The sequence below is a fragment of the Phaethon aethereus genome (genome assembly GCF_964289735.1).
Source record: "Phaethon aethereus genome assembly, chromosome: Z".
NCBI classification, from domain to species: Eukaryota; Metazoa; Chordata; class Aves; order Phaethontiformes; family Phaethontidae; genus Phaethon; species Phaethon aethereus.
Window position 1 is genome coordinate 57,605,494 of NC_138577.1, and position 144,179 is coordinate 57,749,672.

Genomic DNA, 144,179 nt, shown 5'->3' on the forward strand with positions numbered 1-144,179 from the left:
GTGTGGTTGAATAAGGTGATGGTTGGTTCGTGGAAGAGTTTGTAGTTGTTTTTTGGTGACTCTTCATGGAAAAGGGCCCAATCATGATAGTCTTTACGAGGGAGGGGTAGGCTGTCTATACTGAGGTCAGTACCTAGACAAAAGCAAACAGCAATTAGTCTGCACCTATCTATCATGCAACACTAATTACAGTCACACAAAAGTCTACTTTTAATTTAATATCAGCCCTACAACCATCGCATTTATGACATTATAAGGCAGTATTGCAAAGAGAGCAATTCATGCAAAGACAGAGGAGTGTTCATGACAGGTAAAACTGAATTTGGCAGCAGAAGAATCTAGAGAATGGGGATTGGTAGTTTATATTAGAAATGGTTTTGTTTCAGTTCATATTAGTTTAAAGGCCTCTCGTTATAAAGGTTCACTAGGAATTCTGTATTTTAATGCACTGAAATGAGACTAATAAGATGCTTAATAATGTCCTGGTTCTGTAAATAGGGGAACAGATGGTATCGCCTCAATCTATGATGTGAGGGAAACGGTTACTGCAGGGCTCAATTTGGTTCTAGTAGCAAAACAACAAAAAGGGTGCTAAAATATTGGACAGGGTTAAGGAGAAAAATTACAAGAATGACTTCAACTCTTGGAAACACATTCTACTATAGAGACTTTGGAAACCAATCTATTTAGTTCATCAGAGAGAATTAAGAAGTGATGTATCACAGCTGCGTACCAGATATATAAAGTAGCTCTTGGCAGAGGATGTCTGCTCAAACTAATGCAATAGTAGAAGAACACTACATCTAAACTCTAAGAACAGACCACTCCAGCTGCTTGCGCCTCCCTGCAAGGACAGGGAGCCTCCAGAACAACTTAGTAAAGCTGTGGTGGAAGCTTTAGGACAAACCTAGAAGCCTGTTCTCCAAGGCTAGGCTGTGCAAAACTGAATTCAAAGTAGCAGCTCATGAACCTGACCCTTGCTCTCCCTTCGGTATCACTGTACTACACTCATATGACTAGCATTATTGCAGATTAAATGCAAAGCTGATGAATCTCTGTCAAGATACTTCCTCGCTGTCTTATAACTGTATCTGCTTTTCACTTAAGTACAAGCACTGAATATACAAAACTTTTAACTGGTATTGTCAAGAAAGGGAGGTTCATAAACTGAAACAAACAGTGAATAGCTGGTTTAGAAAACACCAGGAATCCTTTCTCTTTAGACAAGCTATTCCACCATACCAGTCACACTGGTAACTTTTCACTCTCTGTTCTACCCTTGACCTCAAACCACCAATGGGCAAAAAAGAGGAAGCTAGAAAAAGTCTAACACAGAATTTTTATCTAAAAACTAATATATAAAGAATGAAAAGAAAAATGCCCAGTGGTCTTTGTGACTGCATGAGCCTGCCAAGATGACTCGAAGGATGACCTTATCAAACCAGCATAAGACTTCACTATTGCTGTGATGACAGATGTTAGCTGACCTCTTATAGAGCAAGATCCTTCAAGAGCATCAGGTGGGTTTTTTTGAATACCTGACCTTTTGTTTTCTACTGAAGGGTGGTCCCAAGCCTTGAATGCTAAAAGGATGAAGGGTTGTGCCACTCACTGAAAAATCCTATTTGCGCCCTCTGGTTTTGATGTGTTAAAATTATACAAGAAGGTGAGGAAAACTCAAAGTGAATCAAATTCTTACAGGGAAGCGTATAGGACCTATCTGGTTTTGAAAATACTTTGTTCTAAGTGATGCCCAGAAGAGAAGCAGCAGCACATACAGACAATAATGAAATGCTGTGCACTGAAACCATAGCACTTCAGCTCTGTCTCTTGCAAGGGTGCTCCCTCTTTCAGGTAGTATTACAGGGAAGAAGGAAGGAAAACACAGGAAAGAATGAGACAAGGAAACGGATGAGACAGAGACAAAAATGCAACATGTTATACTTACTAAGCAAGGAGAGTATTAGGCAAAGAGAAACTTAATGAAAAACGCTCTATAGATCAGAGCGCATCAAAATGACTGATTCTAATGTAACACCTAGTCAATCTCAGTTCAGCAAGAAGACAAAAAGCTTTTAAGGATTAAAGGGAAGATAACATCAGCATGTTCCCCATCCTGTGAGATGAAGGAAATAAAGGAGCTTATGAGGGGATAAAGAAAGCACAACACTACAATTGCGAGCAATTTCAACTTCCAAACTACTAATTAGAATATCTTAGGTATGTGACAAAGTGCAGAAAAGAAAGACAGATCACTCAGGAGAAGTTCTGCATCTTAGGAGACATCTTTCGTTCAGGATTCATACCCCAAGGACTCAACGCTCCCGCGCAGAAAAGCTGGACATCCTCCTCCCTTAGGAACAACAGTCTTGAGGATCTGACAGAATGGCAGCGGATCCAGCTCATGCTGACTCAGTTGCATTGGTAGCTCATGCTACTCACAAAACTCTCTGAAGCATGTGACACTGACAAGGTGGAGCCAGGAATCCCTCGCAAACACAGAGACAAAATCCAGCAAGTGGATGCCACATCTCACCTCCGAACAGGAGATGGTGGCACTTGACAAACTCATCACCTACACCTAAGGGCTTCCCAGGCCAGGACAGTAAGTCAGGACAAGCTGCAGAAAAAAAGGTGTTCCTAGCAAAGCATTTCTGCTGGAAAACACCTGTATTTTTGCTTAATATTTTTCCTAAGGTTTGGATCAGTCTTCTCTTGACTAGCTCACTGACCAAGTATTAGGGTAATTAGGAAATAATTAGGAAAATTAATGCAGTTTCTTTGGAAGGTGGAACTGTACCCTGATCCAACCTTAGCATGGAAATGCAGATGTTCCAAGTTTTCACTCAGCAGGCTGTTTAGAGAGAAATTCTGGAACACCAGAATCTGTTTTTTTGCAGGCCCACAGCTCAGTGCATCAAGGAGAGCAAAAGCAAGAGAGCGAGAAAGCGAGACAGAGATAATAGCTTTTCTGTATTGATACAGCATTTTTTTTCACCTTCAACACCTTCTATGACCTTTGTCTCTGCAGATTTTAGCATGTGAGATCATTTATTGTGGTTTAAAAGTAAGTAACACTTCTACATATTTTGACATTTGTCTTTACACAGTTCATAGACAGCATCACTAGAAAAAGGAAAAAAAAACCTACAGGGAGAGTCTTTTGCCCAGTATAAATAGTCCTTTAAAAATAAGTAGGTAAACCCTGACCACAAGCCTGCTAAAAATGAACAGTAATAGTCCTTCCTATGCTGAAACAGACAAACAGAATTACTACCAGAGACCAAAACCACCAGACTTCACAACTTTCATGTGATGCAAACGCAGCTTTCCTTGCCTTTAATTGCATCAGCTCCTCATTCCTTTGCTGTTACTCCTTTGCTTTCATGCTTGACCACTATATTATCAACTGACAAAGCTGACCCACTTGGAGCTCTGAACAGATTAGTGATGAGAAGTTTTTGGTTCACTATTAACAACCAACCTAAAGGCCCTTCTTTCCTGTATTTCCAGTTCGCCTGTAACCTGACTGAGTGAATGAGATCAGGAATCTGTTTTATTTTATTTCATTTCCAGACAAAGGAGCCGAACCTACCAGCCACAGAAAAGCACTTGGCTTTATTTTTCAGGCTAAAATTAACTTTTTCTCTGAAAAGCAACTGTGTGGGGAAAAGGACAAAATTAACAAAATAAGGCCTACTTTTACAAGATGCATCTTTAGTGTTTTGTAGACTAACTTTACAGTACAGTAGTACTATAGTGGGAAGTTTCTGAGGCAGCAGAGCCTGGGCAGCTCAGAAGGTTGCACTAGCTGCTGCTCCCTGTGCAGAATCAATAGGTTTCTTTCACTACTTTCCATTTACAGTCTGCTAGCAACATGTCTGCACATGAGGCAGGCGAGTTGCACGGTTACCAGCAGGGGCATTACTTTAAGACAAAAGACTTGCACAAGTGCAACAAACGCCTTGCTAGAACGTCTGCTAGAGGTGACAAGCCAGAAGACTGGAAAAAGGGGGCATGATCTCAGACTGTCTTTTCATGACTTGGCAACTACGGGAAATTATCTTTTCTCCCAAAAACACAGAGCACATGTGATTGGAAAGCAGCATGAGACAAGGCAACAGTCATGCCACAGATGTGCACAGTCACTTCTCAAGAATACTTTTACAGAGAACATCCATGTCTGGATCTCTGCTGATGGTATTCAGCACCAGGCAAAGTTTAGCACAACGAGATGCCTAAGTTTCCTGCTCTCACTGACTGACACCTAGAATACTTAATCTCTAGTGGAAAATAACTGGGCAGGAGGGAAAGTTACTCCTTTAAAAAGAAACAGATCCTTACCATAGAACAGAAACGCTCTCGTCATCTGATTATGCTGGTAGGTCTTGTTGATAGTAAAGAAGCAAACATCCTCTCCGCACTGACCCAATCTCCCGGTCTCTCCAGTCAGGGGAGACCACCAGAGCAGGATGGGATAGTGATTTATATCAGACTCTGTCTTGAAGCTGCTGTGAAGTTCCGGCTTCTTAAACTTAAAAACGTGTCTCTCCACAGGCTTTAATGGGCCACTGTGTAAACTGGAGATTACTGCCACCTTATTTTCTGAATTGCCCAGTTCAGTGATAACCTTCAGGGAAATAAACACACATACCAAAGTGCATCACTGTCATTAGCCAGGACATACGCTTGACAGATCAGACTTTAAGCATCAAGCACCAACTAAGCCTGCATGTGAAGTTTCTGTCAACCAAACTGGATGCATTTCACTGACTCCAGCCACCATCCAGGTGAACAGCCATGTCAGAACAGCAAAAGCTTTAATTTGAATTTGCAAGGAGGAGGCAGGAAATACATTTCTGTGCTGAGATACAGCCACATCATGTATAGTTTAACAACACAACTTATGCATTTCCCTGGAAGAAGCACAAAACAGAGAACAGTCCTTCCATAGCCAGGTTTCTTGTGGAAATTAGCTGTAAAAAAACCCATGGAGTTTTCATGTCTCTGTGTGGCCATTTGTATTCACCTCTATTAATTTTTAAACCACTGACTGAATAAAGCAGGTGCAGACAGGTCTTAGGGATAACGTAACTACAACTTCATGGCCAGGCAGAAGAGAAAAATCCCATCTGTATGCAGAGAAGTGAAAAACGTACCAGTATGAACCACCATTTACAGATATGACACACTATGAAGAACCTTAAAAACTCTCCACCCACAGGAGAAGCTTCTAACATCGCTCACCATCAGCCATGAGACAGAAGTCCCCAGAAAATCTGGGAGATTTCCAGTGGCCCATGAAGCCACCACCCTCTTCCACAGGTAGTACCTGCCACAAAAGTGTCCTGGGGCAGAGAAGTCTGTTCAGCAAAGTGACAAAAACAGTGCCAGCAGGTATTGCCACAGGATACATGGCTCCTGCTCTTAGCTTTAGTGGGGCAAACCCCTTCCTGCTACCATGCAAACAGCTTTTTGTGTGTGCACCTTCACAGGCAGTGCATAATGCCATGCAAGGAAAAGCTGCAAGAATGAAGGGGGAACTACAGCCCACCAGACACCTTTGGCCACAGCACTTTCGCTTGTCAGATGGCTCTGAAGGAGGATATTGGAAAGTGGGAGAGTGTTGTTTATATGAAGTTGTTTGAAAATGTTTATCTTCCCTGATAGCTTTACTGCATGCGTTCATTTTGCTGTTTGCTGTGTCATTTGCTCTCACTGCGCAGCAAAATACACTGATTGTAGCCAGACTAAATAGGCTCTGTGCAACACAGGATAATGGGACTGCACAGAGAGGAGGCTATGCAAAGTGCAGCTGTACAGAAAAACACAGAGAACACTCCTGCATTGATGAGTGAAGAAGATACTGCCTGGGGAAAAGATTCGTATGTCTAATTGTTTGACAAGATACAACTGCAGTAATATAAATGAAGTAAGTCTGTAACTACCTCATGACCAGGTTTCTTCAGAAACAAGCTCCTTCTTTGCTTCCAAATTTTGTCCTGGCAGAATTTAAAGAGTCTCTATATTTGCAGAGAAATTTCTAGTAGCTCTCTCTGAACTCCTGGGGGTTGATACACCCCAACTATATTGACAGCTCATGTGCTACAGCAGTCCCACCACCAGGGCACCAAGTGTCACCATCCAGTGAGCACTCCCAGACAAAAAGCCCAGCTAGGCACAGGGAAGCTCTAACCAGCTCCAAATCTGTCTAGCTGTGGAGGTGCAGCAGAGTCACAAACCCTCCCAATAAAGGTCCTATAGACTTGCTAGCATTGCTCCTATGCTAGGGCAGCCATATCACCTTTGGATGCCATGTTCAGGGGAACAGAACTGGAAGTGACCATTGCATGTCAGTGACTGCCTCCAGGAAATGGCTCCAAACTGGGGAAGGCAGCTGGCCCGAGAGAGCTTCAGAGGTCCTCCTGCAGGCTCCACTGGGAGTTACCTGAGGTACTGGAGAACCACAGCCTCAGTTCAGAGCACAGCCTAAGTGGAAAGACATCTGTGGGGCAGATCCTGCCCCTCTCATGACTGAAGTCTCCTACAGTCCTACTGCCAGCCAAGGCTGATTCAATTTGTCTAAAAGTTGTTGACTTGTAACAAAAATCTAGAGTAATCTGCACCAGCCACAAATTAATATGCCACCATATTTGTTTTTTCTCTTATGCATTTTTTTACTCACCAGCTACTGGACTTCCCAACGCTAAGAATGGCCTTTGGGTCATTCACTGATGGATAGATTTCCATCACCGCTTACTGATGTGCTCAGATTTCCCTGCCACGTTAGTATGAAATGGGTCTAGCCTTGCGTCCCTGCCTAATGAGTTCAAACACATGGACAGAGGAGGCAATGATAGATGGAGACAACACAACATGGTAGGCTATGGCACACCACTCCTGAGAAACTCCTCTGAGCCAAGGAGCTATGCAAGAAAAGTCTTCTGTGTGTAATGTCACTTCTGGAGTCAGCTATTACCACCAGGCCAATGCTGCAGACAGAGTTTATTTAAACACTCCTCTTAAAGCACAGAAATCTGTCGCCTTCAGTGCTGTCCTCTGTCAGAATTCTGTCATACTTTGAGAGCAATCTCATGCACAACCCCCCGCCTTGCCCCTGTACCTGGAGTGTCACCACAAGGAAAAAGGCAGCTGCAAAGCAGAAGCAAGATGCCCATAGTTTCTTCCTCCTCATCCTAATCATGCTGCACTACCAGGCCTGCCAGCGCAGTTAGAGCTAGGCATCCGGAAGGCCAGCTTGTCTGAAGTCTTCAGTCTTTGCAGCAGGGCTTTCCCACTCCATCCTTACTCCTCTTCATGGTGACTTCTGCTGAAAAAGGGTACAGCATCAATAAACACTGCTCCTCAAGCTCAGTGGTTAGCTTGAGGTCTACCCCCAGCTTTCTGTAGGTGCCAGAGCCACATTTTGAGCCTGGTATCCAGAAAGCAGCCACATGCGCAGCCCCAGGCACCTACTCTCCCTCTGGTCATCCTAGACTTGGGCATCTTGTCATTAAGCAGGGTGACACATCCTCTCATCCTTGCACTCAGCAGAGAGAGACACTGAGGGGCCTGCCTCAGTCCTGCATGGGAAGGGCAGCCTTTTTTCTCAGTTTCAGATGGCAAACTGTGCTGCTTTTCAGCTGACTCACAAACAGGTGAGTAATAAAAGATTTTCCTTCCCTGGGCAAGCTCTGAAAATGCTCCTGGAGGAGGCACACAACTATCTAGCCGTGGGACTTACTACACTGCAGTCTTCTGGGACTTCTGTCCTGTGTATATAGCCCAATGCACAGAGGAAGTAACCATACAGCACACGCACAAACTCTCTCCACACCTAAAAACATTTAAATTTAACAAGCTCCCCTTCCCCTGTAATCTACATCTGTGCTGGTCTGCCTCTCCTCAAATAACTCTTCCCTTTCCCCAATGCTTTTTTTAGCTTTCACAGAGTCCTACGGGTTTTCTGTGTACTGGATGTTACTGTGTGAAAATCCCAACGCCTGACAACAAGAGTAAGTGCAAATTCCAGCTTTGTCTTAAAAAAAAAAAAAAGGAGGATGGGAGAAAAATGAGACTTTATCTAATTCAGAGGAGTAAAGTTTGAAAATGTGAATATTCTAAAAGCTCAGAAAGCAGAAACACACACGAAAAAATGTTTAATAAATTGCTATGTTAAAACTTATCTCTTTTAGAGATGTGCCTCCTGTAATTTAGGCTGGTTTTCTGTGAAAAGAAGGTGTATGTGACTGTATTGTCTTCATGAGCATGCACCTGCCAGCTTTCCCCCCATGCTAATCCCACTCACAAAGTTCCAAAAACTCAACAAAGAGGGGTGGGTGCCAAAACGACTGCCTGCTGTAGTACTACCTCTGTGGCACTGGCAGCTAGAGAAAAAAAATAAATTATCCTGTTTCTGCTTCCACTGCAACATGAGTTCATCCCTTCCCATCGACCATCACAAAAGCCTCTTTAGTAAAACCTCACACAAATCCGTGCAGTGCGAGTTCTGCTGTGCATGGGACAGCTGCTTTTGAACGGTTTGTGTGGGCACAAAAGTGCACGGCTGCCAGCTGAGCGCTTCTCTAGTCAGGTAGGATGTTTTATAAAGCCTCTGCACCTTCTGTGCCTCCCGCATTACAGCCAAAATGGGGCACCAGGAAGGGAAGGGGCTGAATTCTGCCCACAACTGTGTTGGTGAAAATCTACTCAAGGCACACCATGGAGCAAAACGATACCTTTAACACCACACATCTTACCCTGCGCATGGCAAAAAGTAAGCCTCATGACCCCACTGAATGCACCCTTACCCCCTGCTCCGGTAAAACAGTATTAATCGCCCCATTTTTAGGTACTCTGCTAGAGGAGGGAACTGCCCACACCATGGGCGTGCTGTACCAGTCGCCCCAGGGTATTGCACTGGCGTCATTCTTGCATCTGCAGCGCCCAACGCTCCGCACCTTTACCCAGCCGGCCTCCTGCCTGCCCCGACGCCACTGGCAGAGACGGCCTTGCGGCGCACTCCCGCCTGGGTCGGGCCGAGCGTAGGCCCCGGGGACCTGGGAGAAGAAGGATAAACACACACACACACCCCTCCCCCGCCGGTCCTGCGCAGCAGCTCCCTGCACACCCCTACGAACTTCTACCGGCTCTCCCTGCCCCGCTGCCTTTCTCCGGGCTCAGCATCCCCGCCGGGGCTGTGTCCCCACGCCGCCGCCTCCCGCCCCGCAGCCCCTGCGGCGGCGGCAGCAGCAGCCCCGGCCCCGCTCCGCGCCCGCGGGCCGAGCCCCCCTCCGGCCGGGCGCCCGCGCTGTGCTCACCCCGAGAAAGTCGCCCCCGCCTCGCCGCCGCCGTCCCCCTCTCGCCGGGGTGTGTGCGGGGGTGTTGTTTTGTTGGGGTTTTTTTACTTTCAGTTTGTGCCCCTACTCGGTGCGCAGCGGGGGCGGGTGCTCCCGCCTCCCTCCGCCCACCGCGCTGCCAGCCGCGGGGCGGGGGGAGGCTGTGCCGGGGTGTTTTCGGGGTCCCCAAGGTCCCGAAGCAGAAGGGCGCTTTAGCCGCCGGGGAGCCCCGGGGCGCCCGGCACGTCGCGCCGCGCCCAGGCCTCCCCGCACGGCCGTGGGCTGCCATCAGGAGACAGTCCTCTCTGCCAGCGCCGTGTTTCCAGGGGCTGGGCTCCTCTTCGTGCAGTTTTCGGCGTTTGCTGTTTGAGGTGAAAAAGATTTACCCTGAAAGGCCGGTTCTGCAGGCTCGGGGCACAGCCCAGCTCCATCCACCCAATAGAGACACATGAACCGTACACATACGTATTTATGCCATGTCTGTCGCCTATGTACACATTTGTATTAAGACAGAGATACCCCATACCTACACACTTCTTCGTGTGTACTTGCATTTATAGACAACCACTGGAAAGCACCGTACCTGCTGCGTCTCACCCAGGTGTGGCAGGCAGGGGAGCTGCAAGGGGCAAGGAAGAATCCCAGAGGAGGCAGAGGGAACACCTGATGTGCCTTGATTGAAATGCACGAGTGATACCAGTTGTGCAAATGTTATGCACACAGCTCCTCTCGTTACTCCTGTGATGGGTCTCACCTTCCTGAGAGGGTCACAGGAGTACCCAGAGGACAACCTCAGTCCAGCCCTCTGCAGCAGTGTAGGTGACCCCCACCACACTGGCTCTGACCCCTTTCCTCCATACCCGCATGCTTTGCCTGCAGCCCATTTGGAGCAGCGCCCACCGCTTGCTGCACATACTGCACCATGGAGCTCTCATTTCCCTGAGCTACCAGGCTCTTCTAGTAACTGACACTGCAGTGCTGGGACATGACAGATTCATTTATCCTCCGCTCTTTTTTTCAAGCTTCATTGCAGCTCTCGTCCTATTTGTTGCTTCTTCCCAAGGGTTCTAGCTGCTGGAGTCATATTTTCAAGTAGAAGCTTCAGGTGGGGTTTTAATATTCTCTGTGGAGTGCTGTTACAGATATTAGACCTGTAACATGAACAACCTCCGCTGACTCTGAGCCAGGAGGCATGCAGCAATAACCTCCAAATATTATTTTGTAAAGCAGACCCATGCTATGGCAGACACCTGCTTTCACAGGCCTGACTAAGGCTTTCGGAGTGTCCCGAGGCTGAACAAACTCAAGCTACCATGCCACAACAAACATGTAGTTCAGTAAATTAAATTGAGTGGTTGGAGATGGATCAGAAGCCTGGTACAGTTCATGGAAGGATTTGCTGTGACCCCCTGGGTTTTGGTCTGGTCTATCATTTTAAAACTCAGTTATACTCATACCTGCAGGCTTCCTCAGTTGGCAGACTCCTAAGCTGCTCTCATGAGGGCACACTTTGTAACACGCTTGCTTTTCTCAGTTACTGTCCCTCAAGCCTTTAGAAGGAGTCCGGGGACCCCAACAACCCACAGGTTCAGAATAAAATCGCAGAAGCTAGTCCTGAGGGCAGTGGGATAGCTATCCCATCTGCTGTCCGCCCCATGCCATCAGCAAGATATTCTTGGGCCAGCTCCATCCAGTGGCTGGCATCAGAGCAGCTCACTTTTGTTTCTTGTCCTGCTTCGCCACCCTGAGGAAATAAGCTCCTATTGCAGGATCTAATCCATGTTGAGCAGCTCGTGAAGGTAATAGCAGCGTAAGCAACGGCACTGGCAGGTCATGATGTGTTAGTTCTGGAGGAAGCACCATCAAATAAAACACATTGTTACTCAAACAGCAGAGCTAATAAACTAGATTTCTTAAAGATTGGTGTCTCAAGTGCCTTCTGCCCATGGAGAGCTGTTAGTATCTAACGAACTCACAATGCAACCTTTCCCTCTGCAGGTCAGGAACTGCGACTTTCCTTTCTGCTCTGTGCCTTACAAAACAGGATTTACAGCCTTGAGGTTTCACTCTGAATGTGTGCACATTTCCTCTGATCTGTTTGTAACATACCTTGATTCTTTTTAGGCCTGTCTTGGTTCTTTCTCTTTTTAGAATGTTCTGCATTTTGTAACTTTTTTCTTTCAGTTAGGTACTGCTGGATATCCTCTCTGTCTCTAGGTACATCCTTGTCCATGTCCTTTCTGTTCTATTCATAGTCCTATTGTCCAAAGCAACCTTTCAGTAGATTGCTCTCATTTTTTCCCTCCATTATGATATCACTACAGTCTATATTACTGTAATACCCAGAGGCACCAACCAAACTATGCACTCCAGTCACTGTACAAACACCCTGGCAGAAATGAAGTTCTCAAGTGCACCATTAAAGTAAACAGGGCAGAAAAAAGGCAGGGAGGCAAGGAAAAGTGCAGAGTGACTGGTGATTTCCCAAGGGAAACAAAGATGCTTAGTGACAGAAGAATCACCTGTGGGCCTGATTATTCCTTGTCTTGGGTCATGTGTTTTGATCTGCAGCCGTGCACTTACAATCCCTCATTGTTGCCCTGGCACAATTCTTCTTTCTGTAAAATTATTGTAAAACATGTGACACACCAACAGTCCTTTCAACTTGAGCACCCCAGAATTAAAGACTTTAACCCTTTCCACCATACATGGCATAATTTCCCACATCCCTGATTATATAGCATAGATGCAGATGTATACACAGCCCTTACTACATGTCCTCTGCCTGTCTTTAACCCTCCCCTCTCTACAGCATCTCTAGCATGTCCCAGATTACGAACCTGTAACACTGGGTCAGCTGCTTTTCCTAATTGACTATTTTTAGCTCAGCTACTTTGCCCTACTGATCAACCTCACTTTAGTGCATCTCCTGCCCACCCCAATTTCACCCACTGGCTACACCTGGCTGTTTCAAAGCCTCCTCTAATTCCACCTTTTACACAGACCAGATTCCTCAGCCTCGCCCTGTCAGAATGTTCGACTCTAAAATGGTGCTGTTTTGTGAGTCTCCACAGGGGAGGAAGCACATGTGCTCACGGCACCTGCAGCACCTTAGCGCCTGAGCATCAGCAATGCCACCATTTGCAGCTCTGTAACTTCCCACCTCAGCTGCTTGAGCAGTATTTCCCAGGGCCTCTGCTTGCCCTTGTGTTCCCACAGTGTCAGTCCGGTGCTGTTGATCTCACGGCCTTGTACCTGCAAACCCCAGTACTGGTGTTAGAGTGGGTTTTCACAGGAAATACGCTACTGCTGGCATGAGAAATGCCTACCTTCTGTTTTCGTTTACAGTGGTGAAAACCAAGCATAAAGCACAGCAGAGAGCAGCCACCCAAATTACTTAATAAGCGTTACCCTGTAACACAGGGCAGGAACATGACACCAGTCAGGGCACGTCGCTGGTAGACCTGCTGGGCCACAGGTCTTCCTCAGGGCACGGTGGAATAGTGGACTGGAGAAGTACACCAGCCCCAGGGCCCGGCCCAACCTCCCGCCGCTTCCTCCGGTACGTTGCTGACGGTTAACTAGCAGACCCGTGTATTAAAGGTCCCCAGAGCGCATCGCGGCCCCTGCGCGCTGCCGGTACCGGTCACGGGGCCAAGGCCAGAGGGCAGCCGTCCCGCCCAGCCGCCGCGAAGGCCCGCGCTCAGCCCCGGCCGCACAGCCGCCGCCCTCCGCGCCAGGGGAGGCGATGGCGAGCCACGCGGCCGCTCTGCTCCTGCCGCCGCGCCGGCCTCCATGGTTCTGCCAGACCCCGGAAGCGGTAGCGAGGCGATGGCGGCGGAGGGGACGGCGGAGCTGCTGCCGGAGTGGGAGGGCGGCGGCGAGCCGGAGGGCGGCTTCGGACAGCTGCTGGACGAGGATGAGGAGGGGGAAGATGCCGGCTACGTGCTGTATAGGTACGGCCGCGGCGGCGCTCCCTCCTCCCCGGGCGCGAGGGCGGTGGCGGCGCGGAGCCTGACGTCATGTCACGTCACGTCACGCACGTGGGGGCGTGTTGCGCGTGCGTCCGGGGAAGCGGCTCTCGAGGCCGGGGGGCGCCGGATGCCGCGGCCGGAGGGCGGCGGCGCGCCGTGGCAGCTGCCCCCGCTGGTGGGGCGGGAGGAGGAGGAGGCGGCGAAGGAGGAGGAGGAAGAGGAGGAGGAGGAGGAGGAGGAGGAGGAGGAGGAGGAGTGGCGGGCTGGCTACCTGCTGTACAGGTACCGCTCCGCCGGCCGGTGGCCGGGCGCGAGGAGAGTCGCGGCGGAGAGGCGGGGCGGGACTCCCGGCGGGGGCCGGCAGGGCCCGGGATGCGGCTGTCGGCGCCGCTGCCGCCAGCCGGAGCAGAAAGCCCGAGAGTGGAAAACGCGGCTGCCCGCTGACGTAGAAAGCCGCGGGTGACGCATGCCGCCTAGACCCTGAGCCACAGCGCTGCGGCGGGGTGATGGGTTACTTTCCTCTCCCAAGCTGCCGTACGGCTGGATTTTGATGCATTTGTCTGCGTCAGCGCCTCCTTTCCTTGCCTCTGTGCTGGTCTCTGTTACGAGCAGCAGTGCAGTGTCAACAACAGTGACCGCTGGGAACGAGGACGTGCTGCTGGAGATAGGTTTGTGCGTGAAGTGGTTTGAGTAGCATTTTGTGTTTTTTAGTAGCATTGTAAAGACAACCACATGTATTTACAGGGACAGGAAGGAATGGGCAGATATTGAACCTGTCCCTCAAAATGATGGGCCAAATCCTGTTGTTCAGATCATCTACAGTGAAAAATGTAAGTTTGAAATATGTTGTGCACTGAAAACTTAAGTTGGTTGAATTTGTACCTGTCCTTAGCGTTGTTAAAGCAAGACTTCACGTTTTGGATAACTTATTTTACTTCACATTTCTACATATTTCTTCATTTACTGTGAAGAAATTAATTTAGTATTTATTGTGTTACGGATATCATGTGTGACGTTTTCACCAAGCATCTCTGAAATTGAATCTTCACCTGAGATGTTAGTAGCCATGGTTTTATTTTAACATCGTGTGGCTTAAGAGGTAATACAACAGACAGTCTGGCTCACATAATGAGGCATTTCTAGCCCACAAGTAGGAGAGAGACATCTGGAGCTACAGCATGTGGGGAAATAGTGTGAGTAAGCAGCAAGGAACTTTTCTGATTGTTTTGGATATTATTCAGAGGGTGTATTTTTAAGACATTTTTGCCATTTCTTGGTATACCAATATCATTTGGGGGTTTCAATCCACAGTGCGGTCAGAGCAATATATAGCTATCATCTTCAAGAGGTATAGTTAAAAGTACACAAAATAGGAAGTAACTTCAAAGGATTATTAACCTTACCCCCAGTCAGGCCATTGTCTCATAGCCTTGAATAAGATGCTGTTATCTATTTAGTTCGAGATGTCTATGATTACTTCCGGGCTGTTCTGCAGCGGGATGAGAGAAGTGAAAGAGCTTTCAAGCTAACAGCGGATGCCATAGAGTTAAATGCTGCAAATTACACAGTGTGGTAAGTGATAATCTTGGGATTATTCCTGTCAACGTTTGATTTGGTGACCTCTTATGTCTTTAATAATTTTGTTAGTCTAATTAGGCCATGACTAGTAGAGTTTACACAGAGGAGTAGTGTAGACTTCCAGTGAGCTTCTGAAGAAAGCCTTTTTCCGTATTTTCCATGTCTCATTTTGAGATGGTGGTTTTCATTCATTTGGCTTTGAGGATATTATAAATCAAGGTCAGGATTAGCCACATTGCTGTTTAAAATTAGATCACATACCTGGTAACATAGCCTTGGCAAAATGCTGAAGATGCCCTCCATTGACTTCAGGAAGAGGCATAAGAGCATGCTAGCTGCTATTTCCTGCTAAATAATTGTATACTTACTAAATAGTGCATTTTAGAAGATCTGTCAGGTTAATGTTCTGTTAGGTAATGAATAAACAGTGCATTTCTGATGTTCAGATTAGGACCTTTTAACTGGTGAATGCTAAGAAGTACTTCTTGTACATCCTTATTCCACTAACATGCATAGAATCAGGAAGTTTAAATTATTTTAAGCACACAGGTCATAGTTTCTGTGATGATAAGACTAGCATGGGTAGACAGAGGTTAATTTGAAACAGAACCGCTGTGATGTTAGATAACATGCTGTAGTAACCAGTTGTATTCCAGTTCCCCACTGTACTGTGTTCGATAATTGAAGGGCCTTTAACAGAACGGGATATGTGGCTTAGTTTTTTGCACTCCATTTTTAACTCAATGTCTATTAAAAGAATTGTGAAAAAACGTTCTTCTATGTCCTTCTCTGTGAATTTTAGGAAAGCCCTGTTGCAGTGTTCTAACACTTGACTTTTATATAGGCACTTCCGGAGAGTCCTCCTGCAGTCTTTGGGAAAGGATCTCCATGAGGAACTCAAGTATATTACAGCTATCATTGAAGATCAGCCAAAGAACTACCAAGTCTGGTAAAATAATGCTTTCTTTTCAGTTCTGTCGTGGTTTAGCCCCAGCCGGCAACTAAGCACCACGCAGCCCCTCACTCACTCGCCCACCGTGGGACGGGGGAGGGAATCAGAAGAGTAAAAGTGAGGAAACTCATGGTTTGAGATAAAGACAGTTTAATAGGTAAAGCAAAAGCTGTGCACACAACCGGAGCAAAACATAGAATTCATTCACCACTCCCCATGGACAGGCGGTTATTCAGCCACCTCCAGGAAGCAGGGCTCCATCACACGTAATGGTTACTTGGGAAGACAGATGCCATAACTCCGAGCGTCCCTCCACCCCTTCCTTCCTCTTCATCCCAGCTTTATATACTGAGCATGACGTCGTATGGTATGGAATATCCCTGTGGCCAGCCCGGGTCAGCTGTCCTGGCTGTGTCCCCTCCCAGCTTCCCATGCACCCCCAGCCTTCTCGCTGGCAGGCCAGCATGAGAATCACAGAATCACAGAATCACTAGGTTGGAAAGGACCTTTAAGATCATCAAGTCCAACCATTAATCCAGCACCACCATGTCCCCTAAACCATGTCCTGAAGCGCCACATCCACACGTTTTTTGAACACTTCCAGAGATGGCGACTCCACCACCTCCCTGGGCAGCCTGTTCCAATGCCTGACCACCCTCTCAGTGAAGAAATTTTTCCTAATACCCAATCTAAACCTCCCCTGGCGCAACTTGAGGCCATTTCCTCTTGTCCTATCACTAGTTACTTGGGAGAAGAGACCAACACCCTCGTCGCCACAACCCCCTTTCAGGTAGTTGTAGAGAGCGATAAGGTCTCCTCTCAGCCTCCTCTTCTCCAGACTAAACAACCCCAGTTCCCTCAGCCGCTCCTCATAAGACTTGTGCTCCAGACCCCTCACCAGCTTTGTTGCCCTTCTCTGGACACGCTCCAGCACCTCAACATCCTTCTTGTAGTGAGGGGCCCAAAACTGAACACAGTATTCAAGGTGCGGCCTCACCAGTGCCGAGTACAGGGGCACAATCACTTCCCTACTCCTGCTGGCCACACTATTCCTGATACAGGCCAGGACGCTGTTGGCCTTCTTGGCCACCTGGGCACACTGCCGGCTCATATTCAGCCGGCTGTCAACCAGCACCCCCAGGTCCCTTTCTGTCGGGCTGCTCTCCAGCCACTCCTCCCCAAGCCTGTAGCATTGCATGGGGTTGTTGTGGCCAAAGTGCAGGACCCTGCACTTGGCCTTATTAAACCTCATACAGTTGGCCTCTGCCCATCGATCCAGCCTGTCCAGATCCCTCTGCAGAGCCCTCCTACCCTCCAGCAGATCAACACTCCCACCCAACTTGGTGTCATCTGCAAACTTACTGAGGGAGCACTCAATTCCCTCATCCAGATCATCAATAAAGATATTAAACAAGACCGGCCCCAGAACCGAGCCCTGGGGAACACCGCTTGTGACCGGCCGCCAGCCGGATTTAACGCCGTTCACCACAACTCTCTGGGCTCGGCCATCCAGCCAGTTCCTCACCCAGCGAAGAGTAAACCCGTCTAAGCCATGAGCCGCCAGTTTCTCCAGGAGAATGCTGTGGGAGACGCTGTCAAAGGCTTTACTAAAGTCCAGGTAGACAACGTCCACAGCCTTTCCCTCACCCACTAGGCGGGTCACCTGGTCATAGAAGGAGATCAGGTTGGTCAAGCAGGACCTGCCTTTCATGAACCCATGCTGGCTGGGCCTGATCCTTTGGTTGTCCTGCAGATGCCCCATGAGCACTCTCAAGACCAACCGCTCCATAATCTTCCCTGGTACAGAGGTCAGGCTGACAGGCCTGTCGTTCCCAGGATCCTCCTTCCGGCCTTTCTTGTAGACGGGCGTCACATTGGCAAGCCTCCAGTCTTCTGGGACCTCTCCTGTTAACCAGGACTGCTGATAGATGATGGAGAGTGGCTTGGCAAGCTCCTCCGCCAGTTCTCTCAGTACTCTCGGGTGGATCTCATCAGGCCCCATAGACTTGTGGGTGTCCAGGTGGCTTAGCATGTCCTTGACTGCTTCCTCCTGGATTATGAGGAGTACATTGTGCTCTCCATCCCCGTCTTCCAGCTCAGGGGGCTGAATATCCTGTGGATACCTGGACTGGCTATTAAAGACTGAGGTGAAGAAGGCATTAAGTACCTCAGCCTTGTCCTCGTCCTTGGAGACAATGTTCCCCGCCATATCCAGTAGGGGATGGAGATTCTCCTTGCCTCTCTTTTTGTTGTTAATATATTTGTAAAAACATTTTTTATTATCCTTTACGACTGTGGCCAGACTTAGCTCTAGCTGGGCTTTTGCCTTTCTAATTTTGTCCCTGTTTGACCTAACGAGATCCTTGTACTCTTCGTGAGTTGCCTGCCCCTTCTTCCAGAGATGATAAACTCTCCTCTTTTCCCTGAGTCCCAGCAAAATCTCCCTGTTCAGCCAGGCCGGTCGCCTTCCCCGCCAGCTCTTCTTACGGCACATGGGGACTGCCTGCTCCTGCGCCTTTAAGATTTCCTTCTTGAAGACTGTCCAGCCTTCCTGGACCCCTTTGTCCTTCAGGACTGTCTCCCAAGGGACTCTCTCAACCAGTGACCTGAACAGGCCAAAGTCTGCCCTCCGGAAGTCCATGATAGCAGTTTTGCTGACCCCTCTCCTTACTTCCCTCACAACCGAGAATTATATCATGTCGTGGTCGCTAAGCCCAAGACAGCCTCCGACCACCACATCTCTCACCAGTCCTTCTCTGTTTGTAAACAGCAGGTCCAGTAAGGCATCTCCCCTGGTGGGCTCACTCACCAGCTGTGTCAGGAAGTTATCCTCCACACACTCCAGGAACCTCCTAGACTGTTTCCTCTCTGCCGTGTTAAACTTCCAGCAGATGTCCGGTAGGTTGAAGTCCCCCACAAGAACAAGGGCCAGCGAATGCGAGACCTCCGCCAGTCGCTTATAGAATGTCTCGTCCGTCTCTTCATCCTGGTTGGGTGGCCTGTAACAGACTCCCAGCAGGATATCTGCCTCATTGGCCTTCCCCCTCATTCTTACCCACAAGCACTCTACTTGGTCTTCACAATCTTCGATTTCTATGCAATCAAAACACTCCCTAACATACAGAGCCACCCCACCGCCTCTCCTTCCCTGCCTATCCCTTCGGAAGAGGGAGAAGCTGGACTGTCCTTGACTGCTTAGCAACAACTCAAAACATCAGCATGTTATCAACATTTTCTCATTCCAAATCCAAAACACAGCCTCACACTAGCTTCTGAGAAGAAAATTAATTCTATCCTGGCTGAAACCAGGACAGTATCCACCCCTTATTCCATACCATTTACGTTATGCTCAGGTACCACACTATCCAACACAACCTCATTGACCACCACCCCCCTTCCCATCCTTTGATATAATACAAAGATTATTGTCACCTTAGTCCATAGACCATCCCTGTAAAATGTACAAGAAGTGTCCACGAAATGTCCATTAAGTCCATGACTTTGGGCTCCATCTGTTATGGTAGTCACTCAGGACAGGAGAGATGGTGTGTTGCGTGGAGTTACTGCGCACCAAAGCCAGCTCAGGTCAGGTCACTGCTGCACTTGCACTGCTTCTTGTAAGGCTTGTCCTCCATTGGTTCAGGTGGTTCCTGCTGTAGTAGTTCCTATAACATGCAGCTCAAATCATGGGTTACAACAACTTAAAGGTATTTCCATTGCAATGTCCACCCCTGGGCCCTTTGGACTGGACCGTAGGGTTCAACATTGCAATGAACTCCTCCCCTTGCCCCTGCTCTGGCTTGGGCTTACCCACAGACTGCAGTCCCTTCCATGAGCCACAGTCTCTCCAGGGGTATATCTGCTGCAGCATAGACTTACCCACAGTTGCAGTCACTTCGAGGTGCACCTGCTCCAAAATGGCCTCCTCCTCCATGGGCCACAATGCCTCCAGAGATACGTCTGCTCAAGCAGACGTATCTCTGGAGGAGATGGCCTCATCCACAGTCACAGTCCCTTCAGACGTAAAACTGCTCCACCGTGGCCTTACCCATAGTTCCAGTCCCTCCAGGAATGTACCTGCATTGTCGAGGGCTTCTCCATGGCCACACGCTTCGAGGTGTTCCAGCATGACCTCATGCACAACCACTGGTGCTTCAGGGTGTACCTGCTGCAGCATGGATTTATCCACAGCCACAGACACTTCGAGATGTACCTTCCCCAGCGTAGACTTATCGTTGTGCCCCAATCTCATCAGAGGTAAACCTGCTGCAGCACAGACATAACTGTGGCCACAGATGCTTTGAGATATACCTGCTCTGGCATGGGCTTATGCTCGGCCATAAACGCTTCGGGGTGTCCTGCTCCCATGTGGACTCATCCACAGGTCACATCCCTGCAACTCGAGTTCACAGTGGATTCCAGCCTGTCCAGTACAGCAGCACAGAAAAAGCAGCGATGCCCAGGCCATCTGCCAGCCCAGGCGCATCGCCATTGCTGTTACCAGAATGTTCCCAGGCCCAGCAGAGTCAGACGATAAGCAGTACGGCAGTACGGCGGCAGCAGCGAAAGCAAAAAGCAGCCACTAACGAGCACTGGACTCTAATACACGTATGGAAAGCAAACCCATGTTAAGCATAGCAGCCTGGCAATTAATAGCTAAACAGCAATAACAGCTATAAACTCAATCTAGCACATTCCAATCAAATCTCTCATCTCAAACCCTTTGTGGCCCTCGTTGGGTGCCAAAAAGGACTGTTGGGGTTTAGCCTCAGCCAGCAGCTAAGCACCATGCAGCCCCTCGCTCACTCCCCCACCGTGGGATGGGGGAATCAGGAGAGTAAAAGCGAGGAAACTCATGTTTTGAGATAAAGACAGTTTAACGGATAAAGCAAAAGCTGCACACACAAGCAAATCAAAACGAGGAATTCATTCACCACTCCCCATGGGCAGATGGTTGTTCAGCCATCTCCAGGGAAGCAGGGCTCCATCACACATAATGGTTTCTTGGGACGACAAATGCCATCACTCCGAATGTCCCTCCACCCCTTCCTTCTTCTTCATCCCAGCTTTATATACTGAGCATGACGTCGTATGGTATGGAATATCTCTTTGGCCAGCCCGAGTCAGCTGTCCTGGCTGTGCGTCCTGTGCAGCTGTCCAGCTTCCTGTGCACCCCCAGCCTTCTTGCTGGCAGGCCAGCATGAGAAGCTGGACTGTCCTTGACTGCTTAGCAACAACTCAAAACATCAGCATGTTATCAACATTTTCTCATCCCAAATCCAAAACACAGCCTTACGCTAGCTTCTGTGAAGAAAATTAATTCTTTCCTGGCTGAAACAAGGACAAGTTCTTAATGTTTTTGCAGATAATTTTTGTTTTGTAAGTTGTCTAGAAGAAATTGTGATCACTGATGCTAAAAGTTGTTAAGAGTTGCTTCCAGAATCTACTGCAGTTGCAGCAGTGGTGGAGTTAGACAGAGTTGCATCGGTATCACTGCCAAAGTCCTCTTTAGCAGTTTGTTCTAAACGTATGATTATGACATGCTAAAAAGGTCTTATTTTCTTTTAAGTAAGAAATAATAAGTTGTTAAACTGTCAAAATCAGTCTGACTGGTCAAAGAAAATGACTTATGAAAAGGCAGACAAAAAGACAAATAGAAATTAGTCATTTTTTCCTTTATTGGCTCTTGGAGTTTGCTGCCTGTTGTTGTTTTTTTCCCAAGCAAATGGGACCAGGCAAAACAGCAGCATTGTTACTGCTAGAGAAATCATGTGGTACTAGAAAATTGTGTTCTGCTGAAGACTTTGGCCATGAGTGTTAGAAGTGGAAACGTATTACTTCAAGTAAACATAGCTTGTCTATAAGGTGGTGATTGGCCAATGTGTATGTGAAATTAGGATTCGTTATAGTATAAATACGCATCGTATATTTATCAAACACAAGTGAAATGTTTGATATGTTTAATTTGAAGTATTTAACTAGTGTGTTTTCGCTTAGTACAGTTGCTGTATGGTATTTTAATACAGACCACATGTTCACAAACATTTTTTAGACTATTCTAAAAATAGTTTCCTCCTCTTGTCATTAGGCATCACAGACGGGTGTTGGTGGAATGGCTGCAGGATCCATCCCATGAGCTTGCATTCGTAGCTGACATTCTTAACCAAGATGCCAAAAATTACCATGCATGGCAACATAGACAGTGGGTTATTCAGGTATTGTATCCACAGAACTCTTGATTGACTAAACAAACTAACTGCTCACGTTGTAGAGTTTTGCTTCTTAAATGCAATCTGAATTGGATTTGGCATTTTGTTTCTTAAGGCTGAAGGGACAAAAACAATTGCATTTTAATGTGTGGTAGAGGTTAGCTATAAACTTGTCTCTTAAGAAGCGAGTTCAAAAAGGTTTATTTTTGGTTCCTTACTGTTAATGTGTGTGAATTTAATAATGACTTAATACCATTGTGTGCCACTGAGTAGTGAAGCATGTTCCTAGTGCACCCTTTCTTAATTTTCGTTGAATGTCGTGGTCCTCTTTAAAAAAGTCTCTGTACGTAATGTTCAGAGAACTTAGGAGCCAGGAGAATATATTTTAAAAAATAAAAACTTCTGAGTGTAATAGTCTCTCTTCCTTCCCTTTCCATAGGAGTTCAAATTATGGGACAATGAACTGCAATACGTGGACCAGCTTTTGAGGGAAGATGTGAGAAACAACTCTGTTTGGAACCAACGACACTTTGTAATTTTCAACACCACTGGCTATGATGACCCAGCAGTCCTAGACAGAGAAGTCCAGTTAGTAATGCTGTTCATGCTCACCTTAAGCATTCAACAATATATGAAAGCAAAGGAATACTTTGACAGTCCCTGTGGGCTTGTCTTTCCTGTTTTTAATGCAGTTTTTGGGCTCATTCTCATGGATAGCAGATCAAGCATTAGTGCATATATAGATGTGTTCAGTACCACTGACTTGTTGAGTAGTACTGAAGCAAGCTATGCTTACCCTGGGCAAGCTATTCTCCTGAATCTGTCTCCCTGCCCTGCCATTTATTGTGCAAATGAAACTTTGGGCCTTTTATAGTCAACTAACTATAGTGGAACAACCTGCAGAAAATCTGTGACACTGGAAGTTGTGCTGTTAGTTAGTATCTTACATCCTACCCCTAGAAAGCTTCGAAGGAGAGGCACTCTCAGTTTTGTACTAAACTGCTGGTTTAGTAGTACAGTAGCCACAATGATTTAAAGATAACGTGGACATGGATTGTAGGAAGAGGAATTGCCTTTTGTGAGGAATTTGATGCAGCTGGAAAAAGAACGGAGCTTTCAGGGGCATGTGGTCACAACCTGTGTGGGTTGGCTAGTTTTGAGGAAAATGAGCTTTGGAAACTGTTTCAAAGTGGTATGTTTGTAACTGAAGACAAACTATGCTTCTAGCCATTTATTTTACTACTGATAGTGGTGAGGGAAGCTTCCTTCTATGGTTTTCACATGTCAGAACGCTCATCAGCGTTGATGGTTATGAGAAGATGTTTGTCTAAAGTGAAGAAGCGATGAAAAGAACATACTGCAATTTTTTGGAGTTCCTCTTCAGAAGAAAGACTGAGTCTCTGAATAGGTCCATTGGTACATTGTTCATAGAGGATCCCAGCCCCTGCCACCTTTAATGGTTGTCTTTGCATACTGCTGTAAGTTGTACTTCTCTTCCAGTTTATAACTTTCCTGCAGTTTAATAAATCTGAACCATTGACACTACTTAGGCTTGGATATTTCCAACTTTTTCTGTCCGGAGGTTAGATCTGACATCCTCCCTTGATCTGTTTATATGTGGTGCTGTGTTCAAGGTAATTGGATACCAACTTAAGAATCAGACTGTCTAAGGTTAAGACTTCCTTAAAGTGTCATTATAGAACTGTAGTTGGGCTGCTTGTTGCTTGGTAAACTCAGTCTTTGTCGTAGTGACTGCAGAAGGTTAAAAAAGGTTTAGGGTTGGGTTGTAGGGTTTTTTTCAGTACTGCTTATAGAACTTTGTATCAGTGTCTGCCGTCTCTGAAAATCAGCTGAATGCCTGGTTATGCTAGGGAAGGGCTGAAGGTAGAGTCTGTTTTGTGAAGACAAAATGTGGCTTTGCGACTGTATGGCAGGTGCCTGTTGTGCTTTGCTTTTAGAGGAGTTGCTTAGCTCCTACTTTTAAAGAACTGCTGCAGAATGCTGCGTGAGCCGAAAGCTCAAGCTCTGCCTTTCTATGGGTTTGCTCAAGTGCAGCCTCATGAAAAATATTCTGCAAATGGGTACAGAACATACCACATGCAATCATATTAACATAGCTTACCCTGGGCTTCAACTACTCCAGCCCTTTTCAGCCCCTTGCCATTTCTGAGCATCAAGACACAAGTTATTCCTTTAGCATACCAGGAGAGTATATCATTATTTCTTAGTGTTATTGCCCATAATTTTGAGAAATGTTTCATTATTGTATAAACTGCAGCAAGTAGAACACTTCAGAATTTAAAACCATTCTCACAATGTCTGCCTCTCTGAGACTTGCGGTGATTATATTGTAAGACGTTTTTCATCTATGACCCAGCTGAGATGATCTGCAAAAACATGCTGAAATACAGACTAGAGAGATGCATTTGGGAGCATCTGAGCACATTCCAGTAATTTCTAACTGCATTGTTACTTGTTGCATTCATGACCTGTTATCTTTTTATCACAGATACACTCTTGAGATTATCACAGCAGTGCCACATAATGAGAGCGCTTGGAACTATTTAAAAGGGTGAGGCATCCTTCTGTGTGGGGCAATGAAAATACCTATAGGAGATGTTTTATGCCTAGCTCTTTAACTGGAAAGAGCTTGTTGCTGTTCATTCTAGTGTCGTGTGCTTAATCAGGCGGGCAAAAACCTCCACAAGGGGTTAATATATTAACCTAATTTCTCTGTAACTTTCCACTAGGTTTCTGGCCCTGTGGTTCTTGTGGGTGGATTGCAAGTGCTTCTCATGCTTTTAAAAACTTGACCTGTAATGTTACTGGATTCAAGAGCATAGAGCAGGAAGTAATGAGCATGCTTTCAGTCTAATTTCTGTTCAGTTGAGCATAACTGTACTAGCTTACTACAGCATTAAGCTGTATTATTGCTGCATGCTGCTTACTTTCTGCCTTACTTGTACTTGCACACTTATTTCAAAACCGATCTCCAAATAAAGGAGTCATAAAAATGTAATTCTTCACACCAGATTTCCCAGCATTATGTTTCTAGCCTATTAACCTCTGTTCCAGGATTCTACAGGATCGTGGTGTTTCCAAGTATCCAAATCTGTTAAAGCAACTGTTGAATTTACAGCCCAGCCACAGTTCACCCTATCTGATTGCCTTTCTTGTGGACATTTATGAAGATATGCTTGAAAACCAGTGTGATAACAAGGAAGAAACGCTAAACAAGGCATTGGAGGTACGTTTTAAGAGCTTGGTTTTGCTTTTTAAGGATGCCATCTATTGCTCTCTTGTTTTATATCATGGCAAAATGAGATTGATTTTCCTAAATAGAACAGGTTACTTGTTAATAACAGGAGCTCTACGTTGAGTTGAGGAGTTGAACATGAAAGCCACATAATCACAAGAGTCTCATGAATTTATTTATAAATAATAACCTGCCAGTTACAAAATCACTGTAAATTTTCTTCACCTGGTAGTCCAGGAAGGTTTCTGATATTGATAAGGAGATGTTTGAACAGTCAAGGAGTCTCCAGTCCTAACTTTGTAGCATGAACTCAGTTTCTTCTCTGCAGGTTGGTGAATCTTGTTCTCAGAGTATCTGTATCTGAACAGAATCTGAAACTCCCTTTACACTTCTTAGCTCTTGCTAAAAAAGCTGGCAGAATTAGCTTAAAGGCCAGCAGGCACTGGGTACATCAGTAAGGAATGTCAGGCACCATTTCCTACAGAGAATAAATGACTTCTAGCAATGTTGTCTATCTCCCTGTGCTTCATATTCAGGGAACTCTTTGCTGTGGTTCACAGTGTAGTTTAAGAACACTTTTAATTCACTGTGGGGCAGACTGGAACTCAGTGTAATTGGAGCTGCAATTCTTGCCTGGAGTCTCTGTGTTCTGACATAGTTCTTTCTCAACATTTTTCCTTTGTTGTGTTCCAGGACCAGAGTGTACGTAAGTGCAGTTGTACCTCCCAGATTCATGTCGCTTTATGCCATTTCACTGAGTTTGACTTCTTCCTCCATTTAGGCATCAAAGCTCCTATTTCTCACCTCTGATTCACTGAGTAAGACAATGTCATCTGCATAATAAAAGGGAATCATCTAGAAGACTTGTAGATAGTGTTCACACAATATAAATTTTACACAGCATGTCTTGTGAGTAGGGTTGACTTCTCCTGTGCCTCACTGCTCACCCAGATGAAAACAAAAATCAGAACATGTAGAAGTATCTATATAGCACCAGCTCTAACATGTTGTGAGAGAAGGTTACTGACTCGCATGGAGAATCCTTTTGGGACAGTCTGCTAAGAGGAAAACCATAAACAAAGTATATCCCGTCAGTTCATCAAGAGTACTGAAGATTCAAGAGCAGGGTGTTCCCCCACTGTTTTAAATTAAGTAGTTTACAGCCTACTGGATTGCTAAAAGACAATCAAGCTTGTCCGGAAGTCACAAGTATAGTGTAGTATACTACAGGCTGAATATGCTGAGGTACGTGACGAGTGGTAGGCACAGAAAGGAGTCACGGGGAAGCAATTGCAACTGCAATAGGACTGGAGAGATTTTTGTGCAGTGTTAGATTGGTTGACTAGCAATTGCACTTGACTAGCAATTGGACTTGGCATCAGGTTGGGGTCATTGGACAGTTGCAAATGCGGTGAATAAAACAAATGGTGTTGAGAAAGCTGTTTCTAATACTGGCTGAATCATCTATTGCATACATTTTATAAATATAATTAAGGATTCTGTAAGCTTTTAGCATAACACTCCAATCTCTCAATTTTCTTTCATAGTTGTGTGAAATTCTGGCTGAAGAGAAAGACCCCATCCGAAAGGAGTACTGGAGATACATTGGAAGGTCCCTTAAGAGCAAGCACAGCTCAGGCACTGAACAGAGCCCACTGACAGACAAACAGCTGTAACTGATCATGGAAGAAATCAGTGTTAATGGTCTCAAGCTGTTCTAAAGCAGTACTAAGTAGGGTCATCAACTAGTTTAAAATCCAGTGTAGTATTCTCCTGCTGAAGAAGTATTGCAATGAAAGAGGAGTGCAGAGTGCTGTGTAGTCTTCAGTTGCTGCTGTTAGCTCTAGGTGCAGTCAAGAAATGTATTAAGGCTTAATTATTGAAGTGTACCAAATAAAGGTTTTATTTCCTAATAATAAGTAGATAAAGCTATACCTACTATTTACAACCCACTATACTCATGCCCTGACTTATCCAGTTGTGGTTCCTAACACAGTCACATCAGATACTGGAGGTAACTTAGCTGTAGTGGGTATAAAGTAACCTACTTCTGGTTAGTGCAGGCAGGTGCTGCAGTTGTTGCCTGATGTGGGTGCAGCTATGCAACACTGACAGCACATGCTATTGTATGCAACTAACACCAAGTGTCATTTTTTAATAAAAACTGGTAACTTAAAGAGTTTGTCTGAAATTTTTTAGTGTGTTTATTTTGGTCATAGATGTGCATAGTCTATTCTTCTCAGATACTAATAGAGATGAAAATAAAATATCCCCTTTTAGGCACATTGAATTTTATTTCATTGAGGTGGCTTTTGCACTGGATTATTCTCACCCCAGAAACTTCCAATATACTTGATGTATTCAATGGAACCTTGAATTCTTACCTGCACAGTCAGAAAAAATGCTTTGAGGACCCTAGAAATTCTGCTTAGTTTTTTTTTGAAATTCTGTTCAGACAGCTGAAAAGCTGAAATTATTTTTCTTCTTCACCGCCTTTAACCAGACCAAACTAAGGTCATAGTTCAGAAGAGACTATAACTAACTTGTTTTGTTATGTATCTTCACTGAACCGGAAGGGAAGGAGTGGTTTTATAGGGGACCTATTCCCATTAAATGTCTTAACCTTGTTGCTCCTATAGGTTTTTCTTACCTTTTTCCATGCATATATTCAGCCAAGAAGTATTTTTCCTTCCCTTTGTGAAAGATAGAAGGCACCTGCACTACAGAACTGCAAAGGATGTGTATACCTGTACAAGAAAACTTCCCTGTTTTCAGTAAATGGCTACTGTAAACTGTGTTCTTAGCATAAAGTGCTTATCTGATGTGAAATATTTTCTTGGAGAGGATCATAAATGGAACAAATAGTACTAGTATTTATTCCATAATAGGAACAGTTGTTCTGATACTAAACATTAAAAGCTGCTGGCTGTAATTAAGCCATAGTGGAGATTGTTTTAAATGCTTGAAATACATTCATTTAATGTATTCTTTAAATTTAAAACAACTCACAGAGAGTGGAATTAATATAAGAAAGCTATGTAATTTTTTAAAATGTTTTTGCTGCTTTCCCAGCAGTAGAGAAAACATTTTTTTAGTGACATGTGAACATTTAAAATGGACATGAACTTCAAACTTCTGGAGATTTGTTACCTGCTTTTTTTTGCCTTTTTTTTTTACCACAGTTGAAGCTCCAGCATAGAACAAAAAAAAGTGTATGTTGCTACCCCGATGAATTGTTCCTAACTGAAACTACACTAAATAAGGAGTACTGATCAGACAGGATGTTCAAGGTTTTCAGGACAAAGTAATACATTTGCCACTACTAGTCAAGAAAGCTCAGAGAGATGAAACAGACAAACGCAATCCTTAAAATAAACCTAATCAGTGAAGAGGGAACAGAATTTTGCCTCTGCATGTGGTGTTACTTAGTTCTCATACCTTTTGTGAACAAAATTCAGAGGGCACTTGGAATAAGGCAGAGTATTCTTTCTAGGCACTGGCATGAATTTCAGAGAAGACAACTTATCCCAAGGTAAGATGATGAACAGTGTCCACTGGGACAGTGTATTTTGGTATGTGACCTCTTTGTCACTTGTGATCTGAGGAAAGATGTTAGATTTAGCCCTGTTGTGCTTCTGTGTCAAGAACGGTGGGATCCTCTGACAAGACTCTTGGAGTATTTTTTATGGTCTGGTAAACTTAACAGCCTTCTCATGCTTGAAAATGATGTCTGGAACTAATCAGTAAAGAGCTGTCCTCTGGCGAGGTTAACAGGGTTTTATACTAGTTAAACAAGCATAGTGATAGTTGCAAAGATAATGCCACTTCTGAGCTAAGTTTACCAATGAAGGAATAACCACATACATACTCTAACAGAAAAATACCTCATCTCATGTAAAACAAATGTGTGGCCAAGGAAATCATGCTAATCCTAAGATAAAACCATGCTGGTGACTAGCATCCAGTTAAAAAAAAAAAAAAAAAAAGGTCATTATGTTTTAACAGAAATGTTCCGGTTTTTCTTTCAAATGTTTGTGGTTTTGTGTTTACTGTCATGCGGATTGCAAGGAAGGTCTAAAATTCTCTCCAAAAGGCACCTTGGTTCTGTGGCAGCCAGCCATACTCAGAAATACTGAGCTGCCAGAGCTTGGGAGAATGACAGGCTGCCCAGCCAGGTTGCAACTGCAGCTACCAAGCCTTTCAATTTTAAAAAGTGTCTGAGACAGAATCTTTCTCATGGAAGTGGGAGCTTGACAAAATGGATGAGCTGTAGGGAGAGGGATCATAGGAAGTGTTAGATGACTTTAACCTGTAGGCATCGTTACTGACTACCTGTGATCAGGGGAAACGCCAAACTGGTTTGTCCTAAGGATTCATCTGTACAAGAAAACTTACTGTTGTTAATGATTGTGTGTAGTGATGTGGCTCTCGTGTACTGTTTTATTACTGAAGAGCTGCGCCTAAATGGAAAAGTGTATTGGTACCACTATCCCTTGTAAATCAGTGTAACTGGAACATTCAGTGATGTACGGAGAATTATTAAAGCACGTGAAATAATTTCCTATGTCTGCTTTCATCAGAAGCTGATGTTCTTGTACTGGCCTAGCTCTGTCTGTCTGTCTAAGCTATTACTGACTTCCACCTTAGTGTCTCTGCGACTCGGCTGACACAAACAGCAACACCCATCCTTCTTAATCTATTCAGTACAAAACCACCTCAGCCAGCACCAAATGCTTCTATCAGTTGCTGTCTGCCTGTGCTGAGGCAGATTAGGAGCGTGCTGTTCAGTGGGACCTTCTGCGGGAGCTGTATCCTCCAGCAGGGAAGCAGCGAGGTTTCTAATCGCTCCCGCCATGCAAAACGCTTCTGTCCAGCTGCTAGCAGGCAATTCAGGCGGTGACGGGGGGCTTATGGAGGGACAGGCCCCTCCAGGAGCACAACAAGCCTTAAAGCTCCTGTGGCTTCCAGAGCAAAGGCGTCAGGGAACAACATTAAGTGATGGTGTGGAGTCATCCCGTATGGGCACACACACACAAAAAAAAAGGCTTTGCAAATGCTGGTGGACTTGCCTATGTGCAAGATCAAAACAGGCAGGGGAGACCCTGCAGCTGTGGTATTCTTGCCCTGTGCATGCGAATGGAGAGAGAATATCTTTATTAACACCTTGAGCCAGGTGTCTAGGATGCTGTCTCAGACACGGCATGATGGATGCAATAATATGAAAAATGCCCCTCAGCCTAGCTCGTACCCTTTTTTGAACATCGGTGCCTTCTGCATGTTACTGACATTGTGGGACAAGGCACGTGCTTTGCGCTTTCTATTCCAAGTCTGGTTTTAGCTGGTGACTACCCCTGTGGCTTTTGGGTTGGCAGCAGGTTTCCCTAGTGTATCTTCCACTTAAGGCAGATTGATTTGGAAAAATTAGGTAAGATGATGTTTGGCTGAGTTTTGGCAAGCCTGTTAATGGGGCAGTATGGCATTTCACTTCTAGTCCACAGGTGTCAAATATCGTTCAATATTTAGTTTTTCCTGTAAATAACCATCTCTATTAAATATCTCAAGCTGAAAACATTTCCTCTCCCTTTAAGGCGGTACTGCCAGGCTCTTGGTACAACATATTCTAAACAGCAAAGGGTAAAAACAATTGCATTTGAATGTAAAAAATATATTCTTTTTGTCCTATAACCTGTCCTTTCCAGAAACCCTGGCTGTCTGGACTGGTCTATATAATTCTGGTCATGGATAACATTGCCATTTTAAAGTACTCTGTGTACATGTATGTTGAGTACACTCTGTACGGGTGCCTATTCAATGCAGGGGAACAGTGGCTGAAATCTGAAGCAGAGAACAGAAATCTCTGAAGAAGACAGTCATTTGTTTTTCTCCACAATATGTTATCTAATGCTTAAGTGTTCAAATAGGCATGAGCTGTACCTAGCAGAAGTCACAGTGTAAAAGTGGCATGGTCATTTTCTCTATTCATCCCTTCTCTGCTCTTAGCATCCTTTTATCTTAACATATCACTTGGCTTAAGAACATACGCCCTTTGGACATAAAACTTCTTGAAAATGACGAGCCTATTCCTAATTAGGAGAACGCTGTTGACACTGTTGAGAGAGGAATATGTTTAAAAGTTCTGGGCCTCCCTGTGCTTGCTCTGAAAAGAACACCTTACCTTGTACTGCTAGGGAAAAAAAAGCATTATAGCATGTAAAGAGGCACACAAGTGTCTGCATGTGAACAGTCAGGACAGGACTGTCAAAATCGAGGGTGCATGCACGTATTTAGGTTTCTATAAGTACTTGGCATGAAGAGCTAATAGAAGCTTCACAAAATTTAGCTAGGAAACTCGCCTCAGAATGTCTAGATGTCTACATCAGCTGTCCTGTGGGGCTAGGATTCTGCGCTCAGTTACGTGTGTCACCCGTCGCTGTTCCTCAAGAACCCATGGGATAAAAGCGTACCTAAGATTTCAGCCTCAGGGAATTAAAATCTTCTCTGTATCAATTAGAAAGGCAAAAGCCCAGCTAGAACTCAATCTGGCCACAGTAGTAAAGGATAACAAAAAATGCTTCTACAAATATATTCACAACAAAAATAGAGGCAAGGAGAATCTCCATTCCTTACTGGATATGGTGGGGAACATTGTCTCCAAGGATGAGGACAAGGCTGAGGTACTTAATGCCTTCTTTGCCGCAGTCTTTAATAGCCAGTCCAGGTATTCACAGAGTATTCAGCCCCCTGAGCTGGAAGACAGGGATGGAGAGCATAATACAGCAGGAAACAGTTAAGCACCTGTTAAGCCACCTGGACGCCCACAAGTCTATGGGACCTGATGGGATCCTCCCAAGACTACTGAAGGAACTGCCGAAGGAACTTCCCAAGCCACTCTCCATCATCTATCAGCAGTCGCGGTTACCAGGGGAGGTCTCAGATGACTGGAGGCTTGCCAATGTGACGCTCATCTACAAGAAGGGCAGGAAGGAGAATCCCGGGAACTACAGGCCTGTCAGCCTGACCTCGGTACTGGGGAAGATCATGGAGCGGTTCATCTTGAGAGTGCTCACGGGGCATGTGCAGGACAACCAAAGGATCAGTCCCAGCCAGCATGGGTTCATGAAAGGCAGGTCCTGCTTGACCAACCTGATCTCCTTCTATGACCAGGTGACCCACCTAGTGGATGAGGGAAAGGCTGTGGATGTTGCCTATCTGGACTTTAGTAAAATGCCTTTGACAACATCTGCCACAGCATTCTCCTGGAGAAACTGGCGGCTCGTGGCTTAGACAGGTTTACTCTTAGCTGGGTGAAAAACTGGCTGGATGGCCGAGCCCAGAGAGTTGTGATGAATGGAGTTAAATCCAGCTGGTGGCCAGTCACAAGCGGTGTTCCCCAGGGCTCAGTTCTGGGGCCGGTCTTGTTCAATATCTTTGTTGATGATCTGGATGAGGGGATCGAGTGCTCCCTCAGTAAGTTTGCAGGTGACACCAAGTTGGGTGGGAGTGTTGATCTGCTGGAGGGTAGGGGGGCCCTGCAGAGGGGTCTGGACAGGCTGGATCAATGGGCAGAGGTCAACTGTATGAGGTTTAATAAGGCCAAGTGCAGGGTCCTGCACTTTGGCCACAACAACCCCATGCAACGCTACAGGCTTGGGGAGGAGTGGCTGGAGAGCTGCCTGGTGGAAAAGGACCTGGGGGTGCTGGTTGACAGCCGGCTGAACATGAGCCGGCAGTGTGCCCAGGTGGCCAAGAAGGCCAACAGCATCCTGGCCTGTATCAGAAATAGTGTGGCCAGCAGGAGCAGGGAAGTGATTGTGCCCCTGTACTCGGCACTGGTGAGGCCGCACCTTGAATACTGTGTTCAGTTTTGGGCCCCTCACTACAAGAAGGATGTTGAGGTGCTGGAGCGTGTCCAGAGAAGGGCAAGAAAGCTGGTGAGGCATCTGGAGCACACGTCTTCTCGGGAGTGTCTGAGGGAACTGGGGTTGCTTAGTCTAGAGAAGAGGAGGCTGAGGGGAGACCTTATCGCTCTCTACAACTACCTGAAAGGGGGTTGTGGTGATATGGGTCTCAGTCTCTTCTCCCAAGTAACTAGTGATAGAATGAAAGGAAGTGTCCTCAAGTTGTGACAGGGTAGGTTTAGATTGGATATTAGGAAAAATTTCTTCACCGAGAGAGTGGTCAAACATTGGAACAGGCTGCCCAGGGAGGTGGTGGAGTCGCCATCTCTGGAAGTGTTCAAAAAAACGTGTGGATGTAGCACTTTGCAACATGGTTTAGGGGACATGGTGGTGTTGGGTTAACGGTTGGACTTGATGATCTTGAAGGTCCTTTCCAAACTTAATGTTTCTGTGATTCTGTAATTCTGAGATTTTCTGCTGCTGTGATTCAGGAAAAGGGGACGTTAATCGCTAGATGGCAGTGTGAAATTCACCCTGCCTTCACCGACCCTGGCTATGCGCAGGGAAGCGGAGGTTTAACTAGGACAACTCTTTCTCTGGGCAACACCACTAATTTCACACCTGCTAATTAAACACGGAAGAGCAGCTGCTTGTTAAGTCAATACATAGCACCACAGAGGGCCCAAGCACAAATATTCTGGGAGGGGCTAAATGGTCATCTTCACTAAAAATTGTTGGTGTTAATTGGAGAGAAATTTTTTATTAACTGAAATGATGTTTCCTCTGACACTGGACACCTTGTACCAGATCTGGACTCTCTTAACACAGTCATGGTGTTCTAAAACAACCATGTGACTAAACCCCTCTGCTCAGAGCATGGATTTGGGGACCACTTTACACCTTCTGGAGACATGCCTCCAGTCAGTGCTACACTCACGCACCTTCACAAGCTGGGAAGTTTTGTTCCCTAAAGCCAGCCTTGCTATTGTAAGTTTCTCTGGTCCCTCTGTAATGAAGTGCTGGCTATTGCTGTCTGTTTCTGTGAAAACGGGTTGAAGGACAAGAGGACCTGCTCCTGGTTCTTGGAAGTCAGTGGAGGACTTGGGCCTAAATGAGGAAAATGAGCTTGCTGTTGCAGGCCCAAATGGTTGCGTCGCTCATCAGGAAGCAGGACCAAGGACTTTGGTGAAGAAGGGCAAACATGGACCTCTCTTCCTCATCCATTGGTCTGTCAAAACTGAGTCTTGTGGGTTGTCGCCACAGTGCAGAGATTTTAAGTGAGTGAAGAGATGCCATGTGTGACTTTAGCTAAGCCAGCTTGAGCACTCAGAGTTACTCAGCTGCTTCCTGTGTGTCTATGCCCTGAGCTGCCAAGACATGCTACCATTACCCCCTCCTGTGGGTATAACCCTAGCTCTGGTACCTCTGCCCTTAACTGAAATGGTCGGGTGACTGCTCATAAGCAGTAATCTTGCCACTGCAGAAGAGGCCTTGCTGTGCTTGGGTTTCTCATTCTTTTGAGTTTCGGTTGCTTTGTATAGGTATATTTGGTTACTTACTTCAGTGGTTTCCTGATGTGTCCTGTCTGTTGTCCAAGTCATCTCTCCAACAGACCCAAGAACAGCTGAGCAAATGTTTGTGTTGCTACCAAGAAGCTTTGGAAGGAGGAAAAGAAAAGGAAAATGGAACTGTGTTGGTAGTGTTGATGCACATCCTCTCTCCTTCCCCTTCTGCCAAAGCCTGTCACCAGGACAAGAAGATAGCAGGTAGAAAACCTTCTTCCCTTTTCAGAGCCAAGGTCCTTACGTACATCTGTCCCTGTTCTAGTTTCCAGCCACACCATGAATGTTAAGTTTTATTCCTGGTTTTACCAGAGGATGGTGAGAACATACTCTCCCTGCACATTATATCATATGGTGCTCATTGGCTCTGCTGGCTGCTTCTTGCAGTGACAGTTTCTCTGCTGCAAAATGAGCCAAAGCAACCACTTGCAGGTTGCCACAGCCCAGGTGCATGGCTGGTGTGGAGGACTCCCAAGCATACAACCCTTTGCAGCACTGTGCCAGCCCTCTGCTACCAGCTGAGTGGTAGTGCCAATCATCTTGCTAAGTTGTTTTAAAGGTCTAGCATGAAAAGACTCTGAGCTCAGCTGAAGGCTACAATTAAAGGAGAGACTGTTCAGTATTTTAAGTGGGCAAATGAAAACCAGAAACATCTGTTTTTAAAGACACATTTTCAAATGTCAATGCTCATCATTCTTTAACTGAAAAATTAAACACTTGTAAATTGAGAATGGAAAACTGCTTGGGTTCTGACATTCAGAGGGAAAACTTATGAGAGAGATTTGTTTTAGGTGAGATCTAGTTTTTTGTTAGAAGGGGATTTCTGGACAAAACACCAAAAGCTGGATGAGTTCTGTTTGTCATTAGCAGTGTCCCAGGCATAGCTGGGTCACTCTTGGAGCTGAAATTGTCTTTTGTGTCATTGTGGAAGGAAGGGGAACATGAGGGATGACTAGGTCTGGGGCAGTCCAAAATCACTACTCGTGCATCGCTAACAACAGCTAAAAATATTACAGCAAATGATTTCAGGAGAGGCACCTGCTGCTGAACCAGACAGAGCCATCTAGCACACCCAGCAGTTCTGTGTATTTGCAGTAAGAGCAGCGCCTTCCCTCCACGTTAGTCTGTATTGACTTTCTCATTTCTTTTTTTAATTGCTAATACATTGGCAGCTCTGTGCTTGTCTGACCTATGCAGGCTAAAATTTACAGGGAGAGAAGAGGAAGGGGAAGATGAGATATAACCCATTTTACTGCCGGTTTGCTACTCAGCAGCCATGGCCAGGACATGACCCTCATCCCCTGGGCTTTATATCCCATGCTGCCAGCTTTCAGCTGTCACTTTATAGCATGGGCTTTTTACAGCAGAAACTACATGTCCTCGTATGTTTGAAAACACCTGGTGTACACAGAGGTGCCCTGCACTCCAGCAAATGCTAGTAGTCTCTTTGTCACTGAAGGAGTTTCACCTGCTTTCTGTTCCTCAGCTCCATGCCTGTGCAGCAGATACAAGCAGGGCAGTGTTTTCCCATGCTTTGCTATGCTGCACTTAGCCTGGATTAGCGCTGGAGCTGATGAGATTTTGCAGTGACTTCTAGAGGGCCCCTTTGCTCACAAGGGTCCTCATGGCAAAGGAGCTAGCAACGAAGATCCCCCGTGACCCCCCAAGTCTTGGGCCGGTTGTGGAGACTGGGGTATGTGACTCCACTGTAGCACCTCATCATAGCATCCCACCCACCACACGATCCCAACAGGTGAGTTCAGACATCTAGGCATAGATAGCAGTTGGCTTAAATTTTACTAAAATAGAGGTGTATAGATCCAAAGATTAACCACTATGCTTTGCAAAGACCAGCTTGTCTCCTGTATCAGATGGCAGCATCCACTGCAAGAATAGGCACAGAACAGCACTCAAAAAGGTCAAATAGTGAATTCATAGGGAACCTGCCTAAGTGTGAGTATTGTTCTGATTAGAGGGAGGGGATAGCAGAGAAGAAAAGGGCAGAAAAAAACAGGGGATAATAAAAACCTAGCTCATAGCCTGAACCAGTATTGTAGCATGGCCCTGAGAGACATGTGCATAAAAATATAGCTGAGCAGCAGAGGAAAGAGTGTTTACAGTGATGCGCAGATATTGTTTTATTTGCTTCCTTCTGCTCAGAGAAACAGGGCTTCGTAAGTAAACAGGATACATCTCTGACATCTCCTCCTTGATGGAACAGTGCTTGGGATGCTGTGTTTCTGATTCATTCACACAGAACAGAGTAAAAGCAGCAACATTTGTAGTTACCGAGTAGAGCAATATTGGCTGGGTCAGCAGTAACCTCCAGAGGAACAGTAATAATAATTTCAAGAAAGGATAAATTATTTTTTTCTTCATCCTCTCTGACAGAGCGCAGAGATGGAATTTGGAAAAATTTTAAAAGGTATTTCTGTTTCCTAGTACGCTGTGACTTTAGGTCCTGTAAGAACAGTATGCCTACTGGAACCATGCCATTACAAGGGTATGTGGTCAGTTTGGAATATTTTTGTAAAAGGACAGAATGATTTGATGAATTTTCAGTGTTTGTTTTGACTCAAATTCTTCATAAAGGTTTGATCACAAAAGTAGGAGAGAAAGAGGTAACTGGGGCAATTTTAGGTTTACATCAACATCTGGTATCTTAACCAACATAAAAAACTGACTGCTGAGAAAAACGAAAGCTCTCAGTAGTAAAGGATAGATCTGGGATAATCTCTGAATGCTGACTGCAAAGTGGAGTGGTCTGGAAAGGTCAGATTAACAAGACAGTTCCTGGTTTTGCTGAAGTCCTATCTACTTGCTGATAGAAGGAAAGGAGCAGCAATATATTAGAATTATGTGTGCTGCCTGCATGCATACGTCTGACTCTGTAAAAGCACTGATCAGCTTAACCTCTTCATGGCACATGTCTGGATTACGATAAGATTGTAGGAATGCACAAAATCTGTTACAGATTGCCTGGGGCAGTAGTTTCATGGTATGTACAGGTGAATATGGGGATGCTGCTGCTCAGGAAAGATAGCAGACATAGCATCTACACCTGGACTCCGTGTCCAAAAAATGGAACATCTTCTGCAACTGTTGGTTGCCAGTAAAGTACGGGCATCGCAATGTAGCATTTGCATTGCACATTTCAGCATTCAAAAAGAGGACTTCTAATGAAAGTTTAAACTGATGATAAGCATTTTATAGCATATTTAGTTGTGCTTAGCTCAGTTTAGCTCTCAGGCCAAATACAGTTCCCACAGGAAGGATATCTCTGCTAAAAATTCAAGCCTCGCTATCTTCCACTGAGATGCTTGTACTCCATTGCAAAAGCTCTAATGAGACCCACTAAGCAAACACATCTGATGTTCCTGACAACTCCGAGTTCGCTTGTGCTGTTCCTCAGTGCTTTGGACACTTCCAGCTGGATTGTGAGACACCATCAGTAGGCCTGGGAACGTGGAAGGATTCACTTCACAAAAAGTAGTTATGTGGAAATACCATTCTTATCTAGCATCCAGCCACACGAGTCCCAGAGCCTTTGTGTTTTCTGGGCTGTTACATGGAAGAACAGGTGTCTCTGGAGCAGATGGCAAAATAAAACAGAAGAAGGTAAGTATGCAAAGTTCTTTCAGATCTTTCCTCAATAATTAGAAAGCAGCAAGGCTGTCTTTCTCTGATTTTAAAAGCTTTCTTTACAGATCATGTTGAACACAGCCAGAAAGTGGCTCTGTATTATGTTCAATGACGACTGAACAAGAGGAGGCAGAAAAGCAGCAATTGTTAGAAAAAAAGTGTAGTGGGAGGCCCTGACATGTACCAGTGTACAAATTTAACATTTGAGCCTGTATGCAATCACAATTCCATATTTATCTTATGATGACCAGACTGATCCAAGCAACTGATTTACATAAATTTTATAGCACTGTGGTGACAGTGAATCTTACCTCCAAGTGTGAAGCTATATCATCAAACTGAAAAGGAGCTAGTGTTGCACATAGTGAGGTGTCCAACCTTGCTATTGACAAGTCCAAGCAAAGTGAAGCAGAGATCACTTCCTCAGATGGATGAAGCCTGGTAGGGATAGCACTGAAGCAAGTAAAAACACTATTTCAGTGGGCTTTCAGCAGCGCACAAAGGGGTGGGAGATTTTAAGGAGATAAATGGACTATGTGGCTCCTAACATAACAGTTTTACACTTAGGAGCTCTGCTTTAGGATGCCACCATTCAGTTTAGTATCTGGACTTGTCCTGCTCCACTCCAGACACTGAGCCCTTCCACAGTGGCAGGGAGAGGAACCGCACCAGGCCACGCAAGCATCTCTTCCCTATTGCAGAGGACTTTATTACTTGCAGGCACAAATTTTATCATATTATGACTTCAGGTTGGGAAAATTCATGAGTTTTTCTGTTTCTCACTGTGGCTTATACAATGGCCTAATTAGCTAGGAGATCTGGGTCTCTAATCCCTTGCCTGGCCCTGACCTTGAATGACCTTGGATATGTAAATTTTCGCTTCTCAGCTTGCATTTACCCACCAGGAAAATACTAATGTTGAAATGTTTTACCTCACGGCTTTATAGGATGGATTATTCAGCTGCACAGGAGAGAAAGAATGAGAAACCCAATTAAGGTAGGCTCTTTCCTTAGGGACAGAAGGGTCCATCTACATCAGAACTTTTATAAACCTCACTAAAATCTTTCTTTCTCCTTCTGCCTGTGGAATAATAGCATCTGCGTTTGAGAAAAAAATATTGTTCAAAACAAGGACAGTATAGGTTATTAATTATCAAATTAATGCTAAGAAGACAAGAATATTTTCTACTGGTGACCATGACCTTGTACAGGAGCTTCAAACTCTTGTTACGCACCTCCTTCCACACTCAGCCAGAGTTGCCACATGCTCATCTCTGGGAGCCTGGGCATCTTACATTTGCAGTATTTGCTACATTTGCACAGGAGGTGATCAGCAAAATTCCCACTGAAGGATAGAACACAGGTGCATTTTACATACTATTGCACATGCAGGCATATTCTAATGTGATTCCAAAAGTACCAAGGCTTTTATCTATACTGTCTCATTGGGTACAGATACTGGCCTTAAGGCAAGGAAATAGTATATAATAACAGGATTACAGTTTTGATTTTGGACTTGAGCCTGCGAAGATGGAGAAAAGGCTGCAGAATTCTGCTTGGCTGCCACAGGCACCCGGGGTGTTTCAGAAGTTGTGTCCTGAGGGGCTCACCAGCATGTGCTGGACCACGTGCACTCAAGGGATATCCATGTGAATAACACTTAATAGAGGCAGGAAAGGTTATTAAAGCATTTTGCAACTGAAGCATGGCGAGATGAGGTGATTAGCCCAAGGTCTTCCTGAATCTTCCAGGTCCCAGTGAAATATCTGTATTTTACCAGATGCATAGGGAAAAGCTCCTGTGGGAGGCCACTGTGCCAGAAACAGGATAAAACTGAGCACAGACCAACACAGCATCGTAGTGCTGAGAGTGAGGCAGAGTTAGGTACGCAGGGAACCACAGCCTCGCACAGAGAGAAGATACTGCTAGCCAGCCGAGTTACCAACTTGTAAAATAGCTTGCTCTTCTAGGGACTGAAAAGCAGCATCAGCCAAGATGCACATGATGGTCTGTATTTTGCACCTGAGTGAGACAATTGCCACTTGCATTCAAAAATCCTAGATCTAAAATAAAGCAGTAGGACACACACGACCCACTGCCCCACTCCGTGTACTGTTGGTGTGAAATGCTGGCAAGACAGGCACAGTTCTTCCTACAGATCTATCTTGGAGATATCACTTTCATAGTTTGGTGATGAGTTTTATGACTTGCAGATTTCTCTTCAGTTTCTTGTTCTTTGCTTCTTGCAACCTCCTTGCATGGTCACTGACTCTTCCCCTGCTTTCAGAAGCAGTAATGCCATTGGCTCCTATCAGTGAAAATGACCCCCAGTTTCTCTTCGGCTTATCCAACACACGGGTATTGCTTGCTTCCAGTGAAAATGCCCACAACCCACTGGACTTTTAGACAGATTGGATCCAGGTTACCCTCTCAGTAGGCACTGTGTTTATGAAACTGCATATGGCCAAGGGAAAGATGGAAGTGAAGCAGGTGGCCAGAGTACAGGGGACAGAAGTCTGCACATGCACATAAGGGGGAGAAGCAGAGTCTGTATAATATGACTGGCATGGGAGGGAGGTGGTGCAAGGAATGAGGTTGGCACTTCCTCCTTTCAACACCTACTGTTTACTCCTGCCTTTCACTGCAGCTTGATACTTGGGCCACTCTGGTGTGTGTGCCCTCACAGACTAATATGGACGTACTTCATCAACAGGAATGTACAAGAATTGCAGGGCTATGGCAGGACATATGGGGGCTCTGGCATAAGATGGTGAAGATGGAGTTGTTGGACTGGCAGAGATAAAAGATGGAGGAATGCCATGAGCAGGACAGGAGATGAAAACTTAGAGGAAAATGAAGGCAGGTGGGAGTAGCATGGACAGAGAAGGTGAGGGACATGGTGCTATTCAGGATGAAATCTGGGGGAAGGCCAGGAAGTCATAGTAAGAAAAGCAGCACAGAATCAAAGATGCTTGATTTATGTACCCCGCCCATTCAAACCAGGGAAGGAACGCGGCCATGCCACGTGTTTTTCACTCAGCTCAAGACCAGCCTGTTTTCACGACAGGCCAGGATGCAAGCATGGCAGGACGAAAAGTTCTCATGGTGTGGAAAGACCTAGACACTTGTCCTGAGCGTGATCGCACCCGGCACATGGGGCCGCCGTCGCCTCCTCTTCCTCCCTGAGCTGGAGCCTGACGGGAGGCCGCTTCTGGCCGGAGTGCTCCGCAGACCTGACAGAGGGGAAGGGGAAGGGGTAAAAATAAGAAGGAAATAACCCCATGCCTGCCCTGGAGTCCGCAGCGAGCCGTTCCCCAAAGCTGGCAAAATGAGTAACGCGATCACTGATTGAAAAATCGGTTCGGGGCATGCGCACTGCTCTCTGCCACTCTCTCCCCCCCCCTCCTTTTACATAAAAAGCTGATTAACGCGCGTCCCCGGGTGAAGCCGGTCCTGGCGGCTGCTCCGCTGGGTTCTGTTACCTTGGTCGCTGGCTTCCCCCGGAGCTCGCCTCGCCGCCGGCAGCCCTCCCGTAGCCAGCCCTCAGACCCCGGCCCGGCAGCCCACGCGGGAAGGCCGCCGCCCCGGCGGGGTGTTTCCTCTTCCTCCTGAAGCGCGGTCGGGGTGGGAGGAGGAGGAAGGGAAAGGAGCCGGGAGCGCTCCAGCGCGGCGGGCAGCCCCGCCGCCGCCGTCGCTGCGGCAGCGGGCGGAGCGGAGCGGGAGGCGGCGCCAGCAGCCGGCGGAGCCCAGAGTCACCGTGTCACAGCGCCCGGGAAGCCGCTGCCGCCGGATCCGCCCCCCGCAGGGCGAGCGAGGGAGGAGGAGGAGGGAGGCAGGCAGGCCGGCTGGCTCTTCGCCGCCTCTTGTATTTGTGCCCCCTTGCCGGCCCTGCCCCCGGCCCCTCTCCTCTCGCACCGGAGCTCCGTGCGTGCGGCGGGGGGCCAGGCCGCAGCGGCGCCCGAGCAGCCCGCGGCAGCCCAGAGACGGGCCTGGGCCGCCGCCTCCGGACTAGGATGTCCCGACATGAAGGTGAGCGGCGCGGGGCGCCAGGCCGCGGCGGCGGGGGCGCGTCCCGGGGCCCGGCCCGGCGTTAGGGCCTGGCGCGGCGCCCTCTCGGGCGGATCATCATGGCGGCGCCGCCGCCGGGAGGGGGGCCCGCGGAGCCGGCGGCGGAAGGAGGCCTCGGCGACGGAGGGCGGCGGCCGGGCCCCGCTCTGCAGTGTCATGGAGGGGAGGCGGCCGCAGCCGTTACGGCCCGTCTCCCCGCGTGGCCTGTGGCGGGCCCGGCCGCCTCCGCCGCCGAACGCGGAGCCGGGGCCTGCCGCCGCGCAGGGCCGGGAGCAGGCCGGCGGCGGGGGACCGTTCCGCTCCTCTCCTCCCGCTCCTCCGCCTGAAGGACGGGCGGAGGGAGGTGGGGCCAGGCCGTGCGGGGCGCCCCCAGCCCCCGGCGGGCCCGGCCGGGGTGGGCGGTGGCGCGGGGCGGCCTGCCGACGTGTCGGCGGCCGCGGCGGGTCAGGCCGGGCACGGCGCCGCTGGCGCCCCGGGGAGGCGGTGCGGCGGGGCCCGCGCCGGGCGGGCGGCCTGGCAGCCCCGGTGAGTGGGGCCCCGCTTGGTGCCGGGGTCGCGCCCGGCGGGCGGGAAGAGGAGGGCCTGGGGGAGGTGTGCGGGCAGCCTGCGTGGTCCTGCCGCGGGGTAGGTGTGTGCTAGTAGCCCCGGGTGCTGCCGGTTTTCTCCTCGTTGTGTCTTGTGGCGGAGGAGAGCGGTGCTGATGTAGCGGCGTGTTTTGAGGCGGTAAGAGGGGCCATCGGAGAAACGTGCGTCCCGCTGTGTTTACCGCTGTGGGCGAGTTCAGTGGACAGTTCAGAATTAGTCAGAAGGAGCAGGGTGGGGAGAGAGCTGGAAGCTAAGAAAGCGATTTCTACGGGAAGAAGATGGGAGTGTGAAAACATGAGAGAAAGTCGCTTGATTTTTCTCTGCTTTCTTATCAGTGGGTAAGGTGCTTCGTCTAGTATTAAAATACTCTGTAAAATCGGTGTTTGTCACTTGAAAGGGTAACTTTCTGCCATGTTAGGAACTTAATTCAGCACTTGTCTCCATTTTCTCTCTCTCATTTCTCAGTTTTATCTAAAAATGTTTTGATGTAAATGTTGTATGAGAATTCAATATTTGTGGCTAATAATGCTGGCTTCTAACTGGTAGCTTGGTGCTGGACAATGGTATATATGACAGATTTTTTGATATGCCATCACAATATTTTGCAGACCTTTTGTTTGTGCAAGTTTGTGTGCTTCTGTGTCAATCCACTAAAAAAATTAAAATTTAGCGGGGGTACCAGATTCTTTCCGTGTCCTGTCCCCCTGCCTTATAAAATACATATTTTCCCAAGAGGGTGGATATGCTGGATTTCTTTATGATTAAAAATGCAATTTCTAACAATAGTGAATGACATGAGCATTGATCACAAAGTTGTTGTTAGTGATGTTGTGGGGTTATGCAGACTGTAAGTCTCTGCTGTGATTCATGTAGCCATGATACTTTCTTTAGAATACACACTTTTCTAGCTTGAACACGTTAAAATTACCCAAATGGTATCGTGTTGTTCTTTAGTGTTTTTCAGTGGTAAGTGTATGGACTGTTACAAAAGGTGGTGGTGATGTTTGCTAGAAAGACATTTCAGTCTTGGAGCAGCATTTTTGTTACAACAGAGACAATTTGAAAGTAGGTTGCCTTGTAAGTATGTTTCTGATGGAGGCAATATCATAATTTTTTCTATTGTATCTTAGCTTCTGTTTGTATCGGGGAAAATGACATTCCCTTGCTTGGGTATTTGTTGGTATTTTTAGGAGGAGTGACTGTTAACAGAACCAGAATGCTCTCTCGGAAGCAGATTCATCAGTGTTTGTTCTTTCTAGACATGCCTAGTTAGAAAAAATTGAAATAATTTTATTCCTTTCCTGATAAGTGAGTGTGAGTTTTGGTAATTTCATATTGTGGATGTAGACTGCTCAGATGTGTATGCATACCAGGTGTGTGAGTGAAACCATGAGAACACTGTGAGATTAAAAATTACATCTGCCACTTTATCCTTGTGATATATTTTTAATAAAATCTGGTACATATCTTAATTTCTCAGTGATTCTCCTCGATACTTCAGCTGGTTTGTTTTGGTCAACTTTATTTATAGCATATAGAATAACATATCGATATGGGAGGCATGCTTTTCCAACTTAATGGAAAAGAGGTTTCGAGACTTAATTTTGTTAGAAATCTGGAAATCCTTAGAAATACTCAAAAAGTAATTCTTGTTCCAGTTCTGTATGGTGTTATTCGTGCCTGACAATTCTTCATCCGATGTGACTCGTTTGAGAAGGGTAGTCTTGGAAGAATATGGTATAGGTGAAAAAGCAAGCTTTAATTATGTTTAATTAGTGGTATCTCTTCTGCGTGTTTCCTTCAAAATGGTCAATCCTCAAAGTTAGGAACAAGATCTGTTGATTGCTCCTGACAGAATCTGGATGCTTTACTTTACGTCAGGGTTTCTTGACTGTTATCTTTGGCATAATAATCCATAAAATACAATCAGCTGCTTAAAAACAAATAAGAGAGTTTTAGTTATCCTTCAGAAAAAGTCTGACCACAGCCTACCTTTTCACCATGCTCTCATTTCACACATGAGCTCTGGGATCACATTTCTCTAAAACTCAGGAAAATGGGCACAACTAGAACTTGAATTATTGTTGCTCTTTCTTGAAATGTTCATTCGGTGTTTAAGAGACTTTGGTAGTGATACTGTCAAGAATAGCTGTTAGTGTTTTTCGACCTCATGCTATTGCTAGTGGCTTCTAATTTTTCAAACCAATTTTTGTTCTGTGATTTGGTGTTAAGAGACTAGCTATTCTCTGCCTTTGGCTTTCCAGAATGCAACATGAGGTCATCCCCTGGTCTTGGGTTTCATGTTGTTCCCTTTATAGGAGCAACACGCTGTGTTTCTCTGGGTTAGCCCCTCTGTTGAGGAGTATGTGGTGGTGTAATAGTTGGCAGTCTACAAGGAGCAGGTAGGTAATTTTTTTATGCTCTAGAAAGTATACCAGAACGTAGTTTGCATATTACATATTTTCTTTCTGTGGACATGCATCTAGCAATGTTTCTCTCACTTGGCAGTAGACGCCACTCAGGACAGTAGGGAAAAAGAGAATCACAGCTTCTAGGAATGTGATTAGAAGGCCTTTTTTTTTTTCAACTTTTGTGAAACTAGGTTGCTGCAGCATTGCTGGTCATACAAGGGCCTGGCTTCAGGTTCCCTGCACTTGCCAGCCTCAGAGGGTTCACAGTGCCACACTGCCTATACCACTTGGTCTCGCACAGTCTGTGCCCCACTCCCATCCCCAGTTCCATACCTTCATATTTTCACTGAGGGATGTGTTCTTCAAGCTTTGGAGAGCTAGTGGTGCAAGTGCAAGTGATGGTTGTTCTTGATGGTGCCCATTTGTCAGCATTTCTTGTCAATCAGCAAAGATCTGCAGTTAATCCTAGTCCCATGTGCAGTACAGTTGCGAATGGATGGTGGTAACAGCTAGGAAGGGAGAACCGTGATTGTCAGGACAACATGGAATTTCTAAATGTTCTCTGCTGGCTTCAAGCTTCTTATATTTGAGGGAGCTGGAGTCTCAGTGCTCATCTCTTTTTTGCGTGTATATATAAATGCCTTGCATAGAGACTTTTAAGTACTTGTAGTAGAAGAGTATATAGGTACATCTTAAATACACTGAACTTCGTCTTTGAAATTCAAGAAATCCTAGAGTTATACTTCAGTGCATACCAACCACTTGGAAACAGCTAATGTAATGGTAATGTTGGCTCCAGTCTTCTAGCTGTACAATGAACAGATTGTGAGTCTGGGCTGATGACATTTTCTATATGATCACAATACAGAACATAAGTAAAACTGTATCTGTAACAAACTTCTTGAAAACATTACAAGTAAGAGTAATTTCTGCCCCTCATAATTATGTAATAGCTACATCATACTTGAGCTGCAGAAGGATACTTAGAAATTCTGTCAAGACAAGTAACACTCAACAGTTGATGCGTAATTTTTAATACTTCATGTAGTGTCAGTTACAGAATTCTGCTAAATGCAGAATTAACCTATTTTTGCATATAAAGCTCTTAATTTAGGTAACAAGACTACCTACTTCACCTATTCAGTATCTTGAGTATTTTGTAGGTGAAAAGTACTGCATTTGATAATGAAACATGTGCCTGTAAGAACAGTTAAAACTTTCTGCCTTCTGATGCATTTTAATACTTCTCTTCGTTTTCTCCAAACATGGAATATTGCTATTCCACAATACAGAATAATCACAAATTCTTTTATGTTTCTGCTACTTAGATCTATGTAGTAGAAAATAAATCCAGATTAAGTTGTACATGTAACATAAAACAGTGAGGCTTTTTGAATTGCACCGATATTTGACAAAGCATTTTCTAGCTGCATGGGTCAAAGATTTTCATACGGTTGTTAGTCTTACTCTGATGTAGTATATTAATGCATATAATGACAGGTGTAGTGCAGTATCTGAAAGGGAGTTACTGTGATAATTTAACTAGAGAGTGCTATGTTTAGGACACAATATGTTAAATATAAACAGCTGCAAATGTGGTTAGAAATACTGGAACACAGTAATTTGCTTTATTATTAAACTTGTTTGCTTTCAGTAAGAAAGAATCATCACTTAATAATAAAAAGAGCTTGACACATGAGTGATATTTTAACTGGCAAGATACTTGCTGGTTTTGAGGAAGCTAGGTTTTCATTTAAAAAAAGTTTCTGGGTTTGATGGTTTAGGAAACCCTGTGTGTGAACTGATATGCTGCTGTCCCTGCAGAGTCTGTGAACAACGTCTTCCAGAAATATGCTTGAAGAGACCATTTTTTCTCTCAGGTTTGTGATAAGAAGTAATGCCGTGGATCAAATATTCTTTAGGAAATGGGAGAAAAAGATTAGTTTTAGATGATCAGTGTTGAAAGGTTGATAGGCAGTATCTTAAGCAGAAAACTGAACAGAACTGTGATACTTGTAACATTATTGGGTGGAGGTGAAGGGAGAAGACAATGGTGAAATAACTTACTTCCAAATGTTTGAACTAGTGGTGACTAAAAGGGATTCAGGGGAAGTTTGGGTAGCCCTGCAAGTTGCTGGAGCACTACTGAACGAATAAAATTTGTACACATTAAGTAAAAAGAAGGCTTTTCAAATACCTTTGAGTGTTTACGTTATAGATAACAGGAAGAGTTGTGGGTGTCGCTTTTCATAGTTGTGTCTTTATTGTTGTTACTTCAGTTAACTGTTAAAAAATGCAAAACCAGAACAATGACTAATACGAAATGTGTTATTACATTCAAGAAGCTGCTGGACATGGGAGCAGATTTGAAGAACAGGACTCAGGAGTTGGGATGTGCCAGAATTTGGTTGCACAGACAGCACTAATTCAGCCTTCTTTGAGTATCTGTGTGTAATTACACAGCTGTGTATTATCTGCTCCATACCACCCTTGCCTCCTTTGGGGTGTGCAGGAGATTTTTGTATGTTAGACCACTGCTCTGTGTCTGGGAGCGTACAGCAAGTGAGCAGGTAGAGGCATTGCAGAAAGAAAGAATGGTTGAGGTGTTGACAGGTGGACTCTTATTGTGGAAAGTTGGATTGACTCTCCTGTCCTTTGCTGCAGAGTTCATGTGAAGTGCTAGGCAAATCACTTTGGCAAGAATTCACAGGTGGCTGTTAGCTGTTTGCTCCTTACCTTATGAAGGCCTGATTTGGGATTTTGTGATCTGAGCATTCATGACTGCAACTGTAGTAAATAAGCAATGAGCTTTGAAAAAACACTTAACTCTATAAATCAAAGATTCTGAAGAATCCATCCTTTGGCATCTCAGATTGGACAACTGGATTCAGTGGACTTGCAGCTTTAATCTTTACATGCCTGGGTTTCCCTCTATTTCAGGAGAAGGAAAATACTGCTTAAAAGAGCTATTAAAGTTAATTCCTTGATATTATGCTGCACTGAAATGCTGTAGAGAAACGCTTGCAAGCAAAAGGCAGTAAGAAAATCCGTAGTCAGGGCAGTTTGTCAGTGTGATAAATAAAGGCTCTGACTGACCACTGATGATAAAACAAGTAGAGACTTTTCTGTTTGTTTACTGAACATCATATGCCCTGGTGCACTGAGTGAGGTGGTATTTTTCTAGAAAGGAATATAATTGTGTTAGATTTCATTTCCTATGGATTCTGATAATGAGTTGATACTAGGATACAGATATTTTAATACAAGCAAGGTTGAGTTTTCAGCATTTTTGTTTTTGGAATCACTTGGGCTAAATCCTCCACATACAATGCATTCTTCCCTCAACAGGATTTAGAATAGATGGGTGGATTTGGTAGCTGTAGGTTCTGAAAACAGTATCATAATGGAGAAGAGCTATACAAGCTTAACTATAGGCAGCAATGTTGCTCACCCATACAGAAACAGCATTATAAGGTACTGTAAACATCTCAGGCACACTGAGTTCAGAAGACTGAAAGAGTGCTGTTAGTGACTCAGGATGCATGTTAGGAGGAATTACTGCATGAATGGAAATTGAAAAGGTGCTTACCTCAGAAAGGCTGATATGTAGAGGGAATCTGAAAGACAGGCATCATTTGCCTAAGTCTGTAATCTCCCTTTCTGAATACAAAAGATGATATTTCATGAATTCAAGAGTGATTAAAACTGAAGTGCTTTTTCATACAGTATGTAATGAGATTGTAAAGAATTTTTTCACTGAAGGTTCTTGAGGCTACCTAGTATCCAGATTAAACAGTTAAAACTTTGGATTTTATCTGGAACCTTATATTGCAGGTCTTTTAGCTATTTCAGATTCAAATGTCGAGTGTCTCAAATCTTACATCCCATTTGGTTCCTACACCTTTTCCTGAAGCATCACCGGAACATGTGGTTTGAGCTTAACTGCTATTAGTTTTTGTACATATGGTCCTTACGGTTATCTGCATTTTTGTCTCTGCACAGCAATATTATAGTTAATTTTGACACAGTGAAGTAAGACCATTTTTAATTCAGTTTGGAGCACAGAGACAAGCTCATTAGTTCACTGTTTTACAATGTGTAAAACCAGTGTTTCAGTTTAGAACTATTTAAAAAGTTTTATTGGGCTTACTGACACTTACAAAGTTGATAAGTGAGGTCTGTACCAAGTGAAAATCGTGGGGCATGATCATAGAAGTGTCTTCAGCTTGAATATGAATATTTATCACTGACATAACTTTTTCATCTGTAGGTCTCAGAATTGTATTTCAAAGGTGTGTGCAGGTGATGGCTTGATTTCTGCCACATGAAGTCATTGATTCTAGTTAGGAATTAATTTCTAAGTATTAATAGAAGTCACTGGAGCCTCTGACATATTTGGAAAATTTCTTTCCCCCCCTACTAGGTTTGTTCTGAGAATGTAGTTTGAATGAGTTTTAGGGGGAGGATGGATTTGTTTGGAATTTTAATCTTTTTTGGTGTTAAAAATATTTAAATAATTTTTTAGGCTTAATCTATAATTTGCCTTTGTACAAGAATACCTCTTTATTTCCCATTTCTCACCCTGCTGTGAATTTCCTGAGTGTGTTAATTCTTTCTATTGCGATTGCTTTATGTGGAGCTTCTAGGAGACTTTCTCTAAAAGTCACCCCATTTTCAATTGGGGACCTGGGTAAAGCTTTTTTATTACAGTTAAACAGGGAACCTGGACACAGGAGACAATGTTTTTTTTCACATTTGCATGCGGGGTATGTGGTAGAGATTTTATATCTTGCATAAAAAGGCATTCGGGAAGGTCTCCTAAAGATAGGAATTGGTGGTCTTTTTACTTCATTGGAGTTTTACAGATGCAAATCCCTTCTTCCAGATTTTTGACTCATTTGGACATTTCAGTGGCATATACTGTTTGCAGCTATCACTTCATACAGCTTCCCTGTAGTATTTTAAATTTGTTTTTAATTTCAGTATTATACACAATTTCACATTTTATCAAAATACTATTGATCCTGTTCTACACTTGGTTTGGATCATCCCAGTGTCATCACTGACAAAACTCAGATTAAAAAAAAACATTAATTCAAAAAAATCACAGTTTTTGAAAAAATATATTGCAAAAGTAAGATGAAGCAATAGACAAAGTTTAAAAAAAAATCATAACTCATTTTTTTTTTTTTCTTACCTCAGGTCAGATTTGGTCTTCCCCCATCACTTCTGCCACTTCCTGGTGCCAGATTCTTTTTGGGAGGCAATGTTTCTTGTCTTGACTGACAAGAGGTGCTGTCTCTGGTAGGATAAATTATCTTCTTTGCTTTCCTTCTTTTTGTCTTTGATCTTTTTATCTTTCACCCTCTTACTTCCTTGTCACTGTTCTTCCTTCCTTTTGCTGTGCTCTCCCTCTCCTACTTTCCTCCTTGGAGTGCTCTAGGGTGGGATTTTAAAAAAAAAAATGGGGAAGCTGTAGACCCATGTTGGGTTCAAGTGCAATAGAAGTTTAATGCTTGCCTCTCTAAGCCTCTTTGAAAAGCAAAGCTTTAGTATTTCTTGGTATCACAACTAGCTCTCTCTTGTTTCAGTAAATGGCTATTGCTGAAAATGATTTTAAGCAGTGGTTTCTCTGACCTGTTACAGAGATGGATTTGTGGTTTTGTTTTTGTTTGTTATATGAGACCAGGTGGCATTAGTAGTGAAAATTTTGCTTACTAGTCCAGGTTATGACTGGTGAATTCTTTAATTATTTGTGGAGGAGAGTCATTGTTTACAAAACTCTTCGTAACAGTTGATTCCTACTGCAAATGGTATTTAGGGTCTGACTTCTGTTAGCTTATTGATACTAAAGCAGCCACTATTCCTGGCTGAAGGCAACTACTATTGGCAAGCTCTTTTAGACTGTATTTACCCTAAAAAAATCGAAAGGATGTGAAGTCTTTATGTATAAACAGTTAGTGTAGAAATTAGCATGAATTAATGTGACAGATGGGATAAAGCAGTTTGATAATACGAATATTCATATTAGGATTGTAATTTTAAACCAATTTCTAAACAAATTCTGCACCTGTACAGACCAACAGAGTTGCTCTCCAGATGCTGGATAGTATGGCAGGAACTTCATGGCAGCTTCTGGAAGTAAATGCCTGGGTGAGTGCCTAGAACAACATTAGAATTACTTGGAGGCTGAATGGAGGCATCCTTGAGGTGGCTGGTTGGAGAGAAGTGCTGTGAGCTGTTAAACAGGTGATATTCTCTGGGTACTTATCTCAAGTATCCGAGCTCCAGCAGTGATAGATCATACAAGATTTTCAAGGTCAGAAATGCATTAAGATAAGAGTAATGTAAGGACTGGTTGTGTGATTGACAGTAACTTCTGTCTCTACTTCCAAGTGAATAATTCTGGTAAGAAACAATGCTCAGTTTCACTGATAATTATTTTTTGTGTAACTTACCAGTTTGTGTGAGCTATATATGCTTAGAAATTGATGTTCATGTGGAATAAGTTTGAAACGGGGTCTGCTGGGAGTCTGACTATATAAACACTTTTCTGTTGGACTTTCTTTTGTGATCGTTAGAATGAAATTAGCTCTGAAGAAATTTGTGGTTTGGGCACAAAGGCTTGCCTGTGCTCCAGATACCCTCACCTTACTTTCACTTCACAAAGCAAATGTTTGAACTATTGCAAATATTTGCAATATGCTTTTAATATAGGCAGTAATGGTGAGATGTGCCTAACAAATGGTGTTTAGCGTACAGGTATTATGAGTATACTGGTATGCAAGCTGAGGTGTTGATTGTGTCTGCAAGTGGAAAACTTCTGTAGTGAGAAGCACTTGTGATTCACTGGTGAAATTGGGTCTGTCAGAGCAGCCTCACCAAGAGTAATAGTGGTGGAACATAGGTCACAACTGGACAGAGATAGTTCTACCACTGCAGTTTCCAAAGTTTCTTCTGACTTTATTGCTTTACTTTCCGAAAGGAAATAAGGCCACTAACGCCAGCACCTGAATTACTATTAGTAGTATTTTTCATATGTGCAGAGTAGACTCTTTCCCTAAACTTAGCTGTGGAAAATGAGGTAAGATTGGGAAAGAGAATTTAGGAAGCCGTTGAAGAAAGACACCTAAGCTTTGCAAAAGTAAGCTATAGAGAATGCAGAGTGTACTGAGTATTCCTTTTTTTGGAAGATTTTTGTGAGGGACCAAGAGAACAGTTTGAGATTTTGCTATAGAAGCATGGCTTTATAAGTGAAGATAACATCAAGTGAAGATTCCTTAGAATATAACTTTCACTTCGTAAGTGAGGATACCTTAGAATAATTGACTGTTACTAGTCAAATTTGTAAAGTGGTAAAGTTTGCTATAAATAACGTTGTTGTGTTATTCCAAACTGCTGTCTGAAGTTCATTTAGAAGCAGAGGATCTGCAGGATGAAAATTCTCAGGTTTAAGTGATGATGTCACATTAAAAAAAAAAATGGAGGATTTTAGTAGGTTTTGAGGTTGCTTTGTAGTCTGCTATGATACTATCCAGCTCTTAAGTATTGCAGCCAGTTACTAGGAGGTGTCACTCTCATTGGGCTTCAAAGCTCAGTTAATATTTTATTCCTGGAAGCATTATGAATTAAAGGAAAGTGACCAGAAAGCTGAAGGAATGAATTGCTGAGAATTACATGCCAGAATACAATTATCTAGCCAAGAATGAAGTGCTTTGGGGTGATAATTGGTTGAGGTACAGGACTCCAGACTCTAGATTTGAGAATACCATAATGTATTTTTTGGAGCAAATATTTCATATCAGCAGCTATGAATACTGTTTGTAGTGCTTGCATTAAACATTGTGTTGAGCTTCTTCCAAACCTATTTTTCCTTTCTTCTAATGTGCCTATTCACAAATGAATGCTTTTGAAGAAAGTAGACACTTTCTTAACTTGTATAATATGACATTGCATTAAATGTCCCTAATCTGTAAGATGACTCTGCCTGCACACTCTTCCACAGTGCTAAACATCTGGAAATCTTGGCAGTGTATAGCAATTGTAAATGTCCGTACTGTAGTTTCTTCCAGTTAATCCAGGAACTCTAGAGAAGCTGCTGGGACTGAGGGATGTCTCAGAAATGAGGAAATACTTTGAATGGTCTGATAACGTCTGCTTCATCTTGAATATAAGTTAGGGGTAGAGGACTAAAGAAGTTGTGTGTAAGTAATAGGGTTGTGAATCTTTTTGTTTTCTTCCTGCAATGATTGTAAGGCGTCTTCTAATTGTACACAAGAAAAATGGGCACGCTGTTGGCTGTACCATAGGCTCTAAGTTGCTGTATGTGGATCTGTTATCTGTACTGAAAGACGTCTGCAAATCCAAAAAAAGCATCAACACTCTAACTGGAAAATATATATTTTACGTGGGCAACATTTTAGGTGCAGTGTCATGCCTCTTTCTTCCTGAAAAATCGATGTAGAATTGTAAACTTTGGGAAGGTATGAGGTGCTGAATTGCTTCTGAGTTTCATTGCTCTTAGAGGTGTATCAGTGAAGTAAGGTTGCTGCCACTCTAGCACATGCGGAAGACTTCAGAAGGAAAGTAGTTAACTCCTAATAGGAGCTAGTGTGTTGTAACAGTCAATGGAGAGCTCAGAAAATGTGTTGAAGTAACAGTTGGCTTAAAGTTGGACCAGGAATATGGATGTTCTGTTCTGCTGAATGGGCTGGAGGTCTCTCTTCATCCCTGCTCCCCTGTGACACCACCTTGGAGACTGCTAAGGTAAATGGATAGAATTCCACACTTGTACCCAACCTCAATTAGAGGTATCTGTAGATTAGAAGGCTGTGCTATTTTCCTGGTAAAACTGATTGCATGTTTGACATGCATTCTTAAATCAAACTTGAGTCTCCAACACAGTGTGCAGGGAGCACTATTAAAAACTATTAAAAAATAGTTAAAAAAAGTGCTTAAAGAAGGCCCTAATTACAGAAGATGCAAGTATGAGAGTATTTTTGCTCATAAACATCTAAGAACTTGAAATAGCTCAGCAGTTTAGTGGGTCAAAACTACCTTTCTGTGTGGAATTCAAGCAGAGTCCAGTGGGAAACGGAGAACAGAGCTTGTAAGTTAGTCTGAAAATATAAAGAAAAAGTTGTGTGTTTTAGTGTTAGGAATACGCTACGTCTGTGCTTCCAAGATGCAGAAATTGAGGTAAAACAGTGAAAATATCTCTAGTGTAATTATTAGTCTTTCATTAGTAGTATGTTCATATTAAAGCACTCAATTGTTTTTCTAATAGACAGATAATTTAAAAACTTCTTTCAGTGAAGATCTGTCAGATTTGTTTGTACAGTTGTTTTCCCATACTCTTTAAATACTGTTTCATGCATTTTGTAACTGCAGCATGATGTCTGAGCCTATAGTAAGGAGTAGTGAGATGTAATGTGTTTTGACACTCCCTCTCCTTGTTTCTTAAATTACGAAGTAAGGTATCACAGAATCACTAAGGTTGGAAAGGACCTTCAAGACCATCAAGTCCAACCATTAATCCAGTGCCACCATGTTCCCTAAACCATGTCCTGAAGAACCACATCCACACGTTTTTTGAACACTTCCAGAGATGGCGACTCCACCACCTCCCTGGGCAGCCTGTTCCAATGCCTGACCACCCTCTCGGTGAAGAAATTTTTCCTAATATCCAGTCTAAACCTCCCCTGGCATAACTTGAGGCCATTTCCTCTCGTCCTATCGCTAGTTACTTGGGAGAAGAGACCAACACCCTCATCGCCACAACCCCCTTTCAGGTAGTTGTAGAGAGCAATAAGGTCTCCCCTCAGCCTCCTCTTCTCCAGACTAAACAACCCTGTTTCCCACAGTCATAAGACTTGTGCTCCAGACCCCTCACCAGCTTTGTTGCCCTTCTTTGGACACACTTCAGCACCTCAACATCCTTCTTGTATTGAGGGGCCCAAAACTGAACACAGCATTCAAGGTGCGGCCTCACCAGTGCCGAGTACAGAGGCACAACCACTTCCCTGCTCCTGCTGGCCACACTATTTCTGATACAGGCCAGGATGCTGTTGGCCTTCTTGGCCACCTGGGCACACTGCTGGCTCATATTCAGCCAGCTGTCAACCAGCAACCCCAGGTCCTTTCTTGCTGGGCAGCTCTCCAGCCACTCCTTCCCAGCCCTGTAGCGTTGCATGGGGTTCTTGTGGCCAAAGTGCAGGACCCTGCACTTGGCCTTATTAAACCTCATACAGTTGACCTCTGCTGGACCCCATTGATCCAGCCTGTCCAGATCCCTCTGCAGAGCCCTCCCACCCTCCAGCAGATCAACACTCCCACCCAACTTGGTGTCATCTGCAAACTTACTGAAGGAGCACTCGGATGTTTTAATCTGTTTTGATAAAATGCTGTATTATTAGGCTCTTGATTTATTCTTGTAGCTCAGCAAATAAACATCTCTATAAATTGCTGTCTGTTATTTTCAGTTAGAAAAATGTTTGGTTAAAGCTCAATTTCCAAATTTTTAGAACTCTGTGGGAAACAAACTTTTTAAATTGTCGTTCAATTTTTAAATTAGGTTCCTGTACTAGGTGTTCCTCTGCAACTGTCAGTTTCAGACTGTTTTTATCTGGCTGTTGATCTTTTGTGCAAATGCAGTTTTCCAAATCTTGACCTTGTTTAGTTCTGAATGTTTTGTTCTAGAGCATGGCTGAATGACTCTGTCTCCTATTCAGTGTAAGGATGAGGGACTGCAGAAGGCTTTAGTCTGAAGCAAAACTGATGGGAATTGTGGTACCTGTCTACACTTGTGGTGTAAGTTGGAGTGCTTGGAAATTTGCGTCATTAAAATTTAACATGAGGATTTGAGAGATCTGAGTTTTGGCAGGATAGTACAAAAATCTCATTTTTGGTCTTTATTCTGCCTTTTAGTGTTTTGACCTGCAACAGAACAGTTATATTGAAACTGCAGTGATTGTTTTGTTCAGAGTCATTGTTTTTCCATCCAGTTGAAAATAGGTGCTCTTAAATACTGACCTTAATGTATCTTCAGTTTCTATATGGATAAAAATAGAGATTGTTTTTGTCTTTGAAATTGCAGGTGGCTGCTTTCATTTCTAGGAGTAAAGAAGTCTCCCTGTCCTTAAATTTCTTTGACTGGGATTTTATGGCAAAATAATAATGAAGCTGATGAACTTATTTCATGTTTTCTACAGTAAATTGATCCCTTGTTGACTTCACAGACTTGCAATTTTTTTTTCATACTTGTCCCAATTGATGCTTTCCTTTTTTTTTCCTTTTGGTTAAAAACCAAATTGGGTAGTGTTTTTCCTGAGAATCAGGTTTACTTGGAGGACAAGTTTTAACAGAAATATTTTTTAAAGTAGTTTTTCTTAAATAAAATCTTCAAGAGATTGAGCTAATCGCAGTAAAAAGACATGAAGTGCTGAAGAGTCATGAACTGTGATCTGTAAATCAGTGATGACTTTCTGTGTTTTAGTGATAGATTGAAAGCTATTTAGGGAGATGATCTGACTTATTTTCAAATAGCTAGGATGGCTAGTAAATTATTCTGAGAAGTTAGATATATATGTAAAGGATGGATGGGACTGTCAGGGAAGCATTCTTAAGCTGTAATATTCTGATAATCTCTGGTTCTTTATGCATACGTGGTATAAGAGGAGAAGAAAAACTATGAAAAAGAAACTAAGAAAATAAAGCTTAAATGAAACTTCCTAATGAGAGGAAGAAAGAGAAAGGTAAGCATTTGGTATGGCTGGCAAGTTGCTGGGTTGCTGATCCAGAGAATGTGTGAGCAATTAGCAAAGAAGTATGTGCCATGGAGAATCAGAAAGGAGAGAGAGGAAAGGAACAAACTCAAAGCCTGACTGTAGTAGTGAAAATGAAACCTTTTTTTTTGCTTTAGGACACTGCATTTCCCACAGCACTTTCCTGGTGTAGCTTTCACGTCATAAGCAATTGTAATTTCTGCAGGCATGTTACCAGGTTGAGAAGCTGTTCTCTCTAACAAAGAGTGGGCGTAAAAGTGGTTGCCAAGGCAGTGCGTTTATGTTCATAGTAAGAAAAGTGCCCAAGAAAGCCAAAGGTAGAAATTGCTACTACTTAAATGAATATACTGTAGGCTTTTAACCTCCTATTGCCATGTTTTAAAAGAAATTTTTGTTATCATTCTTGTCTTGTGTTCAGAGAAACTCAATTATTCTTACAAGTTCCTAGACCTTTTGTGGTGTTAAGGAAAGAAATTCCTTTTATGACATTGTGGTGCCATTCAAAATGGTGATTTTGGAAGTAGGCTGTAAGTTTGAATGTGTTCTTGTGCTCCTCTCTGTAAACTTAGTTGGGTGATAGGGAGGAATCTAGGTATGGCTGCTTGCTGTATGAGACATTGCTGCTGGCTTGAGTGAAGAGAACTCTTGTTCTTTCCCTCTGTCTCCCAGCTGCTTTGTGTATGTGTTTTCCTGACATGAAAAGTCTTACTTATTTCCAGACCACCTTGTGCAAGTGGTGGTAAGTGCAAACTTACACCTTTGCTGTTAAGTCTTTGCTGTTGTGAGACATGTAATCACAAGGCATTACTGAGAGCGCTGGAACACTTGCTGCATGAAAATTTAGTCTTTCACTTCCAGCTCTGGGGTTGCCCAGCCAGTGCTGCCTGCTTCCTGCATTGCTGCCTGTGCTAAATCTTGCCTCTTCTCTGCGCTACACAGGAGAAAAGCTTGCCATGTTTGCATGTTTGGGGAATGTTTAAGTATAGGAGGATCAGGAGGGAGTCTGGTGCAAGAGGAAGTAAAGCTAACTGTGTATTCCAGCCACCAGAGCTATGCATAGGGTGTACCTAAATAGAGTATTTAATTTCTACTAAGCTTTTTGCAAAGGTAAGTATTTACAAAGAAAACTGATGAATTTTGCCTCTGCCAGGTGTGTTGAATATTGATGTTTTTCTCTTACATGCTTGAAACAATGGCTCGTAGAGAAAGGAGTCAAGACTGTTGATTCTTCAAGAACTTTAACTTCTTTGCTCCATTGAGTCATACTACCTAGTTCTCTCCCATGCCTGCTTGGACATGTGTCTTGTTCTCTTTGAAAGTTTTCCTTTTTTTTGTCACTCTTCTTAAATAACAATCTAAACCAAAATATGCAAAGGTTTATTTTCTGAGAAGACTATGTCTTAATTCTTGCAGGGCTCAACAGAGAAGTACCCTTTCTTCTGTTTAATTTCTTTTTAGGGTTTTCTCAGTGTTTTTTCATGTTTCTTAACACCTATGTAACTTATTTGTGTGTGGTGTTCTTACATACTCCCTGCCACCGCAGTTATCTTCCAGTTGGTGTTTGCCTGAGCTGAACAATTCTGTGTCTCTTTAGTCCTGAAAGAAACTCAGGAACCTGATCCTGTCCTATTAAGTGAGAAACTTTACCATTGATTTTACTAGATACAGGATTTAGTCCAGTGCTGTTACTGTTACTTTCTTGCTCTGGCACTGTTTACAGCTGCCTCAGTTTAAGCATTTTTCTGTTAATAGAATTCACATGCTGTTTGCCATTTTCCAAATTAAGAGTTGTTAAATAAAATCATGTCTGGTGCCAGTTCCCTTTGCTGCCACATTACAAACTTTCTGCACTCTGATAAATGTGTTGCAATTTGTTTAATTTTAATGTGTTCACAGTACTTTAGCAGACTTTCATGTTGTGATGGTTTTGGTGGTCAAATCACATTATATTAATTGAATGATAGGAGAAATGTGAGACAGAGTATCAAATGTTAAATTAGAAGTCCAAATCTGCTTGATCAAAAATCCTTGCAATGTACACTGTTTCTAGTTCTACTTCAAAAATCTTAAACACATCTGGCAAGACCTTTCACTGTGAATCAGTTCTCATGACAGGTTAAGAACTCTACTGGTTTCTAAATGTTTAGATATGTAAAATATAATACTCTATTCAGAGAAGATACTCAACATTTTTTGTTGAAAATACAGAATAGTCTCTGGTACTCTGTATGAAAACATCTTTGTGCTTTAGGAGGCCAGGACTTAAAACTGTAACCTAGTTTTCTCTCTCAGCTTACGGAACAATTAGTGAAGAGTCTGATCAGGTTATGAAGCCTAGAAAACACTATTTAAATTGTCAGTAACTATTTAATATGCTTTTTTTTTTTGCTAATATATCTGGAGGAAGTGGTTTGTTTCTGTTTTGTGGTGTTTGCAGTAACTTGCAAATGTAATAGAAAAGAGAAGGCATAGCAAGTACTATTCTAGGAGGTTTCAATAGCTCTCTTCCAGTAAAGGCGGATTCCACATATATATTTTGTTAAACAAAATTCCTTAGGTAGAAGGAGGGTAAGCTAGTTAAAAAGTGTTTTTTGAGAATTGGTCTCCTGCCGCTTTTTTCTCATCTTAACCATAGGAGTTTCCCAGGAATCCTATGAACTTGATAAAATCATTTTTTCGTTTCTGCTTCCTTTCTGTATCTTGACATAGGGATGTGCATTATATTGTCTGATTCTTTAATGTAGATAAGTTTCTTCTCTGTTACAGAGGATAGGAAGGTATTCCAGTTAGCTTGTCAGGAAAGTAGTTTTTTTTGCATCATAGGCTATATAGAATCATAGAATCTTTGGGTTGGAAGGGACCTTTAAAGCTCATCTAGTCCAACCCCCCTGCAGTGAACAGGGACATCTTAAACTAGACCAGGTTGCTCAGAGCCCCATCCAGCCTGACCTTGAATGTTTCCAGGGATGAAGCATCTACCACCTCTCTGGGCAACCTGTATCAGTGTTTCACCACCCTCATTGTGAAAAACTTCTTCCTTAGTTGAAATCTACCCTCTTTTAGTTTAAAACCATTATCCCTTGTCCTACCACTACAGGCCCTGCTAAAATCTCTATCCCCATCTTTCTTCTAAGACCCCTCTTTAAGTACTGGAAGGCTGCAATAAGGTCTCCTTGGAGCCTTCTTTTCTCCAGACTGAACAACCCCAACTCTCAGTCCTTCCCTTGCAGGAGAGGTGTTCCATCCCTCGGATAATTTTTGTATCCCTCCTCTGGACTCACTCCAACAGATCCCTGTCTTTCCTGTGCTGAGGGCTCCAGAGCTGCACACAGTACTGCAGGTGGGATCTTGCCATAGTGGAGTAGAGGGGCACGAATCACCTCCCTCGACCTGCTGGCCACGCTGCTTTGAATGCAGCCCAGGATACGGTTGGCTGCCTGGGCTGCGAGTGCACATTGCTGGATCATGCCCAGCTTTTTGTCCACCAGTACCCCCAAGTCTTTCTTGGCAGGGCTGCTCTCAATCCGTTCTCTGCTGAGCCTGTACAGATACTGGGGGTTTCCCTGACCCATGTACAGGTTCCTGTACTTGGTCTTGTTGAACCTCATGAGATTCACATGGGCCCATTGCCTCGAGCTTGTCCAGGTCCCTCTGGATGGCATCCTATCCCTCAGGTGTGTCAACCACACCACTCAGCTTGGTGTCACCTGCAAATTTGCTGGGGGTGCACTTGATCCCACTATGTCATTGATGAAGATATTAAGAGTACTGGTCCCAGGATGCACCCTGAGGGACACCACTTGTCACCAGTCTCCATCTGGACATTGAGCTGTTGACCACTACGGTCATGGATGCAACCATCAAACCAATTCCTCATCCACTGAACAGTCCACCCATCAAATCCAGATCTCTCCAATTTAGAGAGAAGGATATTTTGGGGGACCCTGTCAAAGGCCTTACAGAAGTCCAGATAGACAACATCCGTAGCTCTTCCCTTGTCCACTGATGTGGTCACTCTGTCACAGAATGCCACTAGGTTGGTCAGGCAGGACTTGCCTTTGGTGAAGCCATGCCAGCTATCTTGAACAACCTCCCTGTCTTCTATGTGCCTTAGCACAGCTTCTAGGAGGATCTGCTCCATGATCTTCCCAGGCACAGAGGTGAGGCTGAGAGGTTGATAGTTCCCAGGGTCCTCCTTGCTGCCCTTTTTAAAAATGGGTGCAGTGTTTCCCTTTTTCCAATCTCCATGTACTTCACCTGACTGCCAGGACTTTTCAGATATCACGGCGAGTGGCTTAGCAGCTACATCAGCCAATTCCCTCAGGACTCTGGGATGCATCTCATCAGGTCCCATAGACTTGTGCATGCTCAGGTTCCTCAGGTGGTCTCCAAGCTGATCTTCTCTTACAGTGGAAGGTATTTTGCTCCTCCAGTCCCCATCTTGCAGGCTATCCCCTTGAGAGGTGTGGGAAGAGAGACTGCCAGTGAAGACTGAGGCAAAGAAGTTTTTCAGTACCTCAGCTTTTTCCTTGTCTGTTGCCTGTTTGCCCAGTCGTGCTCATCAAGGAGGGGTACGCTTTCTTTGATACTCCTTTTCTGGCTGACATTCCTATAGAAGCCTTTCTTAGTCTTTGCATCCCTTGCCAAGTTCAACTCCAGCTGTGCTTTGGCCCTCCTGACCTTATCCCTACACAACCAGGCAGCATCCCTGCACTCCTCTCAGGATATCTGTCTCTGCTTCCACTGCCTGTGCATTTCCTTCTTGCCCTTTAGTTTGACCAGCAGATCTTGATTCAGCCATGCTGGTCTCTTGCCTTCCTTACTTGATTCCTTATACCTGGGGATCAAGAGCTCTTGTGCTCTGTGGAAAACATCCTTAAAGATCTGCCAGCTCTGTTCTGCTCCCTTGTCCCTGAGGGCAGTTTCTCAGGGCGTCCCATTGTCCCTTGAAGAGCTGGAAGTTTGCTTTCCTAAAATACAGGGTCCTGACTTTACTCTTCGCCTGCCCCTTATCTCTCAGGACTGTGAACTCCACCAGTGCATGATCACTGCAGCCCAGGCTGCCTTCAATCTTGACATCACCAATTAGCTCACACCTGTTGGTGACCAACAGGTTGTGTATGGCATCTGTGCTGGTAGAGCTGTCCATTATTTGGCACAGGAAGTTATCCTCCATGCACTGCAGGAGCCTCCTGGATTGCCTACAGCTCTCTGTGCTACTTTTCCAGCAGCTATCAGGATGGTTGAATTCCCCTAGCAGGAGGAGAGCCTGCAAGCACAATGTAGCTGCAGTCAGAAGGCTTTGTCAATAAGACTTCCCTTGGTCAGGTGGCCTATAGTAGACACCAACCACAAGGTTCACTTTGCTGCCTTGATCCCTGAAAGCTTATATGTAAGAATCGACGTGCTCGTGGCTATTCCTTAGAGACAGCTCTTCACACTCTATCTATTTCTTGATATAGAGGGCAACACGTCTGCCCTTCCTTCCTTGCCTGTCCCTTCCCCGGCCTGTAGCTGTTGGTAAACTCAATCCAGTCGTGGGATTTGTCCCACCAAGTTTCAGTAATGGCAACCAGATCATAGCTTTCTAGCAGCACGGTGGCTTTCAGATCTTGTTTGTTGCCCATGCTGTGTGCGTTGGAGTAGAGGCACTTCAGCTGGGCTATTGGCTGTGTCACCCTCTTAGAGGAACACCCTTTAGTTCCTCAGAGGTTTTTCTGCGGTCCAACAGGCTGAAAGGCCTTGCTAGCACTTTGTCCCTCTAACTTTGGTGTGTCATGGGTGAGCCTGATATTACCTCCTTCGCCCTTAGAGTCTATTTTAAAGCCCTGTTAATATGCTCTGCTAGGTTATAGTTATTATATAATGATTCTCAGTAAAATTATGTCTATATAGTAAGTCCAGAGTTTTCAGTATACTCTAGAGCAGTTCCTATTTTGTGTGGTGTCCCAGCAGTATATTTCAAGAGATGAAAGAATCTGCAAATTTGTATGTAAAAGACAGTGATTGTTCTTTTTATTGTGTAGGGAGAATATATGTTTAATATTGACAAGAACCAATTGAGGAGTTGTGTGTGTGCTTGTATACAGAACTTATTTTGGCCTAGGTCAAGTCAGAAGAAACGAGCAATATTTAAATCTCATCTTAGAGAAGTATTTATATAATATCTCCTTTTTCAGTGATTTGGTACTTGGGCAAATGAACTTTACAACTATTTTTGGACAGTGATCAATAAATCCATATTAAAGTTCTTCTAGGAGGAATTTTTTTTTTAAAAAGTGATACTTGAAGTTGTGTGCACAGGATTTACTAGTTGGCTGCTATGTCATCCATCTGGGGTTGTAGGTTGTAAGAAAACAACTTCCCTCTTCAGCCAGCTTCAGCTAAGGTGGTAGTGAAACCACCAGTGTTTCTGGGATCTATCTTAAAAAATTAAAATGTACATTTGGTGTTAATATTTTCATTAATGGTAGCAAATTGGATTTGCTGTATAAATGTCAGTGGTGTCATGGGTTGCCATCTACTGGGCAGTTGGATCGGTACATATGAGATACGTAGAACCTGCCTGTGAGAGTAGTAAATCCTAAAGTAAGACTACTTAGAAATTTTTTGATTAAGATGTTGAAGAACTATAAATACTTTGTTAGTATTTCAGTATGTTTATTTCAAAGGAGTAAAAACAGCCCTAATGTTATGTTTAGATATTGTGGCCTTCCTCTAAAGCTGGATCTGGAGAAGAGATGTTGAGTGACTTTTTCAGTAGTCTGTGCATTTTTTGTGGTGTTTTAGGGAAATATAAATGGTTTTAATGGTCATCTTGTTCTTTGGCTGATTTTAGTACTATATGATTAAAGTAATTTGTGTAAACAAATAGAAGTGGATGGACTGACTTATGAAGATTACAAATTCAAGTTAGGAAGCAGCAAAATGAAGTGAACTAGCAAAACTTTATTTCATCCCTTACACATAGGCCTTAAGATAATGAGTTTAATTACCTGGCCAGATACTAGTTTTATGTCTGGGACACTGCTCCTTGACTGCCTCGGTGCACAGGATTGACAGCTCTGAGGATGAAATAGAGACAGACATGTATTCTGTTGCACATCTGAAACAGATAGGAGGCAGTCAGCTGTGTGAGGTTCTTGTGGTGGTGTCCAAATTGGAAGGCGTGACAAATGAATGAATTGGGGAATTCCAGAGAGAAAAGGTCAGTTTCATGGGAAAGGCAGGTGACTGTTGCAATGGGGAGCCATCTCTCTCTCTCCTGCATGATTCCTGCATAGTGCTGAATGTGTTTTGCAGTGCTTACTAATTGCTTGTTCCTGATGGGCCAGATGACTGAAACAGTTCTGTGTATAACTTCTATAACTTGGGATGTGAAAGCAATAATGGAAAAACTCCCTTTTGGTAGTAGGCTGACTGATGCTTATGTGTCAAGAGCCAAGGCTGGAGCTTGCTTGGCCAGCCATACTGCTTGATTCTTTCTTTTTAAACCAGCTCTAGACAAGTACCAGACACACTGCAGTGGGCTTCATGAAACTTGTTGACAACAGGGAGGTGACAGGATTTGGGGATCTGTTTCTACTCCAGACTCTGGAGAGGAAGGAAGAGTGCTGTTCAGAAAACAAAAACCTTTTTGCCCTTCTGGTTTAACGTAGGCCTGATTCCTTCTCTTTCCTTCCCCTTTTCTTTGCAATTCTAAGTCAACAGCATCTCTGCCTGCACCTTTAATCCTACCAGTTCTTTTTGCAGACATGCTGATCTGGTTGCTGCTTCTTCCATTCTGCTATAGGAAGATAATGCATGTTCAGTCAGCCCTGTTGCACATGGGATGTGTGGGGCAACAGAGTGTTTTTAGTTAATTCAAGGGTATGGTCTGTGGATTTTCTATTCAACACTTGGAGCTGCAAGGGTGAAGGAGTGTGCTCTGTGTTGTATGTCTTCTAGATGCTTGTTTTCACAATCTGCTTTTAAACATGAGAAAAAGTAAACAGAAATCAAAGTTATATGGTTTGGCTGAATTTCTGGTGAAATTTTCATGGAAACAACAGAAGTTTCTGTTCTAGAAATTAACCTCTCAAATTAGGCAGTAATCTACATTAAGGCATGAGACGACTAAAGTAAGAAACACTTGGCATTTCTTTTTTTAATGTTATTAAATGGCATATATTCTCCTATCTTCAGCCTTAGAAAACTGAACTACTTAAGTAGAATGTTTTACTTTAAAGCTGAGGTTGCCACATGGCATGTCTACAGATGACAGTTGATGTCAAGCAAATTCATTAACAGAAAAAATCCAAAAATTAAAAAAAAAACCCCAACACTAAACCAACCCAGCCCACTGAAAGAGCATCTTCCACTGAAATGTCAGATGCATATTAAAAGTGGTGCTACTTATGATCTTTTGAATATAAAAATGAAATGCGCTACACAGCTTGCAACCTTTTGTACCACAAAAGAAGCAGCACAACTTTTTAATTTCCACTTGCATGCTTAAGTTGAGGTTTTTGACAGGTAATTTTCAAAGGCAGACACCTTAAAGTTTAAAGTTTGCCCACTCCCCTTGAAATTCAGTGGTAAACTTGCATGTAACTCTGTCAGGTTTTGGGAAGAGTGAACCGCTTTAGTACTTCATGTAAGGTAGGAAGAAATGCTGGAGTAACTGGCACTTTCATTCTGGAGAACAAATCACTGACAGGCTAATTTTGTATTTCTGTTGGACATGAAAGAGATTCAGTGATCCTCACACTGAGCACTGATGAATTAAAAACTGTACCTGAATTACAGGCCAGAAAGTTGTGTTTTGGACATTTAACTGCTGACAGGAATGTTAAATGGTGAAACTTCCCATGAATGTAATGTTTTCAATGTGTTGCTAAAACAACAATTTAATTCTTGGGGATAGCACAAGGATTAAATACTGCTCTCAGGAGCTAAATGTTGCTGTCTTCACTGTTTGAATACTTCAGGTGCAGGCTTCATATGTGTTTTAAATGTTTTCTAGTAATTACTGGATAGCATTTTCTCTGAAACTTCTAAAAATGAAATTATATATCCAGTATTGATAAAGTTTAGCAGCTCACATTGTTTGAGGCAGGAACATATTCCAGTCTGTGTACCTTATCTTTGACCATATGTCCTTCATAAATAAAAAAAAAAAACCCTGCCGAGTTCTCCACAGTTTCTCAGATCACTTTCTTCTGGGCCAGATTATTGGGCTTTTAATATTATTACTCTGCCTATAGTATCTGAGGAGGCCAAGTGGGGAAAAAACCCTTTGCTCTGTTACTGAGCGGTGTCTATACAAGGCAGTAATGGCTTGGGATATTCAGGACACTTCATGTTACACCTTAGCTTTGCTTGTAATTGTAAAAAAAATAATCCGTATGTATCTGGTATTTGAACCATACGCCTGTCCAGCATTATTCTCTTTGCTATGAAATCAGATTATGTGCTCCCTTTAGTCTCTGTTAAACACAGGGGAAGTTGCTTTCATTTTGGTTAATTCCTGGCAAAAACAATTCTATGTCATAAGAGCAAATTATATTTGGCTATTAGGATCAAAGTATGAAAAGTGTTGGGGGGGGGGGTTTGTTTGTTGTGTTGTTGTTTGCTTTTTTTAAACCTTACTGTTCCGCATGCTACATATAAAGTGCTTGTGTGATGATAAAATCATTGGCCTGGATTAGGTGAAGATGTGGGATGACTTGACATAAAAGTAAAGGAATTTGTAGTGAAGGGGCAAAACCTATTTTACTAATGGGCCTATTAAATATCTCCTTATTGATTTCACTCAAAATGTGAAGCTGGAGAGACTGACTGATATTGTGAGGGAATGCTGCTGAATAAAGTAAGTTTGGTAAGTAAAGTGAACCAAAACTTCTTAGGCTTTTGGCACGATGCTACCCTCTAGTGGAACAGTGTTGCATTAAAAACCGCCAACATCCTTTGTCAGTGAGCAGCAAGATTTTAGTCGTGATACATGTTATGCAGTACATGTGGGTACTTTTATAGCAATAACAAAGTAGGAAGAATGAGGGAGCCACCTATATCGATATTCTGTGGTAATGAAAATTAATCTCTAATTAAAATGGGTATTTCTTACTCTGATCATTCCAAATCGTTGCTTTGCAAAAGGTGGATCAGAAGTTCATTCAAGGATTCTTCCAAAAGTCGGTAGTGTTTTGTGCAAGTCAGAAATATATGCTGATGATGTTGAGGCTGCTCTTTGGTTGGTTGTTTGCCTTTGGTTGGTTGTTTGCTTTTGTTCCCTGCCTCAAAGTGAGCCCCTTCTTATCAAAACCTGTGATTAATGTGGATGCATCCAGTTTAATCTGATATTTTTTAATCTGTAACATACTTGCTGTATTTGCAAATGTAAGGTAAATGCAGGCAAATGTCAGATAGGCATCTGGTAAAAGATGTGCTGTGCTGACTGGAATATGTTATCTTTGAGCGTTCAGGGTTTGTGCAGGGTAAAGAAATTAACTTTTGGAATTTCAGTTGATGAAAAAATTGAAGTAGAGAAAAATGAAAAACAAAATCAAAGTTTTGTTAAGGAAATAAAGTTGTTTACTACAGTAGAAAGAATAGGGCAGGAGGATGTTACTTGCCAGGGTATTTCAGTTTCCAGATCTCAGGTTGGATAGATGTGTGAGGTTTTGACAGCCAAGTCATAGGCTTGAAGAACAGGAGAAACTGTAATGGGCCTGACTTTGAGACCCTTGTAAAAAAGGGAGAATAAGTGATAAAACTTTTGGAAAAGAGGCCCTGCTGGATTCGGGGGGAGGTCTGGGGATTTAAGCATGGGTTTAGCTCCCAAACTGAGGCTTTTAATTTAATGATTATTTTCCTGTTTGTGGTTTTTGTTCTGTTACACAAAAGGGTATAAAAGTAACATGGTACATCCCCTGCTGTTAGCCTCTTTCTTGAAGGGGAGGGGTGTGGTAGTTGTGGCAAAATATTAACACTGAGAGATGTAGAAAGCATGCTGTCTCTAATTTTGCTCTTCTCTTGGTCTGACTTCATGAACCATAGTGATGTGTTATGCTAACGTTAGTTTTTCTCTTCAACTTGGATTGTAGACTTTCTGATAATTGATCATAAGAAGGAAAATTCATCTGTTTGAAGACCTTGCTGTACTGGATATTATTTCCACTGGAAATGTTCTGAAGTTTTAAATACAAACATTATGTTGTGATTTACATTTATGGCTGAATTTCTCCAAAGTTAATATCACAAAGTGTATAAGGATTGCAGTTTGGAATGATATGGAGAAGTATTGGCATGAAGAAAACGTGTAAATGAAAGATTCTTAAAAACATGACTGTCTTCAAGTAGGAGCAATGTAGATGTTTGAGAGAGCGTAGGTGACAGGAGGAATTTGACTGTTGCAAAGAGGCTTACGTCTGCATTAAATGCTTTGAGCTTAAAGGAAAAAAGTGGGGAAAATACAGCTTATTGGAGAACCAGGGCTTAATATTTCATCTGCAGAGCTGTTAGTGTCTAACATAGACTCTAGGTTGAACTAGTCTGCTTACCTCATTGTGATGTCTAACTTACTAAGATCAACTGTTTTCTAGAAAAGTTTAGTAGGCAACAAAAACTTGCAGTGCTGCTGGTAACTGGTGTTTTGTGTATACCATGCATTGTTGGGGAGTTACAGATACTGCAGAGGTGAAATTTTGTAGATCTCTATGTGGGGGTAAAAAAAGGCAGACTGAAGCAATGAAATTCATTCTACAGAGTTAACAAGCAGGTATTCTCAGGTTAGGTTGTTCTCGGTGTCCAAATCACTAATGATTGTTACAGGTCAGAGTTTATGTATGAAACTTCAGAGAAGTATGTCAAGTGAGAAGGGGTGGGGGGGAACAAAACCCACAAAAACCAACTTTCAAGATCGTAACAGGGCCATCTGCAAAACATAGTTCTTCAAGACTATTCAAAGATTTTTGAAATATTTTCTTCTGATAACACTCTTCCATGTACAGTGATACTTTCAAAGCAGATGCTGAGGGACGCAACTAAAGAAATAGGTTCAGTATTCATATAAGCACGCCACTTAAGGCATTATCTAATAATTTCTAATGTTTAAGCTATCCCTGTAGGTAAAGAAACGAAGGGGAAAAAGGGTAAAATAATTCTGTTCGCTGTTCATCTAAATGTGATGATGCAATTGTTTGAACAAGTAGCAGATATTTAAAAGGAGTTAGTTACTGTTGCATTCCGGTATTACACATGGTAAAGCTTCTGTTCAGATGCTACAGAGTGGAGTAGCACAACAAAAAAAATGCAAAAAAAAAAATCTGTAATTAACACCAGTCCTCTGGCAGTCAGCCTTAAGTAAAATAGGGGGTTGGCTAAATATTTTGTTGTGGCAGTTTTATTTCTCTAAAGTTACTTGTGCTTGTACCAAGGTATGAAGAACATGTCTTAGCTGATGTTGAAAGAGGATTTTGATCAAAATCCTGCCTTAATTGTATACACTGGTTTCTTTGCAGGCCCTTAATTTGCTGCTGCAATTGAAGGAAGTTTGTTAGACTTGACAGATTACAAGATGATGACACTTCTGAACTTAACTGTAACCAAGAGGGAACTGAAACCACACAGAGAAAAACCAAAACCTTTGGGTAGCCATGGAGTCTTTCTCTGACACATGTGGTGTGACTACCTTACAGTGCAAAGATTGAGCTTCAGAAAGAAATGGGGTGGAGAGAACTGATGCAGCTTAACTTCAAAAAAAACCTTAACTTTTTTCTGTTACTTAAAATGGAAAAAATTCCTCATTTCTACCCTGCATATAATGTTAGGGATGGTTATGGTGTTCTTCGAATTAAAGTACTAGGAAGTGTGAAAGTAAAGACTGAAAAGCCAGTGGGTTTTTCTCAGTGGTTGGTTTGTTATTGTTGTGTTTCCTTCCTAATCTGCCATATACCGTTTAGCTTTTAAGAGTGTTTGGCCCAAGATTCCTAACTGAATGGTCAAAATACCAGTCAATACTAACAGGTAAAGGTGCCTGTAGGAAGGGGTGTCTGAAGAGGTTTTATAACTTAACCTATTTTTTTCAGGTGCTTGAGTTTGCCCTTATTTTACTTCAAGAATTCAAGATTCTAATTTTGGGAGAGCAGTGTCCTTTAATGACATAAATACATTTAAAGATTGAGCCTTGTGCCAGCTGCACACGTCAGATGGCTGGCTCCTTTTAGTTGTTAAGAGGCAATAGCAACAAATCTGCCTCTTAAAACAGCAATAAATGCACTTTTTTATAAAGCAATTTTATTTGTTTACAGGTGTCAGCTGTGATGCATGTTTAAAAGGAAATTTTCGAGGTCGACGATACAAGTGTTTAATTTGCTACGATTACGATCTGTGTGCAACTTGTTATGAAAGTGGTGCAACGACAACAAGGCATACAACTGACCATCCAATGCAGTGCATACTAACAAGAGTAGATTTTGGTAAGTAATAATTTCAAACTAATTTGCTGCTATGTTTTGTCTACAAACATAATATGGATTTTCATGTTTCTACTTAATAATCACTTCCCCTGATAGCACACTGAAAATAAGAGCAAGTTCTCGTCTTCTAAAAAAAGGCATGTTTTGACTTTAGTGCACAAGAACTGATCTATATATTTCTTTTTAATTAGTGCATATGTGTTTTTAATCTTCTTTTATTATGGTCTCATAACAGCAGGTTATCAGACTAATACACACACTTTATAACAGTGACTACTTCTAATTAACTTCCAGATCAGAAGGTGTGGCAACCTTCTTCCCCCAGTATGCTTTAAGTGCTACAGTGTTGAAGTGGAAAAATCCTAGTAAAATTTTGTAGGAATGTTGTTCACTGGTGGCTTATGTGAGACTGTAGGTACAGCAGGAGTAGTGATGGACTGTACTGACCATCAAAGATTAGTGGCAAGGACTGTCACATAGTCTTCTTGCAACTCCTTTGAAGATCTAAGAATTAATTAATTTAATTATGTATTTTAATAATAATTTAATAATTTCTGACTGTAAAATGTCAGTATTTAAAATAATTGTTCTTGCCTCCTATCCTGCTTGTTGCTTCTATTGCATCATATTTGTAACAGTTAACTCAAAAGTTACTTCTGTGGCAAACCTCTGCTCTGAGATGTTGCTGGTGCTGAACATGTATTTCATTTTTACATTAATCCTACAGGGCTAGCATTTGAATAACTTTTTTTTAGCGTTTCGGGCTGCATTGTTCTTTACGTTTTGAATCTTTAAATATGATGAGTTCTTAAAAGCTGAAGTCTCATGAGTTGTAAATTACTTCTGTACCTTTTTGATTAAAACAGAAGTAAAACCTACTTCCTTATTGCATTGACGATAAGATAATAGGTGTATGTATAGAAACACACGTTTTTTCTCAAAACGGCCTTTGAATGAAGATGTGGAGAGACGTGGATTTGATGGATGGGCCAGTTGGTGGATAAGGAATTGGCTGGATTGTTGCACTCTGTTACGGTCAGCAGCTCAATGTCCAAGTGGAAACCCGTGATGAGCAGCATTCTTCAGGTCTGCATTGGAACCAGTGCTGTTTAACATGTTTGACATGGGCAGTGGGATTGAGTGCACCCTCACGGAGTTTGCCAGCACGACCAAGCTGTGCAGTCTGTGGTACAGTCAAGATGCTGCAGGGAAGGCATGCCATCCAGAGAGACTTTGACAGGCTTGAGAGATGGGCCTGTGTGAACCTCATGAAGTTCAACAAGGCCAAGTGCAAGGTCCTGAATATGGGCTGGGGCAATCCCAAGCACAGAAACAGGCTGGGTAGAGAAGAGATTGAGAGCAGCTCTGAGAAGAGACTTGGAGGTGCTGGTAGATGAAAAGCTGGACATGAGCTGGCAATGTGCGCTCGCAGCCCAGGCGGCCAACTGTATCCTGGGCTGCATCCAAAGCAGTGTGGCCCATCAGGTCGAGGGAGGTGATTCTCCCCCACTACTCTGCTCTGGTGGCACCTGACCTTGAGTACTACTTTCAGCTCTGGGGACCCCAACATAAGGACCTGGACCTGTTGGAGTGAGTCCAGAGGAGGGCCGTGAAGATGATCAGAGGGCTGGAGCACCTCTACTATGAAGAAAGGCTGAGAGAGTTGAGGTTGTTCAGCCTGGAGAAAAGAAGACTCCAAGGAGATCATATAGCAGCCTTCCAGTACCCAAAGGGGGCCTACAAGAAAGCTGGAGAGGAACTTTTTACACAAGGGGTAGCAGCTTTAAACTGAAGAGGGTAAATTTAGATTAGATGTAGGGAAGAAATTCTTCAGTGTGAGGGTGGAGAGGCTGTGGCACAGGTTGCCCAGAGAGGCTGTGGCACAGGTTGCCCAGAGAGGCTGTGGATGCCCCTCCATGGAAGTGCTCAGGGCCAGATTTGATGGGGCTCTGAGCACCCTGGTCTAGTGGAATGTGTCCCTGCCCATGACCAAGAGGTTGGAACTAGATTATCTTTAAGGTCGCTTCCAACCAAAACCATTCTATGATTGTATGTTTTCCATTTTCTTTCAATTCTCAGGTCTCTGCTTGCCCTAAGACTGCCTGGTCATGACTGCAAGAATGCAGGGTTTAGAAGGAGATAATTTAGTACATTATCAAAAAATGCATGCCACCATTTTAGCTTGCGTATGTTTCTTGTCAAGCTTCTTATTTTTGACCTCACTAATGCGTTAAAATTCTCTGTGTACGGTATATTAATTCAGGATTCATGTCACTTTGAGATCCGAAGGGGAAGATTGGTAATGTAAAACTAAATGGCATAGAAGTAATGAAGTCATTTCCTAGTGATGTGGGAAGTCAAATGAAACGAGAATGTTTTTTAAAGTATGACGGTATGACTAAAAGGTTTTCCTAAGTAAGGAAAACTTCAATGGAAACACGGAATGGAAGGCTATTAGTATAGGTAGGTGTGTGAATTATAGTATACCTGACCATTGACAAACTGTTGTCTGTAATCAGGTTTGATTCAAAGGTATGAGAACTGTTTTTAGTAGAAGTAAATGTACAGTTTTTGCTGATGGCGGGGAGGGAAGTGGACAACTGGTAAAAGATAAGTATTTTAACAAGAAGGAAGCAGAGTGAGGGTTCCTTCCATTGCAAAACGGATGCAAGCACTTCAGAGGAAGTGAGTGTAATTTTTCTGACTTCAAAAATGCATGTGGCGATCAGTGAGTCATTTGCTCCAGGTCCATCTGCAGCTGATGAAAAGGACCCTGTACCTGTAGCTCCCACCACCATTCTGGCCAGCACTGTGTGCAGATAACTGTGGTGTTCACTTAAGTACTCTGTGCTTAAAGCAGTGACCAAGTTCAGGTTTGTGGTGGACAGCCAATCACATGGATGATCCTATGTGTCTGGGATTGTTTCAGCACAGAAATAGTTAACATACTGTTTTACTTCCATGAAAATTCTGATCATTTTTGGGGGGCTCCTAGGTACTGTAATAATGTTGCAGAGTGTATTGCAAGAAGGTGGATTTTTCAGGTGCTCTCAAGGAGCTTTTGTTTTTTTAATTTATTTTTGATATATATATCTTGATTTTTTTAATTTATTTTTCCTCCCTTGAGGCTTGGACTGGTATAGGAGCCCATATGAGAATACTGAAAATGAATAAAAAGTCCAAGTGATTTCTGACTACATACGTATTCAGCCTTGTACCATATGGTTGGCATATTTGTCTTTCAGAAGTCAGTATATGACCTAGTATTATATTTGGAAGCAAGATGGAATCCAGAACAATGGCAGTGCTGTTGTTCTTCGGTCCCCACAAGAGACACTGGAAAAAATGCTTTAACACACACGCCAAGGGTGATACGCTGCTGTAACAGGGACAGAGCTTAAAATAAAATGTGAAGTCTCATATGTAATTGCAAGGGGCACAAATGTAAAGCACAAATCCAAGTACTTTATTTCTGAGGGGTCAAAGAGTAGAATTGCAGTAGGCCTGTGTAAAGAATAGGAATGTGCTTACCAGGCAGTCGTTGCACTTTTGTTCTATTTGTAGGACAATTTGTCAGGACAATGGAGAAGTTCAGAGCAAAATTTTTTACTCCTGAAAAAGAAACCTAAGCTGTTAGGATGCTTTATGATTTTAAGCATGCGGCTTGCACATTACCCCCACCATTTTAAAGGGTTTATACTGGCAAAGAAAGTAATACAAATTGTTAGAAATCTCTGCCAAAATCATACTGTGTTACTTTTAGCAAAATACAGAACCAGTGTGCCATCATGCTTGTCAGCTCAGGTTCTTATGTGACAGAAGATCCTGCCACCTTTTGTGCTTAATTCTTAGGCAATGGGAGCTGATTAAATAATGGTTACCTTAATGTGTAGTGTGAGGTCTGGCTGGATTCACCAGAATCCAGCTTAAGGCTTTTGTGACTTTTCAACTTCTAGAACAGGATCTGTTGCATATCTTGATAAGTGCATATCTTTCTAAGTCAGAGTATCATAGAATAGTTTGTTTGGAAAAGGACTCTGGCGATCATCTGATCCAACTTTCTGTTGGAAGCAGGGACATAAGTTGGGCTATCCAATCGAGCCAAGTCTTGAATATTTCCCTCAAGGGAGGTTTCACCACATCTGGGCAACCTATTCCAGCATGAATGTTAGGTTTTTTTGTTTGTTGCCCTTTTATCTAAGTGCAATTTCCTCTGAAGCAGCTTGTGCATGCAGCCCATCACCATGCTTCCTTTTGAAGAGCATACCTCTATTTCCTCTACAACTACTTTTTCAGTATAGTAAGTTGGAGATGATACCCACTTTGAGCCTTTTCTAGGGTGGATAAACCAGATTCCTTCAACCATTCTTACATCAAGTTCTCCAGCTCTCTGTCTTGATGGACACAAATCTGTCCATGCACACAGAACACAAAAAAGCCCTAGATCATCTCCATTTTATTTCAGGTCTTGAATTGGAGGTATCAAAACTGAACCCTGTATTACTGGTGTTACCTAAGAAGTGCCACCTAACAGGGAATAATCACATCCCTTGATTTGATGGCCATTCTCTTACTGATTTAGCCCAGGTCATTGTTTGCCTTCAGTGATGCAGTGGCACACTACTGGCTCATGTTTGGCTTGCTGTCCACTGGGATTCCCCAGTCCTTTTCAGCAGAGCTAGTTGACCCTGCCTTTGAGCAGCAGCTGCTGCAAATCCTCTCTCATCTTCATTAGCATCTCTGCTTGTTCATGGCTTCAGCTTAGTGTTGGGGGGGTAGTGAGACCAGAGCTGCTCCACAGGGAACAAGAAGCCAGGTGCTGAGGGTGACCACAGCACAGGCAGGGGCACTGTCCTCACTGACAGTGTGTGTGGAGCAGGCTTGGTAATGGGAGCAGGTCCCATTGACTGTCCCAGACAAAGCAAGTATAACAAGTCAGCTCTGTGTTTGTGTAGGTAACCCATCTAAGGCAGAAGGAGGGCTGGGTGCAGCTGCAGCATAGTTCATATCTAAGGTCTGACCATTTGGCTGTAGCCCATGGGCAGAGGGTGTGTGTGGAGGTCTGCTTTGAGGCTAGTTGAGGCAGCTAAGGCCTGTTCGTCAGCTCAGGGCCTGGATTCCTGCTGGGGACACAAAACACACAGCTGCTGCTGGATGAATAACTGAATACCTGCCATGTAATCATAGTCAGCCCAGCTGCATGTGTGTCTTATACTGAAGCAGTTAGCCCAGTGCTATCTGGCTGTGAGGTTGAATACTGAGATTGGCAGCTGATGAAACTGCATGAAGAAAAATGGAGGATGTGCCGTTTCTTCCTGCTAGACATAGCTGTACAGGAAACTTGCTGAAAGATTGAAATAGTGACACTCTGACTGAAAGGAATGAGCAGCTGTTTCCACATTCAGCCAAGCTGGCATTTTACTCTAGCAAACATGGCTTTTGCACTGCCTTTGCAGTGAAAAGGGAGAGTTCAAAGTGAAGTGAGATCCCACCTGTTGAGAGTAGATCCCTTCAGTCTGTAAAGCAGGACAACATTGATGATTAACAGAATATTGGAGTCTAGATGAGTATTACAGCTGTATCACTGTGTACTTCGTTTCACAGGATCAGTCACAAGATAATGCTGGTTGGAAGGGATCTCTGGAGGTCTCTGGTCCAACCTTCTGCTCCAAGCTGTAAGGTTAGACCAGGTTAGTCAGGGCTTAATCCACCTTGAAAACCTCCAGGAACAGAGGTGGCACAGGGGCTGTTTGGGTATCCTGTTCTGCTGCCTGTCTACATGGGGGAAAACATTTTTCCTTAAATCCTCTTGTCCTCCTTTACTCTGCAGCACTGTAAAGAGCCTGGCTATGTCTCCTTGATACGATCTCTGTAGGTATGGGTGCATCTGTTAGTTGACCCAAAGCTGTCTGCTCCAGGCTGAACCAGTGCTGGCAATGCAGCCCCTCTTCGTAGGGTGAGTGCTCCAGCCCTGCCATATTAATGGCCTTCTGCTGAACTCAGTTCAGTTTGGTGTCTCTGTCTTCCCTGTACTAGAAGGTCCCAAATGAGATGCAGTGCTTGGGTGAGGCTGACAGGTGCTGAGCCAAGGAGGTCACCCATACTCATACTGTTCTAGGCACATCGCTGCCTCCAGCTCAGCTTGCTGCCCTCCACCCAGCACCATCTTCTCAGGGCTGCTTCCTGGCCCTGCCAACATCGCTGCCCAGGTCTGCCTGCCTGGTGCAGGGCTGCGCTGAATTTAGTAAGATTCCTGTTGGCCCATTCCTTTATGCAACTGTTCATAAACAAAGGGTAGGTAAGCATTATTTCTTTAAGTTTATAGCTGAGTGTCTAGCAGGTTTTATAAAGGTTTTTGTTCAGAAAATCTGCTGCAAAACAGACCTAACAGCAGTTTTAAGGGTAATACTGTTTCTTGAATAGTATGGCTGCTTGATCAGTGATAGAGGAATATATATATACTTTGTAAAATGTAGTGTGTTGCCACCATTTGGTTTCTTCAAACATTGAAAAAAAATTCAAGCAAATACACTACAACTTGTATGATACATATAGATTAGAATGTTGGTATATATCAAATTGAAATTACATTACTCATATGAAGAAAAGTGAAACTAAAATTCCTGACTGCTGTGTACTCTTGTAAAGAAATACGTCTTAACAGAAAGCAAGGACAAGCTGTTACAAAATGTAGTTCTGAATCATCTCTTTGAAAGATGGATTTTTTTTTTATCTAAGGAGTCCAGCTGTAATTCTGTCTCATTTACTAACTTCCTGCCAAGTTTAAGAACGTGTTACTTAGATTTAAATGCTAAATACAAGCAGTCTGTAGGTATAGATGGATAATAAAGAAAAACTGCTCATATTTTTTGGTTGGGGTTTCACATTAAATTCATTTGGGTCCACTGCCACACCCAACCTCCCCCAAGCTATAGAATGATAGAGTTGTTTCGGTTGGAAAAGACCCTTAAGATCATTGAGTCCAACTGTTAACCTACCACTGCCAAGTCCACCACCAAACCATGTCCCCAGGCGCCACATCTACATGTCTTTTAAATACCTCCAGGGATGGTGACTCAACTGTAATGCCTATTAGACTGTAATGTCTAAACACTGTTAAGCTTGAAATCTAACTTGATGAACTATTGTTGAGTCCTCTTTAGATAGTATTCTGATCCTTTTAGTCCTTTGTATTCTTTCTCTAATTGATAAGCAGTGTGGGTAATTGATAAGCAGTGTAGGTAATGAATCTTCTCCTAGAGGGATGTGATATAGTCTGTTTTTCTTTTTTACTAAGCAACCTTGTCTTCATAGCAAAGTTGAAAAGAGGGCTTTAGACATCCAGAGGAGGTTGAAGAGCTATGGACTGCTGTTCTTGTGTAGGAAGGTATTTGGAAAGAGCCAAAATACATTATTTGAAAGGTTTCTTTGTGTCTGGAAGGGATAATTCTTTGGTCATGGGCCAGTTGCATCATAACAGTAATACAACTGTAAAGGAAAACAGTAATACAATTGTAGGTTGTCTTGCTTCTGCAGCCATCAACCCATCGCCTTTTCATTTTTTTCCATACTACTTCTAATTGTTAGGGTCTTCCTTAACAAGCGAGCCTTTGATAGTCAATAACATGACTGTGTTCATAATTGGTGTACTTGTAAAAATGAAACAGGTGGAGAAATATCCATTCAGTAACTTCAATGCTAAAATTAGATACAAAGGTTTGTGATATCATTTAATTACCAACATCATTTATTTTTTTAATTATTTATCTTAATAGTTTTAAAAAAAACTTAACTGATGACCTGTATGACATATTAGAAAAGGGACAGATTTTGATTGCAAGAGGTGGAGAGAGATTAAAGTTGAGGAGGAAAAAAGAAGGGAGGCATAAACCTCCAAAGGAGAAATATTTTGATTTGCCAGTGACTGATTTCACTTCTGACAGGTATATTTCTTAAATTTTTTCCAGATGAAGGGATATTTATTTGGCATGTGTGTTTGTATTATGAAAAAGATGTGGAAGGAGGTATGAGTGGGAGAACGTGCAAGGTTGTAATCAGGAGGCTGGAAAGAACTCAGATTTTCATTTTTTTAATTAATAAATGGCTTGTTTCATATTTTCTAAAAGCAAGGACCAGAAACACAGGATTTGACAGTACTTCTTGCCTCTGATAGAACAGTCTGTACTGCTGAAATTCTTGATGTCTGGACTGAGCAAACAACATTATCTGAGCAAAAGATACTTTTACCTGCATGCTAATCTATTTACCACTCTCTTCAGATTGGCTGTGGCCCTTTGCTCAGCTGGGAAGTTGGAGTTGGTCTTCTGCCTTACTTGGAAGTACTTACTTGTACTGCCTACATTCATGAAGTAGTGAGGTTTATAGGTGGAGGTTTTTAGACCACCTGATAATTTTGAGGGATTTTTTCTTTTTAGATAGTAGATGCAGAAGTTACCTTTTAGAGGATTTACATATCATAGTAAGATGATTTGCCTCTTTTTACATTAGCTTGCCTCTTGAGTTGTCATCTTCTTGTTTTACCCAGATCAATATATAAGATGCCAGGACTTGGAAAATTCCCAGAAATAGTGTGCTTAGCTAGAAAAAGTCCTCAAAGGAAAATGACTTGTACTTGCATGTGTGTGTAGGTTTGCGGTGATGGAGAATTTCAGTTTTCCAATCAGTGAATAGGTATTTAATGATCATCATGAGGATCATACCAAAGCTTGAGGGAAATCTGAGGATCAACTAAAGAAACTGTCATTAGCTTTTGATGTGTTGTGACTGGCATTTTTGCAATTCCCACAGGTATGCTGAATTTTTTTGCATAAGTTGTTGAATTACTGCGTTTCAGAGAACAGTATAGTGTTTGCATGCATTGTTTTTGTTCAAATGCAGTTAAATTTGAAATTCTTCTTAATCATTCTGTTCAAAAGTTTGGCCATCTTACTTATTTTGTTCTCAGAATCTTTGTTTAAGTTCCAACTCTGTTTATATCTTTAAGACACTGAAAAAATATAAACTGAAGTTTACATTTCCTCTAGTCAATGACACTGTAGAAATAAGAATGCTTTTAAAGCTTTCCTTTTTGCTATATACTGTAGCAACTTGTGTAATGAGCTGCTCTAATTATAATTTTTCTTCATATAGTTGCAATGAGGGTTCTTTCATCCATCTTCATTGAAGCATTTTGCATTTATGTATTCTAGAGAGCCATCATTTTGAATCCTTTGCCTTACAGATATATTTTTCTGAAAGAGTATCTGTTCCATAGTCTGTATGGCTGATCTGTTCAGAGACTTTAGTGATTCCTTAGAACTTTGTCCCATGTAAACATTGTTCATACTTTTCCTCATTTGAAACCATGACATAGGTAGATTCTTTGTATTTGAGTATGCTGCAGCATATCAGTAATTTTTTTTTTTGCTATATCAGAATGGGAGGCTGAATGTGATTCTTGGAGAAGCTTTCAAAGGAGTGCTTAGTGAAGTAGTACTTAACTGGCACTGGTTAGGAGTTCTAAAATCTTGAAGTTCTGTGTGTTATATCTGAAACAGTCTCCATAACACCTCAGACTTGGAGTATGTTGATTTTCATTTAAGTATTGCATATCATGTATGCAAGAGGAGAATGGAAGACTTGGAAACAAGACTGGTCACCACCTGGAAAATGTGTGCTGTAATTTTAGAGAAAGTATTCAAGTCAAAAGATAGTTGTACATGTAAGTAAATCTAATTGGTTCATCCTGCAGGGATGTTGCTTAACTTCTGTACTTAGGGACTGTCAGAGTTCTGAATGCTAATGGTGTAATACTGCCTCAGACCCAGTTTTTATGGTCACCTGCCAGAGTAATTGTAGTACCAATCTACTCTTCTGGAATAAACACAAGATTCCTGTGAGTAATAGGTGAGAAATGGAGATAGTTTTAAAAGCTTTGACATGGGGGAATTTGCTGCTGTTTCTGAGCATTCAGAACATGCTGTGAAGCTGATTGATACTTAGCTTATAAACCAAACAAGCAGATTGAAGCATTTGTAAGAAGCTTTCTTCCAATCTGGTTGTATTGTTGTTTTGAGTATGGTGTATTTAAGTGTTGGCCAGCAACCTCTCCTGCAAACATGAGAACGTAGTCCTTCCTTTTCATAGCTTTACTGGTTCTTCCCATGGATTTATAGGGGGTCAGGTAAAGACAGATGTTTTGAATTAAGACATACTGTATGTCTTGTTATTAGAATACACCTGAATGCCTGACAATCTGTCAGGGAGATGCCCATCATTTGTGTGTTGGGTGACGCAGTTGCATTCAGAACTGGGTCCTAATACATGTGCAAGGACCTTAGGGATTTCCTTCTAATAATGATTCCAGGCATCTGTTTGTGTCACTACTATATAAATGACTTTCAGATTGGGGGTGGGGGTGCTAATCTTTTGGGCATGTCTTCCAACTTACATTCATCCTGACTTTCAGTCTGTGTATATTCATATCTGATATGCAATTCCATTCTCTAATGAAAAGCTACTTCTGTGCCTTATTGTATAAAACATTTAATAGAACCTCAAATGCTGCTTTGGAGAACTAAGACTTAATTGGCTGGGAACTTTTTACTTTGGATAGTTGCACATAATGTTTTCCTCATGTAGGTGAATAAACGAACCTAGATTCAGAATGGTACTCAAACTTAGTGTGATAGTTAATTTAATGAACCAGTTAAAAGTGGTTTTCTTGGCATCTCAAGAAGAGTATGAGAATCTCATTAGGTCATGCAGAGACAAAATTAGAAAGGCAAAAGCCCAGCTAGAACTCAATCTGTCCATGGTCATAAGGGACAACAAAAAAAATATTTTCACAAATATATTAACAACCAAGATAGCCAAGGAGAATCTCCATACCTTATTGGATGGGGAGAGCGGGGGGAACATTGTCACCAAGGATGAGAAAAAGGCTGAAGTACTTAATGCTGCCTTTGCCTCAGTCTTTAATAGCCAGACTAAATATCCTCAGGTTATTTAGCTCCCTGAGCTGGAAGACAGGGATGGTGAGCAGAGTAAGCTCCCCATAATCCACAAGGAAGCAGTTAAGGACCTGCTATGCCACCTGGATGCCCACAAGTCTATGGGGCCTGATGGGATTCACCCAAGACTGAGGGAACTGGCAAAGGAGCTTCCCAAGCCACTCTCCATCATTTATCAGCAGTCCTGGTTACCAGGGGAGGTCCCAGATGACTGGAGGCTTGCCAATGTGATGCCCATCTACAAGAAGGGCTGGAAGGAGGATCCCAGAAACTACAGGCCTGTCAGCCTGACCTTGGTACTGGAGAAGATAATGGAGTGGTTCATCTTGAGAGTGCTCACGGGGCATGTGCAGGACAACCAAGGGATCAGTCCCAGCCAGCATGGGTTCATGAAAGGCAGGTCCTGCTTGATGAACCTGATCTCCTTCTATGACCAGGTGACCCACCTAGTGGATGAGGGAAAGGCTGTGGATGTTGCCTACCTGGACTTTAGTAGAAGTGTTTCTTCTATGGCAAGGCTGTCTGTCTACTTGGGCACTTCTGACCATGCCTGTTGATCTTTCTCTCATGCTCCAGCATTTAAATTCTTTGGAAGCTGTTTTCAAATAAAGGGAACAGGGACTTACTGAACATAAACTTCATTCTGCAGTGTACTTAGTCTGATTCTGTATCTTTAACTGCATATTAGCATGTTATAAGAAGTTAATTACCTGTCTTGGTCTTGGAGTGCTAGCCTTCAAAACCAGTTATATGTAAAATACTATCTCTTAATATAGTGGATTATAGACATGTACGTTTTTAGTTTAAGCATTATCTTCTGTAAGGCTGCAGAAACAAATGTTGTTCTGTTCTTCCTAGTCATGTCCTAAAGAGAGGTCAATAGCAGATGATGTCATAAGCCTTAGGAAGCTGTGATTTAAGCCGTCAGAGGACATATTCTTAATACATTTGATAGATATTGCGTTGTGGTGCAGAACATGAGTTCTAGTACCTGTTTAGACTTATCCAATTTTTAATTTATAGCATAATATTTATAATTCTATGAAAATATTTTTCCGTTAGTTATCAGCAAGTCTTAGAAAAAATGTCAGTAAAGATTTTTAAATTACTTGCTGGAGAAAATCACACTTTTTATCTTGATGTGAATGTGCAATATATTCATGTTCCCTGTAGAATACATAATACCTGCAGAGGATGAGGGAGAAAAGTGTTCTTTTCTTGCATGGTGTAATAAACTTTTATGTTAAGTTTGGGGAACTTCTACATTAGCAACTTAGAAGTGCCTGCTTTTCATCAGTAGTGCAAAAGCACTTAAATTCAACGCACAAGTTGCAACCAGTGTGTAACAGACAATCAGCTGCCTTTTTTAGTATCAATCTTTTATGTGACATATTTGAGACATTTATGAAGCTATTTATTGCAAAGCAGTGGTTCAGCTATGTCATAAATATTGACATATGGTATCACTGAGGACTTCTACATTTTAATCTAAATTTTTTGAGGTACTGTTGAGAGTTTGGCTTTTGAAAACTGATCTTATGATTGAAAAATACCATAGGTGACCCTGTACATGGGAGAAGGGTGGCAGAAGAGTGAAGGTTTGGTAGTATCAATATCATCACAGGAGTTGTTGCTCATACTGAATATTAGGAGACTGTTATGTTTGCTAATGAAAATGAAATGTAGTCTGTCTGGTTTTTGTCTTCAGTAATTGAACACTTCTTGGATATCAGCTTATGGCTTTTTATACAAGATGAAAATAGCCATTTAAATTAAATACCAGATTAATTTGGCAGTGATTACATTGAAGTGCATTTATAAACAGAGGTTTACATGAATAAAATAAATGATGCTACTGCTTTGAAGTAACCTCTATTTAAACACTTTCTGTTCCAGATTTGTACTATGGTGGAGAAGCTTTCTCTGTAGAACAGCCACAGTCTTTTACTTGTCCTTATTGTGGGAAAATGGGTTATACGGAAACATCTCTTCAAGAACACGTTACTTCTGAGCATGCAGAAACATCAACAGAAGTGGTAAGAAGCTTCAGAATTGGCTTTTGATTGTGGTGAAACTTTAAAAAGAGTCTCTTCTCTGGAAAACTGGTATTCTTCTGTTTGGTTTCTTCCTTAAAACATTAGTTCATTTAAGTGCTTTGTAAGGAGACATACCCACACTTGATGGTGGCATCAGAATTCTTCTGTGTTTCATGGGTATTGTAATCTTGATATGATTGATGAGCTTGCTTTCTTCTTTGATGGTTGCTGTTTGGTTGTCTTGATGTGAAGGTTGCCATGTTCAGGAGTTTATTATTCTGTAAGACAAAATTTAGAATGTTTTCATGCTTATTCTGTGTAGCTGTGTCTCCCTGTTCACAACCAGTATGTAAGTGTCCTGGCAGCTTATAGCTGTGTCAGTCTTCTGTAACTGTAAGAGAGAAAGACACTTTGGTATGTTTTTCTTTTTCAAATAGCTTTTGTAATGGACCTGGTATATTTATGCAGTGGAAGTTGTCATGCTTTTGAAATGATTACTGTTAAAGCAGGGAGATTTCCCTCATCTCTAAGCATTAGGACACTTGACATAGTTAAAAACACACTTCTTAAACAAGTTCCAACAGAAATACTTTAATCTGAGGTGATAACTCCTGCTATCTTGATTGTCTTTGGGAGAAACTAGGTTAGCAGAGTGACATCCAGGGTGCTCTTGTCTGGTGAACTGTCGTACCACAAATTACTAGAAAATGTGAATGCTTGAAGGGGATTACTCATCACTAATACATAGTGAAGAAAATACTTATAAATAGGTTCTGTATTCTAATCTTCTAGTTTTCTTAACTTACAAGAAATTTTGTGGAAGAAAATGAACGTTTTGTCTCCAAGCCTATGAAGGATCTTGTGTGAAGAAGTGATCGAGGAGGTGATTTGTCCACTTTTCGACACTCAAATGTGTTTTGATCTTAAAAACATACGAAGTGAAACAGCTTACTTCAATCATTTGTGCTGTAGGATCATAATTTAACTTAGTGACATACTGCATTTTTTATCATCTCCTTGAGTTTTTCTTTAACTTCACAACATTCAAACATAGTGTCAAACCATTGAAAGTTCCATGCTTGGATGACTTTCTTTGGTGGCTTAGTATTGCAATTCTGATTTGCACCACTGGATGTCAGTGATATGTTCCTGACACAGAATGTTAAGATTCCAGGTTTTTAAATTTCACACATCCTGGTTTGCAGCTGTGACTTCCAGCACTCAGTACATAAAGCCTAGATTTGTGATTCTAGACATCTGCTGCTCCACTGATTCCTAAAAGAGCTGTATGTGTAAAGAAAAAAAAAGATTTGTTGAGTCAGTTGGCAACATTGTTATATCTTTATTCCAAACAATGATAAAGGACAACATTTTAATCCTTGAATATGGTTGTATATGTTTGTGCTGAGTTTTGAATCTAGCTTTTGTGATAAATGTGCATATACACACAAAACTACTTGGGTAATGCTGTAGATAGTGAAAGACTACAATATTACTGAAGAAGAAAATATTATGACTTCAAAATGTTTGTGGTCTTAGGCTTTCAAGCAATGATTTCTGTTTAGATACTAAGCTTGTATCTCTGTCCTTCAAAAGATGTGTTTTGTTTTAGGTATTTATTTTTGTATTTCTAAGGGATGTTTATGGGGATGGAATCACTTGTTTTACAGCCCTCCTTCCTCCATCCCCCATTTTTCAAAGAATAAGTCAAAGAGTTTTTGGTCTGTTACTTTTTGCCACTCTTAGGTTCAGGGTGGTACAGATAAGTTTACTTTTGACTGATTTTTTTCTTAGGTATTTGGCACTGGTACATACAGCAATGTTAGGTACTTGTGGGCAGGAATCGCAGACTGACTGAGGTTGAAGGGAGCTCTGGAGGTTGTCTAGTCCAACCGCCTGCTCAAGCAGGGCCACCTACAGCTGGTTGCCCAGGACCCATGTTCTAGACAGCTTTTTAATATTTCAGAGGATAGAGACTCCATGGCTGCTCTGGGCAACCTCTGCCAGTGCTCAGTCACCCTCACAGTGAAAAAATATTTCCTTATGTACATGAGGAACCTCCTTTGTTTGCATTTGTGCCCACTGCCTCTGCTCTTGGCACCGGGCACCACTGAAAAGAGCCTGGCTCTGTCCTCCCTTCACCATCCCTTCAGGTATTTACATAGATTCATAAGATCCCCTCTGCAGCCTGCTCTTCTCCAGCCTGAACAGTCACAACTTTCTCAGCCTTTCCTCATAGGAGAGATGCTCCAGTCCCATAATCTTTGTAGCCTTTTGCTAGACTCTCTCCAGGTTGTGAAGTCTCTTGTATGTGGAGCCCAGTACACCAATTGTGGCCTTGCCAGTGCTGGATAGAGACAGAGAATCACCATCCTTCACCTGCTGGCGACACTCTTCCTAACGCAACCCAGAACACCATCTTTCTTTGCTGCAGGGTCACACTGCTGACTCATGGTCCACGAAGACTCCCAGGTCCTTTTCTGCAAAGCTGCTTTCCAGATGGGTGGCCTCCAGTGTGTGCTAGTGCTCTGGAGTTGTTCTTCCCCAGGTGCAGGACTTCGTACTTTCCTCTGTTGAACTTCATAAGGTTCTTGTTGGCCCATTTCTCCAGCTTGTGGAGGTCCCTCTGAATGGCAGCACAGCGCTCTGGCATATCAGCCATTCCTTGCAGTTCTGTCATCAGCAAAATTCCCACTGATCACCATACTCTGAGCCCAGCCATTAAGCCAGTTTTCACTCCACCTTGCTGTCTGCTTATCCAGCCTGTCCATCAACAGCTTGTCTATGAGGATCTTATGGGAGACTGTGGCAAAGGCCTTACTGAAGTCCAGGTAGAAAAGACCCACTGCTCTCCAGTCATCTACCAGCCCAGTTACTTCATCATAGAAGTTTACCTCCCCTCTGTGAAGCCATGCTGATGACTCTTGATGATTTTTTTTTTGTCTTTAATGTGCTAGAAATGGTGTCCATGACTAGTTGCTCCAACACCTGCCTAGAGATTGAGGTGAGCTGCCCAGCCTGTAGTTCCCAGGTCCTCCTTCTCACCCTTTAAGCTAGGAGTGACATTTGCTTTATTCCAGTCCTCAGGCACCTCTACGAGTCACCATGATTGATCAAAGATTGAGAGCAGCTTCGCAATGGCATCTGTCAGCTCCTTCAGCACTTGGGGGTGCATCCCATTACCCATGGACTTAAGTATGTCCAGTTCACTTAAGTATTATCTAAAGTAATAGTGTTCCACCAGGAGAATGTCTTCCTTGCTCCAGACTTTACCCGTGGTCTCTGGGGCTTAGAATTCCTGCAGGCTGGTCTTGCTAGTAAAGACTGAGGCAAAGGAATCATTCAGTACTTCAGCCTCTTCTATGTCCTGTGTAAGCAGGTCCCCCATCTTTTGAGCAATGGGCCCACATTTTCCCTAGTTGTCTCTGTTGCCCATGTACAGAAGCCCTTCTTGTTGCCTTTGACATTGCTCACTGGATTCAATTCCATTTGGGTTTTAGCTTTCCTTACTTTGTCGTCGGATGCTTGAATGATGTTTCTAGGTTGCTGTCATGCTGTGTTGTCCCTCCAGGAGTTACTGGGGTGGTTGCAGTTCTCCATGAGGACCAGGGCTTGCAACTGTGAGGCAGCTGCTATTATGCCTGTAGAGGGTCTGATCCATTTGTTCTTGCTGGTCAGGTGGCCTGTAGTAGACACCAGCTATATTGTCACCTTTGCCTGTCCTCTCTTTAATCCCAGCTTCTAAGCTCTCCATCAGTTCTTCTTCCATCCCCAGGCAGACCTTCATGCACTCCAGCTGCTCTCACATAAAGTCACAGAATCACAGAATCACTAGGTTGGAAAGGACCTTTAAGATCATCAAGTCCAACCATTAATCCAGAACCACCATGTCCCCTAAACCATGTCCTGAAGCGCCACATCCACACGTTTTTTGAACACTTCCAGGGATGGCGACTCCATCACCTCCCTGGGCAGCCTGTTCCAATGCCTGACCACCCTCTCAGTGAAGAAATTTTTCCTAATATCCAATCTAAACCTCCCCTGGCGCAACTTGAGGCCATTTCCTCTCGTCCTATCACTAGTTACTTGGGAGAAGAGACCAACACCCTCATCGCCACAACCCCCTTTCAGGTAGTTGTAGAGAGCGATAAGGTCTCCCCTCAGCCTCCTCTTCTCCAGACTAAACAACCCCAGTTCCCTCAGCCGCTCCTCATAAGACTTGTGCTCCAGACCCCTCACCAGCTTCGTTGCCCTTCTCTGGACACGCTCCAGCACCTCAACATCCTTCTTGTAGTGAGGGGCCCAAAACTGAACACAGTATTCAAGGTGCGGCCTCACCAGTGCCGAGTACAGGGGCACAATCACTTCCCTACTCCTGCTGGCCACACTATTCCTGATACAGGCCAGGACGCTGTTGGCCTTCTTGGCCACCTGGGCACACTGCCGGCTCATATTCAGCCGGCTGTCAACCAGCACCCCCAGGTCCCTTTCTGCTGGGCTGCTCTCCAGCCACTCCTCCCCAAGCCTGTAGCATTGCATGGGGTTGTTGTGGCCAAAGTGCAGGACCCTGCACTTGGCCTTATTAAACCTCATACAGTTGGCCTCTGCCCATCGATCCAGCCTGTCCAGATCCCTCTGCAGAGCCCTCCTACCCTCCAGCAGATCAACACTCCCACCCAGCTTGGTGTCATCTGCAAACTTACTGAGGGAGCACTCGATCCCCTCATCCAGATCATCTATAAAGATATTGAACAAGACTGGTCCCAGAACCGAGCCCTGGGGAACACCACTCGTGACCGGCCGCCAGCCGGATTTAACGCTGTTCACCACAACTCTCTGGGCTCGGCCATCCAGCCAGTTCCTCACCCAGCGAAGAGTAAACCCGTCTAAGCCACGAGCCGCCAGTTTCTCCAGGAGAATGCTGTGGGAGACGCTGTCAAAGGCTTTACTAAAGTCCAGGTAGACAACGTCCACTGCCTTTCCCTCATCCACTAGGCGGGTCACCTGGTCATAGAAGGAGATCAGGTTGGTCAAGCAGGACCTGCCTTTCATGAACCTATGCTGGCTGGGCCTGATCCTTTGGCTGTTCTGCAGATGCCCTGTGAGCACTCTCAAAACCAACCGCTCCATAATCTTCCCTGGAAAAGTCAGCCCCCACCTTCCTCTTCTAAAGAGCCCCCATCCAGCGATGGCAACACTACAGTCATGGGAACCATCCCACCATGTCTCTGTGATCCCAAGAAGATCGTAGCCCTGCAGGCAGATCTCTAACTCATCACGGTTACTCCCCATGCTGTGTGAATTAGAATACCAGCACTCTGGAGAGGCACCCCAGTGTGTTGAGGTCCTGGAGAGGAACTCCGGGAGGAGAGTTTGATGATATTTCCATGAAGGTGATTGTTTTAATTTTGGGTATTTGAATTGAAAACGATACTGGTGCCTATGGGAGTAGTCGTAAGTTTTGTGATTGAGTAAGTCTCTAAGGTTACACACTAAAAAGAATAAATCTTATGGTTTTAGTGAGTACTAAAACTTAAGTAATTACCAGTATTTCTTCACCAGTAAATATCCAAGGATACTGGTAAGTATTACAAGGCAATTGCAGAGGAATCTGGCTGTCAGTATGATGATTGTTATTGTTGATGTTGGGTTTCGGGTCAGTCAACTGTTCAAAATAAAATGCAGCATTCAACTAGAAGTCTGCTAGAGTTGAAAATACAAAAATTTTAGGAAACTTCATCAAATGTCATCTTTGAATCTCATTTCAGAACAGACACATTTTCTACTATTGCATTGCCCTGCAGCAACTTTCTCATGTTTAGCAGGGCAGTAAGTAGCTCCTTGTACATGAACTGTAAGGACTAGGTTGTTGATACATTGATAAAATTGAGGAAGGCTTTTCTTGCAGTAATGAAATAGACAATCTGAGACAGTCTGAATGGTTCCTGTTTCGTTCTTGAAGATTACAGTGTCTCTTGTTGAGGTTACACAAATACTGTCACTGGAAGTGTTTACCTTGTATGTAAATATAAGCACAATTCTGGAAACTGGCAGGTATTCTGTGAGCGTAATTGCCTTAAGAGTTTACATTCATCTTTCAGACATCGCTCAGGGTAACACAATCATTTTTAAATACAAATCATCATAACTTCAGGAGAAACTGCAGACAATGTTTTCCTTTCATCTGCAACACTTGTTCATACCTGTTCTATTAACAATAATTTTCAGCTGTGTCACACTCAATCAGTGATGCTGCAGTCTTTGTTGTGGTTTTGCGAGAGCTTATGCTTAACTAAATTTTTGTTTGTGTGTAACAATGCTTCAGTAACTTTCTCAGTCAGAGTGTTCTTGAGGTTTAGTTCATGTTTAGAATTAGGGTTAGGATACTTAGATTCCCTCCTTCTCATTGTTCCTTATAACTTTTTCTTACCTGATGTTATTTCTGAGGACCGTGTCTCTTTTCAGCCAAATATGTGCAGTTCCTAACATCACTGTCATGTTAGCAAAAGAACTTTCTTTTGCTTTGCTTTGTTGCTTTCAGAAGTGTGTTTTTCTTCTCTTGTTGGGGTTCTGCTTCCTCAGAGTAGCTTGAATGAAAAAAAAATTGCTCTGAAAGTGTTGTGTCCTGTTGGTATGAAACACATTCTTGAAGATTAAGCAGCTTATTTATAAGTTTATGGACTTTAGAACTGTCTGTCCAATATACATCCATTCTTATGTCCCTGCAGGGTAGCTGTGTGATATATTGGCATAGCTGAGTATTTATTATATTATGCTGTAATAAGATGTCTTTGCTTTGTAGTGTGTCTGTTTGTGTGGCTTCTGTAGTCGTGAAAAATGCGGGAAGAGGCATTCTGTGAGAAATGTTGAACACTGAAAATAAAGGGGAAGGGGTTATAGCAGAAAGCTTCTAAAATGCCTGAGCTGACTACTGAAATTGAAGTAGCATTGAAGATGTAGCAGCTGCTGTCAGAAGCAGCCAGGATTTTAGAGTAAACTTATTTCAATACTTTGTCCTCACCTCCATAAGAGTAAGACAGATGTGTGTGCTATTATCCGGGTGTTGTTAATGTCCACGGTCTTTTGAGATCTACTGTCAACAACTTCAGTATATGCATGAAGAGCACTGGAAACCAGAGCTTTATGTTGCAACCAGAGTTGCTGCATAAAGGCAAGACTATTTGACTGTGAGGAACAGAGAAATAAATTCATAGACAGCAGTTGCACTTAACTGTCAAAGTGCTGTTAATTTGAGCACTTAACATTTGTGGGAAGAATTTTGTGGAACAGATTTTTTTTTTCCTGCCATCTAAAATAAGTCTGCAAAACTACTGTAAAGAAAAATGGAAGATGCTTTTCAAGCTGTTTGTGAAATCACTCAAAACAACAAGTCATGATTATGACAATTGTAATGGCACTGTTTGTCTACTTAGTTAATGTGTTTTGGTTTAAAAAAAAAAAACAAACAACAAAACTGAAGACATCAGTGCCTTCTCCCAAAATACTGTTGTGCGGGGATATGGTGATCAGCCCTTCTCTGACAAACCTCTAGTTAATGTACTGTCTGGATGGGTGGTCTCAGTATGATACTCCAACAAGCACTTACGTGTGGTTTCATTCTGATTCCTCTGCTGGGATGAATGTCAAGCAGTTAAATAGTAATCCTGTGTAATTAGACTCTACTATCTGGAAGAATTGTCATACAAAGACTAATTTTCAAGACATTGCAAATAGATTTGAAAGTTCTGGCTCTGGTTTTCATAACATTCTGAAAATCATAAAGTAAAAGATGTCTAAATTAATGTTTGCATTTGGATATATCTGGGTTTTGTGAATATGTTGCTATTCAGGTGTTTGTGAATACCTACAATGTGATTTTAAAGCATAAGAATCAATGTCTTAATGATTGACTCAATGACACGAGTTCTGTTTTGTGTAAAGCATATGAAGTTGGGTTTTTTCTCACTTTGTCATTTCAGATTTGTCCAATATGTGCAGCATTACCTGGAGGGGATCCGAATCATGTCACAGATGACTTTGCAGCTCATCTTACACTGGAACACAGAGCTCCTAGAGATTTAATATCCTTTCCAAGTTGAGGCAAAGAGGCTAGACTGTTTCATCTAGTAGCCACGATGACTTGTTTTTGTTGGGTTTTTTTATAGTCAAAGTCATACCTCTGGTTTTCCTAGAACTTAAGTTCCTAAAGATCTGTATGCCAAAAATAAAAATCTTCACTTGCTAGTTTAAGAAAGTATAAATACCAGATTGTGAAGAGACTGGAGGTATACTTGACAGTGCTTTTTATTTTAGCAGCAAAAACATTGAAAGACCTTTGACACCACGAGGTTTTTCTACTTGCACTGTGGTTTATCCTGTCTGATCATTAGTCTTGATGCTGCTTTATGTATCTAGATTTAGTAGTGTGCTGTAAAAATTTGTGACATGAAGATGATGATCTGAAGATGATTCAAGCTTGACTGGTTTTGACTAATGATTTTAAACTTTCTTAACTACTTCTAAAACCATGTTTTAACAACAGTTTTGCAATGTTACTGACATCGTGTAATATAACTTGGAAAACTTTCAGATTTCCCGGGAAATAGGATGTTTGTCTTTCAATTACCTTAGCAGCAAGTTACGCTGATTTATCGATGCTTTAAGGCTGAAGAGCTAGAACTATTGGGGTTTTTTATCCTTGTTCTAGTAGCATTTTTCTGTTAAACACTCCCCTGATTAACTGATGAAATGTATTTTGGTTTGGGCTTTCTATTTAAAGACATGCAGGCTATGTAGTCTACCTACAGTAAGTAGTGTCTGAAGTACTCCTTTGTGTCTCGTTTAAACAGACAAGAAGATTAATTATTACTTTGCTAGTTGCTCTTTTGTTTAAAGACTTTTTTAAAAAGGGAAAAAAAATCTAAGCCCTAGCAATTAGACTAAAAAAACCCCAAAACCTAAGCCCTAGCAACTGGAGTTCATTATGCTAGCAGAAGGAAGATAGCATTTAAGGAGATGGTTCCATTTCGGTTATGATTGTGCTTGACTGCATTTAAGCTTGTTAGCGTTACCATGGTTTAGGGTCAGGACAGACTAAATGCACACATTAATTACTACACAATAATTGGATCAGTGTAAAGGAGTTTGGGTGTTCATTGGCTCTGTGAAGGAGTAACTAATAATGCAAAGAACACTACAAAGTTAGGTAAAAGCATCTCTATTTAACCTTTCCCTGTGGACAGAAGCCAGGCTCTCAGCAGTTGGGAGGAGCAGGGTGCTGAACGCAGTGGCTCTGGCCATGAGAGAGAGCTTGGTCCCAGGCATCCAGGGAGGTCCTCTGTGGTCAGTTATCCCCCAAGGTAGAGTCATGCCATGCTGTCTTTCAGGTGGAGGTGGGATGAGATTGATTGAAGGGAGAGCATCTTCCAGACCATTGGATCTTTCCTGGCCTTTGGATAGCTCTTAAGATGTTGCTTCATCAAGCAACTGGTGTAGTGAGTAACAGAGCAATTTTTCTTGATCAGTTTAGTTCTGCTACTTCAAACAATGGTGAGTTTTTCATAGCACCTGCCTAATAATGCTTTTTCTAATGAAATTTATGTGCCTAATGACTATATAGCAACGTATCTAAGGTCAAACTGTGGGCCTCTAACATTGACTTAAACTTCCTAGCCTACGGAGCAATTAAATTTTCCCAGTTAGAGTGAAATTAATTTCCTACTGAAATGAACATCGATGTTTGATCAGAGATTATGCTTCTGCAGCTTTTTTCCCCCTGCAGTATCAGAGATGCCACCAGATAACTTAATTTGGGAATGTTTGAGCTAGAAAAATCAATGTTTTCAAATACAGATAAGGCTTCAATGTCAGTCATCCCAAAATGGATCTTTCTTGGATATGTTTTTGGGAACAAATTGTCCATGATTTAGCATTAAAAGACAATGCATGTAGAATTTTCTGCTTGTACACTTGCTTCAGCAATCAGTGTTGCCAAGTCTCCAAAACCTGGTAAGAAGTGTATCCTGAAGTGACGATTTCATGTTGGGCTCTGTATCATGTCTAGCAACAGGCAGGTCTGAAGTATGAAAAAAAGAAGAGGAGATGCCCCTTTTCATCCAGGGTCTGGCAGTGTAGGAAAGAATAACTGTCAAAGTCAGAAAGCTGTTAGAAAGCTGCTCTCCAATAATGTTATATGGCTGTTCTAAACATCTTCATATAAAGTTAAAACTGTACAGGACAGCTCTTCATACTCTGTAGGAACCTTCATGTACAGAAAGGAGATAGAAGGCTATTCACTTGCACTTTTTGTAGAGTGAAGATTTCTGTTACAATTTGAGGTAAACTTTTGTTGTGTCTGCTAGAGTGCCTCTGCTCAAGTGGCCTTATCTTCTAAGTATTGATTAGACGTGTGGTTTATTTTTGGGTTTGTTTTCTGTGTTTTTTTTCTTAAGTGTTCCCAGAAGGCTCTATGTGTTTCCTGTTTATAAACCTTCTGCAGCCATTGCAAGGTATGTCCTTTATTTGTGCAGTCAGGGGACAACTCTTTAAAGCCCAGTTTCTTACTTTAGCAGGAAAGTATTTGAAAATTTGTTAAATACAGCTTTTCAGTATCCATCATGCAAATAGTTCTCACATGGCTATTCAGTTTATCTGTTTGTCACAAATTAAGGTTTACAAATGTTTTTCGTACTTTAGCATAGCTGGTAAGACCTGGGTGCACACTAGCTAGTATTTAAAGAATCATGTTTGTCTCAAAACACTTCAAAAGCTGCAGTTCGAAAGTTACCCCACAGTCCCATGTGTGCTTGAAAAATCCCCAGATACTGGCCTTTTCTAGCAGGTATAGTTATGAAAAGCTTGCCAAACTGCATGGTGGTGGGCAGTAATCCATCTGATACAGTATCTCATCTTCAGCAGCATCAAATTTTAGCATACTCAGAGGTGCAAGGCACTCTGTGCTAGGTGAAGTGTGTTCTGTGCCAGGGGAGACTTCCCTCTTACACCTTAGATGTTAAGTGTTTTACACTGGAGCTAATAGGTTTGAAAGAGGCAAACATTCTATAAAATCTTTTTGTAATTGCCAGAGTTCTTTCTTGCCATGAGAAGTCTAGTAACTTCTTTTGGTCTTAAGTCCTTGACCTCCATGACATCCTGAGGTTCTGCACCATAACTGTGTTTTATGAAAAGTACATTGGGCACTGCAGTTACGCACTACTGTACTACTACTACTGTTACTGTACTACTAACTATTACTGTTACTATACTGCCATACAATTGGTAAGCATACTATTATAAAAATAAAGAACATGGGAGATAGGAGGATCTAAGCTAAAAGTCTAGTAATAGTAAAATAAAATATTCAAGCCTATGTTATTTCATTTTGCACTAGTGAATTATACTAGTGATTCTTAAAATAAAAGGAAGCCTTGTCTGGACTGTCTTGGAGGAATGAATGTTAACAACTTTCTGACAAAAATAATCTTTAAACAATTTGTTGTCTGTCTCCATTTATATGAGAAAATGTATAAAAGGTATGACTTGAAATATAAACCTCTGATAGAAGTGGGGAAAAATGGGAAAATGAAAAGCATCATTGTCATAACTGGAATTAGTGGTATTTCTTTGGCTAGAAGAAGAAAGGTGAAACAAATGGGTGTGGTGAAGGTGCTGAATACTCTAGAAACCTACAATTTCTTAAGGATTGAAGTGATGAAATTTCTCAGATAAAAGCATGAAGTACAAAAGTCGAATACAGTAATTACTATGTACTTTTGATAGGAATGGCAATAAACTTTATTACTTTCAATACTTAACATAAGAATTGGGGAAGGAGAATAAAACACCTGTCTTGGCTGAACATGCTTTTGTCAGTTTTCAAAATACTGATGAAAATGTTGATCTAAAAAACCTAAGAAATTAATCCTGATGTTTCTTAGTCATCATAAAAAGCTGGAGAAATAGAGGGAGTTCGGTGTACACAGCACTGGGTATCTTGAGTTCAGATCAGTAAGTCTGACTTGCACCATAGCTACAGTGTACCTTAGGTTTGCTTCAGAAGTGAAGAACAGTGAAGAACAGTGTGCATCTGAATATTTCACCTGTCAAATGTCCTTGTCATTTAATACTCAATGTCAAAGAGTTCTGTTTTCTTAACTTCTTGGCTACGATGAATCCAGTGGCGTACGGCATGTACGTAGGATGTTCCACCCAGGCCGGGGCTTGGGAGGCCCCCGTGCACGTAGATCAAACATGCACTTTACTACCAGTTCCCCTGGTGGGCTTTCATCTTCTCAGAGTTCGTATTCTCCAAGCAATAGAGAAGCCATGGATCCTATAGCTGGTAAGACTGGTAACCACAAATTTTACCCCAGTGTCCTTACACAGAGGAAGTAAAATTCAAGATGATAATAGTTGCCCTGCTTTCATGTGTTGTGAAGCTGCATGTATAGATACACTTCACAGTGCAGGTGTGATTCATGGCTGCTTGCAGGTGAGCAGTGTGCTTGGCTGGGTTGTCACAGGGCTTGTGCATGGAGATGCTGAAGCTGAAACCTCTGCCTGTAGCTTGTGCTTCTAATTCTAGACAGTGTAAGGCTTATTCCCAAACCTGATCTAAGTGCTGGTGCTGTGTATTTTACAAGTGATCGTATCTAACTTCCATCACCTTGTTTAGTACATCTCATTTTAATTTGCCATGTGGATGAAGGTGTTTATGGAAGAGATTATCTGTTTCAATGAACATGAATTTAGCTGAATTTGAGTATTAATGGACATATAAAATATGTTCAGTTTGCATTCAGGCTGCTATTTGAGTGCCTGACTTGCTAATATCACAGATTGGGGTTTTTTTAGGTGTACTTGTAAATTCTTATATAAATGTACTGTTGTGAGTATTTGCAGCAGTATTTTGATCAAGTTTAGAAAAACTGTGAGGGGAGGAGGACTGTCTCATTTCTCAACACCAGAGAATAATCATGATGTGTCTTTAGGATTCACAGGAATAACTTGTTTGGTGTATGTTTAGCTTTGATGTGAAAACAACTTTTTTTACAGGAAAGAAAAAATAGTGAATGAAGACAATTCTGAAAACAAATACAACTTTCCCTAAGGGGAAATCTAAACGTTTTTGTGGTGGTCTTTGACCATGCCATTGTAAGTGTCGGGGAAACCTCAGAACTTCTGCCATAATCCACCTTTGCTTCAGGTGCCAAGAAGGCATAATGCTTAAATTGGAGTTTCCTACTGTCATGTTGTGACCTCTTTAGAGGGAGGTAGCCAGCCAGCTTAATGAGGCATTGCCCCTGAAAGGGAACCTGTGGCTCCACTGCCTTCCTTAATCATGGTCCCCTTGCTTGCCACCTTCTGGCTGTGGTGCTCTGCTGGCCAGCTGTGACCCAACTTAAATCGTTAAATTAGCTGGGAAGAAGTATCCCATCAAGAGAGGAATGTAAGTTAAGCAAGGTCTGAAAAGGACTAGAGTTTGTTCAAGGAGGAAGGATGTCTGTGAAGCCTCCAGTGCAAGACCTTGTCTTTCTCTTACCAGGGCAGCTAGCTCAGCTCAGTTAAACATGGAGTGGCAGCTGAGGTTTGTTTTCAGCCTCGCAAAGCCTTCCCAGCTAGCGGCATTAAATGTGGGATAAAATGGCATTCTTCTGAACCTTTTCTTTTTTTGGTGGAAGCTGTGTTTTTGCATTTAGAGTTCAGTTTCATGCTGAGCTAGTTATCATTCTTATACCGAGATTTGGTCTTGAGCTCACATCTGCTTTCAAAATACTGTTTTGCTATACTCTAAGCTTTAACTTATGCTTTAATTTTCAGTGAGAATAAATACATGTAAATCTTGTCTGGAAGTTTGATGTGTCTTCCCTTTTACTGGAGTAATAAATAGGAAAGACCATCAGAATTTTTCTGTTTAAAATAAATGAAGTTTATAGCATCTGTTACCTTTTAAAATGTTTTTCTCCCTGTGGTATTTTCTAGTATTAACAAAGGAATTAAAAGTTATTGAATCTTGGTATTGCAATCAGTGCTGGTAAAAATGACTTCACCATTCTGAGTTCCTGACATGGAAAACTGCATTTTGCTTTAATCCCTCAAAGAAAACCTTATTTAGAAGGATTATGTTTTGTTAATGCAATGGAAGGAAAATTGTCATGACCTGTGTAGTAGTTCTGTAATATAGAGATGAGGGACAGGAGCAATATCATCCCTTACTTCCTCTGCCCTTGTGTCAGCCATAGCAGCAAGTAGGTGACATAAGAAGTACGTACTACAGAGGGTGTAGAAGGATTCTGCAGTAATGCACTGAGCAGCAATTTGCTGCTAATACTTGTTTCAAAAAAATTCTTTGTGGATGTAACTTGCTATAAGCGTTCCATCCCTCTGCATTGGAAGACTTAAGGACCAGAGGTATCTTTAATTGCCAGGCCTTCTCTGTATTTCTGGAAGAAATAAAAATTCATAAAGCAAAGATGCCTGACCACTTCAGTTTTGATGTGTGGCAATACTTTAATATGTTTCCTTAACTAAATATTTGTTATTAAATTTTTGAAGCAATGGTACAATATGTCTCTCTTTGCTGCAGCACAGCTTACCTCTGGGATATTGGCAAGCTGAAGCCTGTGTTTTGAGGGTTTTGAGGAAAATAAAATCACCAACCAAAACCAAGGTGAAATAGCTTCTTAGCCAGTTGCTATTTTGACTTGAAGTTTCAGAGAATTGCTGCAGAGGACATCATTTGCCAGGCATTCCCTGTAGATTAGCCCTCCTGTTATTTTGAAGGCATTAAACTTTGACTTCTTATTTGGAACAAATCCTCCTTGCCCTTTGAGATGTCCAGTGCTATGACATTTTCTAAGAGCTTCATGGGCTTTTCAGCGTGGCATGATTTCTTTGATTTTATTGATTTAAAAAAGGAATTGATGCTCTGGAATTCAGCGTGTATTCATTCTGTTGTGTAATGCTCACTTAAGATTTCTCATCATAGAAACTTTATTTTCTCTGGCAGAGCTTTTATCTCAGCTATCAGGCGTGAGGCGTTCTGCAGGAGGACAGCTCAACTCCTCTGGCCCTTCTGCTTCTCAGTTACAGCAGCTGCAGATGCAACTGCAGTTGGAACGACAACATGCACAGGCAGCAAGACAACAACTGGAGACTGCACGCAATGCAACTAGACGCACCAACACGATTAATGTCAACGCCACTATGACACAATCTACAACAGCAAACAACACATCTAACACAGAAAACAGTCAGCAGACTATCCAGAATTCTCAGTTTCTTCTTACAAGGTAACTTGTTCTGTGTATTTACTTTCATTTACCTTTTACCATTTCTGTTTGGCTTAGTCCTGATAGAGACATAGAGCTCAATGAAACTGAAGTGAGTGTTTAGAGTTAGGCACATGCCTTAGTAAATGAGCCTCTAATCAAATATATCCCAGAGTTAACAGACTAATTAATCGTACAGAATATATTCACAGTAGTGGTCACAGAATGCATAAGACTTGCTTCATCCACATTTCTAGCATGGAAGTAAACCTGGTAATTTAATATCGAAGAGCAGCAATTTATAGCTGGCCCGAAGGGATTTATTCTGCTTTTGGAAAGCCAACTCTAGGAGCTGGCTGCAGAAACATCCTGTGGTGGTCTAGTGTTTGCAAAAGGGAGAGGCAATCTCACAAGTGCACTGTACTTTTTTTTGACATACCTAAGAATGTGTTTAAAGGTTTAGACTTGAGTATGGATTCCTGCAAACCTTGAAAAGGAGGCTGGTTTTGAGTTTTGGCTGAGTAAGTTACTTACGACTCCAGGCAGGGGACTTCTGCCAGATCCTTCATCAAGTCTGTATCCAACATACTGTGCTTTTGTTTGCATTTGTAACATCTTTTCCAAACTCTCTGCTGCTAAGCAATGGGTAAACATTAGTTGCTGCATCTCAACTCCAGGAGGAACAAAAGGAGTATTTCTTAATTAAATTGTGCTTGTTTCTCCTACTACTTCCAAGGAGACAAGTGCATTTCCAGTGATAGAGGTATATAGACCTGAGCTGTAATGTAGAGGGGAGAGAGTCAGAAAATAGTGTTGTTTTATAGGAAATTAATCTTCAATAAAAGCTGAAGGTTGAATGGGGGTTTATATATTAATTATTTTAGAGACTGGATAACAAAGCAAATAAAGGATGTCATTAATTAAGCAGAATACTTACGTGGTTTAGAAATTAAACTTAGATCCCAGGGTTATTTTAAAGAGGAGTCATCCACTATGTCATTCCAGTTCTCTTAGAAGGTTGGCTGTTGCCCTGAAATAAAAATGTTCTCCACATCCCCCCTGCCATGCCCCCCCACATATATACGCTTGTTTGTTTGGTATTGTGAAAGAGTGTGGGCATTTTAACAGACCCTGTGTTGAGAAACCTGGATTTGAGTCAGTTTGATTTTTATCGAAGTGGAATAAAACACCATGTGACATCTTTTAATCAAAACCTCATTATTTGAAAAATTTAATCAAAGTACCTACAAGTGTCACAGGTGGTGACTTTCAGAGTTGGAGCAAGCCATTTCCTTTGCCTATCGGGGCATGGACTATAACCTCGGAGAAGTGGTGGAATGAATGTTGGGTTGTGCTCTGGGTATCCCTGGGCTTTACATGTGCAGTAATGTTTTTTGTGGCATATGTGAACTTAGAAGTTGACCTAGGGAAAAAAAAGGCACATAATGAGTGTCTAGGAAATTGCAACAGCCCTCCCTAAAACACTCCTGAGTAGCAGGAAACCTCACAAATAGTTTATTTCTCTCTAGCTTTAGGCTCCACTTTGAATGCTGTTGTAGCAACAACGTGGTTTCTTAAGTGCCTGCCTGTCATCCTGAGGTGTTGAAGGCTGCCAGAGCTGTACTTGTGGAAGGGCAAGCAGGGCTAGCCTGAAGCAGTGGCTTTCTAGTGCCTTCCAGCACCTACCAGCAGTGTCGTCTGTGCAATGGGCTTTCACCAACTGCCTGTCCTCTCTTCCCTTGCTGCTGTACAGGTTGAATGATCCGAAGATGTCGGAAGCAGAGCGTCAGTCAATGGAAAGTGAACGGGCAGACTGCAGCCTGTTTGTTCAGGAGCTTCTACTGTCCACTTTGATGCGGGAAGAAAGTTCCTCCTCAGATGAGGATGAGCGGGGGGAGATTGCAGATTTTGGTGCTATGGGCTGTGTAGATATTATGCCTCTAGATGTTGCTTTAGAAAACCTAAATTTAAAAGAGAGTAATAAAGGAAACGAGCCTCCTCCACCTCCTCTTTGATGACATCCCACTTTGCAGACAATGTCCTCTGTGCTGTATTTGCCAATGAAAGTGGACAACAACTATCTTGGGTTTGTTTTGGTGATTGTAATTTCAGGTCTGTCACTCTTGTTACATTGTGTACATTCAAAAGAAAGAGAGAAAAGATATATATGATAATCATTTCCACTTAACTAATTTTTACTTCTAGCAGGTAAATGTAGGTTGCAGTGCAGAGCAAAAAGCTCTGTGTCCTGTACCTTGACATGCAAAAGGCTCTCCTAATACTCCACATTCAAACTGAAGAGGAAAAAATGAAAAATCTCTAATGAAGCTGCTGTGTGTATTTATGAATATTAATGAATAAAAACTGCTTGGATGGTTTACCTTAACTACTGCATGATGTTTTTTGCAGCGTGCATGAGTTTTAGTGACCTTGTCATTTAAAAATTTAAATACAAGGAGTAAAACTATAAAACCTAAAGCCTTCCCATTATTCAAAGGTTACGTGACAAAAAGGTTAGCGCTGACCTCGTGGCCGCAAAGTAGCTTTTGAATAATATGTGACAGAATGAGATCTTTATGTGCTGTTCCTGCACAGGATGGAAACTGCAGTGGGATATATTGTCGTGACCAGGGTGTGGCATTTTGCTGTATGTGACTGTTATGTTGCCCTGTTAGCCATCACCTCAGTGTGAAGCTCAACTTCATTTTAGGCATCTGTAGGAGACACACCAGTAAGGCCACTGCTGGAAGCTACTGCAAGGGGCTCTTGTGCGCCCGAAAATCAAATGGTGTTTGCTTTTGTTTAAAGTTTTTCCTTTTTGTGGTTGTTAAAATTTTTTTAATTGTTAAATATGTTTTATTCAGGTGTAGACAATTCATATATTCACTGTGTTTAAAAAAAGTTAACCTGGATCATGTTGTCTTAGTTTAAAAAGCTTTCAAAGTCTCAATCATACTTTGAGTTATTTATGTATTGGCTTCATAGTTTGCAGAGACCTGTCAGTATCAGGAGAGCTTGAGGATTTGGATTCCCAGATTGTGCATATATTACAATTGAGTTCTTAATGCTAACTTTAGCACCTTTTATTTATTGTTTCTTTTTGTTATTTTTGCTGTTATAAAAAGAAGTTCAAAAGCCTTTTAGTTGAATCGTGCCACCTACATGCCTATACTGTTAACCCTACTGGTTTGGAAAAAGAGTATAGTTTTCTTGTGCTTAGAAGTTTATAATAGCCCCAACACAAGGATGGAAGGGGTATGTTTGGTTTTGGTCCCTATCCTGTCCCCCCCCTTTTTTTTTTGGGTGGGTTTTTTGAATGTAAAGTTAGATTATAAAAACAAAAGTGCACACAGCTTCTGATGAAAATTTAAACTAGGCTTGTATCATAATGGTATCTTTCCAGATCTTTCTCACCTCACCCCCTCTCTCTTTCTCTGTATCCTTCCATCTCTGCAGCACTGCTAGTGTTTAGAGTAAATTTACAGACGTGAACACCAGATGGTGTTCTCAGCAGAACTGGGACGTGTATGCTAATCCAAAGTAACAGCAGCAAAAGAAGTAACCCCATAGACTGAAGTTTAAGTTCCATTCCTTTTTTTTTTTAAATCCTCAAAACCTGATTTCCACATAGAGCAGTACTAGCTTTGTTTTCTTTTAGTCTCTGCAACAGAACATGTTTCAAGGGAAACTTTACATGAGGCCTCTGGTTATCCTGAGAGTTACCCCCAGTAGGGACTTTTTTTACTGAGTGTTGAGGATTTTCAAAAAATTTTCAAGCTGTAGTCTTTTCAAACACATCTTCTGCACATTACAATAAGACACACGGTTCAATAAAGCATTTTCAAGACTGTTGTTCAGTTTATTTTTCTTTGGTTTTGATGTATTATCCAGACAGTTTTGTTCCAGAAATTTCTGCAGCTGTCTTCAATTCCAGTGGTACACAAAATCAGTTCATGCAGGAATCACAGGTGATTTACATAAATGTGCTTTAAAGCCACATGCTTTGGCAGGTGAAGAAGTATGTAACCCTAAACTCTTCACAGGTAGGTGAATTCAAGATGAATTTAAAATAGGCTTATTTGGAATTGGTGTATAGGTTGGTCTCCAGAGGATGCTTGCATTGGTTGCATGACTTCTGAACTCCGCTCCACTGGCTTCAAAGAGGAGGCAACCTAGTATTTATCCATGTTTGTTTAGAGACTGAATATATATGCTGACTTGGATTTCAAGGTGTTCTTGAGCACCACAATAACTGTTACAAACCTTCAGTTGTTTGTTTGGGGGCTTTTTTTTGGTTTAGCAATAATATGAAATGGCTGAGAGGAAGGTGTGTGTTCTAGTAGTCTGCCAATTCCTTCCTGTTTTTCCTTCACAGAGGGAACAGGATAGTATTTTGGGGGGTATTTCCAAAACACTTATGTTTTGGGGTTTTTTTTCCCAAGGTGTGCTGGGCTACAACAAAAATAATCTTCAGGAACTCTGCAGGAGAATCCTGTAGGCAGTTGCTGCCTTTTCCTTGTGAGGGAACCAAAAAAACCCACCCCAAAACTACATCCCAACACATGACATGAACGCCCCCCTTTCAGAAAAGGGAGCTGTATGCAAAATTCTTGGAGTGCAGTGAAACCTCTGTCAGACTCCAGTCTTCATCAAGCAAGGACTGCCCAAGAGCCCTTGCGGGGGGGTGGGGTGTGTGACATGACAGGGCATATATTTGCTGCCACTATTTTTATAGCAGTTGAAGGGATCTGCAGACTTGTTTGAAGGTGTTGGGGAACAAGTCCCACCAGACTGTCTGTGGAAAAGGTGGTTGGAATTGCCCTGTGCTTGGTGTGTAGCATGAGATTGGATTTTTTTTTTTTACTCTTTGGGCTAATGCCAAAGGAGGACACAAGGTGTGTGGTGAATGGTGAAAATGCATTTTTAACTTCTGTCCGCCTTGAGTTTTACTTAGGGTTGTTATGACTGCTGCCTTTGGTTTCCCTGGGGTGTACAGGGGCTGGGTTGGTTGTGTTTCAGGTTGTGTGGGGTTTTTTCCCCTTCCTCTGCCCTTATCTTGGGCAGGGTTTGTAAGACCTTCCTTCTTGGCATGGAGTTGTGCTCCCAGGTAGCTTCTGGACATTGTAACTTGGCCCAGAAACCGGGCACTTGTACATGTGCATGTTTTGCAGTTTTGAGGTGCTTGTCTCTGGGGATGGAGTAAAGGCAACTCTGTTACCTGCCATGTATTCCAGGAGTCAGGAACTCCTGCTCCTGTGCCTCTCGGAAGACCTGAAAGAGGGAAGCAGTGGGTCCATTTTGTATGTGAAGACTCTTACAGGCACATCACTTAATCTTCCTTTCCTCTTCCCTGACATACCTGACCTTCGCTTTGAGTTCTGCCTGCTTTGCCAAATAAATGGGATGCCTTGCTGTTTTGAGGCCATTTTATTCTTTTAGCTCCTAAGGAAAAAGAACCCTGTATGTGTGCCTAGCACCAGTGGAAGCTCCCTCTGCTGTGCTGTGTCCTGTGCTGAGGGGCAGAGTGTTGCTACCTTGCTTGGTGCTCCTGCTGTCCTGACAGCTGCTCTTGTGCAGCCCCCTGCAAGTGCGGAGCGCAGCAGCTACATGATGCTCTGCATTGTTGCAGAAATGTTCTCAACACAGGTGGTGAATCACTACTTCAAAGGGTAAGAGACTTACAGCTGTAACCTGCTTCTCACAGTGGATTCATGTGTGGCTATTCTGTGTGCAGCATAGTTACTTGTGGGCAAAAAACACCCCAAAATGCCCCTGGAGAACTGTAAAGGGGATCGGTGACCCCCCAGCTTGTGCTCCCAGCATGTGTCCTCTTAACCCAGCAGCAGCTGTTGGTTCCTGCAAGAATGTCTGCTACAAGACAAGGATCAACACACATAGGACACAGTGGTAAAAGTGGGGCCCCTGTGGCTGGGGCAGGTGTAGGTGAGGTACCAGTGGAAGACAACTGCATCCACCCTGTGGGGCCAGCAATGGTGGAGGAGTAGGTAAGCCCCACCTTCTCCCACCCCCCCACCAGTGCACTGAGACCCCCATCAGCATTCTTTGTCCCAGCCTGTCCCTCAGGGTCCTCTACACCAACTCCTGCAAGGCCAAGGTCACCTCCCTACACCGTCTACCCCCTTCCTTATGCCCCACAGGGCAGAAGTAAAGTGAAAGGAGGGAGCAGTGGGGGAAACAGTGGGACAGCAGAGGGGTGGTGCGTCAGAGGCAGGAGACACTGAAATAATGACTAAGGTGAAGAGGGGCCACTGGGGTGGGGCTGAGAGGGGGCAGAGGGCCAGAGCAAACCAGTGTCTGCTGGAGCTGAGGAGGCTCTGGCAGCTTGAGCCCCATGCTGTGCTGCCACTGGCCCTGGAGCAAGCTGGCTGCTGTGGCTGGGGCTCACCTGCCCCCCTCCCTGCCCCAGCCAGCAAAGAGCCGCTGCTGCCAGGGGGGATGTGGGCACAGGGCTGCAGGCAGGGCCCACCCGGGTTTGCTCCCCTATTCCTTCCACAGCGCAGCCCTGGGAGGCTGCGGCAGAGCCCGCACCCACCCTCCTCGCCGCCAGCACCACACAGGACACCCGTGGGCTCACTCTTCCCCCACAGGCTGTTGCTGTCACTTCCTCCCACTGGACACCGCTGCCACCTCCTGCTCAGGACGGCAAAGCTGCTCGGCAGCACGAAGTGGAAGGACAATTGTTTCTGTCCCCACTGCCGCTTCAGACACCACAGTAGCTCAGCCTCCAGCAGCAAGCAATGGCTGCAGTTCTTCAGCCGCTTGGCCTGGGCCCTGTGAAAGGCTGCGACAGGGCAGCCAGAGCAGGTGCTTTCCAGCAAAAGTCAGGGGGTTTCTGGTTCCTGCTGCCCTCCAGCTGCTGCCCGCTTGCTGCTCACCCTCCTTCATGCAGCACCAGGAGCCACTTCTAAGAGTCAGATAGACATGCAGACCCCAAAGCAGCCCAGGTGTGGCTGTACCTTCTAACAAGTCCATTTTTTTTCCCCAGCTGTTGTGTAGTGACTGATTCCAAGTGCATTTAAAGGCAAGGTTTGTGTTACCCATGTTATTCCCACTTCACTGAAGATCCCATCAATCCCCGACTGGCTGCAGAAGGCCGGTCCAGCCCCATCATCTTGTACAGTGGAACAGCACTTCAGGCTCAAAGCAGCAAATTGAACGAGTTGTGCATTAGCCTCAGTTTATAACCGAGTACCCAAACAAAGGAAAAACCAAGCATTTACATTTTATATAAGCATTTATTTACAACTTGTTTAACAACTGTACACTCTTCTGTCACCTTGGAAGCATTAGTATATTTGACTGGGAAAAAATATTAAACCTTTTTGATTCCAATGATCGTTACTGAGTTGCATGGTTTTTTTGTCTATATACAGATATGTATATTAATACTGCTACCATGACAACCTGGTAGTTACACAATTTGTAGATGAACTGAAATTGGAAATTAATGTTTTGACATTGTAGGAATTCATTCTTTTACAGAAAATGTATCACTGGCAACTTCACAAACAGTTACTTTGATAATTGGTCAACACTTAATTCAGGACTGTCAAACAAGCTGCTATTACAAAAGTAAAAGAGTTTTCTATGCAGCACAAGTGAAGTTAGTATATCATCAGAGACATGCTGGAGATCACCCCGGAGTTGCGGGCTCGCAGTCACTTCATGACAGAGATGCTAGGCTAATCTCATGAAAGCAGCCCACTCCCTTGCTGGAAGTTAATGGCTACACCTGACATCTCTCTGTCACATCAGTGAACTCAAAACAATTTCTGTCAAGCTAAACACACTCACATACAAGTATCTTCAGGCTCAAGAATAACTGATACTTGATCTCAAATTTGCACAGACCACTCAGAGAAATGAGGTGCTGCCTGGCTTCACCTCAGGACACCTGTGCAGGCAGGTGCACAAAAACACAACCATCCCCTCCCGCCCTGCACAGAGCCCCCGATCTCAGGGATCCCACACACATGGGGCAGGGTGTGGTCCCAGCCAGAGCAGCACTTGCAAATGGGAAACAAACCATGCCTCTAACACCCAACAAAAAAGTTTTTCTCGTAACGCTTGCCCTGACACCTAACAGGGGGTGGATGGCTAGGACCTGGGAAGACACAGGTGCTTTAGCTCTCTGCTGGACTCCATCTGACACCCTGCTGCAGAAATAGCTGACTTGTCACCACCAAAACCCAGACCCTGCCTGCCACTCCCGTCAGACCTCACTGTCCCAGGTGCTGGGGGCCCAGGAAAGATGCATCCCTGCCAGGGGTCTTCCCAGACTGCTGTCAGCCGCAGCACCTGGCAGCCACGGGCTCCCCATCTGGTACAGTATCCCGAAGGGAACACGCTGCACACTTCCCACTGGGATCATAATGCTTATCCTTCCCTCTCCTGCACAGCCTGCTTGGAGCCCATTCCTCCCTGCCCTGCCCTTTGCTGGGTGGCACACATCCCCCTGTAGAAACAGAGGTGGGGACACGCTCTGCCCGTTCTCCGAGCCACGCTGCACAACGCTACCGCCCTGGCGGGGCCAGGACCCCGGGGACGGAGCACAGGCAGGTGTCTCGGCGGACGAGATGCAGCGCTGCCCTGAGCCCCAGGGACTGACGGGCCCGGGATGAGGCAGGCGCCGCGTTCTGTGGCCCAAAAGTGGCTGCAGAGACTAGTGGACGCAACGTTTCTCCAGCACAGGGGTACTCACATACAGGAAACAGGGCTGGTGGTTATGCTACGGCCTGAATAAGCAAAACCATTCTTGGAGTAAGCAGAGTGCATATGTGCTTACATTTTTGCAGGATTAAGATCCAAGCAGGCAAGAGCGGGGTTTCTCTAGAGCTGGACTTAAACAAAACCACTTAGGGTGCTCATCACTCAGACTCCCTCCAGATTTTCCAGCAGGTCCTATGGCTTAAAACCCCCCTTCCCTGCCTGTTACATACTAACTCCTATACAAAAAACCTCTTATAACACTACTGCGCTCCCTCATCTTCTGAATCTTGCCAGTACTGGATGGCCAATACAAAACAAAGATACAGTAGTACAAATGTGCAGATACTTAAGAATATTAAGTAAGCAGCTTGTTTAAATTAATATAGGCAGTACAAAGCATTTTGAGTTACACTGTCTACATACGGCAAATCTTATAGCTAAACGTCATAATACAAAGAAACAGCCAAGCTAGTGCAATTGGAAATTAAATAGCTAAGACTGTGATAAGGAGCAAAAAAGGAAAAGAATAGTACAGGTAAAAGATAAACGACCCAAATTACAAACTGGCAAGGACAATCTGCATAATACTGAAAGTCTAGACGGCTTTCATACTTATCTCCATTCACGTTCTTTCCTCAGATTGTTTTAACAATTGTACACAGATTGAAAAAAAAGTTTCCGAAAGAAACAGACAACAAAGCTAAAATGTAGAGAGAAAGTACAACAGCCACAAACTACTGTGTATATACATAGTAAGGAAGCAGGCAGTGTCCGTGAACAAAATACCACCCGGTAGTTTGCCTGGCTCGGAGATTATCAGATGAACCTTGCCTGGTTTTCTAAGGAAGATGGGATGGCCAGGCAGCAATTCATTAGTCATTTCTCCTGGGAAAACACCTCCTTCGCTTTACTTTAATTATTAAAGATTCAAAGTGGATCCTTTAAGGGTGTAGGTGCTTTGAAATTTTAACAGTAACCAAAAGGTGTTTTTAGGAACTCATTAAGACTATGTTTTTATAGTTCAGTATATGAAAATGTTGCAGGAAGTCTGTGTGTTAATACTGTTAATCAGAATTAAATAAAGTGGACAGGCAGAAGTAAAATGGAGAGCTGACAGTGCTCTGTCAGTTTGCAGAATGCCTCCTGTCGAGTTCTGAATACTGGATTTCCTCTCTTCTAGCCTCATAGGAGACTTTTTGTGAAGAGAAAGAGTAAATGGAAGCGGGAAATGGGAAAGCCACTCCCCAGGATGGTAAGCTTCTCTGCAAGTAGATCTCCCTTTGAAATCAGATGGCCATGAGTCTTAAGTGTAGAACTGGTTAAGTTTTGGTTATGCAGTCTGGACAGAAAAGCAAGTCATGCACTGAACAATCCCTGTTATAATAATGCTGCAGGTCATGCAACCACATCACTGCAAATAAAAGAATAAAGAAGAAAGTTAAAAAGCAGATAACATATTACCATTTAAAAAAACCAGAGAACAGAACAGGTATTTTTCAGAGCAGTTTAGTAAGGCTGTCTCTACAGAGTTGTGCCAATTCATGGGGAAAACATATTTGCCAGAGCAACCAAATTAACAGTAAGCTTACACACCAGTAATTGGAAAGAGCAACAAAACAGCCTTGAACAATGGCTAAATTTAGGCATAATTCAGACAAATTTAAACATTTCTGAGTAAAGTCCTTCAGGGCACCATTCTCAATTAACACAGCTATGGAAACTAAGTTTACACAGCAATGAAAAAAGTCTCAGGCATTCCTGCTGTCTGTGAGTACAACAGTTAAAGAAACAAAGCCATATAAAGTGAAAGGTGCCTGCCCAATTCTGCATGTGGTTATATACTAAAAGACAATCAGGGTCATAATGACTCTGTCTGAGCCTTCCAACTCTGAGCACCATCAAAGACTTGAAAGCGTTCACATTTCATCAAAGCTCATCCTGTGTGTGAAGCTACAACTGCCACACTACACTGCCAAGTTCTACGCATTGCATGCAAACACAGGTTTGAATCGCAAGGATGTCCTATGTATCCCTGTTAAAACGGGCTGAGTAGGAGCCGCTGAGCAGCCCAAAGCATGCATCACTATGCTGTGGAAGTGAATCGAAGTTTGGAAGAGAACTGGAGAGCTTGGCATATTTCTCCACCCTTGCTGATGCACCCTCCTTCTTGGCCAGTGTAGCTGGATGGGTGGAATGCTTTACTAACACAGCTACGGTGCCTTCAGCTTCCCCAAGTAACACAAATATCCCCACATGGCATGGCGCAGTGCTAACTGCTCGTTCTCCTTTTTGCATTGCACTCACTGGGACGTTACAAAGACCAAAACAGCTTCACCAGACTGAAATCAAAGCATGCACACTGTTTCTCTCCCCACTTCCTTCTCCCTAGTATTGCACTGGTCAAAAATGATTCTAAGAACAGTTTCTATGACAAGAAAATCCAGGTTAAATAGATAAGGAAGAATACTTATAACTGAACCCAAGGACTTATTGCAAAAAAATCTGTCTTTCTGCTACAAGACCTGCAGCTTGCGTATCCCTCTTTTTTCCCTTCTCATATTCTGTAGAATATTAATCATAGTTGAAAAACAAATAGAAACACAGAGACACAAATCACATGGAATAAAAATTTAAAAAATTAACACATTCAACACATTCAAAGCAGACCTTGAGAGTGTATTTTGAGTAATCATTGCCCATTAAGCTTCCTTGGCACTGCTTGGGTGCATAAAGTTACAGAGTTCAGGACTAATAATATGAAGATTACTGTAGTTAGTCTATAAAAAAATTAAAAGTTCTAGCTACATAAGCATGTATCTATTCTGTTATGCATAAATGAATACAGTCTACTCCTTTACTCTCACCTGGCTATTACTTAGTTCAGACTTATTTAGTAGCCCTTCAAGTGTCCTGTTGCGCACAAACAGAAATGACATTGTAGGTTTCTTTTTGAGTCAATAATACTTTGGAGAGGTCTTGTAGACTCAGGATAGTGTATTCCCTTTCAAGGATGTAACAAATTAACCTGACAGTGCCCTTTCCTGACTAGAAATTCTAATCCTATTCTAAAAAAAGTTGTCTGTCAATTTCCTTCTCTTGGAGAACTCCTCAAAATTAATCAGTATATTTTAAAGCTACCTGTTGAGGCAGCAACACTTCAGAAGACAACAGAGATGTAAGGCTAAATTCACTCAGCATAAGCTGTCATTGCTTCTGTAGCATCTTCAGACAGAGAGAGTTTATGCAGCAGATGATGTGTCTATGGAGGAGTGACTTTCTCTTACTTCCTTCCCTTGCCAGTCCAAAATACTCCAGCTATAACTGAAGGTTTGTTGCCAGCCTGGGGGATTACTTCTTAGTGAGGCGTTTCCCTTCAATACTCAAAGCCTAATCTCATTAGCTCTACTTCATTACAAGTGGTTACCCATCCCTTAAAATCTTCCTTAACTTCTCACTGTCCTCTTCTGTTTTTTCAACACACAGAAGTGACTGGGACAACACCAGCACATTGAAGCCACAGAAAGGATGGCAGCCTTTTTCAGCATCCCAGCCAGCTCTCAAGCTACTTATCAACACTAGAACTTTTATTCAGAGCACTGCTCAAAGTGCTGACAAATGACCACTTCTATAAGATTAAAACAACCATGTTGCTCTTCATGAAACGTGATATTCTAACATCATCTGATAGTAACGGACCTCTCTAATGCAGAGCAATGAATAAAGTCACCATCAAACAGGAAAGGCTTCCTCATTGTCCTGGATTTCCCACTACTAGCAATGGTTTTCATGTCGTATGGATCAAACTCTGAGAGCCAAAGCAACAAGACAGCAGCAAGAAATTCTTATCTGACAAATGGAACCTGCTTTCAGTCTGGAACTGACATGCAGTGCAAAGGAGACTGAAGGATATGCAGTTTTCCAAATGACTTTATACACACAGCAAACAGCAGCAGAGGAAATTCCTGATTTGCCAACCAGAGCCAACTAATGCAGAGATCTACTTCAGGACAGACCTGCATTACCTTTGCAAGGCCTGAAAGTGAAGGTTAGAATCTGGGCCATAGTAAAGTTAACAGCAAAACCATTCCCTAGCAACTAATAGACAGGGACTCCAATTACAGCCGTTATCATGAGCTCCTGCTCATCCACTGACTACAATCTCACACCAGAACAATTTGTTTAGGAAGCTGCCTTGGCTAGACTGCCAGGTGTTGCTTCAATGCCTCATGGGACTGTATGATTTATCAGGTTTTTAGGGCTCCTCAATCAACATTCATTCATTACTTAATTCAATGAGCTGATAAATTTAAAAAATTAACTTTGCGTCCCAATATTTCAATGAATCAACTAAAGTCAAGGAAAAACAGAGGACAAAGCTAGATAAGTCCTCAGCATCTCCAAATGGTGCAAGGAAGCTGGCAGTGGAGTCAAAATCTCCAGGGGTTCACTGTACCAGATACAAGAAGTTTGAGGTTGCTGTAGCTGATAATGATAGCTTCTGCCTTATTCACATAGGTAAAGCCTCTAATACTTAATTGACCGCAACTCAAAATTAATTAAAAAAACCCCAAACAAAACAAAACAAAAACAATGGCTCCAAAAGCTCAGGTTCTGTTTCATTGTTTTAAAATTAACACCAAAAAGCAAAATGGTGAAAGACATACTGCTCTTCAGATTTTTGTACTTAATAGTTGCTTGCATCTGTCTTCTCTACCTCTAAAACAAAGAAATCACGCCATACTTTTACTTACAGCCTGCAGACTCACTGACAAGCTTCTGCTCCTTTTCTGGACTTCCAGAGGGAAGAAAGATCACAGGAGCAAGGCAATGCAATCAGTCATGCCAGGACATTTTCTTGATTCCTTAGAAATGACAGACTGGAAGTATGGCTAGGATCCTACCTAGAACCTGGCATCTACCACAAGTCAATAACATGACTTAGCTTGTGGAGATGCTCTGAGCGCAGGTAAGATTCATTGCTTGACCCTACGCCTTCCTATGAGATAATGCAAGATTTCACTTCTTTCTCCAGATGCAAGGCACAAAGTTGAAATGCAGTGCTCTTGCCAATACCGATGGGAGCTGGACTGCTCAGATTTGGGAGGGGACATGTGTCTGGACTGCGGGCAGTTTGTAAGGTTCAAAACTTCATTCTGAATTTCTTGCTTACCTGATCTATACATCCAATTCGTTATAACGATTCACCTCTTCATTTTAACAGAATGCTAAATGTATCATACTGGCAGCATCAGCGAATACAGTTGTTTTAAGGAAGCGCTTCTGTAAAAGTTTCTTTATAAGTGCTTGATTTCCTGAGATCACATTTCAGTCATAAACCAGCTATCAAACTAACTCTGCAGGCAACACCCCTGAAGTATGCCTACGTGGCTTAGAGGAAAAAGCACCACTTCAAAGTACTTCCTGACAGAGTAACCTCTTTTATTTGCACAATACCAGTAAGGAGAATGCCTGCAAAATTCACTAAACTTGGTTTCTAGATATTGAAGTTTATCAATATAATTCAATATTACTACAAAACACAGAGTCCACATTCTACCTAAAACACATGTGCAAAATCCCATAAGTCAGCATTGCATAGTTAACTTTGAGTGCAAAAATACCTCCCTCATCAATCCTTGCAAAAAGTCAAAATGTCAGGGAAGAATAAAAATCTCTATAAAATGAGTAAAATTCAGGTACTGTTTTCCTTCATAAGAATAAGAAAAATTAGCCACATTCAGGACAGCCTTCCTCCAAATCACTAACTAGAAGAAAATCAAGTGGTGAAATGAAAATAATTTCCAATTACCAAATCTACAGAAAATGTCAACACATGAAGACAATTAAACCCCCTAAAAATCATCCAAGAAGTTGCTAAGTGGATAGTCTTTATAGAGAACTGAGGAAAAGCAAAAGCTACTTGCACATGTCAAAACACTGAGGACTTTAAAATTGCCAAATCCTCTTAAATTTTCTTGACAGCTTGCACATACTACTTACTATTTAAGATCATCATAAAGCAGTAATAGGAATATTAACTGTTAATTCTTTCATACACAATGAATATAAAATTGCCAGTGCTCCTTACATGAATAGAAAGCCACAGAAAACTTGCAGAAGCATTACTGCTATCTCAAGTGACAACAGAACAGGACAAAATTATCATTTGCGTATTTCCAAAGTGATAGTGAAAAGTATCTTGTAGCCATTATATATTTATTTCATTTTACAACATATGAAGCTGTGTGCCCTAGTCATTTATTTTTCCTTTGCACTGTTGGTGAAACACACAACCTTTAAATCAGATTACTTCCATTTTCACAGCACTTTGAAAATACATGTTATGACCCAAGTGGTTACATGTTGCTATCAAGAAAATGGGGAGTATTCTTTTCTGTAATGTCTGATCAGATATGGCAACTTAACTCTCCACAGAAGTATACAAACTAGACTGCACACACATCCTTTAAGACCAGAAACTAAGCTTCAGCTCTGAACAATGAAAATATTGTTCCATTTAACTGTTACCTTTTATTATTAATTAAAATCTCTCTGAGAGATTGTTCTGGGCAGATCCTTGGTACAGTGCTCAGGAATGTACTCGCATGAACTCTTCAGCTGTTTTATCACTGCCCTGGAGAAGCTTTTGTCTTTAACCTCAATCTGTAGGATTTTTCTGTAGTGTATCACGACAGGATATAGTGGTAATAATTACCACTACAATTGTGATGTAAATAGTCTTTGTTGCCCCAGAAAAAGTGTTCCTAAAAGTTTCTTATAAGTACCTAAGGTACTGAGAGAATTCTGTTTTACAGGGTTTTTTTGTTTACATTCTTTTATTACTGATGTAAGACAAACAGACAGCCTTCATTGGTAGCTCATCTATACAGGTGCTCATTCCCTGAAGTCATACTCTGAGCCCCTTCTTTTTCTTAATACCACACTACTTCCAAATCTACCTAACAAACAAGCATGGAAAATAACGAAGCTGAACCCTTTCAATAAAGAAGCTGTTCTTATGAGAGAGAAGGTTTAATGATGTTCATCACCTGCATTCATCCACACTCAAAAATTAAGAATTGATGTATGCAGCAAATAATAGAACTAAAACACTGGAGAACAAGGTATTAGATTTCTGATGATTACCACTAGAAGACAGAACAAATGACTTACTGGAACTGGATAGCAACAGAGTGTATTTCTGTAAGATTGCAGTACACTTTTAGATTATTATATTCAACACAAATTCTGGGAAATACCATAATTTCTACAAGTTTGCGAATCCTCAAAAGACACAATGCTTCCTCAATCTTGCCTAATAATTATGAGCAACAGTAAAGCAGATTCAATATCAGTCTTCTTTTGCTCTTTGATGCTCTATAATGTCACTACATATTCTTGAAGGGGACTACAGAAAGCACTTCAGTGTCTTATCTTAAGGGAAAAGGAAAGACTGACCAGAACCACAAAGCAGAAGATAAAAGCCAACAACCACCAAGAAGCGAAAGAAGTCATGAGAGATAGGAAAGTAGAAGCTAAAAATGAGGCTTCTTATCAGCATTTGTTCATCTCCTAACTGCCAGAGGCATTTGCCTGTCATCAAAACCTTGGAGGCAAAATGTCAAAACAATAAAAGCAAGTAGTTTTATTCTATGTGCAGACTGTGTTCAAGTTATTTTAGACTAGCACCTAACAAACAGCAACAGGAAGTTAAATTACTAGACAAAATTAAGCAATAAAACGTCCCATTAAGGTCCTGGTATTCCTTGATTTCATAAACAGGTTTTGGCAGTTTGGTAACAGACAGAGCCAACTAGACTAAAAAAATAATGGAGTTTTAGGTATTTTTAGGTTTTTTCTCTGCGAGATATAAAATGCTGTAATGTCAAACAAGAACATCAAATCCCGTCAAAGAAGTGATCTTCTTTTCTCCTGTTCACACATGACATGCGGTAAAGAGTTCTTCAAATGACTAGAATGGATTGCACAGTAAGATCAAGTAAAGGACATCGCACACAAACTGTGATCACCTTGCTAGATAACACATATGACTTCTTGTTCCTTGAGTATTCTGTATCTCAGTAAGAGACGGCAAAATGAGTATCACTTCACTGAGCTACAGAAACTGTCCTTTACAGTTACCTTTCTGCATACAAGAAGATTTTCACTGTCTTATCTCATCTTGCAAGCATAGCCGAGACATGTCATAGGTTGACTAAGTGAAGAGAGCTTTTAGAAAATCATTTTTTTCCAAATGTAAGGAATAAAAGACAAACCTATATACAGCTAATAGACTTCAGCATCTGTTTCCATATTACTGGGGGAAAAAGATCGGAACTGATAAATTTTTTGAGACACATATTGAATGCATTTCTTAGCCTAGATTAAAACAGACGATGTGCTTGAGGATAAAACAGTACCTAGAAGGTGTCATTCACCTGTTCCTTGCCCTTTAATTCTAGGTGTGCTTGTTTTAATTATCCTTTCCTCATTCCACCCAAGTAGTGAATTAACAGACCTTCAGATGATTAATAAATGCTAGTATGTCTTTTCTCTAAAAGTATTTATGAAAAAATGTCTTCACTTGGGAGGGCATTAAAATAAGGTAAAAGAATAAATTTATAAACCAGATTGCATGTGCATTAGGGTACAAACAGTCTCTAAATTAAAAATGTTTATAACTGAATCACCACAAGATGTATGTATATGAAACTTTCAACACTCAGGTCCTCTGTGTCCATCAATTCTTTGACAAAAATGATAGGGAGAGCATAGAATTAGTGAGGGAAAGAGCAGAACTTTGTAGGAACAAAACCTAAATTAATAGTATGGGCCACCATCCACCTCACTGATCAACATGAAAGTGCTACACTGAGTGATGTACAATTAACCAGCTACACACTAAAAAGGCAATACAACAAATCACATCCAGTTTCCAACAAAGTCAGCAACAAACTCACCTGAAGGCACTGGTACCATTAGTAAGGCAACTGATACAATTATACCCTGAATCAACATATTAAAAGCAAGTCTTTTAGTAGGGGATGACAACTGGAATACATGAACAACAATATTAATCAGGGCCTTGATCCATTATGTACTGTTCACCCATAGTTAAAAATTTTTTAAACAAATGTCCTTTTTAAATGGATGATGCAGTAGCATATTAGAGCATTCTAAATATTTCTCAATCTTTTAATAATATATATTAAGCATACGCTTGACCAAGAAGAGTGGCACAAACCATTTGACATATTCAGCTCTGCCAGCAAAAGGGGTAACACCAGTTGATAAAGAAAAACCTGAAAAAAAATTATCCTGCTTCCCTGTTAAGAATAAGAGCAAACTTTGCATGTAGGAGATTTAAAAAAAAAAAATCTTTTTGCCATTGGTAGTTTTTTTAGTAGCAAATATATTTCACAATGATATTATATACTAATTTTGTATTTCTGTAATGAGTTTTCAGCATTTCTTTGAAGCAACAGGTTAGCACATGAAATAAAAAGCCTAATTCCCTTTGAACAAAGAGTCTTACAAGGTGTAACAACCCTTATAAGCACAAACGTATCAACTGTGACAGGAAATTTACATTGTTACACAGCCCATATGAGGCTTTCCTTAAGAGACGAGGCTTCATACAAATAAGACTGTTACTGTACAGCACTCCTCTAGATGTTTTCAAAACTTTGGCACATTCAAAAAATGCAGAGAGAGAGAGAGATGGACTCCAAAAAATGTAAGTAAAGGGTGTTAGAGAACAATGAGAAACCATAATAAAACCCCTTCCTGAACTGTAAATTAATAGCAGTAACAAGGGAGAAAGAGAAAGGATGCTGGTTGATTTTCCTTGAATGTTGACACTTGCAACAGAAGTGGCCTGGATCACAGGGCAGTTTTCTTTCTAAGGGCAAGGCTTCTCTACCTTGCTGTTGCTGGCTGGACATGACCAGGGTAAGATCTCCTTGTGCTCGTGGCTTGCCTTTGTCTAGCCAGGAAGGATTGTCCTGAGCCTGTACTAGCCAGTCTATCTTCTGCTGCTTTTTTATGCAGAGTCATTCCCTATGGACAAAGAGAAACTTCTCAGTGAGTATCAACACATAACACTGAACAACTTTACTCATTTACATTTTATTTATTATCTCTTTCTTCACCAACACTGACAAAGCTATTTTGAATTTCAAACACAAAGCATCATATTTTCAAGGATAAAGGTAAGATATTCTTCCTAATTCTTTGTGCGTTCTTGGCCCCACAATCATTGTCTGGGTTTGGAGTAGCTGTTGGGAAGCAGGTCCCTCAGTGTCCCAGATCTGAACATAACGCTTCTCCACATAAACACACGGTTAACTGGATGAGTCTTTTCAAAAGTACTTGCCCTCCCCACCCTGGCCCTTCAGCATGTTGAGCTAGAAGAGTACTTTTCTTCTGAAAATAATTACAGCATTGTCATCCTGTGTGAAAACAGCAGATCATATGGCAGGAGTAAGTCTTGAGAGAAAGTATGTTTTCAGCAGGAGTAAATGCAAGGAGGTAATGAAGGAAGCTGTGATGGGATGCGTAGTTGTGTATAAAAGCAGAAGCTAATTAGAGAAAGGCATAGACAAAACTATCAGTGCTCATCTCAGTGTTCTTGACAGGCTACTAAACCACAGCTCTTAACTCAGGCTTATCTTCTGCTTGTCAGTGGGACTAATGTTACAAAATTAGTCAAGGACACTAGTCACTTGAGAATGCCTTCAATATTTAAAGGATTGAAACACTCTGCTTAAGTATAATTTTTGGCTCACTATTCATGGACATAAGAAGAACCTAGAACAGCAAGAAGGAAACTCTTCCAAGGGAAGACAGAGAGAAGGAATTTGAACTCTATGATGAAGCAGAACGAAACGTGAATGTTACACAGGTCACGGATTCTTTCTATCTGAAAAGCAGTTTCAATGCAGCCACACTGTGCCAAAGAGAAGTCTTGAACACAGTTGATGAAGATGAAAAATCTCCTGGCATATAGGCCCAGCAAAAGCTGTATGGCTGCACAGATCACTTCCTTATGGTTTGAATAATTTAAGTGAGGGTCTTGCCCCTGTGCTGACCCTTTGCATGGGGCTAAACTTGCACCCAAGTTAACGGGGTCATTTCTCAGAGCACTAACTGCAGCAAGTAAGCTGTATTGCTTTTCTTGTGCCCTTTCATTAGAAATAACTGGAAGACCTGAGCAGAGAATCAAGGAAGAAAGGAAATTTGAGCACTGTAAGTCAGTGTAACTGAAGGGCTGGAATTCCACAATAGTATCCGAGGTATTCTTCCCTCTAGAAAGTACCATTTCTGGTTTGAAAACTTGAAAATAGCAAACGTTCTTTTTCCTTTACCCCAAGGTTATCACAGGAATATACTCTTACATAGTGCCAACTTAAAATTATTGAAAAGCATTTGTTTTTGTGTTTGTGTGTTGGAAAATGCTTTTCAAACAAAAAACTGTAAATGAATGAATACTGTCATAAACAACCCACAAACAACTAGCATTAATAGTTTCTTTCCTTTTTTTTTTTTTTAATAAAAAGTTTGGGAGGTTCTTACCATATTGTACCAGGCACTAACAATAAATTTCTCTTCCATTTCTCGTTGACTTTTTGTTTTTTCATATTCTTTCTATAAAACAAACATTAAAAAAGCATAATTTAAAACCAAAGTATAATAAAAGTGTTAGTCTATACTTAAAAAACAATGAAGAATTATGCAGCTGCCAGGAAACACGAGGATTACTACCTCCAGTGAATGAAACATTCTGTCCCGCTCCTGCAACTGATTTTTCAGAGCCTGAATCTCAGGAGCTGCACCCTGGTTCTGCTTAGGATCTAATGTACGGATGACCTGTAAGAGAAAACCAGTTTACTTTTAATTAAATCCTGCAAAAGCAATTTAATTGAAGGGAAAGACCTCAAAGAATTACAACCTTTTATGTCAGGTTAAGAAATTAAAAAGTGACTTGAAACATGTCAGTGGTAATAAATGACACTCCAAAATGTGAAACTGAGGAATGTGCAGTTTTAAGAGGTTGACTCCTGTAAAACAGTCTTGACAGCCAGCATGGCAAAGGCTCCGCCTCTGAACATCAGCCATAATACATTACAGCATCTGAACTGGGCTCTCTTTTACAGGGCTGTGAAACAAAACTACCAATAGGAAAAAGTGACACCCAAGAGGTTCAGTATCCCAGGCAGTTCCTATCCCTAGCTGCACTACCTTGGGGCCACAGTGGTAGAAACATTCTCTCACAGGTTTCTCTCTTTATAGCTGAGGTTCACCTATCTGTCAATTCCTCCCACTTGAGGAAGGACCACTTTGGTCCTTATGGAAAGATGCCATGATTCATGTACCTGGGGTACCAGGTGCTGTGACCTCTAGATAGCTCTGGTAAGCCAAGAAGCATTCTGTGGCACATGCATGATCATTATGTCACTAATAAGGGGAGGGACACCTGGTTATGTTCATATGGAGCATGCATCACAGCTAAACCAAGAACAAATACAGCAAAATGCCTAGATTCCTAAAACTTTGATACAAAATAGCTTAAAACATTTTAACAACCTCTGGATATACAGAAAGAGACTTCACATCTTTTTGTTCTACCCATTTCAGAATCGTCTCCAGATGCAGCCATAAACCAGTGCTTCAAATTTTAGTAAGTAATTTTTCCTGAACAGTACTCATGAAGGAAGATTCATAGAAGTGTACTATGTTTCTAAGAAAATACACATTAGATCTGGATACAGGTTCTATACTGGAAGGCTATAATGATTGTAGTTGTCTTCACAATAAAAAGAAAGAAAAAACAAAACTGAAAGTTGGTAAGAAGATCACAAAAAGCTAACCTAACTAAAATAATTAATGTTATCATTGTATAAAACACCCCATACTAACACAGTACAAATAAACAAATTTTATTGAAAAGGGAAATAGTGACTCTGTCTTTCGCTGGAATACTCTGAGACACAGTCAGCAACATAAGATGTAAAAAAAATGTAACAAAAATTACTTAGACTTCCTGAAGACTTTTGAAATGTTTAACAAGTAAGGAAACTACACAGAAGTAAAGGATAGAAGCATAAAGTTTAGCCAAATTAGGAACCTACTTACAGATTCCAATGTAATGATATGCATCCACAGCAAAGATACTACCACTGATACTACCATTATCAGACAAACGAAGACACTGGTATGCTTTTAAGAAACTCAAATAAAATATCAAGGTATGGTAAAAGAAGAAATGGGACTATGATTGAGATCACAATATTGCCATTTCAAAGCTGGTAGTACACCCAGATTCTCAACACCATACTTAAATATTAGCAAGATTCTCAACAGAAGTGTATGTTAAACAGTAAAGGCAAAGACAATGCTGAACGTCATCAGAGAAATGTAACAACTCTCAAAGGTGGTTCAGTTAAAAAGATCACTGTACTTGGAAAAAGCATCAATAAGAATCCATATTAAAACAGTTTCTAAACCAGTTAGCTAAACCAGAGCATGAACAGAAATCAGAGTCAAAGGATGAACAAAGGAAAAAAAAAAAATCAAATTTAAATTGGTAAAGATGGTTCTCGCACACGTGAAATTGCCTCTGCCTGTAAATTCTGAGCCCCTCAAAAAGAGTAAGCAATTAGGGCCTGATGAAATTTGATGTAGCTAAAAGCTATATTGATAGAAAAGTGTATCAAATTATCTGCTCCAGGTACTGACTGAGCACCGAAGAAGCTTACACCATCCAGAAACACACATAAACAGATCCAGGCACCTGTAAAGGAAAGAATCCCAAACTTCCTTTTTCCCTCCCTGCCAAACTGATAAAATCAGAGTTTGTTGGTCCAGCTGTGCCTGTACTTGGTGCTAGTAAGCTGTACTTGTGTGTACAAAGAGGTAGAACACCTCATGACAACTGTGCCAGAAGTCCCAGCACAAATGCCAATTAAAGATTAGTTTTGCTCACAGAGCTTTCTTCCCTTGAGTTTGTTTTAGATGGGTGGTTCTCCAATTCTAAAATACAACACAGCTATTTTGGTTATTTCTATACTGCCAGTCCTAGCATAGACACCACTTTAGCTTATCTGTACATTTGTCACTCAGAGACAGAAGACCGGAAGAATTTCCACCAAGAAATAGGTTATCATAGCATCAGAAACAGTTTAACACCCTCTGCCAACATGAAAGTGTGCTTAAAAAGGTTTGTCTGGGCGACTCAAAAATCTATAGCAGCAGGTATACATTCGTACAGAGGCATTGGAAGGGCTTGAGGATAGGTAGCAAAAGGGGACAATCATGAACACAAAAACAGGGTAAAATCTTCTGCAGAACTAATCAGTATTAGGTACAGTAACAGTAAGAAGATACAAAGAACTCTTTTACTTGCTAGTCTGTGTTACAGATAGCTCTTTCATTTTTATTCCTGCAGAGTGGACACATGGTGCGCTCTGTCAGAGAGGGATCGTTAACATGGAACACATATACTTACACTTTTGGCCTTTTCCAAATACTTTTTGTATCGCTCTTCCATTTGCTTCATTTCCTCCTCCTTTTTCCGTAAAGCTTCTTGTAATTCTTCAATTTTGAGTGCTTTATGTCAGAAGATGCACACATTGGAGAATAACATAATTATATTATGTTTATTTTCATGTTTTTTCAACAGACATTGGAGGCATAGCTAAAATTTGTTTCACTTAAGAAAAGCTAACATAAGGAACCCGATATAGTATACACCATAGTTTTAATTACCGAACAACTCAGAAATACGTTAAAAATGTGTACTCCTACATAATCTCATGAGATGGCTGTTTTGTACACAAATTTTGGTGTTTTTAAAGTTATGAAAAAATAGAGAGAAATGGAATCATAAATCAATTCTATTACTGAACACACTTAGAAAATGAATTTACTAACGAATTACAGATTCTATAACATCTTGGTATTGTAACTGAGATAAATATTAGTTTTCCTATTTTGTGTAAGAGGAATAATTCTTAACAGGCACAACTCTTGCTTAAATCTGCTGAACTGTAACACTGGACACAATTTATCAGACTTGTGACATGAATATACTCCATTTAATTTTTACCCCACATTTTCTTAAGCAGCAAAATGCAGACCAGTGGGTCAATTTCATTGCAGAGCTTTTTCCTGTGTTGGTATAAGAATATGTCAAGCCAGTATTGCTTATATGTCTTCTCTACATCTTCTCAATTCTCGGGGGGGGGGGGGAAGAAAAAAATCAATTGCACCGTCCTGGATCAAATAACATATAACACTGACATCTGGTTCTCCGACAATGTTAGGTAATAGGCAACCTGCAGTCCATCTGTTTTGCAGTCTCATTTTCAAATGTTCTTTCATGTTTTTCCTACAGTTTTCTCTCCAAGTACTCTGAAAACACGAAGCTGGTAACAAGACCAGGTAAGAATTGATCAGTAAGAGGACCACAACAGCAGATGGTCTCCAAGATTGCAAGAATCTGTTTTTCAAAATGTGCCATGATTCTTGTGCAATGCTGGAGCATTTTGGCCATACCCAGGATAGTTAAAATAATCTGAAAAAATAATTCACACACGTATCTTGAGCGTGGAAAGAAAGGAATAAAGGTAGAACTATTTTTATTTTATCAAGAAAAAAGTTCAGACCTAGACTTTTAAAAAGCAACTTATAATTTCAGTAAACTAACTACAGCAGCCTCAATATGTCCTAACGTTTAGAACCTAGTGAGACAGAAGACTGCTGTTAGACTCGCACTGAAGCTTACCAAGTACAAAAGGATTATGTGTTTATCAGCTACACATTAAGTCCGTGAACCTCATTTCCAAGTGTTCTAACATTTCCTAAGATGTGGAATTTATAACATACTTGGCAGTTTTAGCTCAACACAAATGAAAATTCTTTTTGGATACAGAATGTATGTAATGAATACTGAACTGATATTTCTATCTTCCTCGATCTCTTTATGAATAAAATCACTTTGGCATAAATCAGGAAAGCTGCCATTGGTTGCAATCTTTTGCCTTGTTTTATAATAAGTAGGCTTGAAAAATAGCAAGCTACCTCCTTCAGTACTTCTCAGGAAAAAAGTAGCATTAATGTGCTAAAAAACAACTGGATGCTGCGTTCTGGATATCATCTGAGCAATATGACATATATCCTACATTCTCTTTGACCAGTATCCAAAAATTTTCTCAAATTACAGCATTGTTCTGAAAAAACACTGAAGGAATATATATTGGGAGTAAAAATAACCTGATGATGGCAGCAAGTGCCATCATCAATTAGGGTCTTAGGAGACATGACAGTTCTGAACAGCTGAGGTTCAATGACAGGTATGACAGTGACTCAGTACTGCTACGACCATTGTCATTTCCTGCTATGGTGGTCTCTCAAATGTGATCCCCTGCATTTCAAGGGTTAGAAGCATCTTTTTGGTTACAGTAGCTTCCAGAGAAATTAACAACATACATACCAGTGCCATTTAAAACATACATTTTGTTTATCTTGCACCTCCATAATTAAAGACCTGCACACGAAATACTTTATGAAGAAAACAAATGGACTGTACAGGTAACTCACAACTGTTATTGCATCTTGGTTCCAAATCCTCAATAATAGCTCGTTTCTTTTGTAGCTCATTGTTAGCTTCATGGAGCTTCTCACTGTTACAAACCATAAAAGCACATATTGTTTTCCCAATATTATTACTGTGCTTGAATGAACACAAAAGCAAACTGAATAAACGATACAAAAACTCCTGAGAGTGTGATATATTTCTGAGAGCACGACTGATTTTTGCTGTAGGGCATGAGGACAAATGACAATGTCACTGTAGAAATACTTGTTAAATAAACTGAAAAACATTACAGTGCATGGAGAACTGTCACAACAACCAGCTTCATTCTCAGTAATTATAAACTTAATTTAGAACTCACAGTTAATTGTACAATGCATGTCTAAAATGAATACTTGTAATTGAGATTACATTGAGAAAGAACGGTTAAGCCCAAAGGCAACAGAAACTACATTTTTTTTGCAAGCCAGTCAAAAAGCAAACTGCTCTTTGCATTTGAGGTAAGTAAAAGAGTGGCAGAAATAGCAGAACAAAACGATAACACTTCCTAAAATGTTACCTTTTATGCCATAATGTATACTAAAAAATAAACAAATTAATTTTGTTTACATTAACACGCTTTCCTCAGAACAAAATTACTTACTCCTCCTGAGTAAAGATTTACACAACGTTAAGCAAAGTCTTCTAACCACCACAAAATGGTTCCTTCATCCTTCTTACTGCTTTCACAAAGATTTTCTATGACATGAAAACAGTATCTGAACAGTGGATTCCCAAACACTCTTGTGCTATCTAATTTCTTCTAGTTGTATATTTTCCAGATGCATGATTAATGACTGCCTGCCTTCCTTACCATATGGAAAACACCAAATGGCAAACAAAACAGGCAAACAAAATACTTACAGATGTTCTTCAAGTTTCTTTTTCAGAAGAATTGACTAAAACAGAAAGTTAAATGTTTTAATATATTGTGAAGATTTAACATAATTTCAAAATTATTTTAAAACATGTGATTTTGACATTCTAACCAAAATCCAACTTTTTACTTCACTCAGTTTTAGATCACAACTGTAAAGTCATCCTCTGCTGTAGTAATCCTTCTCTCCACAGCTGTGTGCCTTTCCTGAAATTAGAGCACTTTATAACTCTACAAATATCCTCCCAGGAACTAGATCACTAAAAGCAAGATCCATAAACAACAAAAATCTAGAAGAATCCTCTTTTAAGAAAGAATTTGCATGAAGACATGTAGCAAATTAGTTGAAGTAAATTCCTGTCCTCATAGAATCTACAGGGAGTAGAGTGTTTCTGACTGGAGTACAGAGGAAATTTTACCCCTTTTCTGTTTCTTATCTTTATTGGTTACTGACACGTAAAAATCATCATACAACTTACAGTGTTCCACTTTCTGGTTAAATCACATTTAGATAAGCTCTTTGAATAAAAGCTTCAAAGTAAATTTTATTTTAATTTTAAATTCACTTCAAACACAGTGAGTATCTTTCAAAAAAACCCAAACCCAATAAATGTCTATAAACTGAAAGTAGTGTTAAGAAAATAGAAAGCCATACTCACAATAGCCTTGAACAGAAGCCCATGCCAAGAAACAGAGATGACATTAGTATAAAGCAAAACAGCAGCCAACAGAAGAAACTATTTAGAAAGTCATGAACAGAAGAAGTTAAAGCTATGCATTTTTCACGCATGCACATTTTTCTCCTCTTTCCCATCAGCAGTTTCATCCTGTAACATTTTCTAAAACATATCTCTCTAAAAACAAAAATATAAAAATAGTAAAGAAGGACATTTGTAAATCATTATATTTAAACCAGAATTTCAAAGGAGAGCAACTGCTGTTTTGGAAAGTAATTTTAAAACAAAAATCATAAAAGTAACAAAACAGGAGAAAATATGCAGTCTATTGGGCTATAACCAAAATTAAGAAATGCATGTGTTTTTATGGAATGATTCTGAATTATGTTATTGACACACTGATTGAATACAACACAAATGTAGAATATTTAAGTCAGAAACTGCCTTTTTCGTTTGTATTTATCCAGTACCAATCACATTGGAGGTCTAGCATGTGGCTGATGGTCCACACATATAAGAACTCCACCAAAATATAAGATAAAATCAACAAAATTACTTAATTGCTTTTCCTCCAGTGGACAATTCCCATGTGCACCCAAAAAAGCTTATAGCTTTGTTATAGTGTAAATATTTCAAAATCCTGTCTTTGATCATATTCCTGGGTCATGCTTTTTCATTATTTCAAAGTCGTATTTCCTTATTGTACTATCAGAAAGGGTGCGAGCATGTAAAAACAAGACAGCATGACTCTACTGATTTCAGAGTCAGAAAACAGTAGCAGCTAAGGATATGCAGGTTTTGACCATTGTGCTTTTTTCTTTTCCAGTCCTCTGAACAACTGCAGCAACACCACCTTTTCTGTAACAATAAATGTTTGTATGCATCTTTCTTGGTCACAAAGCATTTGAACTGGCACCATCACTCATGTCTGATCATGTAGGGGACTATTGGTAGGTTTGAACATGAAGGAAAAAGTTGGCAGCAGTGGCCATTTTCCTAAAGTAAGAAAATAAAAATTGAACTCAGCTTTTCTTCTGCGATCCTTGTATGGCAATTGAATTTACCTTGGAACAGACACAACTACTTGTCAACATTGATTCCACTGGTATATTTTCATATATATTATTTACATAGTACCAGCATTGCTGTGGGAGTAACCCTTCGCCCATCCAGAATGATCATATGTTCTCACAAGCAAGAAACTAACAATGATAAACCACGCACACAATTAAAAGAAGCAGGACTGAGTTTACCCAGAGTAATTTACCCAAGACACGAGATTAGGAAAGAGAATAAAAGGTAAAATGTGCGATTTTAGCCAGCCAAAGATCCTGTATATAAGTATACAGTATGTACAGTAGCAAAGTAGATAAATTCAAATAAATTACTCTAAAAATGGGAAACCATTACTTTTTTCTAAAGTCTCAGTCAGCATCAAAGCCATATATCCAAATCCTCTGCTCCTAACAAGTAATTACTATAAATGTTGTTCTCTCATAGAAAGATCAGTCTCTTAAAAAAATCCCCATTTTAAAAAAAAGCTTTATCTAATTTTGATCTAGTTTTACATTGAACTTCATTCAAACGTCATATCTGTTCAAAATAGAAAGAATATTTCTACAATAAAATTGTAAAAATCAGCAAAAAATTCACTATTTTGCTTTTTCCTCCCACTGCTGACAAGTTCCACTCACAAAACACCAGAAAAAAATACTTATTATGGTGTGGTTTTAGAAAACAGGTATCCTCCCCAGAATTTAATTGCTATCTTTCTTTTACATAAAAAAACCTACAGAAAGTCTTTTTGCTGGAAATTTTTTCCATGCTTGTAAACAAGCCAAAGGAATAGGTCTGTCCCCTTTTTGAGGGCAAAGTTTGGTTTTGTTCTGCACGTTAAGGCTCTGCAGGCTAGGCTCTCACTTGAGGTTAAGCTAATTCATCAGGGTGAGAGAAACTATGGCACATAACTTGAGAAAATTGCTTGACAGTACTGTTACCACCATTAGAAGGTGATAAAAGTTATAAACAGCACCATGAGGGACAGCCAGATTTCACAGATAGTAAGAGTAATCATAGAATCATAGAAAAGTTTGCGCTGGAAGGGGCCTTTAAAGGTCATCTAGTCCAACCCCCCTGCAATGAACAGGAGAATCTTCAACTAGATCAGGTTGCTCAAAGCCCCATCCAACCTGACTTTGAATGCTTCCAGCAATCTACCATCTACCACCTCTCTGGGCAACCTCTTCCAGTGTTTCACCAAATGACCAAAGTGGCTGAACTTCAGAGAAAACTGAACAGGTAACAGAGTTTTGGGGTCCTTTTATGGAGATGCAAACTCAGGACGACTTAGTAACTGTATCAGTAACAGCACATAAGACCAAGATTGCATATGTAACAGTATGAAAAACACCAGATTTCATATGGATCTAGCAAGACTAGGTCCAGTGGAGTAGAAGTAACTAAAGGCAGGTTGCTTTATAGGAAGGGACTAGGGCAGAGAAAAGGAGAACAAAGATGACAAAAGTAAGTGATAATAAGGCATGCAAATGATGTAGTCAAAGCTGTTCAGGGTACCTGCTGAGCAGCCCTACACATGATCATTGCATTCTGGAGGACAGTAACTCAAACCTGCTACTCTGATCACATTAGGCATGTCTGAGTTTCACACTAGGCATGTCTGAGCTGATTCTGTAGTCTGGAAGGCTGGGGTAAGGAGGCCTTTCCCTGGCTAGCAAAGCAACAGCCAGGATGGACTAATCATGAATCCTAATGGGATGTGCCAGTGCCCATTACAGGCCTAACAGCATTCATATCTTCCCAACATCTGCCTTCCACTGCACTTCAATACAAAATCTAAACTGCTTCCCCACAGGGACCTTGGCAAGCAGCATGTATCATTGCAGTGATACTTCCCTGGGTTAGGATAGTGCTTTTACTACTTTTTGGGTAAGCCTAAAAATTACTTAAACTTTGGAAACAAACAAAACTTAAAACAAACAAACAAAACACACACACACACACCCCCCCCCCCGCCCCAAGCCCTCACCATACATTTCTGGACTGAATACAAACAGGATCTTCAGTTTTCTGGGTTAAGCACAGTTACAGTGTAAGTATACAAAAACACAGATTTCAGTGCATTTTTGCAGACAAGTAGTGAAAAACAGAGGAAATATGCTGAAAATAATGCATCAATGAACTGTATGCCATGTCTCATTATCCGTTTTCTCATGCTTCTGAAGAATCACTCTTTTTGTAAGGATATCTTAAGGATAACTCAGGTGGTCCCAGCACAACTTCCAACTACTTAAGCCAGCTGGGTTTAACTTTGAGGTTTGCTCTGCTTTGTGTAGGAGATTGGATGAGGTGTCCATATCTTCAGTAGGTCTTGCAGCGTCACTACTTCTCTGAGTCTACACTCTTTCTTTTTCTTCTTTAAGAGCGAGTGAAACCCTACACACCAAACTCAGCAAAACAGGCCGTGGGATTAGTGCCTATAAGTCACCACTGGCATGGTCAGACCTACACAGAAGCCAGGAATGCAGCAACTGCATGACAAACTTGCCAGCTCTGCTTTGACAAGGGCTGCCTGGTACACACAGCAGGCTGCACCATGGTCTTTTGATGGTGGTGTTTTGCTGTTAATAGAATCACCTCAGATGATGCCTGCCTAAGCTGCCACCAGTTCTGTAACTGAACTGCAGACACATCCTAAATCACTATGCAAACCAGAGCCTCAGAAAGGGACACAAGTAAAACTGCAGTAAATAAAGCTGAATTCAATTAGACAGAGATAGTTTATCATACTCAATATCTGAGAGTAATTTTTACATATTGTGTTCACCCTGAACTATCTGGTTTTGGCCAATAACCAAGACAACAAAGCATATCTCAGAATCACATAACAGTGTGGACCTATTTTAAAATGCATTCTAAAATGCTTTTTAAGTTACTTAAGAAAATAATCTGATTTGAACCCAGCTAGGTGTTTTTACTTTCATACAGCTTATTCTGAAAATTAAAAGGATATGCTAAATTAAACACAATCTTAAATTAAAACAAGCAGCTAGCAAATACTTCTGCTTTTTTATATGAATTAGTTAAAAAAAAAAAACTATCTGGTTTTGGCCAATAACCAAGACAACAAAGCATATCTCAGAATCACATAACAGTGTGGACCTATTTTAAAATGCATTCTAAAATGCTTTTTAAGTTACTTAAGAAAATAATCTGATTTGAACCCAGCTAGGTGTTTTTACTTTCATACAGCTTATTCTGAAAATTAAAAGGATATGCTAAATTAAACACAATCTTAAATTAAAACAAGCAGCTAGCAAATACTTCTGCTTTTTTATATGAATTAGTTAAAACAAACCCACAAAAATAGAAAGGAACACATTACAACTTGTTGCTAATTAGCAACACAATACACTGAGATTGTGAGCATACACATGTACAGTTCTGCACATCACTCCTTTCAAGAAAATTCTAGAGCTTCTTCTCTCAAATACAGGAAATGGCAAACACAACTTTTGAGTGGAAGACTGAAAGTTGTTTTCCGCGCTAATTCTGACACAGCGTATTCTTACACTAAAAATAAAGTTAACTCCATGTACAGAAACAGAAAATGCTGCATTATGTTGACGGCCTAATTATTTGACTTTTTTTTAGTTTTGAACTGTCTGGCTTCTTGCATTACAAAATACATTTACATCCACAATTACAGAGCTTCCACTGGCAGTAAAGGCCTTAACTTTCATTAACAAAACTAAACCAAAAATAACTTCAGATACTTTATTAAGACATGGAGGATTAACATTTCCTTAACTCCCTGCAAAACTCTTTATTCTAATTAAATAATTTTAACGCTAAGTTTACTATTGGAACAGACACAACTAATCAAAGAGAACATAGTTGACAACTTCTCTACATAGGATGGTTTTTTTTCTAGACTAATTCTTACTATGTCTTACATCCTATTTAGAGAAGCACAATTTAGTGATAAGACCATAAGAGTAAATACGGAAAACTATCAGAAATATCCATTTGCATATTTCTTTTCCATTTTTTTTACAAAAAGTTGAAAGTTTCAAAAATGGCAACTACTTGAATGTAAGTTTTATGTACATTTCTACTTACATCTTCAGCTTTTGAACCTTGATCCTGCAAAGATTTTTGTAGTTCTTCAACCTGGGACTGCACTTCGAGAAGTCTCTGATTTACCAATCTAGGAAAGAGAGTATATTGTGTTTTTCAGAAAAAAAACAAACAACTGAAAGAGGAAGCCTGAGATTTTTTGTGTGCAGTCATTTCAGGTCACGTACACAGGAGATGCAATACTGTATTTTATTCCAGACAATTTACAACAGTAGTTAGAGCATACGGCAGTTCCAGAGATTACAGCCTGTAGTCATCCAGAACATTCTGATACTCTTCTAAGACAACATAAATACATGTATTAAAAAATCATTTCTATATACTTTCTATATACATGAAACAAGAGTACCTAACAGTCAGTTTTACTGTGTGAGAGCTACTAGTTTACTGCTTTTACAGTCACAGAATCCTATAAACCTGTAGGTTGGAAGGGATCTCCCAAGATTGTCTAAATCCAATCTCCTCCTCAAAGCAGCTGCATTTACAGCAGATTGCTGGGAACCACAACCAGTAAAAGTTTGGACATCTTTAAGGATGGAGGTCTGACAATATCTTTGGGCCCCTCTTCTAGAGCTTAGAAATGTCTTCTGGGAATGTTTTCCTCCTTGTATTTAGTCAGAATTTCCCCATACTCCATGGTCCATATTGTGTCTGTTGACATTTGTCCTTCCACTGTCAATCTCTGAGAATAGTCTGGCTCTGTCTTCTTGACACCCATCAGGCAGAGGTAGACCACAGTATTACCTCCTATATATGCCCCTTTTTCTTTAGCCTGAACAAACCCAGTTCTCAGTCTTATCCCACGTATCACTTGCTGCAGCGTCCCTCACCTTAGTAGTATTCTGCTGCAATCCTGTGCACACGTCTTTCCTATACTGGGGAATCCAAAATTATACACTATATCCAGATGTGGTCTCATAAATACTGATGGATGAGACATGAAGGACTATTTTCCCAGACTGAATGCCTGCACCCTGGTGAGGACAGCCCGGGTCACAGCTGCAAGGTCCCCAGCTGACACATCCTCCTTTACTGCCCACCGGGGCCCCAAGGCTTTTGCAGCAGCGCTCCCCAGCCTGTTGGTCCCAGCCGGCATTGCCAGGCTCCTCCCAGGCAGGGGCAGGGCTCCCATCAGCTCATTCCTCTGGACTGCTGAGCCCCTCTGAATAACAGCTCTCCCTTTCAGCAGAACAATCACTCCTCCCAATGTGGTACCATCCTCAAACTTGCTGAGAGCATAGTCCCTCCCATCAATCAAGTTCTTAATAAAAGTGATGAACAGCATTGGTCCTGGTATTGAAGTCCGAGCAACTGGTTGCAAGCTGGATTTTCTACCACTGTTTCCAACGCTTTGGGCCCAACCAATTTTCCACTCACTTTACTGTCCACGTAGTCTATATCTAACCATTCTGAACATAAGCATACTATAGGAGATTGTGCAAAAGGCTTTGCTAAGGTAAGCACCGTCCACTGTTTCACTCCTTCACATAGGCAGTCATCTCATTGTCAAGGCAACCGGATTAGTTAGGTATGATTTACCCTGAATAAATTCATGTTAGCCTTTCCCAATTACTTTCTTGTCTCTCGTGTGGCTGGAAACCGATGACAGGGGAACTTGCTTTGTGAAATTTCCAGAAAATGTGCTGTGGCTGACCACTCTCTGTAGTCCTCCAGACTCTCTTTCTTGCCCTTGTTAAGATGAGTGCAGTATTTACTTTTTCACAGGCTTCAGGAACCTTCCCCAATCAAAGGGGAAGATAAGAATAGACCGAGGGCAGATTCAAAGCTTAGATAGAGAGCAGCCCCACAACGGTATCAGCCAGCTACCTTAGTATGCTGACATACATGCTGTCTGGTCCCATGGACATTTGTATGCTGACTGACTTAATCTAGCAGGGTCAGCTAGAGCAGGTTGGCTAGGAACATGTCCTGCTGGGTTTTAAGTATCTCCAAGGATGGAGACAACCTCCCTGGGCAACCTATTCCAGTGTTTAGCAACCATCCCAGAACAAAAAAAAGTATATTCTTACATTTAGATGAAGTTTAATGTGTTTTAATTTCTGCCCACTGCCTCTTGCCCCATTACTGAGCATCACTGAGAAGAGTCTAGCTCCATCTCCCTTAGACCCTCCCATCAGGTATTTATAAACATTGCTAAGATCCACCCTGAGCCTTCTCTTTTCCAGGCTACTAGTCTCTATCCCTCAGACTCTTCTTATATCAAAGATGCTGCAGTCCTGTAATCACATCCTTGTGGCCTTCCACTGGATTGACCCTTGTGGCCTTCCACTGGATTGACTCCAGTAAGGAGTACTAGACACGGTACAGTGAAAAGTATACATCATCGTTAGAAAAGTCAGTTGAAACAGAGAAAAAAACTTCTTACCTGTTTTCTGTCTCCAATTCATTCTTCCGTAAGTTTGCATCATCAAGAAGGCTCTGCAACAAGGCTATCTTTTCATTGTCAGAACCTTCTTGGTTCAACTTTAACATCTTGTTCTCATGCTGAAGGCGAATGAGTTTCTCCCTAAACACATAAAATATGCCAATCTCTATAAAGAGGAAAACATTTTACCACAGGAGATGCAAATATAACATAAAGACCATCTTTACCTGTTTAAAGGAGACAGCTGAAACAACAATCATGTCTTCATAACACCCAAACACAAACCTGATCAAAGGAGTTATAATTGTAGAAAACACAACACAAGGAAGTTGCCTGAGTGCCCATATTAGAACTCAAGAGTACAGCTGCACAGATTTATAGGTAGAATGTGCAGAACACAAAGCTTGGTGCCAAGTGTTAAGGGAGGTTGTAATCTCAGCTGTCATGGAACTACTGCATGAACCTATGCAAGTCAGTTCTACCCTGTTGGTCTGTTTTCACATAATCATAGAGTCATTTAGGTTGGAAAAGGCCCTTAAGATTGAATCCAACCATTAACCTAACACTGACAAGTCCACCACTAAACCATGTTCCTAAGCACCACGTCTACACATCTTTTAAATACCTCCAGGGATGGTGACTCAACCACTTCCCTGGGCAGCCTGTTCCAGCGCTTGACAACGCTTTTGGTAAAGCGATTTTGCCCAATACCCAATCTAAACCTCCCCTGGCACAACTGGAGGCCGTTTTGTCTCATCCTGTCACTTCCTACTTGACAAAAGAGACTGACCCACCTCGCTACAACCTCCTTTCAGGTAGTTGTAGAGAGCGATAAGGTGTCCCTCAGCCTCTTTTTCTCCAGGCTAAACGACCCCAGTTCCCTCAGCCGCTCGTCGAAAGACTTGTTCTCCAGACCCCTCATCAGCTTTGCTGGCTCTTCTTTGGACATGCTCCAGGACCTCAATGTCCTTCTTGCAGTAAGTAGCCCAAAACTGAACACAGCATTCAAGATGCAGCCTCACCAATGCTGAGTTGTGCTGGTTTCAGCTGGGATAGAGTTACCTTTCTTCATAGAAGCTAGTATGGGCCTAGGCTTTGGATTTGTGCTGAAAACAGTATCGATAACACAGGGATGTTTTTGTTATTGCTGAGCAGTGCTTACACAGGGTCAAGGCCTTTTCTGCTTCTCACACCACCTCACCAGCTGGTACGCTGGGGGTGCACAAGAAGCTGATAGGGGACACAGGCAGAACAACTGACCCCAGGGGACCAAAGGGATATTCTATACCATATGACATCATGCTCCGCATATACAGCTGGGGGAAGGAGGAAGCAGGGGACATTCAGAGTTATGGTACTTGTCTTCCCAAGCCCTGCTTTCCTGGAGATGGCTGAACACCTGCCTGCCCATGGGAAGCAGTGAATGAATTCCTTGTTTTGCTTTGCTTGCATGCGTGGATTTCACTTTACCTATTAAACTGTCCTTACCCCACCTCAGGAGTTTTCTTACTTTTTCTCTTCCGATTCTCTCCCCATCTCACTGCAGAGGACTGAGAATGCAGTTGGGTGGTGCTTAGTTGCTGGCTGAGGTTAAACCACAACAGCCCTTTTTGGCACCCAACATGGGACTCAGTGGGTTCAAGATAATGACAGGTTTGACTGGAATGTGCTAGATCAAATTTATAGCCATTGTTGCTGTTCAGCTATTAATCAGCAGGCTTCTGCGCTTGCTATGGAGCTTGCTTGCCTTACTGTATATTAGAGTCCAGTGCTCGTTAGTGGCTGCTTGCTGTACTGCTGCTGATCATCTTACTCTGCTCTGCCTGGGAACATTTTGATAACAGCAATGGCAATGCAGATGGCCAGGGTATTGCTGCTGTTTCTTTGCTGGACAGGCTGGAACTCCAGTGTGAACTTGAGTCAAAGGGACTGTGACCTGTTTCTAAGTCCGCATGAAAGCGGGACACCCTGAAGTGTTTGTGGCCATGGATAAGCCATGTCAAAGCAGGTACACCTCGAAGCACCTGTGGCCATGGTTATGTCTATGCCACAGGCAGGTATACCTCTGACAGGATTGTGGCCCAAGGGTAAGTCCACACTGGAGATGGTGCACCTTGAAGTGACTGTGGCTGTGGATAAATCCAAGTTGGAGCAGGGGAAAGGGGAGGAGTTCATTGCAATGTGAAACATGATGGTCTGGTCCAACGGGACCGGAGGTGGAGACTGTAATGGAAACACTTTGAAATTGTTGTAACTCGGGCTTTGAGTTGTGTGTTACAGGAATTACTATAGCAGGAACCCCTTGTTGCTAGCCAGGCTAGGAGCAAGGGGAGGAGTTTATTGCAATGTTAAACCATGTAACCTGGGCTAAAGGGACAAAGGGTGGAGATTGTAATGGAAATAGCTTTAAATTGTTGTAACCCTTGATTTGAGTTGCACATTACAGGAATTACTATAGCAGGAACCACCTGAACCAAGCACTACAAGAAGCAGTTGCAAGTGCAGCAGTGACCCAACCTGAGCTGGCTTTGATGCCCAGTAACTCCAAAAAACACACCACCTCTCCTGTCCCGAGTAACCACCATAACAGATGGAGCTCAAAGTCATGGACTAAATGAGTTCAGTGGCTATCACTGAACATTTTACAGGGGTGGTCAATAGACTAGGGGAATGATATCTGTGTATTAAATCAAAGGATGGGAAGCAGGGTGGTGGGTAATGAGATACCTGAGCATGACGTAAATTGTATGGAATAAGGGGTGAAAAATGTGCTGGGATAAAGTTACTTTTCTTCTTAAAAGCTGGTATGGGGCTATGTTTTGGATAACGGTATCAATAATACAGGGATGTTTTCTGAACCCATGAGTTTTCTCACTTTTACTCCTCCAATTCTTTCCCCCATCCCACTGGCGGGGAGTGAGCAAGCAGCTGTGTAGTGCTCAGTTGCTGCCTGGAGCTAAACCACAACAGAAGTATAAAGGGACTGTCACTTCCCTAGTACTCCTGGCCACACTATTTCCGACACAAGACAGGATGCTCTTGGCCTTCTTAGCCACCTAGGCACACTGCTGGCTCATGTTCAGCCAGCTGTCAACCAGCACCGCCAGGTCCTTTTCTACCAGGCAGCTTTCAAGCCACTCTTCCCCAAGCCTGTAGTGTTGCATGGGGTTGTTGCGAACCAAGCACAGGACCCAGCACTTGCCCTTGTTGAATGTCATACAATTGGCCTCGGCCCACCGATCCAGCCTGTCCAGATCCCTCTCTGTAGGGATCTGCCTTTCTGCCCTCCAGCAGATCAACACTCCCACCCAACTTGGTGTCATCTGCAAACTTGCTGAAGGTACACTTGATCCCCTCATCCAGGTCATTGATAAAGGTATGAAACAGAACTGGTCCCGATACTGAGCTCTAGGGAACACCACTTGTGACCAGCCACCAACTGGATTTAACTCCATTCACCACAACTTTTTGGGCCTGGCCATCCAGCCAGTTTTTCACCCAGCGAAAAGTACACCCATCCAAACCATGAGCAGCCAGCTTCTCCAGGAGAATGCTGTGGGAAACAGTGTCAAAAGCTTTACCAAAGTCCAGGTAAACAACACCCGCAGCCTTTCCCTCATCCACTAAGTGGGTCACATTGTCACAGAAGGAGATCCGGTTGGTCAAGCAAGACATGCCTTTCAGAAACCCATGCCGACAGGGCCTGATCACCTGGTTGTCCTGTACGTGCTGTAAGATGGCACTGAAGATGATCTGCTGCATAACCTTCCCTGGCACTGAGGTCAGGCTTACAAGCCTGTAGTTCCCTGGATCATCCTTCCAGCCCTTCTTGTAGAAGAGCATCACATTTGATAACCTCCAGTCAGCTAGGACCTCTCTGGTTAGCCAGGACTGCTGATAGTGGAAAGTGGCTGGCTAAGCACTTCTACCAGCTCTCTCAGTGCTCTTGGGTGGATGTCATCCAGCCCCATAGACTTCTGTGTGTCTAAGTGGTGTAGCAGGTCACTAACCATTTCCCTTCGGATTATGGGGGCTTCATTCTGCTCCCCATGCCTGTCTTCCAGCTCAGGGGGCTGTGTACCCAGAGGACAACTGGTCTTACTCTTAAAGACTGAGGCAAATAAGGCATTAAGTACCTTAGCCTTTTCCTCAGCCTTCGTCACTCTGCTTCCCCCTGCACCCAATAAATGAACATCCTCCTTAGCTCTCCTTTTGCTGTGAGTGTACTTTAAAAAACGTTTTTATATGTCTTTTACTGCAGTGGTCAGATTAAGTTCTAGCTGAGCTTTGGCCCTTATGATTTTCTCCCTGCATAAACCTCATGATATCTTTGTAGTCCTCCTGAGTTGCCTGCCCCTTCTTCCAAAGGTCATAAACTCTGGTTTTTTTCCTAAATTCCAGCCAAAGTTCTCTGTTCAGCCAAGCCAGTTGTCTTGCCTGTTGGCTCATCTTTTGGCATATAGGGACAGCTTGCTCCTGCACCTTTAAGATTTTCTTCTTGAAGAATGTCCATCCTTCCTGGGCACCTTTGCCCTTCAGGACTACCTCCCAAGTGACTCTGTCAACCAGTCTCCTAAACAGCCCAAAGTCTGCCCTCCAGAAGCCCAAGGTACCAGTTCTGCTGACCCCCTTCCTTACTTCTCCAAAAATCAAAAACTCTATCATTTTGTGATCGCTATGCCCAGGACAGCCTCCAACCGTCAAATCACCCACAAGTCCTTCTCTGTTCACAAACAACAGGTCCAGTGGGTCGCCTTCCCTAGCTGGCTCACTCACCAGCTGTGTTCCACACACTCCAGGAACCTCCTAGACTGTTTCCTCTCCACCGTATTGTATTTCCAGCAGACATCTGCTAAGTTGAAGTCCCCCCGGAGAACAAAGGCTAGAGATTGTGAGACTTCTCGCAGCTGCTTATAGAAGATTTTGTTTGCCTCTTCATCCTGGTTGAGCAGTCCATTACAGACTCCCACCATGATATATGCTCTCTTTATTCTTACCATAAACACTTGACCTTTCATCACCATTGTCAAGCTCTAGACAGTCAAAATACCCTGTTAACATACATGGCTGCCCCACCACCTCTCCCTCCCTGTCTATCCCTTTTGAGGAGTTTATAGACATCTGTTGCAGCACTCCAGTTGTGACAGTCATCCCACCATGTTTCTGTGATTGCAACTATATCATAGTTTTCCAGCCGCACAACAGCTTCCAACTCCACCTGTCTCCTGTCCCCTCGCACGCAATCATGTGGAAGGTTTCTTCAGTAGCTCAATATTTCACTAACACTGCCTCATTCTTCTCCTTTGTTGTTTCTGAACAAAACTAAAAAGAATTGCTTTAGTAGTAAGGTGCAGCAGCACAGCTGAAAGAAAACCAAATCTCTTCTATTATTAGCTTTCTAGAAAGATATTATTTTACTACTGAACAGTATGTTTTGACCCCATATTGAGCTTTCCAAGTGTTAAAATACTGTATCAGTATCGGTAGAGATAAAAGAAAAGATTTCGTGCAACATCTTAAGATACAATGATTTTCAGCTCTGCCACTGCTGTTTATCCTTTTGCCATGAGACAAAATGGAATTTATCATTTATTCTTACTTTCACAATTTTAGGTAGTTTTTCCCTTGTACAACACCACATTCTTATTACAAACATTCTTGTCTGTTAATGCACATATAAACTGCCGTTATATGAACTCTCTGCAAGAATAGAAGAGACACAATGTGAGGATAAAGGGGTTCTTTTTCCCTTTGTTTTGGAGAACAATACCAATTAAGAGAGGTCAATTGAATTTTGTCTTAAGCATAACAACTGCTGTGCAGAAATCCAAAAGGACCGAAAAAACCCAAACACTAATTGTAGAAAATTTCTAACACTGAAACATCTATGGCTACATTGTAAAGGTTAGTTAAACAAAGCACACATTAACTTACTTTATTTCGGGAGTAACAATTTCTGCTGCTAAACTGTCTGAAGGCTCTTGTCTTCCCAGAGGCATCAATCCTGGGTTAGGAAAAGTAAAAACTTTAGCAAGCACACCAGTAACTTTCTTTAGAAGACCAGAAGTAAACATTGTTCTAGAAGTTTACAGTTTTAGAGTAATGCTAGACAATGGAAAATGATACAAAGTCAGGCTACAGCAAGACAGACAGACAAGCACAATTTCATTTGGAGAATAATCATTCTGTCTTCCTTCTGATTAAGTAATTTTACAGTGTATTTTGTGCTCATTGGCTTATCTAAGAACTACAAAGCTGATCAACATTACACATAGAAATAAACTGCAATACATGAAACATGATACACATGTGACAAAACTCAGTATCTCTTTAAAGAAAATTATGTAACTACACAGAAATCAGAAATACATTCTAAAAACACTACACTAGGGAGAAGACAAATTTCTCATTGACTGAACTAACATATGAGGTTTTCAAATGCTTCAAAAGTTATGAATAGGTAAAGCAGCTTTTCACTGCTGATCTTAGAGGAGCTTATATTTATTCTGTGATAAACAAACGCACATTTAATACTCTCCAGAGAAGTCCTGTAAACTTTAGAAAAGATGCATTTAATCCCCTTATTTGTCCTTTACCTGTAGTGGTGAGTTGACCCTCCTGAGCTTGTATACATCTGAGCTCTTCAATAGTTTCTTTCAGAGAATCCCTTTCTGTTCTTAATCTCTGGATAATTGGAAAGAGAATGAATATAAGTCTTGGCACTACAAATCCATTTCTAACACTACAAATCTGTTTCTAACTGTACACAGGTCACCAAAAGGCACAGCCTTCAACACTTTAAAAAGAATTTAATGCAACTCTAGAAATTATTTTCAAATTAAGGCATCTCAGTCTATCTCATAACAGAATAAACATAAATATTATATACTCATGAACACTTTTTTTGAGAAGGGTTGCTGCTCTGTACTACACTCATGGAGGTAAAAATATCAGGGTACTAGCTTACAAAATCAAGACATTAGTAACACAAAGTTCTGTTACCAGGTAGTAAACAGTATCCACTGGGGTCACTCAACCATCCCCCTTCTCCCCTTATCAGGGCTGCTTCCAAGGGAAAGGCATTAAAAGAGTTAAGAGACAGTAGACCTTTCCTTCACCAAGAAACTATGGTTTAGCCAGGAGTGAAATAAAAGCAGGTGAATACACAGTCAATGTAACAAACAAACTGCATCAACTTCATTTTGTTTGTCTTTCAATAGTGAAAGTGTGAACAGCATTTCCATATCTCCTTCTTCCTGTCTGTCAACTGGCCTTGCCATTCACCAGCATCTTAGCTATGGAAGAAAACTAGTTGCTTGAGGCTCAGTCCAAAGAGAACTGGACTGGACCACCTTGGGATCTAGACATATGTGCTCTTCAGTAGCATCAGGCAAATACTCTCCCAATTTGGCACAAGTCCAATTTTTGCCAAAAGGTTTGGCAAAAAATTAGAATCTATAGGTAGCATCAAGTTTTTGTCCAGAAGGTTGCCAAGATTCAAAAATGAAAGGAGAAAATGGCAACTATGTAAAGCTCCAAGTTACAGTTCGCTCCAAAATCAGACATGTCCAGTACTACTAAAATGTCCAGGTCTGTGTAGTTTTGGAGTTGTGTCGGCTAACAGCTCCTTGCATTTTGTCCTATTAACAGTTTCATTCAGATACATTTTATATTTCAGCCCAAATGGATCCAGGGCTTGGAATCACTTTGGCAAAGAACGTTTTGGTGAGATGTGACACAGCCTTCAGCTGTATTTCTGAATCCTGCAAAGTGAACTCTGGTGCAACTGTCAGAACAATCTGAATAAAGTGTACATTCTGTTAGCACTGAAAGTCATTTCACAAACCCCACAGGCGAAAAAAACCTGTTTTTACCATAAACTACAGAAAAGTCACACAGAGGAGTGCTCAAACTCAGCTGCTGAAAGCCAGGATTCTGTAGTTGGCTACCGTTGAGTCAGAAAACATCAAGTTAGATTAATCAAATATTTTAATAAATAGAAAAAGCTGTAGGGTTTCACTTGCACACTGAAGACAAAGTCACCTCATCGAATCATGTCAGTGCTTATAATACAACACACCAAACACGCTACCACACTTTGCCAGAACATAAAGACAGGGACAAATTCAATTTCAGTAACTGTTTCAAAGGTATAACTGACAAAATACCACTACGTAGTTTATGACCTGTGGTGGGCAACGTTATTGATATGTTTGTGACAACAGGCAACAGAAAGATTAGGTAACACAGGTAGTGAATCATTAATTCAAATGTTGAGAGACTTCAGCTGTAATCTACTTCTCACAGATACTTAATCATCCAAAAGAATGTATTGAAAAACAACATCTGCCCCAAAAAGATGTTGTTTGCTGGGGGGTAAAACAGAAAACTATACGACAATGGCCTGCAATTCAGATCCTTTGTGCAAGATGAAATGGTCCACCAAGCAATGGGTAAGCCACACACACAACCGTACCATTGTCAAACATAATAAAACTGGAAAAACAAACTTTAAATAAAGAGCAGGAAACAAAGCCAAAGCACAGTACAAATACAGTTACTCTGGGCATTCCAATCTGAACTGAAGGGCAGATGGAAGTGATATCAAGGATAAGTGTCCACAACAGTTTGAAAATTTAGTAAAATATCGAATTGAAAGACCTACGAACAGAAAATAACTGAAAACTTTCAATTCAAATGCTATTCCAGTGCAGGGGCTAGAAATTTTTGAAATAATTGGATAGGAAATATGACTATTGAGGGAGAAGCCTACAGAGATCCTGACTGATGGATGGACTTAAAACAAGCCTGCTAACTCCAAGTGCTGGCCTTGGTCTGAGGTAGTCTGAGGCACCTGCATATACATTCCTAAGAAACAAGTAGAAATAAATTAGTGAGATACAATAGTGTGCAAGAGAAGTCCAAAGGATCAGTCTTGGCAAGAGAGGATAGAACAATTAATTGCAGAATCACTGGCAGCAAATGACAGAGGAAGGGAATAGACTGGGATCTGTCTTGGCGATACAAGCTAGATCAAGAAGGAGCTGTCATAAAAGGTAAGATCGCCACAGAGGATGTGTCCCTCCACACGACTCCTAAGCCTGTTGCTACAGTAGTCATGACTCCACAAAGAGAAACATGCTGCTGGTATCTCAAGGAATGCTTTAGAAAAAATGCAACAGTTTAGTTCCAGGATGATACTGCAGAAACCCTACTTTAAATAGTTTTTCAGAATACATTACAATTACCCTAGATGTTTACTAACCTTCTCATGGTAAATGGTCAAGAAACAACTTCAGATTCCAAATATGAAGGCTTTTGTTCTTAAAAATGGGTTGCATGTGTTTTTGTACAGTCACTTTATTCCATGCTGTACAGTTCTTGGGTTTAAAAAGGATCTTTTACACAAACGTTAGAAAATATTAAGTGAAAAAAGACTTCCTAATTTAAAAAGCTTGCTGTAAATGGCTAACTACCATTACCATATCTCTGTGTTATAAAGGACACAAAGTTGCTATCACTACTACCAAAAAAATAACACCTTGGCACTTACATCTTTTTCTTTTTGGAGGCTGTCTACTTTTTCTTTCAGTCGTCTGCATTCATAATCTAATTTATCAGCTTTCTTGGATTCTTCAGATAACCTGTTTTGTAGTTCAACTGCCTGTGAGAACAAGAATCAATAATTTGTCCGCAAATATTAAAACAAAATACACAAGACAAAGTAGCCAATTACCATGCACCATGAGTCATGTCGTAAACAAGCAAAATATAGTTACCTATAGGACATACTAAAAAGTGCTTTCAACAGTTGTTCTGTGTTTCAGCAAAACCAACAGCACTCAAGTACTATGTCTTAGCACAAGCAAAAGAAGCAAAAACTGTGAACTATTTTCAGTACATCTAAAACAAGAATTTAAGCCCAAGTGTGGTTTATAGAAAAAAGCTATATATTTTTATGGATCAAAGAGCTTAGGAAAAGTAGAAAAATCCTCCTGCTTTCAGAGAAGCCTAGGAAACAGAAAAAACTCTGAAGAAAGCAAATTATCTGCACCTTTTAACTCTATTTCACAAGCCTCACTCAGAATTCAATCACCAGTTTATGCAGTCAGGTAACATTTCTTAAGCTGAGATTTTCCTAATAATTTTGAATACACTAATATAAAGGTTCAGCCACAGGCTGAATGGTTTTCTTTACTGCAGAAAGAAACATTGCTAACAAAGTCACATGTACACTTTCAACTACAGATCAGTAAAAAGATCTTAAAATTAGATCACCAGAAATCTGAAAGCTGAGCAGAAGTGATCAGTGAATGGGAGGCAAACCAGTGAAGTCTTGCCTTTTCAAAACTCTAAGCCTTTACTAGCAAAGGCTCATTCCCTGAGCATTAGTAAAGCTCATAACGCAGACAACATGGAAGCAAGTAAGCTGAATAAAGACTGACCTGCAAACACAAAAGCTAAATGAAGACTCAGCTAAAGATGTACAGCCTCTTCTGAAGCAATACATAAGAAGGCTTTTTCATGGCTTTTAGATTACAGAGAAAGTGATTAACTTAAATTGAGAAGCGAAGCAGTAGCCATACCTATATTAAGACTGCATAGTGGTTCTAATTACCTTTTATTTTCAATGTGTATAGCTATAGCAGAATAACTACCAGACCTAAAAACCTGCATGGTCTTAAGTCT

General features: G+C 42.0%; 4 protein-coding genes across 4 annotated transcripts in view; 2 read left to right on the forward strand and 2 right to left on the reverse strand.

Annotated features, from left to right (window-relative positions):
* The window catches only part of FUT10 (fucosyltransferase 10), a gene marked incomplete at both ends in the record, with an annotated part of 9,887 nt that extends 2,683 nt beyond the window's left edge, over nt 1-7,204 (reverse strand). The window contains 3 exons of the mRNA XM_082013413.1: nt 1-133; nt 4,345-4,630; nt 7,124-7,204. The exon at nt 1-133 is cut by the window's left edge and continues 703 nt beyond it. Of these exons, the coding sequence (XP_081869539.1) occupies nt 1-133; nt 4,345-4,630; nt 7,124-7,204 (500 nt within the window). The remainder of the gene's footprint in view (nt 134-4,344; nt 4,631-7,123) is intronic.
* A 5,965-nt stretch (nt 7,205-13,169) lies between these two features.
* Nucleotides 13,170-26,983, forward strand: LOC309415709 (protein farnesyltransferase/geranylgeranyltransferase type-1 subunit alpha-like; the record flags this gene model as incomplete). The annotated part of the gene is made up of 9 exons (XM_082013312.1): nt 13,170-13,294; nt 14,057-14,142; nt 14,770-14,884; nt 15,735-15,839; nt 21,931-22,057; nt 22,491-22,639; nt 24,561-24,623; nt 25,127-25,298; nt 26,855-26,983. 9 exons carry the CDS (start codon nt 13,170-13,172, stop codon nt 26,981-26,983), a joined length of 1,071 nt encoding a protein of 356 aa, XP_081869438.1.
* Nucleotides 26,984-42,432: 15,449 nt separating this feature from the next.
* LOC309415710 (E3 ubiquitin-protein ligase KCMF1) lies at nt 42,433-101,045 on the forward strand (the record flags this gene model as incomplete). Its single annotated transcript, XM_082013313.1, has 7 exons — nt 42,433-43,105; nt 70,546-70,713; nt 83,622-83,761; nt 91,741-91,842; nt 95,924-96,101; nt 98,769-99,051; nt 100,784-101,045. 7 exons carry the CDS (start codon nt 42,433-42,435, stop codon nt 101,043-101,045), a joined length of 1,806 nt encoding a protein of 601 aa, XP_081869439.1.
* A 16,633-nt stretch (nt 101,046-117,678) lies between these two features.
* HOOK3 (hook microtubule tethering protein 3) overlaps nt 117,679-144,179 on the reverse strand; it is a gene marked incomplete at both ends in the record, with an annotated part of 90,491 nt that continues 63,990 nt past the window's right edge. The window contains 11 exons of the mRNA XM_082013097.1: nt 117,679-117,819; nt 119,335-119,406; nt 119,524-119,628; nt 122,267-122,367; nt 124,360-124,442; nt 125,258-125,292; nt 131,087-131,174; nt 133,491-133,631; nt 139,425-139,494; nt 140,087-140,174; nt 143,044-143,154. Of these exons, the coding sequence (XP_081869223.1) occupies nt 117,679-117,819; nt 119,335-119,406; nt 119,524-119,628; nt 122,267-122,367; nt 124,360-124,442; nt 125,258-125,292; nt 131,087-131,174; nt 133,491-133,631; nt 139,425-139,494; nt 140,087-140,174; nt 143,044-143,154 (1,035 nt within the window). The remainder of the gene's footprint in view (nt 117,820-119,334; nt 119,407-119,523; nt 119,629-122,266; nt 122,368-124,359; nt 124,443-125,257; nt 125,293-131,086; nt 131,175-133,490; nt 133,632-139,424; nt 139,495-140,086; nt 140,175-143,043; nt 143,155-144,179) is intronic.